At 46.5% G+C, this 111580-nt stretch overlaps 14 non-coding genes across 14 annotated transcripts; all 14 read left to right on the forward strand.

The window, feature by feature from the left end:
- Nucleotides 1-4502: 4502 nt before the first annotated feature.
- On the forward strand, nt 4503-4574 carry TRNAH-GUG (transfer RNA histidin (anticodon GUG)). The gene has a single exon. It is a non-coding gene; the product is annotated as a tRNA-His (tRNA).
- A 7932-nt stretch (nt 4575-12506) lies between these two features.
- TRNAH-GUG (transfer RNA histidin (anticodon GUG)) lies at nt 12507-12578 on the forward strand. The gene has a single exon. It is a non-coding gene; the product is annotated as a tRNA-His (tRNA).
- A 2398-nt stretch (nt 12579-14976) lies between these two features.
- On the forward strand, nt 14977-15048 carry TRNAH-GUG (transfer RNA histidin (anticodon GUG)). Its single transcript has one exon. It is a non-coding gene; the product is annotated as a tRNA-His (tRNA).
- A 2279-nt stretch (nt 15049-17327) lies between these two features.
- On the forward strand, nt 17328-17399 carry TRNAH-GUG (transfer RNA histidin (anticodon GUG)). The gene has a single exon. It is a non-coding gene; the product is annotated as a tRNA-His (tRNA).
- Nucleotides 17400-24380: 6981 nt separating this feature from the next.
- Nucleotides 24381-24452, forward strand: TRNAH-GUG (transfer RNA histidin (anticodon GUG)). The gene has a single exon. It is a non-coding gene; the product is annotated as a tRNA-His (tRNA).
- An 11556-nt stretch (nt 24453-36008) lies between these two features.
- TRNAH-GUG (transfer RNA histidin (anticodon GUG)) lies at nt 36009-36080 on the forward strand. The gene has a single exon. It is a non-coding gene; the product is annotated as a tRNA-His (tRNA).
- Nucleotides 36081-38359: 2279 nt separating this feature from the next.
- On the forward strand, nt 38360-38431 carry TRNAH-GUG (transfer RNA histidin (anticodon GUG)). The gene has a single exon. It is a non-coding gene; the product is annotated as a tRNA-His (tRNA).
- A 2279-nt stretch (nt 38432-40710) lies between these two features.
- Nucleotides 40711-40782, forward strand: TRNAH-GUG (transfer RNA histidin (anticodon GUG)). Its single transcript has one exon. It is a non-coding gene; the product is annotated as a tRNA-His (tRNA).
- A 9166-nt stretch (nt 40783-49948) lies between these two features.
- On the forward strand, nt 49949-50020 carry TRNAH-GUG (transfer RNA histidin (anticodon GUG)). Its single transcript has one exon. It is a non-coding gene; the product is annotated as a tRNA-His (tRNA).
- A 7695-nt stretch (nt 50021-57715) lies between these two features.
- Nucleotides 57716-57787, forward strand: TRNAH-GUG (transfer RNA histidin (anticodon GUG)). Its single transcript has one exon. It is a non-coding gene; the product is annotated as a tRNA-His (tRNA).
- Nucleotides 57788-65132: 7345 nt separating this feature from the next.
- Nucleotides 65133-65204, forward strand: TRNAH-GUG (transfer RNA histidin (anticodon GUG)). The gene has a single exon. It is a non-coding gene; the product is annotated as a tRNA-His (tRNA).
- Nucleotides 65205-77146: 11942 nt separating this feature from the next.
- TRNAH-GUG (transfer RNA histidin (anticodon GUG)) lies at nt 77147-77218 on the forward strand. The gene has a single exon. It is a non-coding gene; the product is annotated as a tRNA-His (tRNA).
- A 4749-nt stretch (nt 77219-81967) lies between these two features.
- On the forward strand, nt 81968-82039 carry TRNAH-GUG (transfer RNA histidin (anticodon GUG)). Its single transcript has one exon. It is a non-coding gene; the product is annotated as a tRNA-His (tRNA).
- A 29292-nt stretch (nt 82040-111331) lies between these two features.
- TRNAH-GUG (transfer RNA histidin (anticodon GUG)) lies at nt 111332-111403 on the forward strand. The gene has a single exon. It is a non-coding gene; the product is annotated as a tRNA-His (tRNA).
- The last annotated feature ends 177 nt before the right edge of the window (nt 111404-111580 follow it).

Below are 111580 nucleotides of genomic sequence, written 5' to 3' on the forward strand. Positions count from 1 at the left end.
AATGGAGCGCGTTACAGAGAGCGCGAGGTCCCGCCTTTACAGTCACACGCTGATGATAATACAGATGTTTAAATAAACAGGCATATCTGTGGACTTGTGGTCTTTCTACATTGGGACTCATAGTCTAGTCCTAGGCTATTGTAGGCACTGGCGTATCTTTTAGTGGAATGAGAGGCATTCTGTAGTCGCGTGAAAGGACCTTTCAAGTCAATCTGATCTGTATTGTCCTGTGAAAAAAAGCGTTCTTAGACACAGTGAGGAGTTTTTGGGGATAATGGGAAAATAATTTCCAACTAAATGACAGGAATTTCTTAGTCCAATCATGAGGTGTGCTAGGCTTTTTTATACTGTGGCGGAAAGAGAGAGAGTATAACAGTCATTATAAATAAAGGGCCAAGGAAGTGACAGTTTATGGAAGGAACAATTTGCACATAGTTTTAGAATGTGGTCAGGAGGAGGGCAATGTGCTTACACATATGAAACATTAGAAGGTAGACATTATGGAAGCACATATATTTCTTTATTTTTATTGTATTTGGGGAGAGGGGGTTAATATAGCACGTCCAATGTGGAAAAGTGCTTTCCATAACACCTTGCAGGTGGGCGACATCTAGAGCTGTGCAGTAGCCACCCATGCCCCAGACGTCAAAGAGAACAAGAAGTTACACATGTTGGAAGTGAGGGTGAGACATTGAGGAGATATGATCCCCGTATGAAGCCGAGAGAAGGAGGAGGCGTGAACGTGCATCCATGTATGCAGGCGAGAAGGGAAGGAGCATTGGTCATGCATCCCTGCATGAGGGTGAGACAGGGAGGAGATATGATCCCCGTATGAAGCCGAGAGAAGGAGGAGGCGTGAACGTGCATCCATGTATGCGGGCGAGACAGGAAGGAGCGTTGGTCATGCATCCCTGCATGAGGGTGAGAAAGGGAGGAGATATGATCCCCGTATGAAGCCGAGAGAAGGAGGAGGCGTGAACGTGCCTCCATGTATGCAGGCGAGAAGGGAAGGAGCATTGGTCATGCATCCCTGCATGAGGGTGAGACAGGGAGGAGATATGATCCCTGTATGAAGCCGAGAGAAGGAGGAGGCATGAACGTGCATCCATGTGTGCGGGCGAGACAGGAAGGAGCATTGGTCATGCATCCCTGCATGAGGGTGAGACAGGGAGGAGATATGATCCCTGTATGAAGCCGAGAGAAGGAGGAGGCATGAACGTGCATCCATGTATGCGGGCGAGACGGGAAGGAGCATTGGTCATGCATCCCTTCCTGAGGGTGAGACAAGGAGGAGATAAAATCCCCATATGAAGCAGAGAGAACGAGGAGACATGAACGTGCATCCATGTATGCGGGCGAGAAGGTAAGGAGCATTGGTCATGCATCCCTGCATGAGGGTGAGACAGGGAGGAGATAAAATCCCTGTATGAAGCCAAGAGAATGAGGCGGCATGAACATGCATCCTTGTATGCAGGTGTGACATGGAGTCATCATGAACATGCATCCCTTTATAAGGACATAACATGGAGGACGCATGAACATGAATGCCTGAATTTTATGGTGGTGGCCTTCGGGTGATTTGGCACGTGCAATTGGTGAAGAGCACTTCTCCTGCGCAAAAAAATAAATTTACTATTAGCACCCCGGAGGGAGCCTCTGCACTTCTTATAGGGAGAAAACTCTGCAATGGAAGGGGACAGGGTCAATAACAGCTGTAAACTCTCATAAGACCATCACTGCTCTCACACTTTCCTGCTCTCAGGCTGGCGGGCCATTATCGGCCCTGGCTGCCGCACCATTGTCAGGTTTGTGTAACTATATTATTTCTAATTGGCTCCACTTTGATGACTTTCATTTGGATTCTGACTTGATTATTGAGATCTTAAATAAGTGACTGGGGATCAGGTGTCCACTTATTCTCATGGATAACATCACAACCAACCTTTAATTCAAACATGAGTCATGACATCACAGATGGAGTACAGCTTATGATAGAGGTGGAACATCACATTGTAGCAGCCCAAGTAGCTCGCTGTGATCGTATAGTGGTTATTACTCTGCATTGTGGCTGCAGCAACCTCAGTTCGAATCCGAGTCACGGCATTGCGGTAAGGCAATGTCACGGCAGTTGGGCAGATATTTTAGAATTTCCATTAATACATTGGCAATCTCTGTGGAGGACTGAAACAATTCGATATGTCCTGTTACTGTTATGAACCTTTTGTTTCTTTAATGCTCTTTGCACACTTTTTCATCGGGTGACTGTAATGTATTTCAACCAAATCTAATTAAGAGCGCATTATGTGGTGACATTTGCAGTACATGAAACATTATAACACTGCCATTTACGTCAATAACCACTAGCTTGATTAAGACATATGTATTGCAGCGACAGTATTTCCCAGTTACAAATGGGAATAAAAACAACATCCGCGAGGGATTGAACCAACGACATTTAACTGATGTTGCCAATGGAGCGCATTACAGAGAACGCGAGGTCCCGCCTTTACAGTCACACGCTGATGATAATACAGATGTTTAAATAAACAGGCATATCTGTGGACTTGTGGTCTTTCTACATTGGGACTCATAGTCTAGTCCTAGGCTATTAGTAGGCACTGGCGTATCTTTTAGTGGAATGAGAGGCATTCTGTAGTCGCGTGAAAGGACCTTTCAAGTCAATCTGATCTGTATTGTCCTGTGAAAAAAAGCGTTCTTAGACACAGTGAGGAGTTTTTGGGGATAATGGGAAAATCATTTCCAACTAAATGACAGGAATTTCTTAGTCCAATCATGAGGTGTGCTAGGCTTTTTTATACTGTGGCGGAAAGAGAGACAGTATAACAGTCATTATAAATAAAGGGCCAAGGAAGTGACAGTTTATGGAAGGAACAATTTGCACATAGTTTTAGAATGTGGTCAGGAGGAGGACAATGTGCTTACACATATGAAACATTAGAAGGTAGACATTATGGAAGCACATATATTTCTTTATTTTTATTGTATTTGGGGAGAGGGGGTTAATATAGCACGTCCAATGTGGAAAAGTGCTTTCCATAGCACCTTGCAGGTGGGCGACATCTAGAGCTGTGCAGTAGCCACCCATACCCCAGACGTGAAAGAGAACAAGAAGTTACACATGTTGGAAGTGAGGGTGAGACATTGAGGAGATATGATCCCCGTATGAAGCCGAGAGAAGGAGGAGGCGTGAACGTGCATCCATGTATGCAGGCGAGAAGGGAAGGAGCATTGGTCATGCATCCCTGCATGAGGGTGAGACAGGGAGGAGATATGATCCCCGTATGAAGCCGAGAGAAGGAGGAGGCGTGAACGTGCATCCATGTATGCGGGCGAGACAGGAAGGAGCATTGGTCATGCATCCCTGCATGAGGGTGAGACAGGGAGGAGATATGATCCCCGTATGAAGCCGAGAGAAGGAGGAGGCGTGAACGTGCATCCATGTATGCAGGCGAGAAGGGAAGGAGCATTGGTCATGCATCCCTGCATGAGGGTGAGACAGGGAGGAGATATGATCCCTGTATGAAGCCGAGAGAAGGAGGAGGCGTGAACATGCATCCATGTATGCGGGCGAGACAGGAAGGAGCATTGGTCATGCATCCCTGCATGAGGGTGAGACAGGGAGGAGATATGATCCCCGTATGAAGCCGAGAGAAGGAGGAGGCGTGAACGTGCATCCATGTATGCAGGCGAGACGGGAAGGAGCATTGGTCATGCATCCCTTCCTGAGGGTGAGACAGGGAGGAGATAAAATCCCCGTATGAAGCCGAGAGAACGAGGAGACATGAACGTGCATCCATGTATGCGGGCGAGAAGGGAAGGAGCATTGGTCATGCATCCCTGCATGAGGGTGAGACAGGGAGGAGATAAAATCCCTGTATGAAGCCAATAGAACGAGGCGGCATGAACATGCATCCATGTATGCAGGTGTGACATGGAGTCATCATGAACATGCATCCCTTTATAAGGACATAACATGGAGGACGCATGAACATGAATGCCTGAATTTTATGGTGGTGGCCTTCGGGTGATTTGGCACGTGCAATTGGTGAAGAGCACTTCTCCTGCACAAAAAAATAAATGTACTATTAGCACCCCGGAGGGAGCCTCTGCACTTCTTATAGGGAGAAAACTCTGCAATGGAAGGGGACAGGGTCAATAACAGCTGTAAACTCTCACAAGACCATCACTGCTCTCACACTTTCCTGCTCTCAGGCTGGCGGGCCATTATCGGCCCTGGCTGCCGCACCATTGCCAGGTTTGTGTAACTATATTATTTCTAATTGGCTCCACTTTGATGACTTTCATTTGGATTCTGACTTGATTATTGAGATCTTAAATAAGTGACTGGGGATCAGGTGTCCACTTATTCTCATGGATAACATCACAACCAACCTTTAATTCAAACATGAGTCATGACATCACAGATGGAGTACAGCTTATGATAGAGGTGGAACGTCACATTGTAGCAGCCCAAGTAGCTCGCCGTGATAGTATAGTGGTTAGTACTCTGCTTTGTGGCCGCAGCAACCTCGGTTCGAATCCGAGTCACGGCATTGCAGTGAGGCAATGTCACGGCAGTTGGGCAGATATTTTAGAATTTCCATTAATACATTGGCAATCTCTGTGGAGGACTGAAACAATTCGATATGTCCTGTTACTGTTATGAACCTTTTGTTTCTTTAATGCTCTTTGCACACTTTTTCATCGGGTGACTGTAATGTATTTCAACCAAATCTAATTAAGAGCGCATTATGTGGTGACATTTGCAGTACATGAAACATTATAACACTGCCATTTACGTCAATAACCACTAGCTTGATTAAGACATATGTATTGCAGCGACAGTATTTCCCAGTTACAAATGGGAATAAAAACAACATCCGCGAGGGATTGAACCAACGACATTTAACTGATGTTGCCAATGGAGCGCGTTACAGAGAGCGCGAGGTCCCGCCTTTACAGTCACACGCTGATGATAATACAGATGTTTAAATAAACAGGCATATCTGTGGACTTGTGGTCTTTCTACATTGGGACTCATAGTCTAGTCCTAGGCTATTGTAGGCACTGGCGTATCTTTTAGTGGAATGAGAGGCATTCTGTAGTCGCGTGAAAGGACCTTTCAAGTCAATCTGATCTGTATTGTCCTGTGAAAAAAAGCGTTCTTAGACACAGTGAGGAGTTTTTGGGGATAATGGGAAAATCATTTCCAACTAAATGACAGGAATTTCTTAGTCCAATCATGAGGTGTGCTAAGCTTTTTTATACTGTGGCGGAAAGAGAGAGAGTATAACAGTCATTATAAATAAAGGGCCAAGGAAGTGACAGTTTATGGAAGGAACAATTTGCACATAGTTTTAGAATGTGGTCAGGAGGAGGACAATGTGCTTACACATATGAAACATTAGAAGGTAGACATTATGGAAGCACATATATTTCTTTATTTTTATTGTATTTGGGGAGAGGGGGTTAATATAGCACGTCCAATGTGGAAAAGTGCTTTCCATAGCACCTTGCAGGTGGGCGACATCTAGAGCTGTGCAGTAGCCACCCATGCCCCAGACGTGAAAGAGAACAAGAAGTTACACATGTTGGAAGTGAGGGTGAGACATTGAGGAGATATGATCCCCGTATGAAGCCGAGAGAAGGAGGAGGCGTGAACGTGCATCCATGTATGTAGGCGAGAAGGGAAGGAGCATTGGTCATGCATCCCTGCATGAGGGTGAGACAGGGAGGAGATATGATCCCCGTATGAAGCCGAGAGAAGGAGGAGGCGTGAACGTGCATCCATGTATGCGGGCGAGACAAGAAGGAGCATTGGTCATGCATCCCTGCATGAGGGTGAGACAGGGAGGAGATATGATCCCCTTATGAAGCCGAGAGAAGGAGGAGGCGTGAACGTGCATCCATGTATGCAGGCGAGAAGGGAAGGAGCATTGGTCATGCATCCCTGCATGAGGGTGAGACAGGGAGGAGATATGATCCCTGTATGAAGCCGAGAGAAGGAGGAGGCGTGAACGTGCATCCATGTATGCGGGCGAGACAGGAAGGAGCATTGGTCATGCATCCCTGCATGAGGGTGAGACAGGGAGGAGATATGATCCCCGTATGAAGCCGAGAGAAGGAGGAGGCGTGAACGTGCATCCATGTATGCAGGCGAGACGGGAAGGAGCATTGGTCATGCATCCCTTCCTGAGGGTGAGACAGGGAGGAGATAAAATCCCCGTATGAAGCCGAGAGAACGAGGAGACATGAACGTGCATCCATGTATGCGGGCGAGAAGGGAAGGAGCATTGGTCATGCATCCCTGCATGAGGGTGAGACAGGGAGGAGATAAAATCCCTGTATGAAGCCAAGAGAACGAGGCGGCATGAACATGCATCCTTGTATGCAGGTGTGACATGGAGTCATCATGAACATGCATCCCTTTATAAGGACATAACATGGAGGACGCATGAACATGAATGCCTGAATTTTATGGTGGTGGCCTTCGGGTGATTTGGCACGTGCAATTGGTGAAGAGCACTTCTCCTGCGCAAAAAAATAAATGTACTATTAGCACCCCGGAGGGAGCCTCTGCACTTCTTATAGGGAGAAAACTCTGCAATGGAAGGGGACAGGGTCAATAACAGCTGTAAACTCTCACAAGACCATCACTGCTCTCACACTTTCCTGCTCTCAGGCTGGCGGGCCATTATCGGCCCTGGCTGCCGCACCATTGCCAGGTTTGTGTAACTGTATTATTTCTAATTGGCTCCACTTTGATGACTTTCATTTGGATTCTGACTTGATTATTGAGATCTTAAATAAGTGACTGGGGATTAGGTGTCCACTTATTCTCATGGATAACATCACAACCAACCTTTAATTCAAACATGAGTCATGACATCACAGATGGAGTACAGCTTATGATAGAGGTGGAACGTCACATTGTAGCAGCCCAAGTAGCTCGCTGTGATCGTATAGTGGTTAGTACTCTGCGTTGTGGCCGCAGCAACCTCGGTTCGAATCCGATTCACGGCATTGCGGTGAGGCAATGTCACGGCAGTTGGGCAGATATTTTAGAATTTCCATTAATACATTGGCAATCTCTGTGGAGGACTGAAACAATTCGATATGTCCTGTTACTGTTATGAACCTTTTGTTTCTTTAATGCTCTTTGCACACTTTTTCATCGGGTGACTGTAATGTATTTCAACCAAATCTAATTAAGAGCGCATTATGTGGTGACATTTGCAGTACATGAAACATTATAACACTGCCATTTACGTCAATAACCACTAGCTTGATTAAGACATATGTATTGCAGCGACAGTATTTCCCAGTTACAAATGGGAATAAAAACAACATCCGCGAGGGATTGAACCAACAACATTTAACTGATGTTGCCAATGGAGCGCGTTACAGAGAGCGCGATGTCCCGCCTTTACAGTCACACGCTGATGATAATACAGATGTTTAAATAAACAGGCATATCTGTGGACTTGTGGTCTTTCTACATTGGGACTCATAGTCTAGTCCTAGGCTAGTGTAGGCACTGGCGTATCTTTTAGTGGAATGAGAGGCATTCTGTAGTCGCGTGAAAGGACCTTTCAAGTCAATCTGATCTGTATTGTCCTGTGAAAAAAAGCGTTCTTAGACACAGTGAGGAGTTTTTGGGGATAATGGGAAAATCATTTCCAACTAAATGACAGGAATTTCTTAGTCCAATCATGAGGTGTGCTAGGCTTTTTTATACTGTGGCGGAAAGAGAGAGAGTATAACAGTCATTATAAATAAAGGGCCAAGGAAGTGACAGTTTATGGAAGGAACAATTTGCACATAGTTTTAGAATGTGGTCAGGAGGAGGACAATTGCTTACACATATGAAACATTAGAAGGTAGACATTATGGAAGCACATATATTTCTTTATTTTTATTGTATTTGGGGAGAGGGGGTTAATATAGCACGTCCAATGTGGAAAAGTGCTTTCCATAGCACCTTGCAGGTGGGCGACATCTAGAGCTGTGCAGTAGCCACCCATGCCCCAGACGTCAAAGAGAACAAGAAGTTACACATGTTGGAAGTGATGGTGAGACATTGAGGAGATATGATCCCCGTATGAAGCCGAGAGAAGGAGGAGGCGTGAACGTGCATCCATGTATGCAGGCGAGAAGGGAAGGAGCATTGGTCATGCATCCCTGCATGAGGGTGAGACAGGGAGGAGATATGATCCCCGTATGAAGCCGAGAGAAGGAGGAGGCGTGAACGTGCATCCATGTATGCGGGCGAGACAGGAAGGAGCGTTGGTCATGCATCCCTGCATGAGGGTGAGACAGGGAGGAGATATGATCCCCTTTTGAAGCCGAGAGAAGGAGGAGGCGTGAACGTGCATCCATGTATGCAGGCGAGAAGGGAAGGAGCATTGGTCATGCATCCCTGCATGAGGGTGAGACAGGGAGGAGATATGATCCCCGTATGAAGCCGAGAGAAGGAGGAGGCGTGAACGTGCATCCATGTATGCGGGCGAGACAGGAAGGACCATTGGTCATGCATCCCTGCATGAGGGTGAGACAGGGAGGAGATATGATCCCCGTATGAAGCCGAGAGAAGGAGGAGGCGTGAACGTGCATCCATGTATGCGGGCGAGACGGGAAGGAGCATTGGTCATGCATCCCTTCCTGAGGGTGAGACAGGGAGGAGATAAAATCCCCGTATGAAGCCGAGAGAACGAGGAGACATGAACGTGCATCCATGTATGCGGGCGAGAAGGGAAGGAGCATTGGTCATGCATCCCTGCATGAGGGTGAGACAGGGAGGAGATATGATCCCCGTATGAAGCCGAGAGAAGGAGGAGGCGTGAACGTGCATCCATGTATGCGGGCGAGACAGGAAGGAGCGTTGGTCATGCATCCCTGCATGAGGGTGAGACAGGGAGGAGATATGATCCCCTTTTGAAGCCGAGAGAAGGAGGAGGCGTGAACGTGCATCCATGTATGCAGGCGAGAAGGGAAGGAGCATTGGTCATGCATCCCTGCATGAGGGTGAGACAGGGAGGAGATATGATCCCCGTATGAAGCCGAGAGAAGGAGGAGGCGTGAACGTGCATCCATGTATGCGGGCGAGACAGGAAGGACCATTGGTCATGCATCCCTGCATGAGGGTGAGACAGGGAGGAGATATGATCCCCGTATGAAGCCGAGAGAAGGAGGAGGCGTGAACGTGCATCCATGTATGCGGGCGAGACGGGAAGGAGCATTGGGCATGCATCCCTTCCTGAGGGTGAGACAGGGAGGAGATAAAATCCCCGTATGAAGCCGAGAGAACGAGAAGACATGAACGTGCATCCATGTATGCGGGCGAGAAGGGAAGGAGCATTGGTCATGCATCCCTGCATGAGGGTGAGACAGGGAGGAGATAAAATCCCTGTATGAAGCCAAGAGAACGAGGCGGCATGAACATGCATCCTTGTATGCAGGTGTGACATGGAGTCATCATGAACATGCATCCCTTTATAAGGACATAACATGGAGGACGCATGAACATGAATGCCTGAATTTTATGGTGGTGGCCTTCGGGTGATTTGGCACGTGCAATTGGCGAAGAGCACTTCTCCTGTGCAAAAAAATAAATGTACTATTAGCACCCCGGAGGGAGCCTCTGCACTTCTTATAGGGAGAAAACTCTGCAATGGAAGGGGACAGGGTCAATAACAGCTGTAAACTCTCACAAGACCATCACTGCTCTCACACTTTCCTGCTCTCAGGCTGGCGGGCCATTATCGGCCCTTGCTGCCGCACCATTGCCAGGTTTGTGTAACTATATTATTTGTAATTGGCTCCACTTTGATGACTTGCATTTGGATTCTGACTTGATTATTGAGATCTTAAATAAGTGACTGGGGATCAGGTGTCCACTTATTCTCATGGATAACATCACAACCAACCTTTAATTCAAACATGAGTCATGACATCACAGATGGAGTACAGCTTATGATAGAGGTGGAACGTCACATTGTAGCAGCCCAAGTAGCTCGCTGTGATCGTATAGTGGTTAGTACTCTGCATTGTGGCTGCAGCAACCTCGGTTGGAATCCGAGTCACGGCATTGCGGTGAGGCAATGTCACGGCAGTTGGGCAGATATTTTAGAATTTCCATTAATACATTGGCAATCTCTGTGGAGGACTGAAACAATTCGATATGTCCTGTTACTGTGATGAACCTTTTGTTTCTTTAATGCTCTTTGCACACTTTTTCATCGGGTGACTGAAATGTATTTCAACCAAATCTAATTAAGAGCGCATTATGTGGTGACATTTACAGTACATGAAATATTATAACACTGCCATTTTTGTCAATAACCACTAGCTTGATTAAGACATATGTATTGCAGCGACAGTATTTCCCAGTTACAAATGGGAATAAAAACAACATCCACGAGGGATTGAACCAACGACATTTAACTGATGTTGCCAATGGAGCGCGTTACAGAGAGCGCGAGGTCCCGCCTTTACAGTCACACGCTGATGATAATACAGATGTTTAAATAAACAGGCATATCTGTGGACTTGTGGTCTTTCTACATTGGGACTCATAGTCTAGTCCTAGGCTATTGTAGGCATTGGCGTATCTTTTAGTGGAATGAGAGGCATTCTGTAGTCGCGTGAAAGGACCTTTCAAGTCAATCTGATCTGTATTGTCCTGTGAAAAAAAGCGTTCTTAGACACAGTGAGGAGTTTTTGGGGATAATGGGAAAATCATTCCCAACTAAATGACAGGAATTTCTTAGTCCAATCATGAGGTGTGCTAAGCTTTTTTATACTGTGGCGGAAAGAGAGAGAGTATAACAGTCATTATAAATAAAGGGCCAAGGAAGTGACAGTTTATGGAAGGAACAATTTGCACATAGTTTTAGAATGTGGTCAGGAGGAGGACAATGTGCTTACACATATGAAACATTAGAAGGTAGACATTATGGAAGCACATATATTTCTTTATTTTTATTGTATTTGGGGAGAGGGGGTTAATATAGCACGTCCAATGTGGAAAAGTGCTTTCCATAGCACCTTGCAGGTGGGCGACATCTAGAGCTGTGCAGTAGCCACCCATGCCCCAGACGTCAAAGAGAACAAGAAGTTACACATGTTGGAAGTGAGGGTGAGACATTGAGGAGATATGATCCCCGTATGAAGCCGAGAGAAGGAGGAGGCGTGAACGTGCATCCATGTATGCAGGCGAGAAGGGAAGGAGCATTGGTCATGCATCCCTGCATGAGGGTGAGACAGGGAGGAGATATGATCCCCGTATGAAGCCGAGAGAAGGAGGAGGCGTGAACGTGCATCCATGTATGCGGGCGAGACAGGAAGGAGCATTGGTCATGCATCCCTGCATGAGGGTGAGACAGGGAGGAGATATGATCCCCGTATGAAGCCGAGAGAAGGAGGAGGCGTGAACGTGCATCCATGTATGCAGGCGAGAAGGGAAGGAGCATTGGTCATGCATCCCTGCATGAGGGTGAGACAGGGAGGAGATATGATCCCTGTATGAAGCCGAGAGAAGGAGGAGGCGTGAACGTGCATCCATGTATGCGGGCGAGACAGGAAGGAGCATTGGTCATGCATCCCTGCATGAGGGTGAGACAGGGAGGAGATATGATCCCCGTATGAAGCCGAGAGAAGGAGGAGGCGTGAACGTGCATCCATGTATGCAGGCGAGACGGGAAGGAGCATTGGTCATGCATCCCTTCCTGAGGGTGAGACAGGGAGGAGATAAAATCCCCGTATGAAGCCGAGAGAACGAGGAGACATGAACGTGCATCCATGTATGCGGGCGAGAAGGGAAGGAGCATTGGTCATGCATCCCTGCATGAGGGTGAGACAGGGAGGAGATAAAATCCCTGTATGAAGCCAAGAGAACGAGGTGGCATGAACATGCATCCTTGTATGCAGGTGTGACATGGAGTCATCATGAACATGCATCCCTTTATAAGGACATAACATGGAGGACGCATGAACATGAATGCCTGAATTTTATGGTGGTGGCCTTCGGGTGATTTGGCACGTGCAATTGGTGAAGAGCACTTCTCCTGCGCAAAAAAATAAATGTACTATTAGCACCCCGGAGGGAGCCTCTGCACTTCCTATAGGGAGAAAACTCTGCAATGGAAGGGGACAGGGTCAATAACAGCTGTAAACTCTCACAAGACCATCACTGCTCTCACACTTTCCTGCTCTCAGGCTGGCGGGCCATTATCGGCCCTGGCTGCCGCACCATTGCCAGGTTTGTGTAACTATATTATTTCTAATTGGCTCCACTTTGATGACTTTCATTTGGATTCTGACTTGATTATTGAGATCTTAAATAAGTGACTGGGGATCAGGTGTCCACTTATTCTCATGGATAACATCACAACCAACCTTTAATTCAAACATGAGTCATGACATCACAGATGGAGTACAGCTTATGATTGAGGTGGAACGTCACATTGTAGCAGCCCAAGTAGCTCGCCGTGATTGTATAGTGGTTAGTACTCTGCGTTGTGGCCGCAGCAACCTCGGTTCGAATCCGAGTCATGGCATTGCGGTGAGGCAATGTCACGGCAGTTGGGCAGATATTTTAGAATTTCCATTAATACATTGGCAATCTCTGTGGAGGACTGAAACAATTCGATATGTCCTGTTACTGTTATGAACCTTTTGTTTCTTTAATGCTCTCTGCACACTTTTTCATCGGGTGACTGTAATGTATTTCAACCAAATCTAATTAAGAGCGCATTATGTGGTGACATTTGCAGTACATGAAACATTATAACACTGCCATTTACGTCAATAACCATTAGCTTGATTAAGACATATGTATTGCAGCGACAGTATTTCCCAGTTACAAATGGGAATAAAAACAACATCCGCGAGGGATTGAACCAACGACATTTAACTGATGTTGCCAATGGAGCGCGTTACAGAGAGCGCGAGGTCCCGCCTTTACAGTAAACACGCTGATGATAATACAGATGTTTAAATAAACAGGCATATCTGTGGACTTGTGGTCTTTCTACATTGGGACTCATAGTCTAGTCCTAGGCTATTGTAGGCACTGGCGAATCTTTTAGTGGAATGAGAGGCATTCTGTAGTCGCGTGAAAGGACCTTTCAAGTCAATCTGATCTGTATTGTCCTGTGAAAAAAAGCGTTCTTAGACACAGTAAGGAGTTTTTGGGGATAATGGGAAAATCATTTCCAACTAAATGACAGGAATTTCTTAGTCCAATCATGAGGTGTGCTAGGCTTTTTTATACTGTGGCGGAAAGAGAGAGAGTATAACAGTCATTATAAATAAAGGGCCAAGGAAGTGACAGTTTATGGAAGGAACAATTTGCACATAGTTTTAGAATGTGGTCAGGAGGAGGACAATGTGCTTACACATATGAAACATTAGAAGGTAGACATTATGGAAGCACATATATTTCTTTATTTTTATTGTATTTGGGGAGAGGGGGTTAATATAGCACGTCCAATGTGGAAAAGTGCTTTCCATAGCACCTTGCAGGTGGGCGACATCTAGAGCTGTGCAGTAGCCACCCATGCCCCAGACGTCAAAGAGAACAAGAAGTTACACTTGTTGGAAGTGAGGGTGAGACATTGAGGAGATATGATCCCCGTATGAAGCCGAGAGAAGGAGGAGGCGTGAACGTGCATCCATGTATGCAGGCGAGAAGGGAAGGAGCATTGGTCATGCATCCCTGCATGAGGGTGAGACAGGGAGGAGATATGATCCCCGTATGAAGCCGAGAGAAGGAGGAGGCGTGAACATGCATCCATGTATGCGGGCGAGACAGGAAGGAGCATTGGTCATGCATCCCTGCATGAGGGTGAGACAGGGAGGAGATATGATCCCCGTATGAAGCCGAGAGAAGGAGGAGGCGTGAACGTGCATCCATGTATGCAGGCGAGAAGGGAAGGAGCATTGGTCATGCATCCCTGCATGAGGGTGAGACAGGGAGGAGATATGATCCCCGTATGAAGCCGAGAGAAGGAGGAGGCGTGAACGTGCATCCATGTATGCGGGCGAGACAGGAAGGGGCATTGGTCATGCATCCCTGCATGAGGGTGAGACAGGGAGGAGATATGATCCCCGTATGAAGCCGAGAGAAGGAGGAGGCATGAACGTGCATCCATGTATGCGGGCGAGACGGGAAGGAGCATTGGTCATGCATCCCTTCCTGAGGGTGAGACAGGGAGGAGATAAAATCCCCGTATGAAGCCGAGAGAACGAGGAGACATGAACGTGCATCCATGTATGCGGGCGAGAAGGGAAGGAGCATTGGTCATGCATCCCTGCATGAGGGTGAGACAGGGAGGAGATAAAATCCCTGTATGAAGCCAAGAGAACGAGGCGGCATGAACATGCATCCTTGTATGCAGGTGTGACATGGAGTCATCATGAACATGCATCCCTTTATAAGGACATAACATGGAGGACGCATGAACATGAATGCCTGAATTTTATGGTGGTGGCCTTCAGGTGATTTGGCACGTGCAATTGGTGAAGAGCACTTCTCCTGCGCAAAAAATAAATGTACTATTAGCACCCCGGAGGGAGCCTCTGCACTTCTTATAGGGAGAAAACTCTGCAATGGAAGGGGACAGGGTCAATAACAGCTGTAAACTCTCACAAGACCATCACTGCTCTCACACTTTCCTGCTCTCAGGCTGGCGGGCCATTAACGGCCCTGGCTGCCGCACCATTGCCAGGTTTGTGTAACTATATTATTTCTAATTGGCTCCACTTTGATGACTTTCATTTGGATTCTGACTTGATTATTGAGATCTTAAATAAGTGACTGGGGATCAGGTGTCCACTTATTCTCATGGATAACATCACAACCAACCTTTAATTCAAACATGAGTCATGACATCACAGATGGAAAACAGCTTATTATAGAGGTGGAACGTCACATTGTAACAGCCCAAGTAGCTCGCCGTGATCGTATAGTGGTTAGTACTCTGCGTTGTGGCCGCAGCAACCTCGGTTCGAATCCGAGTCACGGCATTGCGGTGAGGCAATGTCACGACAGTTGGGCAGATATTTTAGAATTTCCATTAATACATTGGCAATCTCTGTGGAGGACTGAAACAATTCGATATGTCCTGTTACTGTTATGAACCTTTTGTTTCTTTAATGCTCTTTGCACACTTTTTCATCGGGTGACTGTAATGTATTTCAACCAAATCTAATTAAGAGCGCATTATGTGGTGACATTTGCAGTACATGAAACATTATAACACTGCCATTTACGTCAATAACCACTAGCTTGATTAAGACATATGTATTGCAGCGGCAGTATTTCCCAGTTACAAATGGGAATAAAAACAACATCCGCGAGGGATTGAACCAACGACATTTAACTGATGTTGCCAATGGAGCGCGTTACAGAGAGCGCGAGGTCCCGCCTTTACAGTCACACGCTGATGATAATACAGATGTTTAAATAAACAGGCATATCTGTGGACTTGTGGTCTTTCTACATTGGGACTCATAGTCTAGTCCTAGGCTATTGTAGGCACTGGCGTATCTTTTAGTGGAATGAGAGGCATTCTGTAGTCGCGTGAAAGGACCTTTCAAGTCAATCTGATCTGTATTGTCCTGTGAAAAAAGCGTTCTTAGACACAGTGAGGAGTTTTTGGGGATAATGGGAAAATCATTTCCAACTAAATGACAGGAATTTCTTAGTCCAATCATGAGGTGTGCTAGGCTTTTTTATACTGTGGCGGAAAGAGAGAGAGTATAACAGTCATTATAAATAAAGGGCCAAGGAAGTGACAGTTTATGGAAGGAGCAATTTGCACATAGTTTTAGAATGTGGTCAGGAGGAGGACAATGTGCTTACACATATGAAACATTAGAAGGTAGACATTATGGAAGCACATATATTTCTTTATTTTTATTGTATTTGGGGAAAGGGGGTTAATATAGCACGTCCAATGTGGAAAAGTGCTTTCCATAGCACCTTGCAGGTGGGCGACATCTAGAGCTGTGCAGTAGCCACCCATGCCCCAGACGTCAAAGAGAACAAGAAGTTACACATGTTGGAAGTGAGGGTGAGACATTGAGGAGATATGATCCCGGTATGAAGCCGAGAAAAGGAGGAGTCGTGAACGTGCATCCATGTATGCAGGCGAGAAGGGAAGGAGCATTGGTCATGCATCCCTGCATGAGGGTGAGACAGGGAGGAGATATGATCCCCGTATGAAGCCGAGAGAAGGAGGAGGCGTGAACGTGCATCCATGTATGCGGGCGAGACAGGAAGGAGCATTGGTCATGCATCCCTGCATGAGGGTGAGACAGGGAGGAGATATGATCCCCGTATGAAGCAGAGAGAAGGAGGAGGCGTGAACTTGCATCCATGTATGCAGGCGAGAAGGGAAGGAGCATTGGTCATGCATCCCCTCATGAGGGTGAGACAGGGATGAGATATGATCCCCGTATGAAGCCGAGAGAAGGAGGAGGCGTGAACGTGCATCCATGTATGCGGGCGAGACGGGAAGGAGCATTGGTCATGCATCCCTTCCCGAGGGTGAGACAGGGAGGAGATAAAATCCCCGTATGAAGCCGAGAGAACGAGGAGACATGAACGTGCATCCATGTATGCGGGCGAGAAGGGAAGGAGCATTGGTCATGCATCCCTGCATGAGGGTGAGACAGGGAGGAGATAAAATCCCTGTATGAAGCCAAGAGAACGAGGCGGCATGAACATGCATCCTTGTATGCAGGTGTGACATGGAGTCATCATGAACATGCATCCCTTTATAAGGACATAACATGGAGGACGCATGAACATGAATGCCTGAATTTTATGGTGGTGGCCTTCGGGTGATTTGGCACGTGCAATTGGTGAAGAGCACTTCTCCTGCGCAAAAAAATAAATTTACTATTAGCACCCGTGGAGGGAGCCTCTGCACTTCTTATAGGGAGAAAACTCTGCAATGGAAGGGGACAGGTTCAATAACAGCTGTAAACTCTCACAAGACCATCACTGCTCTCACACTTTCCTGCTCTCAGGCTGGCGGGCCATTATCAGCCCTGGCTGCCGCACCATTGCCAGGTTTGTGTAACTATATTATTTCTAATTGGCTCCACTTTGATGACTTTCATTTGGATTCTGACTTGATTATTGAGATCTTAAATAAGTGACTGGGGATCAGGTGTCCACTTATTCTCATGGATAACATCACAACCAACCTTTAATTCAAACATGAGTCATGACATCACAGATGGAGTACAGCTTATGATAGAGGTGGAACGTCACATTGTAGCAGCCCAAGTAGCTCGCCGTGATCGTATAGTGGTTAGTACTCTGCGTTGTGGCCGCAGCAACCTCGGTTCGAATCCGAGTCACGGCATTGCGGTGAGGCAATGTCACGGCAGTTGGGCAGATATTTTAGAATTTCCATTAATACATTGGCAATCTCTGTGGAGGACTGAAACAATTCGATATGTCCTGTTACTGTTATGAACCTTTTGTTTCTTTAATGCTCTTTGCACACTTTTTCATCGGGTGACTGTAATGTATTTCAACCAAATCTAATTAAGAGCGCATTATGTGGTGACATTTGCAGTACATGAAACATTATAACACTGCCATTTACGTCAATAACCACTAGCTTGATTAAGACATATGTATTGCAGCGACAGTATTTCCCAGTTACAAATGGGAATAAAAACAACATCCGCGAGGGATTGAACCAACGACATTTAACTGATGTTGCCAATGGAGCGCGTTACAGAGAGCGCAAAGTCCCGCCTTTACAGTCACACGCTGATGATAATACAGATGTTTAAATAAACAGGCATATCTGTGGACTTGTGGTCTTTCTACATTGGGACTCATAGTCTAGTCCTAGGCTATTGTAGGCACTGGCGTATCTTTTAGTGGAATGAGAGGCATTCTGTAGTCGCGTGAAAGGACCTTTCAAGTCAATCTGATCTGTATTGTCCTGTGAAAAAAAGCGTTCTTAGACACAGTGAGGAGTTTTTGGGGATAATGGGAAAATCATTTCCAACTAAATGACAGGAATTTCTTAGTCCAATCATGAGGTGTGCTAGGCTTTTTTATACTGTGGCGGAAAGAGAGAGAGTATAACAGTCATTATAAATAAAGGGCCAAGGAAGTGACAGTTTATGGAAGGAACAATTTGCACATAGTTTTAGAATGTGGTCAGGAGGAGGACAATGTGCTTACACATATGAAACATTAGAAGGTAGACATTATGGAAGCACATATATTTCTTTATTTTTATTGTATTTGGGGAGAGGGGGTTAATATAGCACGTCCAATGTGGAAAAGTGCTTTCCATAGCACCTTGCAGGTGGGCGACATCTAGAGCTGTGCAGTAGCCACCCATGCCCCAGACGTCAAAGAGAACAAGAAGTTACACATGTTGGAAGTGAGGGTGAGACATTGAGGAGATATGATCCCCGTATGAAGCCGAGAAAAGGAGGAGGCGTGAACGTGCATCCATGTATGCAGGCGAGAAGGGAAGGAGCATTGGTCATGCATCCCTGCATGAGGGTGAGACAGGGAGGAGATATGATCCCCGTATGAAGCCGAGAGAAGGAGGAGGTGTGAACGTGCATCCATGTATGCGGGCGAGACAGGAAGGAGCATTGGTCATGCATCCCTGCATGAGGGTGAGACAGGGAGGAGATATGATCCCCGTATGAAGCCGAGAGAAGGAGGAGGCGTGAACGTGCATCCATGTATGCAGGCGAGAAGGGAAGGAGCATTGGTCATGCATCCCCTCATGAGGGTGAGACAGGGAGGAGATATGATCCCCGTATGAAGCCGAGAGAAGGAGGAGGCGTGAACGTGCATCCATGTATGCGGGCGAGACGGGAAGGAGCATTGGTCATGCATCCCTTCCCGAGGGTGAGACAGGGAGGAGATAAAATCCCCGTATGAAGCCGAGAGAACGAGGAGACATGAACGTGCATCCATGTATGCGGAGGAGAAGGGAAGGAGCATTGGTCATGCATCCCTGCATGAGGGTGAGACAGGGAGAAGATAAAATCCCTGTATGAAGCCAAGAGAACGAGGCGGCATGAACATGCATCCTTGTATGCAGGTGTGACATGGAGTCATCATGAACATGCATCCCTTTATAAGGACATAACATGGAGGACGCATGAACATGAATGCCTGAATTTTATGGTGGTGGCCTTCGGGTGATTTGGCACGTGCAATTGGTGAAGAGCACTTCTCCTGCGCAAAAAAATAAATTTACTATTAGCACCCCGGAGGGAGCCTCTGCACTTCTTATAGGGAGAAAACTCTGCAATGGAAGGGGACAGGGTCAATAACAGCTGTAAACTCTCACAAGACCATCACTGCTCTCACACTTTCCTGCTCTCAGGCTGGCGGGCCATTATCGGCCCTGGCTGCCGCACCATAGCCAGGTTTGTGTAACTATATTATTTCTAATTGGCTCCACTTTGATGACTTTCATTTGGATTCTGACTTGATTATTGAGATCTTAAATAAGTGACTGGGGATCAGGTGTCCACTTATTCTCATGGATAACATCACAACCAACCTTTAATTCAAACATGAGTCATGACATCACAGATGGAGTACAGCTTATGATAGAGGTGGAACGTCACATTGTAGCAGCCCAAGTAGCTCTCCGTGATAGTATAGTGGTTAGTACTCTGCGTTGTGGCCTCAGCAAACTCGGTTCGAATCCGAGTCACGGCATTGCGGTGAGGCAATGTCACGGCAGTTGGGCAGATATTTTAGAATTTCCATTAATACATTGGCAATCTCTGTGGAGGACTGAAACAATTCGATATGTCCTGTTACTGTTATGAACCTTTTGTTTCTTTAATGCTCTTTGCACACTTTTTCATCGGGTGACTGTAATGTATTTCAACCAAATCTAATTAAGAGCGCATTATGTGGTGACATTTGCAGTACATGAAACATTATTACACTGCCATTTACGTCAATAACCACTAGCTTGATTAAGACATATGTATTGCAGCGACAGTATTTCCCAGTTACAAATGGGAATAAAAACAACATCCGCGAGGGATTGAACCAACGACATTTAACTGATGTTGCCAATGGAGCGCGTTACAGAGAGCGCGAGGTCCCGCCTTTACAGTCACACGCTGATGATAATACAGATGTTTAAATAAACAGGCATATCTGTGGACTTGTGGTCTTTCTACATTGGGACTCATAGTCTAGTCCTAGGCTATTGTAGGCACTGGCGTATCTTTTAGTGGAATGAGAGGCATTCTGTAGTCGCGTGAAAGGACCTTTCAAGTCAATCTGATCTGTATTGTCCTGTGAAAAAAAGCGTTCTTAGACACAGTGAGGAGTTTTTGGGGATAATGGGAAAATCATTTCCAACTAAATGACAGGAATTTCTTAGTCCAATCATGAGGTGTGCTAGGCTTTTTTATACTGTGGCGGAAAGAGAGAGAGTATAACAGTCATTATAAATAAAGGGCCAAGGAAGTGACAGTTTATGGAAGGAACAATTTGCACATAGTTTTAGAATGTGGTCAGGAGGAGGACAATGTGCTTACACATATGAAACATTAGAAGGTAGACATTATGGAAGCACATATATTTCTTTATTTTTATTGTATTTGGGGAGAGGGGGTTAATATAGCACGTCCAATGTGGAAAAGTGCTTTCCATAGCACCTTGCAGGTGGGCGACATCTAGAGCTGTGCAGTAGCCACCCATGCCCCAGACGTCAAAGAGAACAAGAAGTTACACATGTTGGAAGTGAGGGTGAGACATTGAGGAGATATGATCCCCCTATGAAGCCGAGAAAAGGAGGAGGCGTGAACGTGCATCCATGTATGCAGGTGAGAAGGGAAGGAACATTGGTCATGCATCCCTGCATGAGGGTGAGACAGGGAGGAGATATGATCCCCGTATGAAGCCGAGAGAAGGAGGAGGCGTGAACGTGCATCCATGTATGCGGGCGAGACAGGAAGGAGCATTGGTCATGCATCCCTGCATGAGGGTGAGACAGGGAGGAGATATGATCCCCGTATGAAGCCGAGAGAAGGAGGAGGCGTGAACGTGCATCCATGTATGCGGGCGAGACAGGAAGGAGCATTGGTCATGCATCCCTGCATGAGGGTGAGACAGGGAGGAGATATGATCCCCGTATGAAGCCGAGAGAAGGAGGAGGGGTGAACGTGCATCCATGTATGCGGGCGAGACGGGAAGGAGCATTGGTCATGCATCCCTTCCCGAGGGTGAGACAGGGAGGAGATAAAATCCCCGTATGAAGCCGAGAGAACGAGGAGACATGAACGTGCATCCATGTATGCGGGCGAGAAGGGAAGGAGCATTGGTCATGCATCCCTGCATGAGGGTGAGACAGGGAGGAGATAAAATCCCTGTATGAAGCCAAGAGAACGAGGCGGCATGAACATGCATCCTTGTATGCAGGTGTGACATGTAGTCATCATGAACATGCATCCCTTTATAAGGACATAACATGGAGGACGCATGAACATGAATGCCTGAATTTTATGGTGGTGGCCTTCGGGTGATTTGGCGCGTGCAATTGGTGAAGAGCACTTCTCCTGCGCAAAAAAATAAATTTACTATTAGCACCCCGGAGGGAGCCTCTGCACTTCTTATAGGGAGAAAACTCTGCAATGGAAGGGGACAGGGTCAATAACAGCTGTAAACTCTCACAAGACCATCACTGCTCTCACACTTTCCTGCTCTCAGGCTGGCGGGCCATTTTCGGCCCTGGCTGCCGCACCATTGCCAGGTTTGTGTAACTATATTATTTCTAATTGGCTCCACTTTGATGACTTTCATTTGGATTCTGACTTGATTATTGAGATCTTAAATAAGTGACTGGGGATCAGGTGTCCACTTATTCTCATGGATAACATCACAACCAACCTTTAATTCAAACATGAGTCATGACATCACAGATGGAGTACAGCTTATGATAGAGGTGGAACGTCACATTGTAGCAGCCCAAGTAGCTCGCTGTGATCGTATAGTGGTTAGTACTCTGCATTGTGGCCGCAGCAACCTCGGTTCGAATCCGAGTCACGGCATTGCGGTGAGGCAATGTCACGGCAGTTGGGCAGATATTTTAGAATTTCCATTAATACATTGGCAATCTCTGTGGAGGACTGAAACAATTCGATATGTCCTGTTACTGTTATGAACCTTTTGTTTCTTTAATGCTCTTTGCACACTTTTTCATCGGGTGACTGTAATGTATTTCAACCAAATCTAATTAAGAGCGCATTATGTGGTGACATTTGCAGTACATGAAACATTATAACACTGCCATTTACGTCAATAACCACTAGCTTGATTAAGACATATGTATTGCAGCGACAGTATTTCCCAGTTACAAATGGGAATAAAAACAACATCCGCGAGGGATTGAACCAACGACATTTAACTGATGTTGCCAATGGAGCGCGTTACAGAGAGCGCAAAGTCCCGCCTTTACAGTCACACGCTGATGATAATACAGATGTTTAAATAAACAGGCATATCTGTGGACTTGTGGTCTTTCTACATTGGGACTCATAGTCTAGTCCTAGGCTATTGTAGGCACTGGCGTATCTTTTAGTGGAATGAGAGGCATTCTGTAGTCGCGTGAAAGGACCTTTCAAGTCAATCTGATCTGTATTGTCCTGTGAAAAAAAGCGTTCTTAGACACAGTGAGGAGTTTTTGGGGATAATGGGAAAATCATTTCCAACTAAATGACAGGAATTTCTTAGTCCAATCATGAGGTGTGCTAGGCTTTTTTATACTGTGGCGGAAAGAGAGAGAGTATAACAGTCATTATAAATAAAGGGCCAAGGAAGTGACAGTTTATGGAAGGAACAATTTGCACATAGTTTTAGAATGTGGTCAGGAGGAGGACAATGTGCTTACACATATGAAACATTAGAAGGTAGACATTATGGAAGCACATATATTTCTTTATTTTTATTGTATTTGGGGAGAGGGGGTTAATATAGCACGTCCAATGTGGAAAAGTGCTTTCCATAGCACCTTGCAGGTGGGCGACATCTAGAGCTGTGCAGTAGCCACCCATGCCCCAGACGTCAAAGAGAACAAGAAGTTACACATGTTGGAAGTGAGGGTGAGACATTGAGGAGATATGATCCCCCTATGAAGCCGAGAAAAGGAGGAGGCGTGAACGTGCATCCATGTATGCAGGTGAGAAGGGAAGGAACATTGGTCATGCATCCCTGCATGAGGGTGAGACAGGGAGGAGATATGATCCCCGTATGAAGCCGAGAGAAGGAGGAGGCGTGAACGTGCATCCATGTATGCGGGCGAGACAGGAAGGAGCATTGGTCATGCATCCCTGCATGAGGGTGAGACAGGGAGGAGATATGATCCCCGTATGAAGCCGAGAGAAGGAGGAGGCGTGAACGTGCATCCATGTATGCGGGCGAGACAGGAAGGAGCATTGGTCATGCATCCCTGCATGAGGGTGAGACAGGGAGGAGATATGATCCCCGTATGAAGCCGAGAGAAGGAGGAGGCGTGAACGTGCATCCATGTATGCGGGCGAGACGGGAAGGAGCATTGGTCATGCATCCCTTCCCGAGGGTGAGACAGGGAGGAGATAAAATCCCCGTATGAAGCCGAGAGAACGAGGAGACATGAACGTGCATCCATGTATGCGGGCGAGAAGGGAAGGAGCATTGGTCATGCATCCCTGCATGAGGGTGAGACAGGGAGGAGATAAAATCCCTGTATGAAGCCAAGAGAACGAGGCAGCATGAACATGCATCCTTGTATGCAGGTGTGACATGTAGTCATCATGAACATGCATCCCTTTATAAGGACATAACATGGAGGACGCATGAACATGAATGCCTGAATTTTATGGTGGTGGCCTTCGGGTGATTTGGCGCGTGCAATTGGTGAAGAGCACTTCTCCTGCGCAAAAAAATAAATTTACTATTAGCACCCCGGAGGGAGCCTCTGCACTTCTTATAGGGAGAAAACTCTGCAATGGAAGGGGACAGGGTCAATAACAGCTGTAAACTCTCACAAGACCATCACTGCTCTCACACTTTCCTGCTCTCAGGCTGGCGGGCCATTTTCGGCCCTGGCTGCCGCACCATTGCCAGGTTTGTGTAACTATATTATTTCTAATTGGCTCCACTTTGATGACTTTCATTTGGATTCTGACTTGATTATTGAGATCTTAAATAAGTGACTGGGGATCAGGTGTCCACTTATTCTCATGGATAACATCACAACCAAGCTTTAATTCAAACATGAGTCATGACATCACAGATGGAGTAGAGGTTATGATAGAGGTGGAACGTCACATTGTAGCAGCCCAAGTAGCTCGCTGTGATCGTATAGTGGTTAGTACTCTGCGTTGTGGCCGCAGCAACCTCGGTTCGAATCCGAGTCACGGCATTGCGGTGAGGCAATGTCACGGCAGTTGGGCAGATATTTTAGAATTTCCATTAATACATTGGCAATCTCTGTGGAGGACTGAAACAATTCGATATGTCCTGTTACTGTTATGAACCTTTTGTTTCTTTAATGCTCTTTGCACACTTTTTCATCGGGTGACTGTAATGTATTTCAACCAAATCTAATTAAGAGCGCATTATGTGGTGACATTTGCAGTACATGAAACATTATAACACTGCCATTTACGTCAATAACCACTAGCTTGATTAAGACATATGTATTGCAGCGACAGTATTTCCCAGTTACAAATGGGAATAAAAACAACATCCGCGAGGGATTGAACCAACGACATTTAACTGATGTTGCCAATGGAGCGCGTTACAGAGAGCGCAAAGTCCCGCCTTTACAGTCACACGCTGATGATAATACAGATGTTTAAATAAACAGGCATATCTGTGGACTTGTGGTCTTTCTACATTGGGACTCATAGTCTAGTCCTAGGCTATTGTAGGCATTGGCGTATCTTCTAGTGGAATGAGAGGCATTCTGTAGTCGCGTGAAAGGACCTTTCAAGTCAATCTGATCTGTATTGTCCTGTGAAAAAAAATGTTCTTAGACACAGTGAGGAGTTTTTGGGGATAATGGGAAAATCATTTCCAACTAAATGACAGGAATTTCTTAGTCCAATCATGAGGTGTGCTAGGCATTTTTATACTGTGGCGGAAAGAGAGAGAGTATAACAGTCATTATAAATAAAGGGCCAAGGAAGTGACAGTTTATGGAAGGAACAATTTGCACATAGTTTTAGAATTTGGTCAGGAGGAGGACAATGTGCTTACACATATGAAACATTAGAAGGTAGACATTATGGAAGCACATATATTTCTTTATTTTTATTGTATTTGGGGAGAGGGGGTTAATATAGCACGTCCAATGTGGAAAAGTGCTTTCCATAGCACCTTGCAGGTGGGCGACATCTAGAGCTGTGCAGTAGCCACCCATGCCCCAGACGTCAAAGAGAACAAGAAGTTACACATGTTGGAAGTGAGGGTGAGACATTGAGGAGATATGATCCCCGTATGAAGCCGAGAAAAGGAGGAGGCGTGAACGTGCATCCATGTATGCAGGCGAGAAGGGAAGGAGCATTGGTCATGCATCCCTGCATGAGGGTGAGACAGGGAGGAGATATGATCCCCGTATGAAGCCGAGAGAAGGAGGAGGTGTGAACGTGCATCCATGTATGCGGGCGAGACAGGAAGGAGCATTGGTCATGCATCCCTGCATGAGGGTGAGACAGGGAGGAGATATGATCCCCGTATGAAGCCGAGAGAAGGAGGAGGCGTGAACGTGCATCCATGTATGCAGGCGAGAAGGGAAGGAGCATTGGTCATGCATCCCCTCATGAGGGTGAGACAGGGAGGAGATATGATCCCCGTATGAAGCCGAGAGAAGGAGGAGGCGTGAACGTGCATCCATGTATGCAGGCGAGACGGGAAGGAGCATTGGTCATGCATCCCTTCCTGAGGGTGAGACAGGGAGGAGATAAAATCCCCGTATGAAGCCGAGAGAACGAGGAGACATGAACGTGCATCCATGTATGCGGGCGAGAAGGGAAGGAGCATTGGTCATGCATCCCTGCATGAGGGTGAGACAGGGAGAAGATAAAATCCCTGTATGAAGCCAAGAGAACGAGGCGGCATGAACATGCATCCTTGTATGCAGGTGTGACATGGAGTCATCATGAACATGCATCCCTTTATAAGGACATAACATGGAGGACGCATGAACATGAATGCCTGAATTTTATGGTGGTGGCCTTCGGGTGATTTGGCACGTGCAATTGGTGAAGAGCACTTCTCCTGCGCAAAAAAATAAATTTACTATTAGCACCCCGGAGGGAGCCTCTGCACTTCTTATAGGGAGAAAACTCTGCAATGGAAGGGGACAGGGTCAATAACAGCTGTAAACTCTCACAAGACCATCACTGCTCTCACACTTTCCTGCTCTCAGGCTGGCGGGCCATTATCGGCCCTGGCTGCCGCACCATTGCCAGGTTTGTGTAACTATATTATTTCTAATTGGCTCCACTTTGATGACTTTCATTTGGATTCTGACTTGATTATTGAGATCTTAAATAAGTGACTGGGGATCAGGTGTCCACTTATTCTCATGGATAACATCACAACCAACCTTTAATTCAAACATGAGTCATGACATCACAGATGGAGTACAGCTTATGATAGAGGTGGAACGTCACATTGTAGCAGCCCAAGTAGCTCGCCGTGATCGTATAGTGGTTAGTACTCTGCGTTGTGGCCGCAGCAAACTCGGTTCGAATCCGAGTCACGGCATTGCGGTGAGGCAATGTCACGGCAGATATTTTAGAATTTCCATTAATACATTGGCAATCTCTGTGGAGGACTGAAACAATTCGATATGTCCTGTTACTGTTATGAACCTTTTGTTTCTTTAATGCTCTTTGCACACTTTTTCATCGGGTGACTGTAATGTATTTCAACCAAATCTAATTAAGAGCGCATTATGTGGTGACATTTGCAGTACATGAAACATTATAACACTGCCATTTACGTCAATAACCACTAGCTTGATTAAGACATATGTATTGCAGCGACAGTATTTCCCAGTTACAAATGGGAATAAAAACAACATCCGCGAGGGATTGAACCAACGACATTTAACTGATGTTGCCAATGGAGCGCGTTACAGAGAGCGCAAGGTCCCGCCTTTACAGTCACATGCTGATGATAATACAGATGTTTAAATAAACAGGCATATCTGTGGACTTGTGGTCTTTCTACATTGGGACTCATAGTCTAGTCCTAGGCTATTGTAGGCACTGGCGTATCTTTTAGTGGAATGAGAGGCATTCTGTAGTCGCGTGAAAGGACCTTTCAAGTCAATCTGATCTGTATTGTCCTGTGAAAAAAAGCGTTCTTAGACACAGTGAGGAGTTTTTGGGGATAATGGGAAAATCATTTCCAACTAAATGACAGGAATTTCTTAGTCCAATCATGAGGTGTGCTAGGCTTTTTTATACTGTGGCGGAAAGAGAGAGAGTATAATAGTCATTATAAATAAAGGGCGAAGGAAGTGACAGTTTATGGAAGGAACAATTTGCACATAGTTTTAGAATGTGGTCAGGAGGAGGACAATGTGCTTACACATATGAAACATTAGAAGGTAGACATTATGGAAGCACATATATTTCTTTATTTTTATTGTATTTGGGGAGAGGGGGTTAATATAGCACGTCCAATGTGGAAAAGTGCTTTCCATAGCACCTTGCAGGTGGGCGACATCTAGATCTGTGCAGTAGCCACCCATGACCCAGACGTCAAAGAGAACAAGAAGTTACACATGTTGGAAGTGAGGGTGAGACATTGAGGAGATATGATCCCCGTATGAAGCCGAGAGAAGGAGGAGGCGTGAACGTGCATCCATGTATGCAGGCGAGAAGGGAAGGAGCATTGGTCATGCATCCCTGCATGAGGGTGAGACAGGGAGGAGATATGATCCCCGTATGAAGCCGAGAGAAGGAGGAGGCGTGAACGTGCATCCATGTATGCGGGCGAGACAGGAAGGAGCGTTGGTCATGCATCCCTGCATGAGGGTGAGACAGGGAGGAGATATGATCCCCGTATGAAGCCGAGAGAAGGAGGAGGCGTGAACGTTGCTCCATGTATGCAGGCGAGAAGGGAAGGAGCATTGGTCATGCATCCCTGCATGAGGGTGAGACAGGGAGGAGATATGATCCCCGTATGAAGCCGAGAGAAGGAGGAGGCGTGAACGTGCATCCATGTATGCGGGCGAGACAGGAAGGAGCATTGGTCATGCATCCCTGCATGAGGGTGAGACAGGGAGGAGATATGATCCCCGTATGAAGCCGAGAGAAGGAGGAGGCGTGAACGTGCATCCATGTATGCGGGCGAGACGGGAAGGAGCATTGGTCATGCATCCCTTCCTGAGGGTGAGACAGGGAGGAGATAAAATCCCCGTATGAAGCCGAGAGAACGACAAGACATGAACGTGCATCCATGTATGCGGGCGAGAAGGGAAGGAGCATTGGTCATGCATCCCTGCATGAGGGTGAGACAGGGAGGAGATAAAATCCCTTTATGAAGCCAAGAGAACGAGGCGGCATGAACATGCATCCTTGTATGCAGGTGTGACATGGAGTCATCATGAACATGCATCCCTTTATAAGGACATAACATGGAGGACGCATGAACATGAATGCCTGAATTTTATGGTGGTGGCCTTCGGGTGATTTGGCACGTGCAATTGGTCAAGAGCACTTCTCCTGCGCAAAAAAATAAATGTACTATTAGCACCCCGGAGGGAGCCTCTGCACTTCTTATAGGGAGAAAACTCTGCAATGGAAGGGGACAGGTTCAATAACAGCTGTAAACTCTCACAAGACCATCACTGCTCTCACACTTTCCTGCTCTCAGGCTGGCGGGCCATTATCAGCCCTGGCTGCCGCACCATTGCCAGGTTTGTGTAACTATATTATTTCTAATTGGCTCCACTTTGATGACTTTCATTTGGATTCTGACTTGATTATTGAGATCTTAAATAAGTGACTGGGGATCAGTTGTCCACTTATTCTCATGGATAACATCACAACCAACCTTTAATTCAAACATGAGTCATGACATCACAGATGGAGTACAGCTTATGATAGAGGTGGAAGGTCGCATTGTAGCTGCCCAAGTAGCTCGCCGTGATCGTATAGTGGTTAGTACTCTGCGTTGTGGCCACAGCAACCTCGGTTCAAATCCGAGTCACAGCACTGCGGTGAGGCAATGTCACGGCAGTTGGGCAGATATTTTAGAATTTCCATTAATACATTGGCAATCTCTGTGGAGGACTGAAACAATTCGATATGTCCTGTTACTGTTATGAACCTTTTGTTTCTTTAATGCTCTTTGCACACTTTTTCATCGGGTGACTGTAATGTATTTCAACCAAATCTAATTAAGAGCGCATTATGTGGTGACATTTGCAGTACATGAAACATTATAACACTGCCATTTACGTCAATAACCACTAGCTTGATTAAGACATATGTATTGCAGCGACAGTATTTCCCAGTTACAAATGGGAATAAAAACAACATCCGCGAGGGATTGAACCAACGACATTTAACTGATGTTGCCAATGGAGCGCGTTACAGAGAGCGCGAGGTCCCGCCTTTACAGTCACACGCTGATGATAATACAGATGTTTAAATAAACAGGCATATCTGTGGACTTGTGGTCTTTCTACATTGGGACTCATAGTCTAGTCCTAGGCTATTGTAGGCACTGGCGTATCTTTTAGTGGAATGAGAGGCATTCTGTAGTCGCGTGAAAGGACCTTTCAAGTCAATCTGATCTGTATTGTCCTGTGAAAAAAAGCGTTCTTAGACACAGTGAGGAGTTTTTGGGGATAATGGGAAAATCATTTCCAACTAAATGACAGGAATTTCTTAGTCCAATCATGAGGTGTGCTAGGCTTTTTTATACTGTGGCGGAAAGAGAGAGAGTATAACAGTCATTATAAATAAAGGGCCAAGGAAGTGACAGTTTATGGAAGGAACAATTTGCACATAGTTTTAGAATGTGGTCAGGAGGAGGACAATGTGCTTACACATATGAAACATTAGAAGGTAGACATTATGGAAGCACATATATTTCTTTATTTTTATTGTATTTGGGGAGAGGGGGTTAATATAGCACGTCCAATGTGGAAAAGTGCTTTCCATAGCACCTTGCAGGTGGGCGACATCTAGAGCTGTGCAGTAGCCACCCATGCCCCAGACGTCAAAGAGAACAAGAAGTTACACATGTTGGAAGTGAGGGTGAGACATTGAGGAGATATGATCCCCCTATGAAGCCGAGAAAAGGAGGAGGCGTGAACGTGCATCCATGTATGCGGGCGAGACAGGAAGGAGCATTGGTTATGCATCCCTGCATGAGGGTGAGACAGGGAGGAGATATGATCCCCGTATGAAGCCGAGAGAAGGAGGAGGCGTGAACGTGCATCCATGTATGCGGGCGAGACAGGAAGGAGCATTGGTCATGCATCCCTGCATGAGGGTGAGACAGGGAGGAGATATGATCCCCGTATGAAGCCGAGAGAAGGAGGAGGCGTGAACGTGCATCCATGTATGCGGGCGAGACGGGAAGGAGCATTGGTCATGCATCCCTTCCCGAGGGTGAGACAGGGAGGAGATAAAATCCCCGTATGAAGCCGAGAGAACGAGGAGACATGAACGTGCATCCATGTATGCGGGCGAGAAGGGAAGGAGCATTGGTCATGCATCCCTGCATGAGGGTGAGACAGGGAGGAGATAAAATCCCTGTATGAAGCCAAGAGAACGAGGCGGCATGAACATGCATCCTTGTATGCAGGTGTGACATGTAGTCATCATGAACATGCATCCCTTTATAAGGACATAACATGGAGGACGCATGAACATGAATGCCTGAATTTTATGGTGGTGGCCTTCGGGTGATTTGGCACGTGCAATTGGTGAAGAGCACTTCTCCTGCGCAAAAAAATAAATTTACTATTAGCACCCCGGAGGGAGCCTCTGCACTTCTTAAAGGGAGAAACCTCTGCAATGGAAGGGGACAGGGTCAATAACAGCTGTAAACTCTCACAAGACCATCACTGCTCTCACACTTTCCTGCTCTCAGGCTGGCGGGCCATTATCGGCCCTGGCTGCCGCACCATTGCCAGGTTTGTGTAACTATATTATTTCTAATTGGCTCCACTTTGATGACTTTCATTTGGATTCTGACTTGATTATTGAGATCTTAAATAAGTGACTGGGGATCAGGTGTCCACTTATTCTCATGGATAACATCACAACCAAGCTTTAATTCAAACATGAGTCATGACATCACAGATGGAGTACAGCTTATGATAGAGGTGGAACGTCACATTGTAGCAGCCCAAGTAGCTCGCTATGATCGTATAGTGGTTAGTACTCTGCGTTGTGGCCGCAGCAACCTCGGTTCGAATCCGAGTCACGGCATTGCGGTGAGGCAATGTCACGGCAGTTGGGCAGATATTTTAGAATTTCCATTAATACATTGGCAATCTCTGTGGAGGACTGAAACAATTCGATATGTCCTGTTACTGTTATGAACCTTTTGTTTCTTTAATGCTCTTTGCACACTTTTTCATCGGGTGACTGTAATGTATTTCAACCAAATCTAATTAAGAGCGCATTATGTGGTGACATTTGCAGTACATGAAACATTATAACACTGCCATTTACGTCAATAACCACTAGCTTGATTAAGACATATGTATTGCAGCGACAGTATTTCCCAGTTACAAATGGGAATAAAAACAACATCCGCGAGGGATTGAACCAACGACATTTAACTGATGTTGCCAATGGAGCGCGTTACAGAGAGCGCAAAGTCCCGCCTTTACAGTCACACGCTGATGATAATACAGATGTTTAAATAAACAGGCATATCTGTGGACTTGTGGTCTTTCTACATTGGGACTCATAGTCTAGTCCTAGGCTATTGTAGGCACTGGCGTATCTTCTAGTGGAATGAGAGGCATTCTGTAGTCGCGTGAAAGGACCTTTCAAGTCAATCTGATCTGTATTGTCCTGTGAAAAAAAATGTTCTTAGACACAGTGAGGAGTTTTTGGGGATAATGGGAAAATCATTTCCAACTAAATGACAGGAATTTCTTAGTCCAATCATGAGGTGTGCTAGGCATTTTTATACTGTGGCGGAAAGAGAGAGAGTATAACAGTAATTATAAATAAAGGGCCAAGGAAGTGACAGTTTATGGAAGGAACAATTTGCACATAGTTTTAGAATTTGGTCAGGAGGAGGACAATGTGCTTACACATATGAAACATTAGAAGGTAGACATTATGGAAGCACATATATTTCTTTATTTTTATTGTATTTGGGGAGAGGGGGTTAATATAGCACGTCCAATGTGGAAAAGTGCTTTCCATAGCACCTTGCAGGTGGGCGACATCTAGAGCTGTGCAGTAGCCACCCATGCCCCAGACGTCAAAGAGAACAAGAAGTTACACATGTTGGAAGTGAGGGTGAGACATTGAGGAGATATGATCCCCGTATGAAGCCGAGAAAAGGAGGAGGCGTGAACGTGCATCCATGTATGCAGGCGAGAAGGGAAGGAGCATTGGTCATGCATCCCTGCATGAGGGTGAGACAGGGAGGAGATATGATCCCCGTATGAAGCCGAGAGAAGGAGGAGGTGTGAACGTGCATCCATGTATGCGGGCGAGACAGGAAGGAGCATTGGTCATGCATCCCTGCATGAGGGTGAGACAGGGAGGAGATATGATCCCCGTATGAAGCCGAGAGAAGGAGGAGGCGTGAACGTGCATCCATGTATGCGGGCGAGACGGGAAGGAGCATTGGTCATGCATCCCCTCATGAGGGTGAGACAGGGAGGAGATAAAATCCCTGTATGAAGCCGAGAGAACGAGGAGACATGAACGTGCATCCATGTATGCGGGCGAGAAGGGAAGGAGCATTGGTCATGCATCCCTGCATGAGGGTGAGACAGGGAGAAGATAAAATCCCTGTATGAAGCCAAGAGAACGAGGCGGCATGAACATGCATCCTTGTATGCAGGTGTGACATGGAGTCATCATGAACATGCATCCCTTTATAAGGACATAACATGGAGGACGCATGAACATGAATGCCTGAATTTTATGGTGGTGGCCTTCGGGTGATTTGGCACGTGCAATTGGTGAAGAGCACTTCTCCTGCGCAAAAAAATAAATTTACTATTAGCACCCCGGAGGGAGCCTCTGCACTTCTTATAGGGAGAAAACTCTGCAATGGAAGGGGACAGGGTCAATAACAGCTGTAAACTCTCACAAGACCATCACTGCTCTCACACTTTCCTGCTCTCAGGCTTTCGGGCCATTATCGGCCCTGGCTGCCGCACCATTGCCAGGTTTGTGTAACTATATTATTTCTAATTGGCTCCACTTTGATGACTTTCATTTGGATTCTGACTTGATTATTGAGATCTTAAATAAGTGACTGGGGATCAGGTGTCCACTTATTCTCATGGATAACATCACAACCAACCTTTAATTCAAACATGAGTCATGACATCACAGATGGAGTACAGCTTATGATAGAGGTGGAACGTCACATTGTAGCAGCCCAAGTAGCTCGCCGTGATCGTATAGTGGTTAGTACTCTGCGTTGTGGCCGCAGCAAACTCGGTTCGAATCCGAGTCACGGCATTGCAGTAAGGCAATGTCACGGCAGTTGGGCAGATATTTTAGAATTTCCATTAATACATTGGCAATCTCTGTGGAGGACTGAAACAATTCGATATGTCCTGTTACTGTTATGAACCTTTTGTTTCTTTAATGCTCTTTGCACACTTTTTCATCGGGTGACTGTAATGTATTTCAACCAAATCTAATTAAGAGCGCATTATGTGGTGACATTTGCAGTACATGAAACATTATAACACTGCCATTTACGTCAATAACCACTAGCTTGATTAAGACATATGTATTGCAGCGACAGTATTTCCCAGTTACAAATGGGAATAAAAACAACATCCGCGAGGGATTGAACCAACGACATTTAACTGATGTTGCCAATGGAGCGCGTTACAGAGAGCGCGAGGTCCCGCCTTTACAGTCACACGCTGATGATAATACAGATGTTTAAATAAACAGGCATATCTGTGGACTTGTGGTCTTTCTACATTGGGACTCATAGTCTAGTCCTAGGCTATTGTAGGCACTGGCGTATCTTTTAGTGGAATGAGAGGCATTCTGTAGTCGCGTGAAAGGACCTTTCAAGTCAATCTGATCTGTATTGTCCTGTGAAAAAAAGCGTTCTTAGACACAGTGAGGAGTTTTTGGGGATAATGGGAAAATCATTTCCAACTAAATGACAGGAATTTCTTAGTCCAATCATGAGGTGTGCTAGGCTTTTTTATACTGTGGCGGAAAGAGAGAGAGTATAACAGTCATTATAAATAAAGGGCCAAGGAAGTGACAGTTTATGGAAGGAACAATTTGCACATAGTTTTAGAATGTGGTCAGGAGGAGGACAATGTGCTTACACATATGAAACATTAGAAGGTAGACATTATGGAAGCACATATATTTCTTTATTTTTATTGTATTTGGGGAGAGGGGGTTAATATAGCACGTCCAATGTGGAAAAGTGCTTTCCATAGCACCTTGCAGGTGGGCGACATCTAGAGCTGTGCAGTAGCCACCCATGCCCCAGACGTCAAAGAGAACAAGAAGTTACACATGTTGGAAGTGAGGGTGAGACATTGAAGAGATATGATCCCCCTATGAAGCAGAGAAAAGGAGGAGGCGTGAACGTGCATCCATGTATGCAGGTGAGAAGGGAAGGAACATTGGTCATGCATCCCTGCATGAGGGTGAGACAGGGAGGAGATATGATCCCCGTATGAAGCCGAGAGAAGGAGGAGGCGTGAACGTGCATCCATGTATGCGGGCGAGACAGGAAGGAGCATTGGTCATGCATCCCTGCATGAGGGTGAGACAGGGAGGAGATATGATCCCCGTATGAAGCCGAGAGAAGGAGGAGGCGTGAACGTGCATCCATGTATGCGGGCGAGACAGGAAGGAGCATTGGTCATGCATCCCTGCATGAGGGTGAGACAGGGAGGAGATATGATCCCCGTATGAAGCCGAGAGAAGGAGGAGGCGTGAACGTGCATCCATGTATGCGGGCGAGACGGGAAGGAGCATTGGTCATGCATCCCTTCCCGAGGGTGAGACAGGGAGGAGATAAAATCCCCGTATGAAGCCGAGAGAACGAGGAGACATGAACGTGCATCCATGTATGCGGGCGAGAAGGGAAGGAGCATTGGTCATGCATCCCTGCATGAGGGTGAGACAGGGAGGAGTTAAAATCCCTGTATGAAGCCAAGAGAACGAGGCGGCATGAACATGCATCCTTGTATGCAGGTGTGACATGTAGTCATCATGAACATGCATCCCTTTATAAGGACATAACATGGAGGACGCATGAACATGAATGCCTGAATTTTATGGTGGTGGCCTTCGGGTGATTTGGCGCGTGCAATTGGTGAAGAGCACTTCTCCTGCGCAAAAAAATAAATTTACTATTAGCACCCCGGAGGGAGCCTCTGCACTTCTTATAGGGAGAAAACTCTGCAATGGAAGGGGACAGGGTCAATAACAGCTGTAAACTCTCACAAGACCATCACTGCTCTCACACTTTCCTGCTCTCAGGCTGGCGGGCCATTTTCGGCCCTGGCTGCCGCACCATTGCCAGGTTTGTGTAACTATATTATTTCTAATTGGCTCCACTTTGATGACTTTCATTTGGATTCTGACTTGATTATTGAGATCTTAAATAAGTGACTGGGGATCAGGTGTCCACTTATTCTCATGGATAACATCACAACCAAGCTTTAATTCAAACATGAGTCATGACATCACAGATGGAGTACAGCTTATGATAGAGGTGGAACGTCACATTGTAGCAGCCCAAGTAGCTCGCTGTGATCGTATAGTGGTTAGTACTCTGCGTTGTGGCCGCAGCAACCTCGGTTCGAATCCGAGTCACGGCATTGCGGTGAGGCAATGTCACGGCAGTTGGGCAGATATTTTAGAATTTCCATTAATACATTGGCAATCTCTGTGGAGGACTGAAACAATTCGATATGTCCTGTTACTGTTATGAACCTTTTGTTTCTTTAATGCTCTTTGCACACTTTTTCATCGGGTGACTGTAATGTATTTCAACCAAATCTAATTAAGAGCGCATTATGTGGTGACATTTGCAGTACATGAAACATTATAACACTGCCATTTACGTCAATAACCACTAGCTTGATTAAGACATATGTATTGCAGCGACAGTATTTCCCAGTTACAAATGGGAATAAAAACAACATCCGCGAGGGATTGAACCAACGACATTTAACTGATGTTGCCAATGGAGCACGTTACAGAGAGCGCAAAGTCCCGCCTTTACAGTCACACGCTGATGATAATACAGATGTTTAAATAAACAGGCATATCTGTGGACTTGTGGTCTTTCTACATTGGGACTCATAGTCTAGTCCTAGGCTATTGTAGGCACTGGCGTATCTTCTAGTGGAATGAGAGGCATTCTGTAGTCGCGTGAAAGGACCTTTCAAGTCAATCTGATCTGTATTGTCCTGTGAAAAAAAATGTTCTTAGACACAGTGAGGAGTTTTTGGGGATAATGGGAAAATCATTTCCAACTAAATGACAGGAATTTCTTAGTCCAATCATGAGGTGTGCTAGGCATTTTTATACTGTGGCGGAAAGAGAGAGAGTATAACAGTCATTATAAATAAAGGGCCAAGGAAGTGACAGTTTATGGAAGGAACAATTTGCACATAGTTTTAAAATTTGGTCAGGAGGAGGACAATGTGCTTACACATATGAAACATTAGAAGGTAGACATTATGGAAGCACATATATTTCTTTATTTTTATTGTATTTGGGGAGAGGGGGTTAATATAGCACGTCCAATGTGGAAAAGTGCTTTCCATAGCACCTTGCAGGTGGGCGACATCTAGAGCTGTGCAGTAGCCACCCATGCCCCAGACGTCAAAGAGAACAAGAAGTTACACATGTTGGAAGTGAGGGTGAGACATTGAGGAGATATGATCCCGGTATGAAGCCGAGAAAAGGAGGAGGCGTGAACGTGCATCCATGTATGCAGGCGAGAAGGGAAGGAGCATTGGTCATGCATCCCTGCATGAGGGTGAGACAGGGAGGAGATATGATCCCCGTATGAAGCCGAGAGAAGGAGGAGGCGTGAACGTGCATCCATGTATGCGGGCGAGACAGGAAGGAGCATTGGTCATGCATCCCTGCATGAGGGTGAGACAGGGAGGAGATATGATCCCCGTATGAAGCCGAGAGAAGGAGGAGGCGTGAACGTGCATCCATGTATGCGGGCGAGACAGGAAGGAGCATTGGTCATGCATCCCTGCATGAGGGTGAGACAGGGAGGAGATATGATCCCCGTATGAAGCCGAGAGAAGGAGGAGGCGTGAACGTGCATCCATGTATGCGGGCGAGACGGGAAGGAGCATTGGTCATGCATCCCTTCCCGAGGGTGAGACAGGGAGGAGATAAAATCCCCGTATGAAGCCGAGAGAACGAGGAGACATGAACGTGCATCCATGTATGCGGGCGAGAAGGGAAGGAGCATTGGTCATGCATCCCTGCATGAGGGTGAGACAGGGAGGAGATAAAATCCCTGTATGAAGCCAAGAGAACGAGGCGGCATGAACATGCATCCTTGTATGCAGGTGTGACATGTAGTCATCATGAACATGCATCCCTTTATAAGGACATAACATGGAGGACGCATGAACATGAATGCCTGAATTTTATGGTGGTGGCCTTCGGGTGATTTGGCGCGTGCAATTGGTGAAGAGCACTTCTCCTGCGCAAAAAAATAAATTTACTATTAGCACCCCGGAGGGAGCCTCTGCACTTCTTATAGGGAGAAAACTCTGCAATGGAAGGGGACAGGGTCAATAACAGCTGTAAACTCTCACAAGACCATCACTGCTCTCACACTTTCCTGCTCTCAGGCTGGCGGGCCATTTTCGGCCCTGGCTGCCGCACCATTGCCAGGTTTGTGTAACTATATTATTTCTAATTGGCTCCACTTTGATGACTTTCATTTGGATTCTGACTTGATTATTGAGATCTTAAATAAGTGACTGGGGATCAGGTGTCCACTTATTCTCATGGATAACATCACAACCAAGCTTTAATTCAAACATGAGTCATGACATCACAGATGGAGTACAGCTTATGATAGAGGTGGAACGTCACATTGTAGCAGCCCAAGTAGCTCGCTGTGATCGTATAGTGGTTAGTACTCTGCGTTGTGGCCGCAGCAACCTCGGTTCGAATCCGAGTCACGGCATTGCGGTGAGGCAATGTCACGGCAGTTGGGCAGATATTTTAGAATTTCCATTAATACATTGGCAATCTCTGTGGAGGACTGAAACAATTCGATATGTCCTGTTACTGTTATGAACCTTTTGTTTCTTTAATGCTCTTTGCACACTTTTTCATCGGGTGACTGTAATGTATTTCAACCAAATCTAATTAAGAGCGCATTATGTGGTGACATTTGCAGTACATGAAACATTATAACACTGCCATTTACGTCAATAACCACTAGCTTGATTAAGACATATGTATTGCAGCGACAGTATTTCCCAGTTACAAATGGGAATAAAAACAACATCCGCGAGGGATTGAACCAACGACATTTAACTGATGTTGCCAATGGAGCGCGTTACAGAGAGCGCAAAGTCCCGCCTTTACAGTCACACGCTGATGATAATACAGATGTTTAAATAAACAGGCATATCTGTGGACTTGTGGTCTTTCTACATTGGGACTCATAGTCTAGTCCTAGGCTATTGTAGGCACTGGCGTATCTTCTAGTGGAATGAGAGGCATTCTGTAGTCGCGTGAAAGGACCTTTCAAGTCAATCTGATCTGTATTGTCCTGTGAAAAAAAATGTTCTTAGACACAGTGAGGAGTTTTTGGGGATAATGGGAAAATCATTTCCAACTAAATGACAGGAATTTCTTAGTCCAATCATGAGGTGTGCTAGGCATTTTTATACTGTGGCGGAAAGAGAGAGAGTATAACAGTCATTATAAATAAAGGGCCAAGGAAGTGACAGTTTATGGAAGGAACAATTTGCACATAGTTTTAGAATTTGGTCAGGAGGAGGACAATGTGCTTACACATATGAAACATTAGAAGGTAGACATTATGGAAGCACATATATTTCTTTATTTTTATTGTATTTGGGGAGAGGGGGTTAATATAGCACGTCCAATGTGGAAAAGTGCTTTCCATAGCACCTTGCAGGTGGGCGACATCTAGAGCTGTGCAGTAGCCACCCATGCCCCAGACGTCAAAGAGAACAAGAAGTTACACATGTTGGAAGTGAGGGTGAGACATTGAGGAGATATGATCCCGGTATGAAGCCGAGAAAAGGAGGAGGCGTGAACGTGCATCCATGTATGCAGGCGAGAAGGGAAGGAGCATTGGTCATGCATCCCTGCATGAGGGTGAGACAGGGAGGAGATATGATCCCCGTATGAAGCCGAGAGAAGGAGGAGGCGTGAACGTGCATCCATGTATGCGGGCGAGACAGGAAGGAGCATTGGTCATGCATCCCTGCATGAGGGTGAGACAGGGAGGAGATATGATCCCCGTATGAAGCCGAGAGAAGGAGGAGGCGTGAACTTGCATCCATGTATGCAGGCGAGAAGGGAAGGAGCATTGGTCATGCATCCCCTCATGAGGGTGAGACAGGGAGGAGATATGATCCCCGTATGAAGCCGAGAGAAGGAGGAGGCGTGAACGTGCATCCATGTATGCGGGCGAGACGGGAAGGAGCATTGGTCATGCATCCCTTCCCGAGGGTGAGACAGGGAGGAGATAAAATCCCCGTATGAAGCCGAGAGAACGAGGAGACATGAACGTGCATCCATGTATGCGGGCGAGAAGGGAAGGAGCATTGGTCATGCATCCCTGCATGAGGGTGAGACAGGGACGAGATAAAATCCCTGTATGAAGCCAAGAGAACGAGGCGGCATGAACATGCATCCTTGTATGCAGGTGTGACATGGAGTCATCATGAACATGCATCCCTTTATAAGGACATAACATGGAGGACGCATGAACATGAATGCCTGAATTTTATGGTGGTGGCCTTCGGGTGATTTGGCACGTGCAATTGGTCAAGAGCACTTCTCCTGCGCAAAAAAATAAATTTACTATTAGCACCCCGGAGGGAGCCTCTGCACTTCTTATAGGGAGAAAACTCTGCAATGGAAGGGGACAGGTTCAATAACAGCTGTAAACTCTCACAAGACCATCACTGCTCTCACACTTTCCTGCTCTCAGGCTGGCGGGCCATTATCAGCCCTGGCTGCCGCACCATTGCCAGGTTTGTGTAACTATATTATTTCTAATTGGCTCCACTTTGATGACTTTCATTTGGATTCTGACTTGATTATTGAGATCTTAAATAAGTGACTGGGGATCAGGTGTCCACTTATTCTCATGGATAACATCACAACCAACCTTTAATTCAAACATGAGTCATGACATCACAGATGGAGTACAGCTTATGATAGAGGTGGAACGTCACATTGTAGCAGCCCAAGTAGCTCGCCGTGATCGTATAGTGGTTAGTACTCTGCGTTGTGGCCGCAGCAACCTCGGTTCGAATCCGAGTCACGGCATTGCGGTGAGGCAATGTCGCGGCAGTTGGGCAGATATTTTAGAATTTCCATTAATACATTGGCAATCTCTGTGGAGGACTGAAACAATTCGATATGTCCTGTTACTGTTATGAACCTTTTGTTTCTTTAATGCTCTTTGCACACTTTTTCATCGATTGACTGTAATGTATTTCAACCAAATCTAATTAAGAGCGCATTATGTGGTGACATTTGCAGTACATGAAACATTATAACACTGCCATTTACGTCAATAACCACTAGCTTGATTAAGACATATGTATTGCAGCGACAGTATTTCCCAGTTACAAATGGGAATAAAAACAACATCCGCGAGGGATTGAACCAACGACATTTAACTGATGTTGCCAATGGAGCGCGTTACAGAGAGCGCAAAGTCCCGCCTTTACAGTCACACGCTGATGATAATACAGATGTTTAAATAAACAGGCATATCTGTGGACTTGTGGTCTTTCTACATTGGGACTCATAGTCTAGTCCTAGGCTATTGTAGGCACTGGCGTATCTTTTAGTGGAATGAGAGGCATTCTGTAGTCGCGTGAAAGGACCTTTCAAGTCAATCTGATCTGTATTGTCCTGTGAAAAAAAGCGTTCTTAGACACAGTGAGGAGTTTTTGGGGATAATGGGAAAATCATTTCCAACTAAATGACAGGAATTTCTTAGTCCAATCATGAGGTGTGCTAGGCTTTTTTATACTGTGGCGGAAAGAGAGAGAGTATAATAGTCATTATAAATAAAGGGCGAAGGAAGTGACAGTTTATGGAAGGAACAATTTGCACATAGTTTTAGAATGTGGTCAGGAGGAGGACAATGTGCTTACACATATGAAACATTAGAAGGTAGACATTATGGAAGCACATATATTTCTTTATTTTTATTGTATTTGGGGAGAGGGGGTTAATATAGCACGTCCAATGTGGAAAAGTGCTTTCCATAGCACCTTGCAGGTGGGCGACATCTAGATCTGTGCAGTAGCCACCCATGCCCCAGACGTCAAAGAGAACAAGAAGTTACACATGTTGGAAGTGAGGGTGAGACATTGAGGAGATATGATCCCCGTATGAAGCCGAGAGAAGGAGGAGGCGTGAACGTACATCCATGTATGCAGGCGAGAAGGGAAGGAGCATTGGTCATGCATCCCTGCATGAGGGTGAGACAGGGAGGAGATATGATCCCCGTATGAAGCCGAGAGAAGGAGGAGGTGTGAACGTGCATCCATGTATGCGGGCGAGACAGGAAGGAGCGTTGGTCATGCATCCCTGCATGAGGGTGAGACAGGGAGGAGATATGATCCCCGTATGAAGCCGAGAGAAGGAGGAGGCGTGAACGTTGCTCCATGTATGCAGGCGAGAAGGGAAGGAGCATTGGTCATGCATCCCTGCATGAGGGTGAGACAGGGAGGAGATATGATCCCCGTATGAAGCCGAGAGAAGGAGGAGGCGTGAACGTGCATCCATGTATGCGGGCGAGACAGGAAGGAGCATTGGTCATGCATCCCTGCATGAGGGTGAGACAGGGAGGAGATATGATCCCCGTATGAAGCCGAGAGAAGGAGGAGGCGTGAACGTGCATCCATGTATGCGGGCGAGACGGGAAGGAGCATTGGTCATGCATCCCTTCCTGAGGGTGAGACAGGGAGGAGATAAAATCCCCGTATGAAGCCGAGAGAACGACAAGACATGAACGTGCATCCATGTATGCGGGCGAGAAGGGAAGGAGCATTGGTCATGCATCCCTGCATGAGGGTGAGACAGGGAGGAGATAAAATCCCTTTATGAAGCCAAGAGAACGAGGGGGCATGAACATGCATCCTTGTATGCAGGTGTGACATGGAGTCATCATGAACATGCATCCCTTTATAAGGACATAACATGGAGGACGCATGAACATGAATGCCTGAATTTTATGGTGGTGGCCTTCGGGTGATTTGGCACGTGCAATTGGTGAAGAGCACTTCTCCTGCGCAAAAAAAATAAATTTACTATTAGCACCCCGGAGGGAGCCTCTGCACTTCTTATAGGGAGAAAACTCTGCAATGGAAGGGGACAGGGTCAATAACAGCTGTAAACTCTCACAAGACCATCACTGCTCTCACACTTTCCTGCTCTCAGGCTGGCGGGCCATTATCGGCCCTGGCTGCCGCACCACTGCCAGGTTTGTGTAACTATATTATTTCTAATTGGCTCCACTTTGATGACTTTCATTTGGATTCTGACTTGATTATTGAGATCTTAAATAAGTGACTGGGGATCAGGTGTCCACTTATTCTCATGGATAACATCACAACCACCTTTAATTCAAACATGAGTCATGACATCACAGATGGAGTACAGCTTATGATAGAGGTGGAACGTCGCATTGTAGCAGCCCAAGTAGCTCGCCCTGATCGTATAGTGGTTAGTACTCTGCGTTGTGGCCACAGCAACCTCGGTTCAAATCCGAGTCACGGCATTGCGGTCAGGCAATGTCACGGCAGTTGGGCAGATATTTTAGAATTTCCATTAATACATTGGCAATCTCTGTGGAGGACTGAAACAATTCGATATGTCCTGTTACTGTTATGAACCTTTTGTTTCTTTAATGCTCTTTGCACACTTTTTCATCGGATGACTGTAATGTATTTCAACCAAATCTAATTAAGAGCGCATTATGTGGTGACATTTGCAGTACATGAAACATTATAACACTGCCATTTACGTCAATAACCACTAGCTTGATTAAGACATATGTATTGCAGCGACAGTATTTCCCAGTTACAAATGGGAATAAAAACAACATCCGCGAGGGATTGAACCAACGACATTTAACTGATGTTGCCAATGGAGCGCGTTACAGAGAGTGCGAGGTCCCGCCTTTACAGTCACACGCTGATGATAATACAGATGTTTAAATAAACAGGCATATCTGTGGACTTGTGGTCTTTCTACATTGGGACTCATAGTCTAGTCCTAGGCTATTGTAGGCACTAGCGTATCTTTTAGTGGAATGAGAGGCATTCTGTAGTCGCATGAAAGGACCTTTCAAGTCAATCTGATCTGTATTGTCCTGTGAAAAAAAGCGTTCTTAGACACAGTGAGGAGTTTTTGGGGATAATGGGAAAATCATTTCCAACTAAATGACAGGAATTTCTTAGTCCAATCATGAGGTGTGCTAGGCTTTTTTATACTGTGGCGGAAATAGAGAGAGTATAACAGTCATTATAAATAAAGGGCCAAGGAAGTGACAGTTTATGGAAGGAACAATTTGCACATAGTTTTAGAATGTGGTCAGGAGGAGGACAAAGTGCTTACACATATGAAACATTAGAAGGTAGACATTATGGAAGCACATATATTTCTTTATTTTTATTGTATTTGGGGAGAGGGGGTTAATATAGCACGTCCAATGTGGAAAAGTGCTTTCCATAGCACCTTGCAGGTGGGCGACATCTAGAGCTGTGCAGTAGCCACCCATGCCCCAGACGTCAAAGAGAACAAGAAGTTACACATGTTGGAAGTGAGGGTGAGACATTGAGGAGATATGATCCCCGTATGAAGCCGAGAAAAGGAGGAGGCGTGAACGTGCATCCATGTATGCAGGCGAGAAGGGAAGGAGCATTGGTCATGCATCCCTGCATGAGGGTGAGACAGGGAGGAGATAAAATCCCTGTATGAAGCCAAGAGAACGAGGCGGCATGAACGTGCATCCATGTATGCGGGCGAGAAGGGAAGGAGCATTGGTCATGCATCCCTGCATGAGGGTGAGACAGGGAGGAGATAAAATCCCTGTATGAAGCCAAGAAAACGAGGCGGCATGAACATGCATCCTTGTATGCAGGTGTGACATGGAGTCATCATGAACATGCATCCCTTTATAAGGTCATAACATGGAGGACGCATGAACATGAATGCCTGAATTTTATGGTGGTGGCCTTCGGGTGATTTGGCACGTGCAATTGGTGAAGAGCACTTCTCCTGCGCAAAAAAATAAATTTACTATTAGCACCCCGGAGGGAGCCTCTGCACTTCTTATAGGGAGAAAACTCTGCAATGGAAGGGGACAGGGTCAATAACAGCTGTAAACTCTCACAAGACCATCACTGCTCTCACACTTTCCTGCTCTCAGGCTGGCGGGCCATTATCGGCCCTGGCTGCCGCACCATTGCCAGGTTTGTGTAACTATATTATTTCTAATTGGCTCCACTTTGATGACTTTCATTTGGATTCTGACTTGATTATTGAGATCTTAAATAAGTGACTGGGGATCAGGTGTCCACTTATTCTCATGGATAACATCACAACCAACCTTTAATTCAAACAAGAGCCATGACATCACAGATGGAGTACAGCTTATGATAGAGGTGGAACGTCACATTGTAGCAGCCCAAGTAGCTCGCCGTGATCGTATAGTGGTTAGTTCTCGGTTCGAATCCGAGTCACGGCAGTTGGGCAGATATTTTACAATTTCCATTAATACATTGGCAATCTCTGTGGAGGACTGACACAATTCGATATGTCCTGTTACTGTTATGAACCTTTTGTTTCTTTAATGCTCTTTGCACACTTTTTCATCGGGTGACTGTAATGTATTTCAACCAAATCTAATTAAGTGCGCATTATGTGCTGACATTTGCAGTACATGAAACATTCTAACACTGCCATTTACGTCAATAACCACTAGCTTGATTAAGACATATGTATTGCAGCGACAGTATTTCCCAGTTACAAATGGGAATAAAAACAACATCCGCGAGGGATTGAACCAACAACATTTAACTGATGTTGCCAATGGAGCGCGTTACAGAGAGCGCGAGGTCCCGCCTTTACAGTCAGACGCTGATGATAATACAGATGTTTGAATAAACAGGCATATCTGTGGACTTGTGGTCTTTCTACATTGGGACTCATAGTCTAGTCCTAGGCTATTGTAGGCACTGGCGTATCTTTTAGTGGAATGAGAGGCATTCTGTAGTCGCGTGAAAGGACCTTTCAAGTCAATCTGATCTGTATTGTCCTGTGAAAAAAAGCGTTCTTAGACACAGTGAGGAGTTTTTGGGGATAATGGGAAAATCATTTCCAACTAAATGACAGGAATTTCTTAGTCCAATCATGAGGTGTCCTAGGCTTTTTTATACTGTGGCGGAATGAGAGAGAGTATAACAGTCATTATAAATAAAGGGCCAAGGAAGTGACAGTTTATGGAAGGAAACATTTGCACATAGTTTTAGAATGTGGTCAGGAGGAGGACAATGTGCTTACACATATGAAACATTAGAAGGTAGACATTATGGAAGCACATATATTTCTTTATTTTTATTGTATTTGGGGAGAGGGGGTTAATATAGCACGTCCAATGTGGAAAAGTGCTTTCCATAGCACCTTGCAGGTGGGCGACATCTAGATCTGTGCAGTAGCCACCCATGCCCCAGACGTCAAAGAGAACAAGAAGTTACACATGTTGGAAGTGAGGGTGAGACATTGAGGAGATATGATCCCCGTATGAAGCCGAGAGAAGGAGGAGGCGTGAACGTGCATCCATGTATGCAGGCGAGAAGGGAAGGAGCATTGGTCATGCATCCCTGCATGAGGGTGAGACAGGGAGGAGATATGATCCCCGTATGAAGCCGAGAGAAGGAGGAGGCGTGAACGTGCATCCATGTATGCGGGCGAGACAGGAAGGAGCGTTGGTCATGCTTCCCTGCATGAGGGTGAGACAGGGAGGAGATATGATCCCCGTATGAAGCCGAGAGAAGGAGGAGGCGTGAACGTGCATCCATGTATGCAGGTGAGAAGGGAAGGAGCATTGGTCATGCATCCCTGCATGAGGGTGAGACAGGGAGGAGATATGATCCCCGTATGAAGCCGAGAGAAGGAGGAGGCGTGAACGTGCATCCATGTATGCGGGCGAGACAGGAAGGAGCATTGGTCATGCATCTCTGCATGAGGGTGAGACAGGGAGGAGATATGATCCCCGTATGAAGCCGAGAGAAGGAGGAGGCGTGAACGTGCATCCATGTATGCGGGCGAGACGGGAAGGAGCATTGGTCATGCATCCCTTCCTGAGGGTGAGACAGGGAGGAGATAAAATCCCCGTATGAAGCCGAGAGAACGACAAGACATGAACGTGCATCCATGTATGCGGGCGAGAAGGGAACGAGCATTGGTCATGCATCCCTGCATGAGGGTGAGACAGGGAGGAGATAAAATCCCTTTATGAAGCCAAGAGAACGAGGCGGCATGAACATGCATCCTTGTATGCAGGTGTGACATGGAGTCATCATGAACATGCATCCCTTTATAAGGACATAACATGGAGGACGCATGAACATGAATGCCTGAATTTTATGGTGGTGGCCTTCGGGTGATTTGGCACGTGCAATTGGTGAAGAGCACTTCTCCTGCGCAAAAAAATAAATGTACTATTAGCACCCCGGAGGGAGCCTCTGCACTTCTTATAGGGAGAAAACTCTGCAATGGAAGGGGACAGGTTCAATAACAGCTGTAAACTCTCACAAGACCATCACTGCTCTCACACTTTCCTGCTCTCAGGCTGGCGGGCCATTATCAGCCCTGGCTGCCGCACCATTGCCAGGTTTGTGTAGCTATATTATTTCTAACTGGCTCCACTTTGATGACTTTCATTTGGATTCTGACTTGATTATTGAGATCTTAAATAAGTGACTGGGGATCAGGTGTCCACTTATTCTCATGGATAACATCACAACCAACCTTTAATTCAAACATGAGTCATGACATCACAGATGGAGTTCAGCTTATGATAGAGGTGGAACGTCACATTGTTGCAGCCCAAGTAGCTCGCCGTGATCGTATAGTGGTTAGTACTCTGCGTTGTGGCCGCAGCAACCTCGGTTCGAATCCGAGTCACGCATTGCGGTGAGGCAATGTCACGGCAGTTGGGCAGATATTTTAGAATTTCCATTAATACATTGGCAATCTCTGTGGAGGACTGAAACAATTCGATATGTCCTGTTACTGTTATGAACCTTTTGTTTCTTTAATGCTCTTTGCACACTTTTTCATCGGGTGACTGTAATGTATTTCAACCAAATCTAATTAAGAGCGTATTATGTGGTGACATTTGCAGTACATGAAACATTATAACACTGCCATTTACGTCAATAACCACTAGCTTGATTAAGACATATGTATTGCAGCGACAGTATTTCCCAGTTACAAATGGGAATAAAAACAACATCCGCGAGGGATTGAACCAACGACATTTAACTGATGTTGCCAATGGAGCGCGTTACAGAGAGCGCGAGGTCCCGCCTTTACAGTCACACGCTGATGATAATACAGATGTTTAAATAAACAGGCATATCTGTGGACTTGTCGTCTTTCTACATTGGGACTCATAGTCTAGTCCTAGGCTATTGTAGGCACTGGCGTATCTTTTAGTGGAATGAGAGGCATTCTGTAGTCGCGTGAAAGGACCTTTCAAGTCAATCTGATCTGTATTGTCCTGTGAAAAAAAGCGTTCTTAGACACAGTGAGGAGTTTTTGGGGATAATGGGAAAATCATTTCCAACTAAATGACAGGAATTTCTTAGTCCAATCATGAGGTGTGCTAGGCTTTTTTATACTGTGGCGGAAAGAGAGAGAGTATAACAGTCATTATAAATAAAGGGCCAAGGAAGTGACAGTTTATGGAAGGAACAATTTGCACATAGTTTTAGAATGTGGTCAGGAGGAGGACAATGTGCTTACACATATGAAACATTAGAAGGTAGACATTATGGAAGTACATATATTTCTTTATTTTTATTGTATTTGGGGAGAGGGGGTTAATATAGCACGTCCAATGTGGAAAAGTGCTTTCCATAGCACCTTGCAGGTGGGCGACATCTAGAGCTGTGCAGTAGCCACCCATGCCCCAAACGTCAAAGAGAACAAGAAGTTACACATGTTGGAAGTGAGGGTGAGACATTGAGGAGATATGATCCCCGTATGAAGCCGAGAAAAGGAGGAGGCGTGAACGTGCATCCATGTATGCAGGTGAGAAGGGAAGGAGCATTGGTCATGCATCCCTGCATGAGGGTGAGACAGGGAGGAGATATGATCCCCGTATGAAGCCGAGAGAAGGAGGAGGCGTGAACGTGCATCCATGTATGCGGGCGAGACAGGAAGGAGCATTGGTCATGCATCCCTGCATGAGGGTGAGACAGGGAGGAGATATGATCCCCGTATGAAGCCGAGAGAAGGAGGAGGCGTGAACGTGCATCCATGTATGCAGGCGAGAAGGGAAGGAGCATTGGTCATGCATCCCTGCATGAGGGTGAGACAGGGAGGAGATATGATCCCCGTATGAAGCCGAGAGAAGGTGGAGGCGTGAACGTGCATCCATGTATGCGGGCGAGACGGGAAGGAGCATTGGTCATGCATCCCTTCCCGAGGGTGAGACAGGGAGGAGATAAATTCCCCGTATGAAGCCGAGAGAACGAGGAGACATGAACGTGCATCCATGTATGCGGGCGAGAAGGGAAGGAGCATTGGTCATGCATCCCTGCATGAGGGTGAGACAGGGAGGAGATAAAATCCCTGTATGAAGCCAAGAGAACGAGGCGGCATGAACATGCATCCTTGTATGCAGGTGTGACATGTAGTCATCATGAACATGCATCCCTTTATAAGGACATAACATGGAGGACGCATGAACATGAATGCCTGAATTTTATGGTGGTGGCCTTCGGGTGATTTGGCACGTGCAATTGGTGAAGAGCACTTCTCCTGCGCAACAAAAATAAATTTACTATTAGCACCCCGGAGGCAGCCTCTGCACTTCTTATAGGGAGAAAACTCTGCAATGGAAGGGGACAGGGTCAATAACAGCTGTAAACTCTCACAAGACCATCACTGCTCTCACACTTTCCTGCTCTCAGGCTGGCGGGCCATTATCGGCCCTGGCTGCCGCACCATTGCCAGGTTTGTGTAACTATATTATTTCTTATTGGCTCCACTTTGATGACTTTCATTTGGATTCTGACTTGATTATTGAGATCTTAAATAAGTGACTGGGGATCAGGTGTCCACTTATTCTCATGGATAACATCACAACCAACCTTTAATTCAAACATGAGTCATGACATCACAGATGGAGTACAGCTTATGATAGAGGTGGAACGTCACATTGTAGCAGCCCAAGTAGCTCGCTGTGATCGTATAGTGGTTAGTACTCTGCGTTGTGGCCGCAGCAACCTCGGTTCGAATCCGAGTCACGGCATTGCGGTGAGGCAATGTCACGGCAGTTGGGCAGATATTTTAGAATTTCCATTAATACATTGGCAATCTCTGTGGAGGACTGAAACAATTCGATATGTCCTGTTACTGTTATGAACCTTTTGTTTCTTTAATGCTCTTTGCACACTTTTTCATCGGGTGACTGTAATGTATTTCAACCAAATCTAATTAAGAGCGCATTATGTGGTGACATTTGCAGTACATGAAACATTATAACACTGCCATTTACGTCAATAACCACTAGCTTGATTAAGACATATGTATTGCAGCAACAGTATTTCCCAGTTACAAATGGGAATGAAAACAACATCCGCGAGGGATTGAACCAACGACATTTAACTGATGTTGCCAATGGAGCGCGTTACAGAGAGCGCAAAGTCCCGCCTTTACAGTCACACGCTGATGATAATACAGATGTTTAAATAAACAGGCATATCTCTGGACTTGTGGTCTTTCTACATTGGGACTCATAGTCTAGTCCTAGGCTATTGTAGGCACTGGCGTATCTTCTAGTGGAATGAGAGGCATTCTGTAGTCGCGTGAAAGGACCTTTCAAGTCAATCTGATCTGTATTGTCCTGTGAAAAAAAATGTTCTTAGACACAGTGAGGAGTTTTTGGGGATAATGGGAAAATCATTTCCAACTAAATGACAGGTATTTCTTAGTCCAATCATGAGGTGTGCTAGGCATTTTTATACTGTGGCGGAAAGAGAGAGAGTATAACAGTCATTATAAATAAAGGGCCAAGGAAGTGACAGTTTATGGAAGGAACAATTTGCACATAGTTTTAGAATTTGGTCAGGAGGAGGACAATGTGCTTACACATATGAAACATTAGAAGGTAGACATTATGGAAGCACATATATTTCTTTATTTTTATTGTATTTGGGGAGAGGGGGTTAATATAGCACGTCCAATGTGGAAAAGTGCTTTCCATAGCACCTTGCAGGTGGGCGACATCTAGAGCTGTGCAGTAGCCACCCATGCCCCAGACGTCAAAGAGAACAAGAAGTTACACATGTTGGAAGTGAGGGTGAGACATTGAGGAGATATGATCCCCGTATGAAGCCGAGAAAAGGAGGAGGCGTGAACGTGCATCCATGTATGCAGGCGAGAAGGGAAGGAGCATTGGTCATGCATCCCTGCATGAGGGTGAGACAGGGAGGAGATATGATCCCCGTATGAAGCCGAGAGAAGGAGGAGGCGTGAACGTGCATCCATGTATGCGGGCGAGACAGGAAGGAGCATTGGTCATGCATCCCTGCATGAGGGTGAGACAGGGAGGAGATATGATCCCCGTATGAAGCCGAGAGAAGGAGGAGGCGTGAACGTGCATCCATGTATGCAGGCGAGAAATGAAGGAGCATTGGTCATGCATCCCCTCATGAGGGTGAGACAGGGAGGAGATATGATCCCCGTATGAAGCCGAGAGAAGGAGGAGGCGTGAACGTGCATCCATGTATGCGGGCGAGACGGGAAGGAGCATTGGTCATGCATCCCTTCCCGAGGGTGAGACAGGGAGGAGATAAAATCCCCGTATGAAGCCGAGAGAACGAGGAGACATGAACGTGCATCCATGTATGCGGGCGAGACAGGAAGGAGCATTGGTCATGCATCCCTGCATGAGGGTGAGACAGGGAGGAGATATGATCCCCGTATGAAGCCGAGAGAAGGAGGAGGCGTGAACGTGCATCCATGTATGCAGGCGAGAAGGGAAGGAGCATTGGTCATGCATCCCCTCATGAGGGTGAGACAGGGAGGAGATATGATCCCCGTATGAAGCCGAGAGAAGGAGGAGGCGTGAACGTGCATCCATGTATGCGGGCGAGACAGGAAGGAGCATTGGTCATGCATCCCTGCATGAGGGTGAGACAGGGAGGAGATATGATCCCCGTATGAAGCCGAGAGAAGGAGGAGGCGTGAACGTGCATCCATGTATGCGGGCGAGACAGGAAGGAGCATTGGTCATGCATCCCTGCATGAGGGTGAGACAGGGAGGAGATATGATCCCCGTATGAAGCCGAGAGGAGGAGGAGGCGTGAACGTGCATCCATGTATGCGGGCGAGACGGGAAGGAGCATTGGTCATGCATCCCTTCCCGAGGGTGAGACAGGGAGGATATAAAATCCCCGTATGAAGCCGAGAGAACGAGGAGACATGAACGTGCATCCATGTATGCGGGCGAGAAGGGAAGGAGCATTGGTCATGCATCCCTGCATGAGGGTGAGACAGGGAGGAGATAAAATCCCTGTATGAAGCCAAGAGAACGAGGCGGCATGAACATGCATCCTTGTATGCAGGTGTGACATGGAGTCATCATGAACATGCATCCCTTTATAAGGACATAACATGGAGGACGCATGAACATGAATGCCTGAATTTTATGGTGGTGGCCTTCGGGTGATTTGGCACATGCAATTGGTGAAGAGCACTTCTCCTGCGCAAAAAAATAAATGTACTATTAGCACCCCGGAGGGAGCCTCTGCACTTCTTATAGGGAGAAAACTCTGCAATGGAAGGGGACAGGGTCAATAACAGCTGTAAACTCTCACAAGACCATCACTGCTCTCACACTTTCCTGCTCTCAGGCTGGCGGGCCATTATCGGCCCTGGCTGCCGCACCATTGCCAGGTTTGTGTAACTATATTATTTCTAATTGGCTCCACTTTGATGACTTTCATTTGGATTCTGACTTGATTATTGAGATCTTAAATAAGTGACTGGGGATCAGGTGTCCACTTATTCTCATGGATAACATCACAACCAACCTTTAATTCAAACATGAGTCATGACATCACAGATGGAGTACAGCTTATGATAGAGGTGGAACGTCACATTGTAGCAGCCCAAGTAGCTCGCCGTGATCGTATAGTGGTTAGTACTCTGCGTTGTGGCCGCAGCAAACTCGGTTCGAATCCGAGTCACGGCATTGCGGTGAGGCAATGTCACGCCAGTTGGGCAGATATTTTAGAATTTCCATTAATACATTGGCAATCTCTGTGGAGGACTGAAACAATTCGATATGTCCTGTTACTGTTATGAACCTTTTGTTTCTTTAATGCTCTTTGCACACTTTTTCATCGGGTGACTGTAATGTATTTCAACCAAATCTAATTAAGAGCGCATTATGTGGTGACATTTGCAGTACATGAAACATTATAACACTGCTATTTACGTCAATAACCACTAGCTTGATTAAGACATATGTATTGCAGCGACAGTATTTCCCAGTTACAAATGGGAATAAAAACAACATCCGCGAGGGATTGAACCATCGACATTTAACTGATGTTGCCAATGGAGCGCGTTACAGAGAGCGCAAAGTCCCGCCTTTACAGTCACACGCTGATGATAATACAGATGTTTAAATAAACAGGCATATCTGTGGACTTGTGGTCTTTCTACATTGGGACTCATAGTCTAGTCCTAGGCTATTGTAGGCACTGGCGTATCCTTTAGTGGAATGAGAGGCATTCTGTAGTCGCGTGAAAGGACCTTTCAAGTCAATCTGATCTGTATCGTCCTGTGAAAAAAAGCGTTCTTAGACACAGTGAGGAGTTTTTGGGGATAATGGGAAAATCATTTCCAACTAAATGACAGGAATTTCTTAGTCCAATCATGAGGTGTGCTAGGCATTTTTATACTGTGGCGGAAAGAGAGAGAGTATAACAGTCATTATAAATAAAGGGCCAAGGAAGTGACAGTTTATGGAAGGAACAATTTGCACATAGTTTTAGAATGTGGTCAGGAGGAGGACAATGTGCTTACACATATGAAACATTAGAAGGTAGACATTATGGAAGCACATATATTTCTTTATTTTTATTGTATTTGGGGAGAGGGGGTTAATATAGCACGTCCAATGTGGAAAAGTGCTTTCCATAGCACCTTGCAGGTGGGCGACATCTAGAGCTGTGCAGTAGCCACCCATGCCCCAGACGTCAAAGAGAACAAGAAGTTACACATGTTGGAAGTGAGGGTGAGACATTGAGGAGATATGATCCCAGTATGAAGCCGAGAAAAGGAGGAGGCGTGAACGTGCATCCATGTATGCAGGCGAGAAGGGAAGGAGCGTTGGTCATGCATCCCTGCATGAGGGTGAGACAGGGAGGAGATATGATCCCCGTATGAAGCCGAGAGAAGGAGGAGGCGTGAACGTGCATCCATGTATGCGGGCGAGACAGGAAGGAGCATTGGTCATGCATCCCTGCATGAGGGTGAGACAGGGAGGAGATATGATCCCCGTATGAAGCCGAGAGAAGGAGGAGGCGTGAACGTGCATCCATGTATGCGGGCGAGACAGGAAGGAGCATTGGTCATGCATCCCTGCATGAGGGTGAGACAGGGAGGAGATATGATCCCCGTATGAAGCCGAGAGGAGGAGGAGGCGTGAACGTGCATCCATGTATGCGGGCGAGACGGGAAGGAGCATTGGTCATGCATCCCTTCCCGAGGGTGAGACAGGGAGGATATAAAATCCCCGTATGAAGCCGAGAGAACGAGGAGACATGAACGTGCATCCATGTATGCGGGCGAGAAGGGAAGGAGCATTGGTCATGCATCCCTGCATGAGGGTGAGACAGGGAGGAGATAAAATCCCTGTATGAAGCCAAGAGAACGAGGCGGCATGAACATGCATCCTTGTATGCAGGTGTGACATGTAGTCATCATGAACATGCATCCCTTTATAAGGACATAACATGGAGGACGCATGAACATGAATGCCTGAAATTTATGGTGGTGGCCTTCGGGTGATTTGGCACGTGCAATTGGTGAAGAGCACTTCTCCTGCGCAAAAAAATAAATTTACTATTAGCACCCCGGAGGGAGCCTCTGCACTTCTTATAGGGAGAAAACTCTGCAATGGAAGGGGACAGGGTCAATAACAGCTGTAAACTCTCACAAGACCATCACTGCTCTCACACTTTCCTGCTCTCAGGCTGGCGGGCCATTATCGGCCCTGGCTGCCGCACCATTGCCAGGTTTGTGTAACTATATTATTTCTAATTGGCTCCACTTTGATGACTTTCATTTGGATTCTGACTTGATTATTGAGATCTTAAATAAGTGACTGGGGATCAGGTGTCCACTTATTCTCATGGATAACATCACAACCAACCTTTAATTCAAACATGAGTCATGACATCACAGATGGAGTACAGCTTATGATAGAGGTGGAACGTCACATTGTAGCAGCCCAAGTAGCTCGCCGTGATCGTATAGTGGTTAGTACTCTGCGTTGTGGCCGCAGCAAACTCGGTTCGAATCCGAGTCACGGCATTGCGGTGAGGCAATGTCACGGCAGTTGGGCAGATATTTTAGAATTTCCATTAATACATTGGCAATCTCTGTGGAGGACTGAAACAATTCGATATGTCCTGCTACTGTTATGAACCTTTTGTTTCTTTAATGCTCTTTGCACACTTTTTCATCGGGTGACTGTAATGTATTTCAACCAAATCTAATTAAGAGCGCATTATGTGGTGACATTTGCAGTACATGAAACATTATAACACTGCCATTTACGTCAATAACCACTAGCTTGATTAAGACATATGTAATGCAGCGACAGTATTTCCCAGTTACAAATGGGAATAAAAACAACATCCGCGAGGGATTGAACCAACGACATTTAACTGATGTTGCCAATGGAGCGCGTTACAGAGAGCGCAAAGTCCCGCCTTTACAGTCACACGCTGATGATAATACAGATGTTTAAATAAACAGGCATATCTGTGGACTTGTGGTCTTTCTACATTGGGACTCATAGTCTAGTCCTAGGCTATTGTAGGCACTGGCGTATCTTTTAGTGGAATGAGAGGCATTCTGTAGTCGCGTGAAAGGACCTTTCAAGTCAATCTGATCTGTATTGTCCTGTGAAAAAAAGCGTTCTTAGACACAGTGAGGAGTTTTTGGGGATAATGGGAAAATCATTTCCAACTAAATGACAGGAATTTCTTAGTCCAATCACGAGGTGTGCCAGGTTTTTTTATACTGTGGCGGAAAGAGAGAGAGTATAACAGTCATTATAAATAAAGGGCCAAGGAAGTGACAGTTTATGGAAGGAACAATTTGCACATAGTTTTAGAATGTGGTCAGGAGGAGGACAATGTGCTTACACATATGAAACATTAGAAGGTAGACATTATGGAAGCACATATATTTCTTTATTTTTATTGTATTTGGGGAGAGGGGGTTAATATAGCACGTCCAATGTGGAAAAGTGCTTTCCATAGCACCTTGCAGGTGGGCGACATCTAGATCTGTGCAGTAGCCACCCATGCCCCAGACGTCAAAGAGAACAAGAAGTTCCACATGTTGGAAGTGAGGGTGAGACATTGAGGAGATATGATCCCCGTATGAAGCCGAGAGAAGGAGGAGGCGTGAACGTGCATCCATGTATGCAGGCGAGAAGGGAAGGAGCATTGGTCATGCATCCCTGCATGAGGGTGAGACAGGGAGGAGATATGATCCCCGTATGAAGCCGAGAGAAGGAGGAGGCGTGAAATTGCATCCATGTATGCGGGCGAGACAGGAAGGAGCATTGGTCATGCATCCCTGCATGAGGGTGAGACAGGGAGGAGATATGATCCCCGTATGAAGCCGAGAGAAGGAGGAGGCGTGAACGTGCATCCATGTATGCAGGCGAGAAGGGAAGGAGCATTGGTCATGCATCCCTGCATGAGGGTGAGACAGGGAGGAGATATGATCCCCGTATGAAGCCGAGAGAAGGAGGAGGCGTGAACGTGCATCCATGTATGCGGGCGAGACAGGAAGGAGCATTGGTCATGCATCCCTGCATGAGGGTGAGACAGGGAGGAGATATGATCCCCGTATGAAGCCGAGAGAAGGAGGAGGCGTGAACGTGCATCCATGTATGCGGGCGAGACGGGAAGGAGCATTGGTCATGCATCCCTTCCCGAGGGTGAGACAGGGAGGAGATAAAATCCCCGTATGAAGCCGAGAGAACGAGAAGACATGAACGTGCATCCATGTATGCGGGCGAGAAGGGAAGGAGCATTGGTCATGCATCCCTGCATGAGGGTGAGACAGGGAGGAGATAAAATCCCTGTATGAAGCCAAGAGAACGAGGCGGCATGAACATGCATCCTTGTATGCAGGTGTGACATGGAGTCATCATGAACATGCATCCCTTTATAAGGACATAACATGGAGGACGCATGAACATGAATGCCTGAATTTTATGGTGGTGGCCTTCGGGTGATTTGGCACGTGCAATTGGTGAAGAGCACTTCTCCTGCGCAAAAAAATAAATTTACTATTAGCACCCCGGAGGGAGCCTCTGCACTTCTTATAGGGAGAAAACTCTGCAATGGAAGGGGACAGGGTCAATAACAGCTGTAAACTCTCACAAGACCATCACTGCTCTCACACTTTCCTGCTCTCAGGCTGGCGGGCCATTATCGGCCCTGGCTGCCGCACCATTGCCAGGTTTGTGTAACTATATTATTTCTAATTGGCTCCACTTTGATGACTTTCATTTGGATTCTGACTTGATTATTGAGATCTTAAATAAGTGACTGGGGATCAGGTGTCCACTTATTCTCATGGATAACATCACAACCAACCTTTAATTCAAACATGAGTCATGACATCACAGATGGAGAACAGCTTATGATAGAGGTGGAACGTCACATTGTAGCAGCCCAAGTAGCTCGCCGTGATCGTATAGTGGTTAGTACTCTGCGTTGTGGCCGCAGCAACCTCGGTTCGAATCCGAGTCACGGCATTGCGGTGAGGCAATGTCACGTCACGGCAGTTGGGCAGATATTTTAGAATTTCCATTAATACATTGGCAATCTCTGTGGAGGACTGAAACAATTCGATATGTCCTGTTACTGTTATGAACCTTTTGTTTCTTTAATGCTCTTTGCACACTTTTTCATCGGGTGACTGTAATGTATTTCAACCAAATCTAATTAAGAGCGCATTATGTGGTGACATTTGCAGTACATGAAACATTATAACACTGCCATTTACGTCAATAACCACTAGCTTGATTAAGACATATGTATTGCAGCGACAGTATTTCCCAGTTACAAATGGGAATAAAAACAACATCTGCGAGGGATTGAACCAACGACATTTAACTGATGTTGCCAATGGAGCGCGTTACAGAGAGCGCGAGGTCCCGCCTTTACAGTCACACGCTGATGATAATACAGATGTTTAAATAAACAGGCATATCTGTGGACTTGTGGTCTTTCTACATTGGGACTCATAGTCTAGTCCTAGTCTATTGTAGGCACTGGCGTATCTTTTAGTGGAATGAGAGGCATTCTGTAGTCGCGTGAAAGGACCTTTCAAGTCAATCTGATCTGTATTGTCCTGTGAAAAAAAGCGTTCTTAGACACAGTGAGGAGTTTTTGGGGATAATGGGAAAATCATTTCCAACTAAATGACAGGAATTTCTTAGTCCAATCACGAGGTGTGCCAGGTTTTTTTATACTGTGGCGGAAAGAGAGAGAGTATAACAGTCATTATAAATAAAGGGCCAAGGAAGTGACAGTTTATGGAAGGAACAATTTGCACATAGTTTTAGAATGTGGTCAGGAGGAGGACAATGTGCTTACACATATGAAACATTAGAAGGTAGACATTATGGAAGCACATATATTTCTTTATTTTTATTGTATTTGGGGAGAGGGGGTTAATATAGCACGTCCAATGTGGAAAAGTGCTTTCCATAGCACCTTGCAGGTGGGCGACATCTAGAGCTGTGCAGTAGCCACCCATGCCCCAGACGTCAAAGAGAACAAGAAGTTACACATGTTGGAAGTGAGGGTGAGACATTGAGGAGATATGATCCCCGTATGAAGCCGAGAGAAGGAGGAGGCGTGAACGTGCATCCATGTATGCAGGCGAGAAGGGAAGGAGCATTGGTCATGCATCCCTGCATGAGGGTGAGACAGGGAGGAGATATGATCCCCGTATGAAGCCGAGAGAAGGAGGAGGCGTGAAATTGCATCCATGTATGCGGGCGAGACAGGAAGGAGCATTGGTCATGCATCCCTGCATGAGGGTGAGACAGGGAGGAGATATGATCCCCGTATGAAGCCGAGAGAAGGAGGAGGCGTGAACGTGCATCCATGTATGCAGGCGAGAAGGGAAGGAGCATTGGTCATGCATCCCTGCATGAGGGTGAGACAGGGAGGAGATATGATCCCCGTATGAAGCCGAGAGAAGGAGGAGGCGTGAACGTGCATCCATGTATGCGGGCGAGACAGGAAGGAGCATTGGTCATGCATCCCTGCATGAGGGTGAGACAGGGAGGAGACATGATCCCCGTATGAAGCCGAGAGAAGGAGGAGGCGTGAACGTGCATCCATGTATGCGGGCGAGACGGGAAGGAGCATTGGTCATGCATCCCTTCCCGAGGGTGAGACAGGGAGGAGATAAAATCCCCGTATGAAGCCGAGAGAACGAGAAGACATGAACGTGCATCCATGTATGCAGGCGAGAAGGGAAGGAGCATTGGTCATGCATCCCTGCATGAGGGTGAGACAGGGAGGAGATAAAATCCCTGTATGAAGCCAAGAGAACGAGGCGGCATGAACATGCATCCTTGTATGCAGGTGTGACATGGAGTCATCATGAACATGCATCCCTTTATAAGGACATAACATGGAGGACGCATGAACATGAATGCCTGAATTTTATGGTGGTGGCCTTCGGGTGATTTGGCACGTGCAATTGGTGAAGAGCACTTCTCCTGCGCAAAAAAATAAATTTACTATTAGCACCCCGGAGGGAGCCTCTGCACTTCTTATAGGGAGAAAACTCTGCAATGGAAGGGGACAGGGTCAATAACAGCTGTAAACTGTCACAAGACCATCACTTCTCTCACACTTTCCTGCTCTCAGGCTGGCGGGCCATTATCGGCCCTGGCTGCCGCACCATTGCCAGGTTTGTGTAACTATATTATTTCTAATTGGCTCCACTTTGATGACTTTCATTTGGATTCTGACTTGATTATTGAGATCTTAAATAAGTGACTGGGGATCAGGTGTCCACTTATTCTCATGGATAACATCACAACCAACCTTTAATTCAAACATGAGTCATGACATCACAGATGGAGTACAGCTTATGATAGAGGTGGAACGTAACATTGTAGCAGCCCAAGTAGCTCGCCGTGATCGTATAGTGATTAGTACTCTGCTTGTGGCCGCAGCAAACTCGGTTCGAATCCGAGTCACGGCATTGCGGTGAGGCAATGTCACGTCACGGCAGTTGGTCAGATATTTTAGAATTTCCATTAATACATTGGCAATCTCTGTGGAGGACTGAAACAATTCGATATGTCCTTACTGTTATGAACCTTTTGTTTCTTTAATGCTCTTTGCACACTTTTTCATCGGGTGACTGTAATGTATTTCAACCAAATCTAATTAAGAGCGCATTATGTGGTGACATTTGCAGTACATGAAACATTATAACACTGCCATTTACGTCAATAACCACTAGCTTGATTAAGACATATGTATTGCAGCGACAGTATTTCCCAGTTACAAATGGGAATAAAAACAACATCCGCGAGGGATTGAACCAACGACATTTAACTGATATTGCCAATGGAGCGCGTTACAGAGAGCGCGAGGTCCCCCCTTTACAGTCACACGCTGATGATAATACAGATGTTTAAATAAACAGGCATATCTGTGGACTTGTGGTCTTTCTACATTGGGACTCATAGTCTAGTCCTAGGCTATTGTAGGCACTGGCGTATCTTTTAGTGGAATGAGAGGCATTCTGTAGTCGCGTGAAAGGACCTTTCAAGTCAATCTGATCTGTATTGTCCTGTGAAAAAAAGCGTTCTTAGACACAGTGAGGAGTTTTTGGGGATAATGGGAAAATCATTTCCAACTAAATGACAGGAATTTCTTAGTCCAATCATGAGGTGTGCTAGGCTTTTTTATACTGTGGCGGAAAGAGAGAGAGTATAACAGTCATTATAAATAAAGGGCCAAGGAAGTGACAGTTTATGGAAGGAACAATTTGCACATAGTTTTAGAATGTGGTCAGGAGGAGGACAATGTGCTTACACATATGAAACATTAGAAGGTAGACATTATGGAAGCACATATATTTCTTTATTTTTATTGTATTTGGGGAGAGGGGGTTAATATAGCACGTCCAATGTGGAAAAGTGCTTTCCATAGCACCTTGCAGGTGGGCGACATCTAGAACTGTGCAGTAGCCACCCATGCCCCAGACGTCAAAGAGAACAAGAAGTTACACATGTTGGAAGTGAGGGTGAGACATTGAGGAGATATGATCCCCGTATGAAGCCGAGAGAAGGAGGAGGCGTGAACGTGCATCCATGTATGCAGGCGAGAAGGGAAGGAGTATTGGTCATGCATCCCTGCATGAGGGTGAGACAGGGAGGAGATATGATCCCCGTATGAAGCCGAGAGAAGGAGGAGGCGTGAACGTGCATCCATGTATGCGGGCGAGACAGGAAGGAGCATTGGTCATGCATCCCTGCATGAGGGTGAGACAGGGAGGAGATATGATCCCCGTATGAAGCCGAGAAAAGGAGGAGGCGTGAACGTGCCTCCATGTATGCAGGCGAGAAGGGAAGGAGCATTGGTCATGCATCCCTGCATGAGGGTGAGACAGGGAGGAGATATGATCCCCGTATGAAGCCGAGAGAAGGAGGAGGCGTGAACGTGCATCCATGTATGCGGGCGAGACAGGAAGGAGCATTGGTCATGCATCCCTGCATGAGGGTGAGACAGGGAGGAGATATGATCCCCGTATGAAGCCGAGAGAAGGAGGAGGCGTGAACGTGCATCCATGTATGCGGGCGAGACAGGAAGGAGCATTGGTCATGCATCCCTGCATGAGGGTGAGACAGGGAGGAGATATGATCCCCGTATGAAGCCGAGAGGAGGAGGAGGCGTGAACGTGCATCCATGTATGCGGGCGAGACGGGAAGGAGCATTGGTCATGCATCCCTTCCCGAGGGTGAGACAGGGAGGATATAAAATCCCCGTATGAAGCCGAGAGAACGAGGAGACATGAACGTGCATCCATGTATGCGGGCGAGAAGGGAAGGAGCATTGGTCATGCATCCCTGCATGAGGGTGAGACAGGGAGGAGATAAAATCCCTGTATGAAGCCAAGAGAACGAGGCGGCATGAACATGCATCCTTGTATGCAGGTGTGACATGTAGTCATCATGAACATGCATCCCTTTATAAGGACATAACATGGAGGACGCATGAACATGAATGCCTGAAATTTATGGTGGTGGCCTTCGGGTGATTTGGCACGTGCAATTGGTGAAGAGCACTTCTCCTGCGCAAAAAAATAAATTTACTATTAGCACCCCGGAGGGAGCCTCTGCACTTCTTATAGGGAGAAAACTCTGCAATGGAAGGGGACAGGGTCAATAACAGCTGTAAACTCTCACAAGACCATCACTGCTCTCACACTTTCCTGCTCTCAGGCTGGCGGGCCATTATCGGCCCTGGCTGCCGCACCATTGCCAGGTTTGTGTAACTATATTATTTCTAATTGGCTCCACTTTGATGACTTTCATTTGGATTCTGACTTGATTATTGAGATCTTAAATAAGTGACTGGGGATCAGGTGTCCACTTATTCTCATGGATAACATCACAACCAACCTTTAATTCAAACATGAGTCATGACAACACAGATGGAGTAATGCTTATGATAGAGGTGGAACGTCACATTGTAGCAGCCCAAGTAGCTCGCCGTGATCGTATAGTGGTTAGTACTCTGCGTTGTGGCCGCAGCAAACTCGGTTCGAATCCGAGTCATGGCATTGCGGTGAGGCAATGTCACGGCAGTTGGGCAGATATTTTAGAATTTCCATTAATACATTGGCAATCTCTGTGGAGGACTGAAACAATTCGATATGTCCTGCTACTGTTATGAACCTTTTGTTTCTTTAATGCTCTTTGCACACTTTTTCATCGGGTGACTGTAATGTATTTCAACCAAATCTAATTAAGAGCGCATTATGTGGTGACATTTGCAGTACATGAAACATTATAACACTGCCATTTACGTCAATAACCACTAGCTTGATTAAGACATATGTAATGCAGCGACAGTATTTCCCAGTTACAAATGGGAATAAAAACAACATCCGCGAGGGATTGAACCAACGACATTTAACTGATGTTGCCAATGGAGCGCGTTACAGAGAGCGCAAAGTCCCGCCTTTACAGTCACACGCTGATGATAATACAGATGTTTAAATAAACAGGCATATCTGTGGACTTGTGGTCTTTCTACATTGGGACTCATAGTCTAGTCCTAGGCTATTGTAGGCACTGGCGTATCTTTTAGTGGAATGAGAGGCATTCTGTAGTCGTGTGAAAGGACCTTTCAAGTCAATCTGATCTGTATTGTCCTGTGAAAAAAAGCGTTCTTAGACACAGTGAGGAGTTTTTGGGGATAATGGGAAAATCATTTCCAACTAAATGACAGGAATTTCTTAGTCCAATCATGAGGTGTGCTAGGCATTTTTATACTGTGGCGGAAAGAGAGAGAGTATAACAGTCATTATAAATAAAGGGCCAAGGAAGTGACAGTTTATGGAAGGAACAATTTGCACATAGTTTTAGAATGTGGTCAGGAGGAGGACAATGTGCTTACACATATGAAACATTAGAAGGTAGACATTATGGAAGCACATATATTTCTTTATTTTTATTGTATTTGGGGAGAGGGGGTTAATATAGCACGTCCAATGTGGAAAAGTGCTTTCCATAGCACCTTGCAGGTGGGCGACATCTAGAGCTGTGCAGTAGCCACCCATGCCCCAGACGTCAAAGAGAACAAGAAGTTACACATGTTGGAAGTGAGGGTGAGACATTGAGGAGATATGATCCCAGTATGAAGCCGAGAAAAGGAGGAGGCGTGAACGTGCATCCATGTATGCAGGCGAGAAGGGAAGGAGCATTGGTCATGCATCCCTGCATGAGGGTGAGACAGGGAGGAGATATGATCCCCGTATGAAGCCAAGAGAAGGAGGAGGCGTGAACGTGCATCCATGTATGCGGGCGAGACAGGAAGGAGCATTGGTCATGCATCCCTGCATGAGGGTGAGACAGGGAGGAGATATGATCCCCCTATGAAGCCGAGAGAAGGAGGAGGCGTGAATGTGCATCCATGTATGCAGGCGAGAAGGGAAGGAGCATTGGTCATGCATCCCCTCATGAGGGTGAGACAGGGAGGAGATATGATCCCCGTATGAAGCCGAGAGAAGGAGGAGGCGTGAACGTGCATCCATGTATGCGGGCGAGACGGGAAGGAGCATTGGTCATGCATCCCTTCCCGAGGGTGAGACAGGGAGGAGATAAAATCCCCGTATGAAGCCGAGAGAACGAGGAGACATGAACGTGCATCCATGTATGCGGGTGAGAAGGGAAGGAGCATTGGTCATGCATCCCTGCATGAGGGTGAGACAGGGAGAAGATAAAATCCCTGTATGAAGCCAAGAGAACGAGGCGGCATGAACATGCATCCTTGTATGCAGGTGTGACATGGAGTCATCATGAACATGCATCCCTTTATAAGGACATAACATGGAGGACGCATGAACATGAATGCCTGAATTTTATGGTGGTGGCCTTCGGGTGATTTGGCACGTGCAATTGGTGAAGAGCACTTCTCCTGCGCAAAAAAATAAATTTACTATTAGCACCCCGGAGGGAGCCTCTGCACTTCTTATAGGGAGAAAACTCTGCAATGGAAGGGGACAGGGTCAATAACAGCTGTAAACTCTCACAAGACCATCACTGCTCTCACACTTTCCTGCTCTCAGGCTGGCGGGCCATTATCGGCCCTGGCTGCCGCACCATTGCCAGGTTTGTGTAACTATATTATTTCTAATTGGCTCCACTTTGATGACTTTCATTTGGATTCTGACTTGATTATTGAGATCTTAAATAAGTGACTGGGGATCAGGTGTCCACTTATTCTCATGGATAACATCACAACCAACCTTTAATTCAAACATGAGTCATGACATCACAGATGGAGTACAGCTTATGATAGAGGTGGAACGTCACATTATAGCAGCCCAAGTAGCTCGCCGTGATCGTATAGTGGTTAGTACTCTGCGTTGTGGCTGCAGCAACCTCGGTTCGAATCCGAGTCACGGCATTGCGGTGAGGCAATGTCACGTCACGGCAGTTGGGCAGATATTTTAGAATTTCCATTAATACATTGGCAATCCCTGTGGAGGACTGAAACAATTCGATATGTCCTGTTACTGTTATGAACCTTTTGTTTCTTTAATGCTCTTTGCACACTTTTTCATCGGGTGACTGTAATGTATTTCAACCAAATCTAATTAAGAGCGCATTATGTGGTGACATTTGCAGTACATGAAACATTATAACACTGCCATTTACGTCAATAACCACTAGCTTGATTAAGACATATGTATTGCAGCGACAGTATTTCCCAGTTACAAATGGGAATAAAAACAACATCTGCGAGGGATTGAACCAACGACATTTAACTGATGTTGCCAATGGAGCGCGTTACAGAGAGCGCGAGGTCCCGCCTTTACAGTCACACGCTGATGATAATACAGATGTTTAAATAAACAGGCATATCTGTGGACTTGTGGTCTTTCTACATTGGGACTCATAGTCTAGTCCTAGTCTATTGTAGGCACTGGCGTATCTTTTAGTGGAATGAGAGGCATTCTGTAGTCGCGTGAAAGGACCTTTCAAGTCAATCTGATCTGTATTGTCCTGTGAAAAAAAGCGTTCTTAGACACAGTGAGGAGTTTTTGGGGATAATGGGAAAATCATTTCCAACTAAATGACAGGAATTTCTTAGTCCAATCACGAGGTGTGCCAGGTTTTTTTATACTGTGGCGGAAAGAGAGAGAGTATAACAGTCATTATAAATAAAGGGCCAAGGAAGTGACAGTTAATGGAAGGAACAATTTGCACATAGTTTTAGAATGTGGTCAGGAGGAGGACAATGTGCTTACACATATGAAACATTAGAAGGTAGACATTATGGAAGCACATATATTTCTTTATTTTTATTGTATTTGGGGAGAGGGGGTTAATATAGCACGTCCAATGTGGAAAAGTGCTTTCCATAGCACCTTGCAGGTGGGCGACATCTAGATCTGTGCAGTAGCCACCCATGCCCCAGACGTCAAAGAGAACAAGAAGTTACACATGTTGGAAGTGAGGGTGAGACATTGAGGAGATATGATCCCCGTATGAAGCCGAGAGAAGGAGGAGGCGTGAACGTGCATCCATGTATGCAGGCGAGAAGGGAAGGAGCATTGGTCATGCATCCCTGCATGAGGGTGAGACAGGGAGGAGATATGATCCCCGTATGAAGTCGAGAGAAGGAGGAGGCGTGAAATTGCATCCATGTATGCGGGCGAGACAGGAAGGAGCATTGGTCATGCATCCCTGCATGAGGGTGAGACAGGGAGGAGATATGATCCCCGTATGAAGCCGAGAGAAGGAGGAGGCGTGAACGTGCATCCATGTATGCAGGCGAGAAGGGAAGGAGCATTGGTCATGCATCCCTGCATGAGGGTGAGACAGGGAGGAGATATGATCCCCGTATGAAGCCGAGAGAAGGAGGAGGCGTGAACGTGCATCCATGTATGCGGGCGAGACAGGAAGGAGCATTGGTCATGCATCCCTGCATGAGGGTGAGACAGGGAGGAGATATGATCCCCGTATGAAGCCGAGAGAAGGAGGAGGCGTGAACGTGCATCCATGTATGCGGGCGAGACGGGAAGGAGCATTGGTCATGCATCCCTTCCCGAGGGTGAGACAGGGAGGAGATAAAATCCCCGTATGAAGCCGAGAGAACGAGAAGACATGAACGTGCATCCATGTATGCGCGCGAGAAGGGAAGGAGCATTGGTCATGCATCCCTGCATGAGGGTGAGACAGGGAGGAGATAAAATCCCTGTATGAAGCCAAGAGAACGAGGCGGCATGAACATGCATCCTTGTATGCAGGTGTGACATGGAGTCATCATGAACATGCATCCCTTTATAAGGACATAACATGGAGGACGCATGAACATGAAGACCTGAATTTTATGGTGGTGGCCTTCGGGTGATTTGGCACGTGCAATTGGTGAAGAGCACTTCTCCTGCGCAAAAAAAAAGAATTTACTATTAGCACCCCGGAGGGAGCCTCTGCACTTCTTATAGGGAGAAAACTCTGCAATGGAAGGGGACAGGGTCAATAACAGCTGTAAACTCTCACAAGACCATCACTTCTCTCACACTTTCCTGCTCTCAGGCTGGCGGGCCATTATCGGCCCTGGCTGCCGCACCATTGCCAGGTTTGTGTAACTATATTATTTCTAATTGGCTCCACTTTGATGACTTTCATTTGGATTCTGACTTGATTATTGAGATCTTAAATAAGTGACTGGGGATCAGGTGTCCACTTATTCTCATGGATAACATCACAACCAACCTTTAATTCAAACATGAGTCATGACATCACAGATGGAGTACAGCTTATGATAGAGGTGGAACGTAACATTGTAGCAGCCCAAGTAGCTCGCCGTGATCGTATAGTGATTAGTACTCTGTGTTGTGGCCGCAGCAAACTCGGTTCGAATCCGAGTCACGGCATTGCGGTGAGGCAATGTCACGTCACAGCAGTTGGTCAGATATTTTAGAATTTCCATTAATACATTGGCAATCTCTGTGGAGGACTGAAACAATTCGATATGTCCTTACTGTTATGAACCTTTTGTTTCTTTAATGCTCTTTGCACACTTTTTCATCGGGTGACTGTAATGTATTTCAACCAAATCTAATTAAGAGCGCATTATGTGGTGACATTTTCAGTACATGAAACATTATAACACTGCCATTTACGTCAATAACCACTAGCTTGATTAAGACATATGTATTGCAGCGACAGTATTTCCCAGTTACAAATGGGAATAAAAACAACATCCGCGAGGGATTGAACCAACGACATTTAACTGATATTGCCAATGGAGCGCGTTACAGAGAGCGCGAGGTCCCCCCTTTACAGTCACACGCTGATGATAATACAGATGTTTAAATAAACAGGCACATCTGTGGACTTGTGGTCTTTCTACATTGGGACTCATAGTCTAGTCCTAGGCTATTGTAGGCACTGGCGTATCTTTTAGTGGAATGAGAGGCATTCTGTAGTCGCGTGAAAGGACCTTTCAAGTCAATCTGATCTGTATTGTCCTGTGAAAAAAAGCGTTCTTAGACACAGTGAGGAGTTTTTGGGGATAATGGGAAAATCATTTCCAACTAAATGACAGGAATTTCTTAGTCCAATCATGAGGTGTGCTAGGCTTTTTTATACTGTGGCGGAAAGAGAGAGAGTATAACAGTCATTATAAATAAAGGGCCAAGGAAGTGACAGTTTATGGAAGGAACAATTTTCACATAGTTTTAGAATGTGGTCAGGAGGAGGACAATGTGCTTACACATATGAAACATTAGAAGGTAGACATTATGGAAGCACATATATTTCTTTATTTTTATTGTATTTGGGGAGAGGGGGTTAATATAGCACGTCCAATGTGGAAAAGTGCTTTCCATAGCACCTTGCAGGTGGGCGACATCTAGAACTGTGCAGTAGCCACCCATGCCCCAGACGTCAAAGAGAACAAGAAGTTACACATGTTGGAAGTGAGGGTGAGACATTGAGGAGATATGATCCCCGTATGAAGCCGAGAGAAGGAGGAGGCGTGAACGTGCATCCATGTATGCAGGCGAGAAGGGAAGGAGCATTGGTCATGCATCCCTGCATGAGGGTGAGACAGGGAGGAGATATGATCCCCGTTTGTATGCGGGCGAGACAGGAAGGAGCGTTGGTCATGCATCCCTGCATGAGGGTGAGACAGGGAGGAGATATGATCCCCGTATGAAGCCGAGAGAAGGAGGAGGCGTGAACGTGCATCCATGTATGCAGGCGAGAAGGGAAGAAGCATTGGTCATGCATCCCTGCATGAGGGTGAGACAGGGAGGAGATATGATCCCCGTATGAAGCCGAGAGAAGGAGGAGGCGTGAACGTGCATCCATGTATGCGGGCAAGACAGGAAGGAGCATTGGTCATGCATCCCTGCATGACGGTGAGACAGGGAGGAGATATGATCCCTGTATGAAGCGGAGAGAAGGAGGAGGCGTGAACGTGCATCCATGTATGCGGGCGAGACGGGAAGGAGCATTGGTCATGCATCCCTTCCTGAGGGTGAGACAGGGAGGAGATAAAATCCCTGTATGAAGCCGAGAGAACGAGAAGACATGAACGTGCATCCATGTATGCGGGCGAGAAGGGAAGGAGCATTGGTCATGCATCCCTGCATGAGGGTGAGACAGGGAGGAGATAAAATCCATTTATGAAGCCAAGAGAACGAGGCGGCATGAACATGCATCCTTGTATGCAGGTGTGACATGGAGTCATCATGAACATGCATCCCTTTATAAGGACATAACATGGAGGACGCATGAACATGAATGCCTGAATTTTATGGTGGCGGCCTTCGGGTGATTTGGCACGTGCAATTGGCAAAGAGCACTTCTCCTGTGCAAAAAAATAAATTTACTATTAGCACCCCGGAGGGAGCCTCTGCACTTCTTATAGGGAGAAAACTCTGCAATGGAAGGGGACAGGGTCAATAACAGCTGTAAACTCTCACAAGACCATCACTGCTCTCACACTTTCCTGCTCTCAGGCTGGCGGGCCATTATCGGCCCTGGCTGCCGCACCATTGCCAGGTTTGTGTAACTATATTATTTCTAATTGGCTCCACTTTGATGACTTTCATTTGGATTCTGACTTGATTATTGAGATCTTAAATAAGTGACTGGGGATCAGGTGTCCACTTATTCTCATGGATAACATCACAACCAACCTTTAATCCAAACATGAGTCATGACATCACAGATGGAGTACAGCTTATGATAGAGGTGGAACGTCACATTGTAGCAGCCCAAGTAGCTCGCTGTGATCGTATAGTGGTTAATAGCAACCTCGTTTCGAATCCGAGTCACGGCAGTTGGGCAGATATTTTACAATTTCCATTAATACATTGGCAATCTCTGTGGAGGACTGAAACAATTCGATATGTCCTGTTACTGTTATGAACCTTTTGTTTCTTTAATGCTCTTTGCACACTTTTTCATCGGGTGACTGTAATGTATTTCAACCAAATCTAATTAAGAGCGCATTATGTGGTGACATTTGCAGTACATGAAACATTATAACACTGCCATTTACGTCAATAACTACTAGCATGATTAAGACATATGTATTGCAGCGACAGTATTTCCCAGTTACAAATGGGAATAAAAACAACATCTGCGAGGGATTGAACCAACGACATTTAACTGATGTTGCCAATGGAGCGCGTTACAGAGAGCGCGAGGTCCCGCCTTTACAGTCACACGCTGATGATAATACAGATGTTTAAATAAACAGGCATATCTGTGGACTTGTGGTCTTTCTACATTGGGACTCATAGTCTAGTCCTAGGCTATTGTAGGCACTAGCGTATCTTTTAGTGGAATGAGAGGCATTCTGTAGTCACGTGAAAGGACCTTTCAAGTCAATCTGATCTGTATTGTCCTGTGAAAAAAAGCGTTCTTAGACACAGTGAGGAGTTTTTGGGGATAATGGGAAAATCATTTCCAACTAAATGACAGGAATTTCTTAGTCCAATCATGAGGTGTGCTAGGCTTTTTTATACTGTGGCGGAAAGAGAGTGAGTATAACAGTCATTATAAATAAAGGGCCAAGGAAGTGACAGTTTATGGAAGGAACAATTTGCACATAGTTTTAGAATGTGGTCAGGAGGAGGACAATGTGCTTACACATATGAAACATTAGAAGGTAGACATTATGGAAGCACATATATTTCTTTATTTTTATTGTATTTGGGGAGAGGGGGTTAATATAGCACGTCCAATGTGGAAAAGTGCTTTCCATAGCACCTTGCAGGTGGGCGACATCTAGATCTGTGCAGTAGCCACCCATGCCCCAGACGTCAAAGAGAACAAGAAGTTACACATGTTGGAAGTGAGGGTGAGACATTGAGGGGATATGATCCCCGTATGAAGCCGAGAGAAGGAGGAGGCGTGAACGTGCATCCATGTATGCAGGCGAGAAGGGAAGGAGCATTGGTCATGCATCCCTGCATGAGGGTGAGACAGGGAGGAGATATGATCCCCGTATGAAGCCAAGAGAAGGAGGAGGCGTGAACGTGCATCCATGTATGCGGGCGAGACAGGAAGGAGCGTTGGTCATGCATCCCTGCATGAGGGTGAGACAGGGAGGAGATATGATCCCTGTATGAAGCCGAGAGAAGGAGGAGGCGTGAACGTGCATCCATGTATGCAGGCGAGAAGGGAAGGAGCATTGGTCATGCATCCCTGCATGAGGGTGAGACAGGGAGGAGATATGATCCCCGTATGAAGCCGAGAGAAGGAGGAGGCGTGAACGTGCATCCATGTATGCGGGCGAGACAGGAAGGAGCATTGGTCATGCATCCCTGCATGAGGGTGAGACAGGGAGGAGATATGATCCCCGTATGAAGCCGAGAGAAGGAGGAGGCGTGAACGTGCATCCATGTATGCGGGCGAGACGGGAAGGAGCATTGGTCATGCATCCCTTCCTGAGGGTGAGACAGGGAGGAGATAAAATCCCCGTATGAAGCCGAGAGAACGAGAAGACATGAACGTGGATACATGTATGCGGGCGAGAAGGGAAGGAGCATTGGTCATGCATCCCTGCATGAGGGTGAGACAGGGAGGAGATAAAATCCCTTTATGAAGCCAAGAGAACGAGGCGGCATGAACATGCATCCTTGTATGCAGGTGTGACATGGAGTCATCATGAACATGCATCCCTTTATAAGGACATAACATGGAGGACGCATGAACATGAATGCCTGAATTTTATGGTGGTGGCCTTCGGGTGATTTGGCACGTGCAATTGGCAAAGAGCACTTCTCCTGTGCAAAAAAATAAATTTACTATTAGCACCCCGGAGGGAGCCTCTGCACTTCTTATAGGGAGAAAACTCTGCAATGGAAGGGGACAGGGTCAATAACAGCTGTAAACTCTCACAAGACCATCACTGCTCTCACACTTTCCTGCTCTCAGGCTGGCGGGCCATTATCGGCCCTGGCTGCCGCACCATTGCCAGGTTTGTGTAACTATATTATTTCTAATTGGCTCCACTTTGATGACTTTCATTTGGATTCTGACTTGATTATTGAGATCTTAAATAAGTGACTGGGGATCAGGTGTCCACTTATTCTCATGTATAACATCACAACCAACCTTTAATTCAAACATGAGTCATGACATCACAGATGGAGTACAGCTTATGATAGAGGTGGAACGTCACATTGTAGCAGCCCAAGTAGCTCGCCGTGATCGTATAGTGGTTAGTACTCTGCGTTGTGGCCGCAGCAGAGGCAATGTCACGGCAGTTGGGCAGATATTTTAGAATTTCCATTAACACATTGGCAATCTCTGTGGAGGACTGAAACAATTCGATATGTCCTGTTACTGTTATGAACCTTTTGTTTCTTTAATGCTCTTTGCACACTTTTTCATCGGGTGACTGTAATGTATTTCAACCAAATCTAATTAAGAGCGCATTATATGGTGACATTTGCAGTACATGAAACATTATAACACTGCCATTTACGTCAATAACCACTAGCTTGATTAAGACATATGTATTGCAGCGACAGTATTTCCCAGTTACAAATGGGAATAAAAACAACATCCGCGAGGGATTGAACCAACGACATTTAACTGATGTTGCCAATGGAGCGCGTTACAGAGAGCGCAAAGTCCCGCCTTTACAGTCACACGCTGATGATAATACAGATGTTTAAATAAACAGGCATATCTGTGGACTTGTGGTCTTTCTACATTGGGACTCATAGTCTAGTCCTAGGCTATTGTAGGCACTGGCGTATCTTTTAGTGGAATGAGAGGCATTCTGTAGTCGCGTGAAAGGACCTTTCAAGTCAATCTGATCTGTATTGTCCTGTGAAAAAAAGCGTTCTTAGACACAGTGAGGAGTTTTTGGGGATAATGGGAAAATCATTTCCAACTAAATGACAGGAATTTCTTAGTCCAATCATGAGGTGTGCTAGGCATTTTTATACTGTGGCGGAAAGAGAGAGAGTATAACAGTCATTATAAATAAAGGGCCAAGGAAGTGACAGTTTATGGAAGGAACAATTTGCACATAGTTTTAGAATGTGGTCAGGAGGAGGACAATGTGCTTACACATATGAAACATTAGAAGGTAGACATTATGGAAGCACATATATTTCTTTATTTTTATTGTATTTGGGGATGTATTTGGGTAGAGGGTGTTAATATAGCACGTCCAATGTGGAAAAGTGCTTTCCATAGCACCTTGCAGGTGGGCGACATCTAGAGCTGTGCAGTAGCCACCCATGCCCCAGACGTCAAAGAGAACAAGAAGTTACACATGTTGGAAGTGAGGGTGAGACATTGAGGAGATATGATCCCTGTATGAAGCCGAGAAAAGGAGGAGGCGTGAACGTGCATCCATGTATGCAGGCGAGAAGGGAAGGAGCATTGGTCATGCATCCCTGCATGAGGGTGAGACAGGGAGGAGATATGATCCCCGTATGAAGCCGAGAGAAGGAGGAGGCGTGAACGTGCATCCATGTATGCGGGCGAGACAGGAAGGAGCATTGGTCATGCATCCCTGCATGAGGGTGAGACAGGGAGGAGATATGATCCCCGTATGAAGCCGAGAGAAGGAGGAGGCGTGAACGTGCATCCATGTATGCAGGCGAGAAGGGAAGGAGCATTGGTCATGCATCCCCTCATGAGGGTGAGACAGGGAGGAGATATGATCCCCGTATGAAGCCGAGAGAAGGAGGAGGCGTGAACGTGCATCCATGTATGCGGGCGAGACGGGAAGGAGCATTGGTCATGCATCCCTTCCCGAGGGTGAGACAGGGAGGAGATAAAATCCCCGTATGAAGCCGAGAGAACGAGGAGACATGAACGTGCATCCATGTATGCGGGCGAGAAGGGAAGGAGCATTGGTCATGCATCCCTGCATGAGGGTGAGACAGGGAGAAGATAAAATCCCTGTATGAAGCCAAGAGAACGAGGCGGCATGAACATGCATCCTTGTATGCAGGTGTGACATGGAGTCATCATGAACATGCATCCCTTTATAAGGACATAACATGGAGGACGCATGAACATGAATGCCTGAATTTTATGGTGGTGGCCTTCGGGTGATTTGGCACGTGCAATTGGCGAAGAGCACTTCTCCTGCGCAAAAAAATAAATTTACTATTAGCACCCCGGAGGGAGCCTATGCACTTCTTATAGGGAGAAAACTCTGCAATGGAAGGGGAGAGGGTCAATAACAGCTGTAAACTCTCACAAGACCATCACTGCTCTCACACTTTCCTGCTCTCAGGCTGGCGGGCCATTATCGGCCCTGGCTGCCGCACCATTGCCAGGTTTGTGTAACTATATTATTTCTAATTGGCTCCACTTTGATGACTTTCATTTGGATTCTGACTTGATTATTGAGATCTTAAATAAGTGACTGGGGATCAGGTGTCCACTTATTCTCATGGATAACATCACAACCAACCTTTAATTCAAACATGAGTCATGACATCACAGATGGAGTACAGCTTATGATAGAGGTGGAACGTCACATTGTAGCAGCCCAAGTAGCTCGCCGTGATCGTATAGTGGTTAGTACTCTGGTGGCCGCAGCAAACTCGGTTCGAATCAGAGTCACGGCGTTGCGGTGAGGCAATGTCACGGCAGTTGGGCAGATATTTTAGAATTTCCATTAATACATTGGCAATCTCTGTGGAGGACTGAAACAATTCGATATGTCCTGTTACTGTTATGAACCTTTTGTTTCTTTAATGCTCTTTGCACACTTTTTCATCGGGTGACTGTAATGTATTTCAACCAAATCTAATTAAGAGCGCATTATGTGGTGACATTTGCAGTACATGAAACATTATAACACTGCCATTTACGTCAATAACCACTAGTTTGATTAAGACATATGTATTGCAGCGACAGTATTTCCCAGTTACAAATGGGAATAAAAACAACATCCGCGAGGGATTGAACCAACGACATTTAAATGATGTTGCCAATGGAGCGCGTTACAGAGAGCGCAAAGTCCCGCCTTTACAGTCACACGCTGATGATAATACAGATGTTTAAATAAACAGGCAAATCTGTGGACTTGTGGTCTTTCTACATTGGGACTCATAGTCTAGTCCTAGGCTATTGTAGGCACTGGCGTATCTTTTAGTGGAATGAGAGGCATTCTGTAGTCGCGTGAAAGGACCTTTCAAGTCAATCTGATCTGTATTGTCCTGTGAAAAAAAGCGTTCTTAGACACAGTGAGGAGTTTTTGGGGATAATGGGAAAATCATTTCCAACTAAATGACAGGAATTTCTTATTCCAATCATGAGGTGTGCTAGGCATTTTAATACTGTGGCGGAAAGAGAGAGAGTATAACAGTCATTATAAATAAAGGGCCAAGGAAGTGACAGTTTATAGAAGGAACAATTTGCACATAGTTTTAGAATGTGGTCAGGAGGAGGACAATGTGCTTACACATATGAAACATTAGAAGGTAGACATTATGGAAGCACATATATTTCTTTATTTTTATTGTATTTGGGGAGAGGGGGTTAATATAGCACGTCCAATGTGGAAAAGTGCTTTCCATAGCACCTTGCAGGTGGGCGACATCTAGAGCTGTGCAGTAGCCACCCATGCCCCAGACGTCAAAGAGAACAAGAAGTTACATATGTTGGAAGTGAGGGTGAGACATTGAGGAGATATGATCCCCGTATGAAGCCGAGAAAAGGAGGAGGCGTGAACGTGCATCCATGTATGCAGGCGAGAAGGGAAGGAGCATTGGTCATGCATCCCTGCATGAGGGTGAGACAGGGAGGAGATATGATCCCCGTATGAAGCCGAGAGAAGGAGGAGGCGTGAACGTGCATCCATGTATGCGGGCGAGACAGGAAGGAGCATTGGTCATGCATCCCTGCATGAGGGTGAGACAGGGAGGAGATATGATCCCCGTATGAAGCCGAGAGAAGGAGGAGGCGTGAACGTGCATCCATGTATGCAGGCGAGAAGGGAAGGAGCATTGGTCATGCATCCCTGCATGAGGGTGAGACAGGGAGGAGATATGATCCCTGTATGAAGCCGAGAGAAGGAGGAGGCGTGAACGTGCATCCATGTATGCGGGCGAGACGGGAAGGAGCATTGGTCATGCATCCCTTCCCGAGGGTGAGACAGGGAGGAGATAAAATCCCCGTATGAAGCCGAGAGAACGAGGAGACATGAACGTGCATCCATGTATGCGGGCGAGAAGGGAAGGAGCATTGGTCATGCATCCCTGCATGAGGGTGAGACAGGGAGAAGATAAAATCCCTGTATGAAGCCAAGAGAACGAGGCGGCATGAACATGCATCCTTGTATGCAGGTGTGACATGGAGTCATCATGAACATGCATCCCTTTATAAGGACATAACATGGAGGACGCATGAACATGAATGCCTGAATTTTATGGTGGTGGCATTCGGGTGATTTGGCACGTGCAATTGGCAAAGAGCACTTCTCCTGTGCAAAAAAATAAATTTACTATTAGCACCCCGGAGGGAGCCTCTGCACTTCTTATAGGGAGAAAACTCTGCAATGGAAGGGGACAGGGTCAATAACAGCTGTAAACTCTCACAAGACCATCACTGCTCTCACACTTTCCTGCTCTCAGGCTGCGGGCCATTATCGGCCCTGGCTGCCGCACCATTGCCAGGTTTGTGTAACTATATTATTTCTAATTGGTTCCACTTTGATGACTTTCATTTGGATTCTGACTTGATTATTGAGATCTTAAATAAGTGACTGGGGATCAGGTGTCCACTTATTCTCATGGATAACATCACAACCAACCTTTAATTCAAACATGAGTCATGAAATCACAGATGGAGTACAGCTTATGATAGAGGTGGAACGTCACATTGTAGCAGCCCAAGTAGCTCGCTGTGATCGTATAGTGGTTAGTACTCTGCGTTGTGGCCGCAGCAACCTCGGTTCGATTCCGAGTCACGGCATTGCGGTGAGGCAATGTCATGGCAGTTGGGCAGATATTTTAGAATTTCCATTAATACATTGGCAATCTCTGTGGAGGACTGAAACAATTCGATATGTCCTGTTACTGTTATGAACCTTTTGTTTCTTTAATGCTCTTTGCACACTTTTTCATCGGGTGACTGTAATGTATTTCAACCAAATCTAATTAAGAGCGCATTATGTGGTGACATTTGCAGTACATGAAACATTATAACACTGCCATTTACGTCAATAACCACTAGCTTGATTAAGACATATGTATTGCAGCGACAGTATTTCCCAGTTACAAATGGGAATAAAAACAACATCCGCGAGGGATTGAACCAACGACATTTAACTGATGTTGCCAATTGAGCGCGTTACAGAGAGCGCGAGGTCCCGCCTTTACAGTCACACGCTGATGATAATACAGATGTTTAAATAAACAGGCATATCTGTGGACTTGTGGTCTTTCTACATTGGGACTCATAGTCTAGTCCTAGGATATTGTAGGCACTGGCGTATCTTTTAGTGGAATGAGAGGCATTCTGTAGTCGCGTGAAAGGACCTTTCAAGTCAATCTGATCTGTATTGTCCTGTGAAAAAAAGCGTTCTTAGACACAGTGAGGAGTTTTTGGGGATAATGGGAAAATCATTTCCAACTAAATGACAGGAATTTCTTAGTCCAATCATGAGGTGTGCTAGGCTTTTTTATACTGTGGCGGAAAGAGAGAGAGTATAACAGTCATTATAAATAAAGGGCCAAGGAAGTGACAGTTTATGGAAGGAACAATTTGCACATAGTTTTAGAATGTGGTCAGGAGGAGGACAATGTGCTTACACATATGAAACATTAGAAGGTAGACATTATGGAAGCACATATATTTCTTTATTTTTATTGTATTTGGGGAGAGGGGGTTAATATAGCACGTCCAATGTGGAAAAGTGCTTTCCATAGCAACTTGCAGGTGGGCGACATCTAGATCTGTGCAGTAGCCACCCATGCCCCAGACGTCAAAGAGAACAAGAAGTTACACATGTTGGAAGTGAGGGTGAGACATTGAGGAGATATGATCCCCGTATGAAGCCGAGAGAAGGAGGAGGCGTGAACGTGCATCCATGTATGCAGGCGAGAAGGGAAGGAGCATTGGTCATGCATCCCTGCATGAGGGTGAGACAGGGAGGAGATATGATCCCCGTATGAAGCCGAGAGAAGGAGGAGGCTTGAACGTGCATCCATGTATGCGGGCGAGACAGGAAGGAGCGTTGGTCATGCATCCCTGCATAAGGGTGAGACAGGGAGGAGATATGATCCCCGTATAAAGCCGAGAGAAGGAGGAGGCGTGAACGTGCATCCATGTATGCAGGCGAGAAGGGAAGGAGCATTGGTCATGCATCCCTGCATGAGGGTGAGACAGGGAGGAGATATGATCCCCGTATGAAGCCGAGAGAAGGAGGAGGCGTGAACGTGCATCCATGTATGCGGGCGAGACAGGAAGGAGCATTGGTCATGCATCCCTGCATGTGGGTGAGACAGGGAGGAGATATGATCCCCGTATGAAGCCGAGAGAAGGAGGAGGCGTGAACATGCATCCATGTATGCGGGCGAGACGGGAAGGAGCATTGGTCATGCATCCCTTCCTGAGGGTGAGACAGGGAGGAGATAAAATCCCCGTATGAAGCCGAGAGAACGAGAAGACATGAACGTGCATCCATGTATGCGGGCGAGAAGGGAAGGAGCATTGGTCATGCATCCCTGCATGAGGGTGAGACAGGGAGGAGATAAAATCCCTTTATGAAGCCAAGAGAACGAGGCGGCATGAACATGCATCCTTGTATGCAGGTGTGACATGGAGTCATCATGAACATGCATCCCTTTATAAGGACATAACATGGAGGACGCATGAACATGAATGCCTGAATTTTATGGTGGTGGCCTTCGGGTGATTTGGCACGTGCAATTGGTGAAGAGCACTTCTCCTGCGCAAAAAAATAAATGTACTATTAGCACCCCGGAGGGAGCCTCTGCACTTCTTATAGGGAGAAAACTCTGCAATGGAAGGGGAAAGGTTCAATAACAGCTGTAAACTCTCACAAGACCATCACTGCTCTCACACTTTCCTGCTCTCAGGCTGGCGGGCCATTATCGGCCCTGGCTGCCGCACCATTGCCAGGTTTGTGTAACTATATTATTTCTAATTGGCTCCACTTTGATGACTTTCATTTGGATTCTGACTTGATTATTGAGATCTTAAATAAGTGACTGGGGATCAGGTGTCCACTTATTCTCATGGATAACATCACAACCAACCTTTAATTCAAACATGAGTCATGACATCACAGATGGAGTACAGCTTATGATAGAGGTGGAACATCACATTGTAGCTGCCCAAGTAGCTCGCCGTGATCGTATAGTGGTTAGTACTCTGTGTTGTGGCCGCAGCAACCTCGGTTCGGATCCGAGTCACGGCATTGCGGTGAGGCAATGTCACGGCAGTTGGGCAGATATTTTAGAATTTCCATTAATACATTGGCAATCTCTGTGGAGGACTGAAACAATTCGATATGTCCTGTTACTGTTATGAACCTTTTGTTTCTTTAATGCTCTTTGCACACTTTTTCATCGGGTGACTGTAATGTATTTCAACCAAATCTAATTAAGAGCGCATTATGTGGTGACATTTGCAGTACATGAAACATTATAACACTGCCATTTACGTCAATAACCACTAGCTTGATTAAGACATATGTATTTCAGCGACAGTATTTCCCAGTTACAAATGGGAATAAAAACAACATCCGCGAGGGATTGAACCAACGACATTTAACTGATGTTGCCAATGGAGCGCGTTGCAGAGAGCGCGAGGTCCCGCCTTTACAGTCACACGCTGATGATAATACAGATGTTTAAATAAACAGGCATATCTGTGGACTTGTCGTCTTTCTACATTGGGACTCATAGTCTAGTCCTAGGCTATTGTAGGCACTGGCGTATCTTTTAGTGGAATGAGAGGCATTCTGTAGTCGCGTGAAAGGACCTTTCAAGTCAATCTGATCTGTATTGTCCTGTGAAAAAAAGCGTTCTTAGACACAGTGAGGAGTTTTTGGGGATAATGGGAAAATCATTTCCAACTAAATGACAGGAATTTCTTAGTCCAATCATGAGGTGTGCTAGGCTTTTTTATACTGTGGCGGAAAGAGAGAGAGTATAACAGTCATTATAAATAAAGGGCCAAGGAAGTGACAGTTTATGGAAGGAACAATTTGCACATAGTTTTAGAATGTGGTCAGGAGGAGGACAATGTGCTTACACATATGAAACATTAGAAGGTAGACATTATGGAAGCACATATATTTCTTTATTTTTATTGTATTTGGGGAGAGGGGGTTAATATAGCACGTCCAATGTGGAAAAGTGCTTTCCATAGCACCTTGCAGGTGGGCGACATCTAGAGCTGTGCAGTAGCCACCCATGCCCCAGACGTCAAAGAGAACAAGAAATTACACATGTTGGAAGTGAGGGTGAGACATTGAGGAGATATGATCCCCGTATGAAGCCGAGAAAAGGAGGAGGCGTGAACGTGCATCCATGTATGCAGGCGAGAAGGGAAGGAGCATTGGTCATGCATCCCTGCATGAGGGTGAGACAGGGAGGAGATATGATCCCCGTATGAAGCCCAGAGAAGGAGGAGGCTTGAACGTGCATTCATGTATGCGGGCGAGACAGGAAGGAGCATTGGTCATGCATCCCTGCATGAGGGTGAGACAGGGAGGAGATATGATCCCCGTATGAAGCCGAGAGAAGGAGGAGGCGTGAACGTGCATCCATGTATGCGGGCGAGACAGGAAGGAGCATTGGTCATGCATCCCTGCATGAGGGTGAGACAGGGAGGAGATATGATCCCCGTATGAAGCCGAGAGAAGGAGGAGGCGTGAACGTGCATCCATGTATGCGGGCGAGACGGGAAGGAGCATTGGTCATGCATCCCTTCCCGAGGGTGAGACAGGGAGGAGATAAAATCCCTGTATGAAGCCGAGAGAACGAGGAGACATGAACGTGCATCCATGTATGCGGGCGAGAAGGGAAGGAGCATTGGTCATGCATCCCTGCATGAGGGTGAGACAGGGAGGAGATAAAATCCCTGTATGAAGCCAAGAGAACGAGGCGGCATGAACATGCATCCTTGTATGCAGGTGTGACATGGAGTCATCATGAACATGCATCCCTTTATAAGGACATAACATGGAGGACGCATGAACATGAATGCCTGAATTTTATGGTGGTGGCCTTCGGGTGATTTGGCACGTGCAATTGGTGAAGAGCACTTCTCCTGCGCAAAAAAATAAATTTACTATTAGCACCCCGGAGGGAGCCTCTGCACTTCTTATAGGGAGAAAACTCTGCAATGGAAGGGGACAGGGTCAATAACAGCTGTAAACTCTCACAAGACCATCACTGCTCTCACACTTTCCTGCTCTCAGGCTGGCGGGCCATTATCGGCCCTGGCTGCCGCACCATTGCCAGGTTTGTGTAACTATATTATTTCTAATTGGCTCCACTTTGATGACTTTCCTTTGGATTCTGACTTGATTATTGAGATCTTAAATAAGTGACTGGGGATCAGGTGTCCACTTATTCTCATGGATAACATCACAACCAACCTTTAATTCAAACATGAGTCATGACATCACAGATGGAGTACAGCTTATGATAGAGGTGGAACGTCACATTGTAGCAGCCCAAGTAGCTCGCCGTGATCGTATAGTGGTTAGTGCTCTGTGTTGTGGCCGCAGCAACCTCGGTTCGAATCCGAGTCACGGCATTGTGGTGAGGCAATGTCACGTCACGGCAGTTGGGCAGATATTTTAGAATTTCCATTAATACATTGGCAATCTCTGTGGAGGACTGAAACAATTCGATGTCCTGTTACTGTTATGAACCTTTTGTTTCTTTAATGCTCTTTGCACACTTTTTCATCGGGTGACTGTAATGTATTTCAACCAAATCTAATCAAGAGCGCATTATGTGGTGACATTTGCAGTACATGAAACATTATAACACTGCCATTTACGTCAATAACCACTAGCTTGATTAAGACATATGTATTGCAGCGACAGTATTTCCCAGTTACAAATGGGAATAAAAACAACATCCGCGAGGGATTGAACCAACGACATTTAACTGATGTTGCCAATGGAGCGCGTTGCAGAGAGCGCGAGGTCCCGCCTTTAGAGTCACACGCTGATGATAATACAGATGTTTAAATAAACAGGCATATCTGTGGACTTGTGGTCTTTCTACATTGGGACTCATAGTCTAGTCCTAGGCTATTGTAGGCACTGGCGTATCTTTTAGTGGAATGAGAGGCATTCTGTAGTCGCGTGAAAGGACCTTTCAAGTCAATCTGATCTGTATTGTCCTGTGAAAAAAAGCGTTCTTAGACACAGTGAGGAGTTTTTGGGGATAATGGGAAAATCATTTCCAACTAAATGACAGGAATTTCTTAGTCCAATCATGAGGTGTGCTAGGCATTTTTATACTGTGGCGGAAAGAGAGAGAGTATAACAGTCATTATAAATAAAGGGCCAAGGAAGTGACAGTTTATGGAAGGAACAATTTGCACATAGTTTTAGAATGTGGTCAGGAGGAGGACAATGTGCTGACACATATGAAACATTAGAAGGTAGACATTATGGAAGCACATATATTTCTTTATTTTTATTGTATTTGGGGAGAGGGGGTTAATATAGCACGTCCAATGTGGAAAAGTGCTTTCCATAGCACCTTGCAGGTGGGCGACATCTAGAGCTGTGCAGTAGCCACCCATGCCCCAGACGTCAAAGAGAACAAGAAGTTACACATGTTGGAAGTGAGGGTGAGACATTGAGGAGATATGATCCCCGTATGAAGCCGAGAAAAGGAGGAGGCGTGAACGTGCATCCATGTATGCAGGCGAGAAGGGAAGGAGCATTGGTCATGCATCCCTGCATGAGGGTGAGACAGGGAGGAGATATGATCCCCGTATGAAGCCGAGAGAATGAGGAGGCGTGAACGTGCATCCATGTATGCGGGCGAGACAGGAAGGAGCATTGGTCATGCATCCCTGCATGAGGGTGAGACAGGGAGGAGATATGATCCCCGTATGAAGCCGAGAGAAGGAGGAGGCGTGAACGTGCATCCATGTATGCAGGCGAGAAGGGAAGGAGCATTGGTCATGCATCCCTGCATGAGGGTGAGACAGGGAGGAGATATGATCCCCGTATGAAGCCGAGAGAAGGAGGAGGCGTGAACGTGCATCCATGTATGCGGGCGAGACGGGAAGGAGCATTGGTCATGCATCCCTTCCCGAGGGTGAGACAGGGAGGAGATAAAATCCCCGTATGAAGCCAAGAGAAGGAGGAGGCGTGAACGTGCATCCATGTATGCAGGCGAGAAGGGAAGGAGCATTGGTCATGCATCCCTGCATGAGGGTGAGACAGGGAGGAGATATGATCCCCGTATGAAGCCGAGAGAAGGAGGAGGCGTGAACGTGCATCCATTTATGCGGGTAAGACAGGAAGGAGCATTGGTCATGCATCCCTGCATGAGGGTGAGACAGGGAGGAGATATGATCCCCGTATGAAGCCGAGAGAAGGAGGAGGCGTGAACGTGCATCCATGTATGCGGGCGAGACGGGAAGGAGCATTGGTCATGCATCCCTTCCTGAGGGTGAGACAGGGAGGAGATAAAATCCCTGTATGAAGCCGAGAGAACGAGAAGACATTAACGTGCATCCATGTATGCGGGCGAGAAGGGAAGGAGCATTGGTCATGCATCCCTGCATGAGGGTGAGACAGGGAGGAGATAAAATCCCTTTATGAAGCCAAGAGAACGAGGAGGCATGAACATGCATCCTTGTATGCAGGTGTGACATGGAGTCATCATGAACATGCATCCCTTTATAAGGACATAACATGGAGGACGCATGAACATGAATGCCTGAATTTTATGGTGGTGGCCTTCGGGTGATTTGGCACGTGCAATTGGCAAAGAGCACTTCTCCTGTGCAAAAAAATAAATTTACTATTAGCACCCCGGAGGGAGCCTCTGCACTTCTTATAGGGAGAAAACTCTGCAATGGAAGGGGACAGGGTCAATAACAGCTGTAAACTCTCACAAGACCATCACTGCTCTCACACTTTCCTGCTCTCAGGCTGGCGGGCCATTATCGGCCCTGGCTGCCGCACCATTGCCAGGTTTGTGTAACTATATTATTTCTAATTGGCTCCACTTTGATGACTTTCATTTGGATTCTGACTTGATTATTGAGATCTTAAATAAGTGACTGGGGATCAGGTGTCCACTTATTCTCATGGATAACATCACAACCAACCTTTAATTCAAACATGAGTCATGACATCACAGATGGAGTACAGCTTATGATAGACGTGGAACGTCACATTGTAGCAGCCCAAGTAGCTCGCCGTGATTGTATAGTGGTTAGTACTCTGCATTGTGGCCGCAGCAACCTCGTTTCGAATCGGAGTCACGGCAGTTGGGCAGATATTTTACAATTTCCATTCATACATTGGCAATCTCTGTGGAGGACTGAAACAATTCGATATGTCCTGTTACTGTTATGAACCTTTTGTTTCTTTAATGCTCTTTGCACACTTTTTCATCGGGTGACTGTAATGTATTTCAACCAAATCTAATTAAGAGCGCATTATGTGGTGACATTTGCAGTACATGAAACATTATAACACTGCCATTTACGTCAATAACCACTAGCTTGATTAAGACATATGTATTGCAGCGACAGTATTTCCCAGTTACAAATGGGAATAAAAACAACATCCGCGAGGGATTGAACCAACGACATTTAACTGATGTTGCCAATGGAGCGCGTTACAGAGAGCGCGAGGTCCCGCCTTTACAGTCACACGCTGATGATAATACAGATGTTTAAATAAACAGGCATATCTGTGGACTTGTGGTCTTTCTACATTGGGACTCATAGTCTAGTCCTAGGCTATTGTAGGCACTGGCGTATCTTTTAGTGGAATGAGAGGCATTCTGTAGTCGCGTGAAAGGACCTTTCAAGTCAATCTGATCTGTATTGTCCTGTGAAAAAAAGCGTTCTTAGACACAGTGAGGAGTTTTTGGGGATAATGGGAAAATCATTTCCAACTAAATGACAGGAATTTCTTAGTCCAATCATGAGGTGTGCTAGGCTTTTTTATACTGTGGCGGAAAGAGAGAGAGTATAACAGTCATTATAAATAAAGGGCCAAGGAAGTGACAGTTTATGGAAGGAACAATTTGCACATAGTTTTAGAATGTGGTCAGGAGGAGGACAATGTGCTTACACATATGAAACATTAGAAGGTAGACATTATGGAAGCACATATATTTCTTTATTTTTATTGTATTTGGGGAGAGGGGGTTAATATAGCACGTCCAATGTGGAAAAGTGCTTTCCATAGCACCTTGCAGGTGGGCGACATCTAGATCTGTGCAGTAGCCACCCATGCCCCAGACGTCAAAGAGAACAAGAAGTTACACATGTTGGAAGTGAGGGTGAGACATTGAGGAGATATGATCCCCGTATGAAGCCGAGAGAAGGAGGAGGCGTGAACGTGCATCCATGTATGCAGGCGAGAAGGGAAGGAGCATTGGTCATGCATCCCTGCATGAGGGTGAGACAGGGAGGAGATATGATCCCCGTATGAAGCCGAGAGAAGGAGGAGGCGTGAACGTGCATCCATGTATGCGGGCGAGACAGGAAGGAGCGTTGGTCATGCATCCCTGCATGAGGGTGAGACAGGGAGGAGATATGATCCCCGTATGAAGCCGAGAGACGGAGGAGGCGTGAACGTGCATCCATGTATGCAGGCGAGAAGGGAAGGAGCATTGGTCATGCATCCCTGCATGAGGGTGAGACAGGGAGGAGATATGATCCCCGTATGAAGCCGAGAGAAGGAGGAGGCGTGAACGTGCATCCATGTATGCGGGCGAGACAGGAAGGAGCATTGGTCATGCATCCCTGCATGAGGGTGAGACAGGGAGGAGATATGATCCCCGTATGAAGCCGAGAGAAGGAGGAGGCGTGAACGTGCATCCATGTATGCGGGCGAGACGGGAAGGAGCATAGGTCATGCATCCCTTCCTGAGGGTGAGACAGGGAGGAGATAAAATCCCTGTATGAAGCCGAGAGAAAGAGAAGACATGAACGTGCATCCATGTATGCGGGTGAGAAGGGAAGGAGCATTGGTCATGCATCCCTGCATGAGGGTGAGACAGGGAGGAGATAAAATCCCTTTATGAAGCCAAGAGAACGAGGCGGCATGAACATGCATCCTTGTATGCAGGTGTGACATGGAGTCATCATGAACATGCATCCCTTTATAAGGACATAACATGAAGGACGCATGAACATGAATGCCTGAATTTTATGGTGGTGGCCTTCGGGTGATTTGGCACGTGCAATTGGCAAAGAGCACTTCTCCTGTGCAAAAAAATAAATTTACTATTAGCACCCCGGAGGGAGCCTCTGCACTTCTTATAGGGAGAAAACTCTGCAATGGAAGGGGACAGGGTCAATAACAGCTGTAAACTCTCACAAGACCATCACTGCTCTCACACTTTCCTGCTCTCAGGCTGGCGGGCCATTATCGGCCCTGGCTGCCGCACCATTGCCAGGTTTGTGTAACTATATTATTTCTCATTGGCTCCACTTTGATGACTTTCATTTGGATTCTGACTTGATTATTGAGATCTTAAATAAGTGACTGGGGATCAGGTGTCCACTTATTCTCATGGATAACATCACAACCAACCTTTAATTCAAACATGAGTCATGACATCACAGATGGAGTACAGCTTATGATAGAGGTGGAACGTCACATTGTAGCAGCCCAAGTAGCTTGCCGTGATCGTATAGTGGTTAGTAGCAACCTCGTTTCGAATCCGAGTCACGGCAGTTGGGTAGATATTTTACAATTTCCATTAATACATTGGCAATCTCTGTGGAGGACTGAAACAATTCGATATGTCCTGTTACTGTTATGAACCTTTTGTTTCTTTAATGCTCTTTGCACACTTTTTCATCGGGTGACTGTAATGTATTTCAACCAAATCTAATTAAGAGCGCATTATGTGGTGACATTTGCAGTACATGAAACATTATAACACTGCCATTTACGTCAATAACCACTAGCTTGATTAAGACATATGTATTGCAGCGACAGTATTTCCCAGTTACAAATGGGAATAAAAACAACATCCGCGAGGGATTGAACCAACGACATTTAACTGATGTTGCCAATGGAGCGCGTTACAGAGAGCGCGAGGTCCCGCCTTTACAGTCACACGCTGATGATAATACAGATGTTTAAATAAACAGGCATATCTGTGGACTTGTGGTCTTTCTACATTGGGACTCATAGTCTAGTCCTAGTCTATTGTAGGCACTGGCGTATCTTTTAGTGGAATGAGAGGCATTCTGTAATCGCGTGAAAGGACCTTTCAAGTCAATCTGATCTGTATTGTCCTGTGAAAAAAAGCGTTCTTAGACACAGTGAGGAGTTTTTGGGGATAATGGGAAAATCATTTCCAACTAAATGACAGGAATTTCTTAGTCCAATCATGAGGTGTGCTAGGCTTTTTTATACTGTGGCGGAAAGAGAGAGAGTATAACAGTCATTATAAATAAAGGGCCAAGGAAGTGACAGTTTATGGAAGGAACAATTTGCACATAGTTTTAGAATGTGGTCAGGAGGAGGACAATGTGCTTACACATATGAAACATTAGAAGGTAGACATTATGGAAGCACATATATTTCTTTATTTTTATTGTATTTGGGGTGAGGGGGTTAATATAGCACGTCCAATGTGGAAAAGTGCTTTCCATAGCAACTTGCAGGTGGGCGACATCTAGATCTGTGCAGTAGCCACCCATGCCCCAGATGTCAAAGAGAACAAGAAGTTACACATGTTGGAAGTGAGGGTGAGACATTGAGGAGATATGATCCCCGTATGAAGCCGAGAGAAGGAGGAGGCGTGAACGTGCATCCATGTATGCAGGCGAGAAGGGAAGGAGCATTGGTCATGCATCAATGCATGAGGATGAGACAGGGAGGAGATATGATCCCCGTATGAAGCCGAGAGAAGGAGGAGGCTTGAACGTGCATCCATGTATGCGGGCGAGACAGGAAGGAGCGTTAGTCATGCATCCCTGCATGAGGGTGAGACAGGGAGGAGATATGATCCCCGTATAAAGCCGAGAGAAGGAGGAGGCGTGAACGTGCATCCATGTATGCAGGCGAGAAGGGAAGGAGCATTGGTCATGCATCCCTGCATGAGGGTGAGACAGGGAGGAGATATGATCCCCGTATGAAGCCGAGAGAAGGAGGAGGCGTGAACGTGCATCCATGTATGCGGGCGAGACAGGAAGGAGCATTGGTCATGCATCCCTGCATGAGGGTGAGACAGGGAGGAGATATGATCCCCGTATGAAGCCGAGAGAAGGAGGATGCGTGAACGTGCATCCATGTATGCGGGCGAGACGGGAAGGAGCATTGGTCATGCATCCCTTCCTGAGGGTGAGAAAGGGAGGAGATAAAATCCCCGTATGAAGCCGAGAGAACGAGAAGACATGAACGTGCATCCATGTATGCGGGCGAGAAGGGAAGGAGTATGGGGTTGCTGGTGGTACTCTTGTTCAGTTTGGAATTGCCATTGCATTTCGGTGCTGGACTGCCCCTGGGCAGGACAAAGACTGATATGCAAATGGATATTTCCCATCTGTGAAAGGCACAGTGAGTAAAAGCAGTGGCTGCGAACTCTCAAGTGGTTAATAACCACTGAACAGGTTATCAGGCCTTGTTCTGTCGAGAGAGGGGCGCCCGCTACCTTTGCAAACTAGATTTCAAGGAACCTGGGATTGGTAACCCTAGGTCTCCTGGGGGCAACCAGACGTGGTCTCCCTCTCACTGTGCTTAGAGAGGCATCAGCTTCACCTCACTGATGATCCCCAACAAGGGTGAAACACGTGTATGGGGTTGCTGGTGGTACTCTTGTTCAGTTTGGAATTGCCATTGCATTTCGGTGCTGGACTGCCCCTGGGCAGGACAAAGACTGATATGCAAATGGATATTTCCCATCTGTGAAAGGCACAGTGAGTAAAAGCAGTGGCTGCGAACTCTCAAGTGGTTAATAACCACTGAACAGGTTATCAGGCCTTGTTCTGTCGAGAGAGGGGCGCCCGCTACCTTTGCAAACTAGATTTCAAGGAACCTGGGATTGGTAACCCTAGGTCTCCTGGGGGCAACCAGACGTGGTCTCCCTCTCACTGTGCTTAGAGAGGCATCAGCTTCACCTCACTGATGATCCCCAACAAGGGTGAAACACGTGTATGGGGTTGCTGGTGGTACTCTTGTTCAGTTTGGAATTGCCATTGCATTTCGGTGCTGGACTGCCCCTGGGCAGGACAAAGACTGATATGCAAATGGATATTTCCCATCTGTGAAAGGCACAGTGAGTAAAAGCAGTGGCTGCGAACTCTCAAGTGGTTAATAACCACTGAACAGGTTATCAGGCCTTGTTCTGTCGAGAGAGGGGCGCCCGCTACCTTTGCAAACTAGATTTCAAGGAACCTGGGATTGGTAACCCTAGGTCTCCTGGGGGCAACCAGACGTGGTCTCCCTCTCACTGTGCTTAGAGAGGCATCAGCTTCACCTCACTGATGATCCCCAACAAGGGTGAAACACGTGTATGGGGTTGCTGGTGGTACTCTTGTTCAGTTTGGAATTGCCATTGCATTTCGGTGCTGGACTGCCCCTGGGCAGGACAAAGACTGATATGCAAATGGATATTTCCCATCTGTGAAAGGCACAGTGAGTAAAAGCAGTGGCTGCGAACTCTCAAGTGGTTAATAACCACTGAACAGGTTATCAGGCCTTGTTCTGTCGAGAGAGGGGCGCCCGCTACCTTTGCAAACTAGATTTCAAGGAACCTGGGATTGGTAACCCTAGGTCTCCTGGGGGCAACCAGACGTGGTCTCCCTCTCACTGTGCTTAGAGAGGCATCAGCTTCACCTCACTGATGATCCCCAACAAGGGTGAAACACGTGTATGGGGTTGCTGGTGGTACTCTTGTTCAGTTTGGAATTGCCATTGCATTTCGGTGCTGGACTGCCCCTGGGCAGGACAAAGACTGATATGCAAATGGATATTTCCCATCTGTGAAAGGCACAGTGAGTAAAAGCAGTGGCTGCGAACTCTCAAGTGGTTAATAACCACTGAACAGGTTATCAGGCCTTGTTCTGTCGAGAGAGGGGCGCCCGCTACCTTTGCAAACTAGATTTCAAGGAACCTGGGATTGGTAACCCTAGGTCTCCTGGGGGCAACCAGACGTGGTCTCCCTCTCACTGTGCTTAGAGAGGCATCAGCTTCACCTCACTGATGATCCCCAACAAGGGTGAAACACGTGTATGGGGTTGCTGGTGGTACTCTTGTTCAGTTTGGAATTGCCATTGCATTTCGGTGCTGGACTGCCCCTGGGCAGGACAAAGACTGATATGCAAATGGATATTTCCCATCTGTGAAAGGCACAGTGAGTAAAAGCAGTGGCTGCGAACTCTCAAGTGGTTAATAACCACTGAACAGGTTATCAGGCCTTGTTCTGTCGAGAGAGGGGCGCCCGCTACCTTTGCAAACTAGATTTCAAGGAACCTGGGATTGGTAACCCTAGGTCTCCTGGGGGCAACCAGACGTGGTCTCCCTCTCACTGTGCTTAGAGAGGCATCAGCTTCACCTCACTGATGATCCCCAACAAGGGTGAAACACGTGTATGGGGTTGCTGGTGGTACTCTTGTTCAGTTTGGAATTGCCATTGCATTTCGGTGCTGGACTGCCCCTGGGCAGGACAAAGACTGATATGCAAATGGATATTTCCCATCTGTGAAAGGCACAGTGAGTAAAAGCAGTGGCTGCGAACTCTCAAGTGGTTAATAACCACTGAACAGGTTATCAGGCCTTGTTCTGTCGAGAGAGGGGCGCCCGCTACCTTTGCAAACTAGATTTCAAGGAACCTGGGATTGGTAACCCTAGGTCTCCTGGGGGCAACCAGACGTGGTCTCCCTCTCACTGTGCTTAGAGAGGCATCAGCTTCACCTCACTGATGATCCCCAACAAGGGTGAAACACGTGTATGGGGTTGCTGGTGGTACTCTTGTTCAGTTTGGAATTGCCATTGCATTTCGGTGCTGGACTGCCCCTGGGCAGGACAAAGACTGATATGCAAATGGATATTTCCCATCTGTGAAAGGCACAGTGAGTAAAAGCAGTGGCTGCGAACTCTCAAGTGGTTAATAACCACTGAACAGGTTATCAGGCCTTGTTCTGTCGAGAGAGGGGCGCCCGCTACCTTTGCAAACTAGATTTCAAGGAACCTGGGATTGGTAACCCTAGGTCTCCTGGGGGCAACCAGACGTGGTCTCCCTCTCACTGTGCTTAGAGAGGCATCAGCTTCACCTCACTGATGATCCCCAACAAGGGTGAAACACGTGTATGGGGTTGCTGGTGGTACTCTTGTTCAGTTTGGAATTGCCATTGCATTTCGGTGCTGGACTGCCCCTGGGCAGGACAAAGACTGATATGCAAATGGATATTTCCCATCTGTGAAAGGCACAGTGAGTAAAAGCAGTGGCTGCGAACTCTCAAGTGGTTAATAACCACTGAACAGGTTATCAGGCCTTGTTCTGTCGAGAGAGGGGCGCCCGCTACCTTTGCAAACTAGATTTCAAGGAACCTGGGATTGGTAACCCTAGGTCTCCTGGGGGCAACCAGACGTGGTCTCCCTCTCACTGTGCTTAGAGAGGCATCAGCTTCACCTCACTGATGATCCCCAACAAGGGTGAAACACGTGTATGGGGTTGCTGGTGGTACTCTTGTTCAGTTTGGAATTGCCATTGCATTTCGGTGCTGGACTGCCCCTGGGCAGGACAAAGACTGATATGCAAATGGATATTTCCCATCTGTGAAAGGCACAGTGAGTAAAAGCAGTGGCTGCGAACTCTCAAGTGGTTAATAACCACTGAACAGGTTATCAGGCCTTGTTCTGTCGAGAGAGGGGCGCCCGCTACCTTTGCAAACTAGATTTCAAGGAACCTGGGATTGGTAACCCTAGGTCTCCTGGGGGCAACCAGACGTGGTCTCCCTCTCACTGTGCTTAGAGAGGCATCAGCTTCACCTCACTGATGATCCCCAACAAGGGTGAAACACGTGTATGGGGTTGCTGGTGGTACTCTTGTTCAGTTTGGAATTGCCATTGCATTTCGGTGCTGGACTGCCCCTGGGCAGGACAAAGACTGATATGCAAATGGATATTTCCCATCTGTGAAAGGCACAGTGAGTAAAAGCAGTGGCTGCGAACTCTCAAGTGGTTAATAACCACTGAACAGGTTATCAGGCCTTGTTCTGTCGAGAGAGGGGCGCCCGCTACCTTTGCAAACTAGATTTCAAGGAACCTGGGATTGGTAACCCTAGGTCTCCTGGGGGCAACCAGACGTGGTCTCCCTCTCACTGTGCTTAGAGAGGCATCAGCTTCACCTCACTGATGATCCCCAACAAGGGTGAAACACGTGTATGGGGTTGCTGGTGGTACTCTTGTTCAGTTTGGAATTGCCATTGCATTTCGGTGCTGGACTGCCCCTGGGCAGGACAAAGACTGATATGCAAATGGATATTTCCCATCTGTGAAAGGCACAGTGAGTAAAAGCAGTGGCTGCGAACTCTCAAGTGGTTAATAACCACTGAACAGGTTATCAGGCCTTGTTCTGTCGAGAGAGGGGCGCCCGCTACCTTTGCAAACTAGATTTCAAGGAACCTGGGATTGGTAACCCTAGGTCTCCTGGGGGCAACCAGACGTGGTCTCCCTCTCACTGTGCTTAGAGAGGCATCAGCTTCACCTCACTGATGATCCCCAACAAGGGTGAAACACGTGTATGGGGTTGCTGGTGGTACTCTTGTTCAGTTTGGAATTGCCATTGCATTTCGGTGCTGGACTGCCCCTGGGCAGGACAAAGACTGATATGCAAATGGATATTTCCCATCTGTGAAAGGCACAGTGAGTAAAAGCAGTGGCTGCGAACTCTCAAGTGGTTAATAACCACTGAACAGGTTATCAGGCCTTGTTCTGTCGAGAGAGGGGCGCCCGCTACCTTTGCAAACTAGATTTCAAGGAACCTGGGATTGGTAACCCTAGGTCTCCTGGGGGCAACCAGACGTGGTCTCCCTCTCACTGTGCTTAGAGAGGCATCAGCTTCACCTCACTGATGATCCCCAACAAGGGTGAAACACGTGTATGGGGTTGCTGGTGGTACTCTTGTTCAGTTTGGAATTGCCATTGCATTTCGGTGCTGGACTGCCCCTGGGCAGGACAAAGACTGATATGCAAATGGATATTTCCCATCTGTGAAAGGCACAGTGAGTAAAAGCAGTGGCTGCGAACTCTCAAGTGGTTAATAACCACTGAACAGGTTATCAGGCCTTGTTCTGTCGAGAGAGGGGCGCCCGCTACCTTTGCAAACTAGATTTCAAGGAACCTGGGATTGGTAACCCTAGGTCTCCTGGGGGCAACCAGACGTGGTCTCCCTCTCACTGTGCTTAGAGAGGCATCAGCTTCACCTCACTGATGATCCCCAACAAGGGTGAAACACGTGTATGGGGTTGCTGGTGGTACTCTTGTTCAGTTTGGAATTGCCATTGCATTTCGGTGCTGGACTGCCCCTGGGCAGGACAAAGACTGATATGCAAATGGATATTTCCCATCTGTGAAAGGCACAGTGAGTAAAAGCAGTGGCTGCGAACTCTCAAGTGGTTAATAACCACTGAACAGGTTATCAGGCCTTGTTCTGTCGAGAGAGGGGCGCCCGCTACCTTTGCAAACTAGATTTCAAGGAACCTGGGATTGGTAACCCTAGGTCTCCTGGGGGCAACCAGACGTGGTCTCCCTCTCACTGTGCTTAGAGAGGCATCAGCTTCACCTCACTGATGATCCCCAACAAGGGTGAAACACGTGTATGGGGTTGCTGGTGGTACTCTTGTTCAGTTTGGAATTGCCATTGCATTTCGGTGCTGGACTGCCCCTGGGCAGGACAAAGACTGATATGCAAATGGATATTTCCCATCTGTGAAAGGCACAGTGAGTAAAAGCAGTGGCTGCGAACTCTCAAGTGGTTAATAACCACTGAACAGGTTATCAGGCCTTGTTCTGTCGAGAGAGGGGCGCCCGCTACCTTTGCAAACTAGATTTCAAGGAACCTGGGATTGGTAACCCTAGGTCTCCTGGGGGCAACCAGACGTGGTCTCCCTCTCACTGTGCTTAGAGAGGCATCAGCTTCACCTCACTGATGATCCCCAACAAGGGTGAAACACGTGTATGGGGTTGCTGGTGGTACTCTTGTTCAGTTTGGAATTGCCATTGCATTTCGGTGCTGGACTGCCCCTGGGCAGGACAAAGACTGATATGCAAATGGATATTTCCCATCTGTGAAAGGCACAGTGAGTAAAAGCAGTGGCTGCGAACTCTCAAGTGGTTAATAACCACTGAACAGGTTATCAGGCCTTGTTCTGTCGAGAGAGGGGCGCCCGCTACCTTTGCAAACTAGATTTCAAGGAACCTGGGATTGGTAACCCTAGGTCTCCTGGGGGCAACCAGACGTGGTCTCCCTCTCACTGTGCTTAGAGAGGCATCAGCTTCACCTCACTGATGATCCCCAACAAGGGTGAAACACGTGTATGGGGTTGCTGGTGGTACTCTTGTTCAGTTTGGAATTGCCATTGCATTTCGGTGCTGGACTGCCCCTGGGCAGGACAAAGACTGATATGCAAATGGATATTTCCCATCTGTGAAAGGCACAGTGAGTAAAAGCAGTGGCTGCGAACTCTCAAGTGGTTAATAACCACTGAACAGGTTATCAGGCCTTGTTCTGTCGAGAGAGGGGCGCCCGCTACCTTTGCAAACTAGATTTCAAGGAACCTGGGATTGGTAACCCTAGGTCTCCTGGGGGCAACCAGACGTGGTCTCCCTCTCACTGTGCTTAGAGAGGCATCAGCTTCACCTCACTGATGATCCCCAACAAGGGTGAAACACGTGTATGGGGTTGCTGGTGGTACTCTTGTTCAGTTTGGAATTGCCATTGCATTTCGGTGCTGGACTGCCCCTGGGCAGGACAAAGACTGATATGCAAATGGATATTTCCCATCTGTGAAAGGCACAGTGAGTAAAAGCAGTGGCTGCGAACTCTCAAGTGGTTAATAACCACTGAACAGGTTATCAGGCCTTGTTCTGTCGAGAGAGGGGCGCCCGCTACCTTTGCAAACTAGATTTCAAGGAACCTGGGATTGGTAACCCTAGGTCTCCTGGGGGCAACCAGACGTGGTCTCCCTCTCACTGTGCTTAGAGAGGCATCAGCTTCACCTCACTGATGATCCCCAACAAGGGTGAAACACGTGTATGGGGTTGCTGGTGGTACTCTTGTTCAGTTTGGAATTGCCATTGCATTTCGGTGCTGGACTGCCCCTGGGCAGGACAAAGACTGATATGCAAATGGATATTTCCCATCTGTGAAAGGCACAGTGAGTAAAAGCAGTGGCTGCGAACTCTCAAGTGGTTAATAACCACTGAACAGGTTATCAGGCCTTGTTCTGTCGAGAGAGGGGCGCCCGCTACCTTTGCAAACTAGATTTCAAGGAACCTGGGATTGGTAACCCTAGGTCTCCTGGGGGCAACCAGACGTGGTCTCCCTCTCACTGTGCTTAGAGAGGCATCAGCTTCACCTCACTGATGATCCCCAACAAGGGTGAAACACGTGTATGGGGTTGCTGGTGGTACTCTTGTTCAGTTTGGAATTGCCATTGCATTTCGGTGCTGGACTGCCCCTGGGCAGGACAAAGACTGATATGCAAATGGATATTTCCCATCTGTGAAAGGCACAGTGAGTAAAAGCAGTGGCTGCGAACTCTCAAGTGGTTAATAACCACTGAACAGGTTATCAGGCCTTGTTCTGTCGAGAGAGGGGCGCCCGCTACCTTTGCAAACTAGATTTCAAGGAACCTGGGATTGGTAACCCTAGGTCTCCTGGGGGCAACCAGACGTGGTCTCCCTCTCACTGTGCTTAGAGAGGCATCAGCTTCACCTCACTGATGATCCCCAACAAGGGTGAAACACGTGTATGGGGTTGCTGGTGGTACTCTTGTTCAGTTTGGAATTGCCATTGCATTTCGGTGCTGGACTGCCCCTGGGCAGGACAAAGACTGATATGCAAATGGATATTTCCCATCTGTGAAAGGCACAGTGAGTAAAAGCAGTGGCTGCGAACTCTCAAGTGGTTAATAACCACTGAACAGGTTATCAGGCCTTGTTCTGTCGAGAGAGGGGCGCCCGCTACCTTTGCAAACTAGATTTCAAGGAACCTGGGATTGGTAACCCTAGGTCTCCTGGGGGCAACCAGACGTGGTCTCCCTCTCACTGTGCTTAGAGAGGCATCAGCTTCACCTCACTGATGATCCCCAACAAGGGTGAAACACGTGTATGGGGTTGCTGGTGGTACTCTTGTTCAGTTTGGAATTGCCATTGCATTTCGGTGCTGGACTGCCCCTGGGCAGGACAAAGACTGATATGCAAATGGATATTTCCCATCTGTGAAAGGCACAGTGAGTAAAAGCAGTGGCTGCGAACTCTCAAGTGGTTAATAACCACTGAACAGGTTATCAAGCCTTGTTCTGTCGAGAGAGGGGCGCCCGCTACCTTTGCAAACTAGATTTCAAGGAACCTGGGATTGGTAACCCTAGGTCTCCTGGGGGCAACCAGACGTGGTCTCCCTCTCACTGTGCTTAGAGAGGCATCAGCTTCACCTCACTGATGATCCCCAACAAGGGTGAAACACGTGTATGGGGTTGCTGGTGGTACTCTTGTTCAGTTTGGAATTGCCATTGCATTTCGGTGCTGGACTGCCCCTGGGCAGGACAAAGACTGATATGCAAATGGATATTTCCCATCTGTGAAAGGCACAGTGAGTAAAAGCAGTGGCTGCGAACTCTCAAGTGGTTAATAACCACTGAACAGGTTATCAGGCCTTGTTCTGTCGAGAGAGGGGCGCCCGCTACCTTTGCAAACTAGATTTCAAGGAACCTGGGATTGGTAACCCTAGGTCTCCTGGGGGCAACCAGACGTGGTCTCCCTCTCACTGTGCTTAGAGAGGCATCAGCTTCACCTCACTGATGATCCCCAACAAGGGTGAAACACGTGTATGGGGTTGCTGGTGGTACTCTTGTTCAGTTTGGAATTGCCATTGCATTTCGGTGCTGGACTGCCCCTGGGCAGGACAAAGACTGATATGCAAATGGATATTTCCCATCTGTGAAAGGCACAGTGAGTAAAAGCAGTGGCTGCGAACTCTCAAGTGGTTAATAACCACTGAACAGGTTATCAGGCCTTGTTCTGTCGAGAGAGGGGCGCCCGCTACCTTTGCAAACTAGATTTCAAGGAACCTGGGATTGGTAACCCTAGGTCTCCTGGGGGCAACCAGACGTGGTCTCCCTCTCACTGTGCTTAGAGAGGCATCAGCTTCACCTCACTGATGATCCCCAACAAGGGTGAAACACGTGTATGGGGTTGCTGGTGGTACTCTTGTTCAGTTTGGAATTGCCATTGCATTTCGGTGCTGGACTGCCCCTGGGCAGGACAAAGACTGATATGCAAATGGATATTTCCCATCTGTGAAAGGCACAGTGAGTAAAAGCAGTGGCTGCGAACTCTCAAGTGGTTAATAACCACTGAACAGGTTATCAGGCCTTGTTCTGTCGAGAGAGGGGCGCCCGCTACCTTTGCAAACGAGAAGGGAAGGAGCATTGGTCATGCATCCCTGCATGAGGGTGAGACAGGGAGGAGATAAAATCCCTTTATGAAGCCAAGAGAACGAGGCGGCATGAACATGCATCCTTGTATGCAGGTGTGACATGGAGTCATCATGAACATGCATCCCTTTATAAGGACATAACATGGAGGACGCATGACCATGAATGCCTGAATTTTATGGTGGTGGCCTTCGGGTGATTTGGCACGTGCAATTGGTGACGAGCACTTCTCCTGCGCAAAAAAATAAATGTACTATTAGCACCCCGGAGGGAGCCTCTGCACTTCTTATAGGGAGAAAACTCTGCAATGGAAGGGGACAGGTTCAATAACAGCTGTAAACTCTCACAAGACCATCACTGCTCTCACACTTTCCTGCTCTCAGGCTGGCGGGCCATTATCAGCCCTGGCTGCCGCACCATTGCCAGTTTTGTGTAACTATATTATTTCTAATTGGCTCCACTTTGATGACTTTCATTTGGATTCTGACTTGATTATTGAGATCTTAAATAAGTGACTGGGGATCAGGTGTCCACTTATTCTCATGGATAACATCACAACCAACCTTTAATTCAAACATGAGTCATGACATCACAGATGGAGTACAGCTTATGATAGAGGTGGAACATCACATTGTAGCAGCCCAAGTAGCTCGCCATGATCTTATAGTGGTTAGTACTTTGCATTGTGGCCGCAGCAACCTCGGTTCGAATCCGGCAGTTGGGCAGATATTTTAGAATTTCCATTAATACATTGGCAATCTCTGTGGAGGACTGAAACAATTCGATATGTCCTGTTACTGTTATGAACCTTTTGTTTCTTTAATGCTCTTTGCACACTTTTTCATCGGGTGACTGTAATGTATTTCAACCAAATGTAATTAAGAGCACATTATGTGGTGACATTTGCAGTACATGAAACATTATAACACTGCCATTTACGTCAATAACCACTAGCTTGATTAAGATATATGTATTGCAGCGACAGTATTTCCCAGTTACAAATGGGAATAAAAACAACATCCGCGAGGGATTGAACCAACGACATTTAACTGATGTTGCCAATGGAGCGCGTTACAGAGAGCGCGAGGTCCCGCCTTTACAGTCACACGCTGATGATAATACAGATGTTTAAATAAACAGGCATATCTGTGGACTTGTGGTCTTTCTACATTGGGACTCATAGTCTAGTCCTAGGCTATTGTAGGCACTGGCGTATCTTTTAGTGGAATGAGAGGCATTCTGTAGTCGCGTGAAAGGACCTTTCAAGTCAATCTGATCTGTATTGTCCTGTGAAAAAAAGCGTTCTTAGACACAGTGAGGAGTTTTTGGGGATAATGGGAAAATCATTTCCAACTAAATGACAGGAATTTCTTAGTCCAATCATGAGGTGTGCTAGGCTTTTTTATACTGTGGCGGAAAGAGAGAGAGTATAACAGTCATTATAAATAAAAGGCCAAGGAAGTGACAGTTTATGGAAGGAACAATTTGCACATAGTTTTAGAATGTGGTCAGGAGGAGGACAATGTGCTTACACATATGAAACATTAGAAGGTAGAAATTATGGAAGCACATATATTTCTTTATTTTTATTGTATTTGGGGAGAGGGGGTTAATATAGCACGTCCAATGTGGAAAAGTGCTTTCCATAGCACCTTGCAGGTGGGCGACATCTAGAGCTGTGCAGTAGCCACCCATGCCCCAGACGTCAAAGAGAACAAGAAGTTACACATGTTGGAAGTGAGGGTGAGACATTGAGGAGATATGATCCCCGTATGAAGCCGAGAAAAGGAGGAGGCGTGAACGTGCATCCATGTATGCAGGCGAGAAGGGAAGGAGCATTGGTCATGCATCCCTGCATGAGGGTGAGACAGGGAGGAGATATGATCCCCGTATGAAGCCGAGAGAAGGAGGAGGCGTGAACGTGCATCCATGTATGCAGGCGAGAAGGGAAGGAGCATTGGTCATGCATCCCTGCATGAGGGTGAGACAGGGAGGAGATATGATCCCCGTATGAAGCCGAGAGAAGGAGGAGGCGTGAACGTGCATCCATGTATGCGGGCGAGACAGGAAGGAGCATTGGTCATTCATCCCTGCATGAGGGTGAGACAGGGAGGAGATATGATCCCCGTATGAAGCCGAGAGAAGGAGGAGGCGTGAACGTGCATCCATGTATGCGGGAGTGACAGGAAGGAGCATTGGTCATTCATCCATGCATGAGGGTGAGACAGGGAGGAGATATGATCCCCGTATGAAGCCGAGAGAAGGAGGAGGCGTGAACGTGCATCCATGTATGCGGGCGAGACAGGAAGGAGCATTGGTCATGCATCCCTGCATGAGGGTGAGACAGGGAGGAGATATGATCCCCGTATGAAGCCGAGAGAAGGAGGAGGCGTGAACGTGCATCCATGTATGCGGGCGAGACGGGAAGGAGCATTGGTCATGCATCCCTTCCCGAGGGAGAGACAGGGAGGAGATAAAATCCCCATATGAAGCCGAGAGATCGAGGAGACATGAACGTGCATCCATGTATGCGGGCGAGAAGGGAAGGAGCATTGGTCATGCATCCCTGCATGAGGGTGAGACAGGGAGGAGATAAAATCCCTGTATGAAGCCAAGAGAACGAGGCGGCATGAACATGCATCCCTTTATAAGGACATAACATTGAGGACGCATGAACATGAATGCCTGAATTTTATGGTGGTGGCCTTCGGGTGATTTGGCACGTGCAATTGGTGAAGAGCACTTCTCCTGCGCAAAAAAATAAATTTACTATTAGCACCCCGGAGGGAGCCTCTGCACTTCTTATAGGGAGAAAACTCTGCAATGGAAGGGGACAGGGTCAATAACAGCTGTAAACTCTCACAGGACCATCACTGCTCTCACACTTTCCTGCTCTCAGGCTGGCGGGCCATTATCGGCCCTGGCTGCCGCACCATTGCCAGGTTTGTGTAACTATATTATTTCTAATTGGCTCCACTTTGATGACTTTCATTTGGATTCTGACTTGATTATTGAGATCTTAAATAAGTGACTGGGGATCAGGTGTCCACTTATTCTCATGGATAACATCACAACCAACCTTTAATTCAAACATGAGTCATGACATCACAGATGGAGTACAGCTTATGATAGAGGTGGAACATCACATTGTAGCAGCCCAAGTAGCTCGCCATGATCTTATAGTGGTTAGTACTTTGCATTGTGGCCGCAGCAACCTCGGTTCGAATCTGAGTCACGGCATTGCGGTGAGGCAATGTCACGGCAGTTGGGCAGATATTTTAGAATTTCCATTAATACATTGGCAATCTCTGTGGAGGACTGAAACAATTCGATGTCCTGTTACTGTTATGAACCTTTTGTTTCTTTAATGCTCTTTGCACACTTTTTCATCGGGTGACTGTAATGTATTTCAACCAAATCTAATTAAGAGCGCATTATGTGGTGACATTTGCAGTACATGAAACATTATAACACTGCCATTTACGTCAATAACCACTAGCTTGATTAAGACATATGTATTGCAGCGACAGTATTCCCAGTTACAAATGGGAATAAAAACAACACCCGCGAGGGATTGAACCAACGACATTTAACTGATGTTGCCAATGGAGCGCGTTACAGAGAGAGCGAGGTCCCGCCTTTGCAGTCACACGCTGATGATAATACAGATGTTTAAATAAACAGGCATATCTGTGGACTTGTGGTCTTTCTACATTGGGACTCATAGTCTAGTCCTAGGCTATTGTAGGCACTGGCGTATCTTTTAGTGGAATGAGAGGCATTCTGTAGTCGCGTGAAAGGACCTTTCAAGTCAATCTGATCTGTATTGTCCTGTGAAAAAAAGCGTTCTTAGACACAGTGAGGAGTTTTTGGGGATAATGGGAAAATCATTTCCAACTAAATGACAGGAATTTCTTAGTCCAATCATGAGGTGTGCTAGGCTTTTTTATACTGTGGCGGAAAGAGAGAGAGTATAACAGTCATTATAAATAAAGGGCCAAGGAAGTGACAGTTTATGGAAGGAACAATTTGCACATAGTTTTAGAATGTGGTCAGAAGAAGGACAATGTGCTTACACATATGAAACATTAGAAGGTAGACATTATGGAAGCACATATATTTCTTTATTTTTATTGTATTTGGGGAGAGGGGGTTAATATAGCACGTACAATGTGGAAAAGTGCTTTCCATAGCACCTTGCAGGTGGGCGACATCTAGAGCTGTGCAGTAGCCACCCATGCCCCAGACGTCAAAGAGAACAAAAAGTTACACATGTTGGAAGTGAGGGTGAGACATTGAGGAGATATGATCCCCGTATGAAGCCGAGAAAAGGAGGAGGCGTGAACGTGCATCCATGTATGCAGGCGAGAAGGGAAGGAGCATTGGTCATGCATCCCTGCATGAGGGTGAGACAGGGAGGAGATATGCTCCCCGTATGAAGCCGAGAGAAGGAGGAGGCGTGAACGTGCATCCATGTATGCAGGCGAGAAGGGAAGGAGCATTGGTCATGCATCCCTGCATGAGGGTGAGACAGGGAGGAGATATGATCCGCGTATGAAGCCGAGAGAAGGAGGAGGCGTGAACGTGCATCCATGTATGCGGGCGAGACAGGAAGGAGCATTGGTCATTCATCCCTGCATGAGGGTGAGACAGGGAGGAGATATGATCCCCGTATGAAGCCGAGAGAAGGAGGAGGCGTAAACGTGCATCCATGTATGCGGGCGAGACAGGAAGGAGCATTGGTCATTCATCCCTGCATGAGGGTGAGACAGGGAGGAGATATGATCCCCGTATGAAGCCGAGAGAAGGAGGAGGCGTGAACGTGCATCCATGTATGCGGGCGAGACAGGAAGGAGCATTGGTCATGCATCCCTGCATGAGGGTGAGACAGGGAGGAGATATGATCCCCGTATGAAGCCGAGAGAAGGAGGAGGCGTGAACTTGCATCCATGTATGCGGGCGAGACAGGAAGGATTATTGGTCATGCATCCCTGCATGAGGGTGAGACAGGGAGGAGATATGATCCCCGTATGAAGCCGAGAGAAGGAGGAGGCGTGAACGTGCATCCATGTATGCGGGCGAGACGGGAAGGAGCATTGGTCATGCATCCCTTCCTGAGGGTGAGACAGGGAGGAGATAAAATCCCTGTATGAAGCCGAGAGAACGAGAGGACATGAACGTGCATCATTGTATGCGGGCGAGAAGGGAAGGAGCATTGGTCTTGCATCCCTGCATGAGGGTGAGACAGGGAGGAGATAAAATCCCTGTATGAAGCCAAGAGAACGAGGCGGCATGAACATGCATCCTTGTATGCAGGTGTGACATGGAGTCATCATGAACATGCATCCCTTTATAAGGACATAACATGGAGGACGCATGAACATGATTGCCTGAATTTTATGGTGGTGGCCTTCGGGTGATTTGGCACGTGCAATTGGCGAAGAGCACTTCTCCTGTGCAAAAAAATAAATTTACTATTAGCACCCCGGAGGGAGCCTCTGCGCTTCTTATAGGGAGAAAACTCTGCAATGGAAGGGGACAGGGTCAATAACAGCTGTAAACTCTCACAAGACCATCACTGCTTTCACACTTTCCTGCTCTCAGGCTGGCGGGCCATTATCGGCCCTGGCTGCCGCACCATTGTCAGGTTTGTGTAACTATATTATTTCTAATTGGCTCCACTTTGATGACTTTCATTTGGATTCTGACTTGATTATTGAGATCTTAAATAAGTGACTGGGGATCAGGTGTCCACTTATTCTCATGGATAACATCACAACCAACCTTTAATTCAAACATGAGTCATGACATCACAGATGGAGTACAGCTTATGATAGAGGTGGAACGTCACATTGTAGCAGCCCAAGTAGCTCGCCGTGATCGTATAGTGGTTAGTACTCTGCGTTGTGGCCACAGCAACCTCGGTTCGAATCCGAGTCACAGGATTGCGGTGAGGCAATGTCACGGCAGTTGGGCAGATATTTTAGAATTTCCATTAATACATAGGCAATCTCTGTGGAGGACTGAAACAATTCGATATGTCCTGTTACAGTTATGAACCTTTTGTTTCTTTAATGCTCTCTGCACACTTTTTCATGGGTGACTGTAATGTATTTCAACCAAATCTAATTAAGAGTGCATTATGTGGTGACATTTGCAGTACATGAAACATTATAACACTGCCATTTACGTCAATAACCACTAGCTTGATTAAGACATATGTATTGCAGCGACAGTATTTCCCAGTTACAAATGGGAATAAAAACAACATCCGCGAGGGATTGAACCAACGACATTTAACTGATGTTGCCAATGGAGCGCGTTACAGAGAGCGCAAGGTCCCGCCTTTACAGTCACACGCTGATGATAATACAGATGTTTAAATAAACAGGCATATCTGTGGACTTGTGGTCTTTCTACATTGGGACTCATAGTCTAGTCCTAGGCTATTGTAGGCACTGGCGTATCTTTGAGTGGAATGAGAGGCGTTCTGTAGTCGCGTGAAAGGACCTTTCAAGTCAATCTGATCTGTATTGTCCTGTGAAAAAAAGCGTTCTTAGACACAGTGAGGAGTTTTTGGGGATAATGGGAAAATCATTTCCAACTAAATGACAGGAATTTCTTAGTCCAATCATGAGGTGTGCTAGGCTTTTTTATACTGTGGCGGAAAGAGAGAGAGTATAACAGTCATTATAAATAAAGGGCCAAGGAAGTGACAGTTTATGGAAGGAACAATTTGCACATAGTTTTAGAATGTGGTCAGAAGAAGGACAATGTGCTTACACATATGAAACATTAGAAGGTAGACATTATGGAAGCACATATATTTCTTTATTTTTATTGTATTTGGGGAGAGGGGGTTAATATAGCACGTACAATGTGGAAAAGTGCTTTCCATAGCACCTTGCAGGTGGGCGACATCTAGAGCTGTGCAGTAGCCACCCATGCCCCAGACGTCAAAGAGAACAAAAAGTTACACATGTTGGAAGTGAGGGTGAGACATTGAGGAGATATGATCCCCGTATGAAGCCGAGAAAAGGAGGAGGCGTGAACGTGCATCCATGTATGCAGGCGAGAAGGGAAGGAGCATTGGTCATGCATCCCTGCATGAGGGTGAGACAGGGAGGAGATATGATCCCCGTATGAAGCTGAGAGAAGGAGGAGGCGTGAACGTGCATCCATGTATGCAGGCGAGAAGGGAAGGAGCATTGGTCATGCATCCCTGCATGAGGGTGAGACAGGGAGGAGATATGATCCCCGTATGAAGCCGAGAGAAGGAGGAGGCGTGAACGTGCATCCATGTATGCGGGCGAGACAGGAAGGAGCATTGGTCATTCATCCCTGCATGAGGGTGAGACAGGGAGGAGATATGATCCCCGTATGAAGCCGAGAGAAGGAGGAGGCGTGAACGTGCATCCATGTATGCGGGCGAGACAGGAAGGAGCATTGGTCATTCATCCCTGCATGAGGGTGAGACAGGGAGGAGATATGATCCCCGTATGAAGCCGAGAGAAGGAGGAGGCGTGAACGTGCATCCATGTATGCGGGCGAGACAGGAAGGAGCATTGGTCATGCATCCCTGCATGAGGGTGAGACAGGGAGGAGATATGATCCCCGTATGAAGCCGAGAGAAGGAGGAGGCGTGAACGTGCATCCATGTATGCGGGCGAGACGGGAAGGAGCATTGGTCATGCATCCCTTCCCGAGGGAGAGACAGGGAGGAGATAAAATCCCCATATGAAGCCGAGAGATCGAGGAGACATGAACGTGCATCCATGTATGCGGGCGAGAAGGGAAGGAGCATTGGTCATGCATCCCTGCATGAGGGTGAGACAGGGAGGAGATAAAATCCCTGTATGAAGCCAAGAGAACGAGGCGGCATGAACATGCATCCCTTTATAAGGACATAACATTGAGGACGCATGAACATGAATGCCTGAATTTTATGGTGGTGGCCTTCGGGTGATTTGGCACGTGCAATTGGTGAAGAGCACTTCTCCTGCGCAAAAAAATAAATTTACTATTAGCACCCCGGAGGGAGCCTCTGCACTTCTTATAGGGAGAAAACTCTGCAATGGAAGGGGACAGGGTCAATAACAGCTGTAAACTCTCACAAGACCATCACTGCTCTCACACTTTCCTGCTCTCAGGCTGGCGGGCCATTATCGGCCCTGGCTGCCGCACCATTGCCAGGTTTGTGTAACTATATTATTTCTAATTGGCTCCACTTTGATGACTTTCATTTGGATTCTGACTTGATTATTGAGATCTTAAATAAGTGACTGGGGATCAGGTGTCCACTTATTCTCATGGATAACATCACAACCAACCTTTAATTCAAACATGAGTCATGACATCACAGATGGAGTACAGCTTATGATAGAGGTGGAACATCACATTGTAGCAGCCCAAGTAGCTCGCCGTGATCATATAGTGGTTAGTACTTTGCATTGTGGCCGCAGCAACCTCGGTTCGAATCTGAGTCACGGCATTGCGGTGAGGCAATGTCACGGCAGTTGGGCAGATATTTTAGAATTTCCATTAATACATTGGCAATCTCTGTGGAGGACTGAAACAATTCGATATGTCCTGTTACTGTTATGAACCTTTTGTCTCTTTAATGCTCTTTGCACACTTTTTCATCGGGTGACTGTAATGTATTTCAACCAAATCTAATTAAGAGCGCATTATGTGGTGACATTTGCAGTACATGAAACATTATAACACTGCCATTTACGTCAATAACCACTAGCTTGATTAAGACATATGTATTGCAGCGACAGTATTTCCCAGTTACAAATGGGAATAAAAACAACATCCGCGAGGGATTGAGCCAACAACATTTAACTGATGTTGCCAATGGAGCGCGTTACAGAGAGCGCGAAGTCCCGCCTTTACAGTCACACGCTGATGATAATACAGATGTTTAAATAAACAGGCATATCTGTGGACTTGTGGTCTTTCTACATTGGGACTCATAGTCTAGTCCTAGGCTATTGTAGGCACTGGCGTATCTTTTAGTGGAATGAGAGGCATTCTGTAGTCGCGTGAAAGGACCTTTCAAGTCAATCTGATCTGTATTGTCCTGTGAAAAAAAGCGTTCTTAGACACAGTGAGGAGTTTTTGGGGATAATGGGAAAATCATTTCCAACTAAATGACAGGAATTTCTTAGTCCAATCATGAGGTGTGCTAGGCTTTTTTATACTGTGGCGGAAAGAGAGAGAGTATAACAGTCATTATAAATAAAGGGCCAAGGAAGTGACAGTTAATGGAAGGAACAATTTGCACATAGTTTTAGAATGTGGTCAGGAGGAGGACAATGTGCTTACACATATGAAACATTAGAAGGTAGACATTATGGAAGCACATATATTTCTTTATTTTTATTGTATTTGGGGAGAGGGGGTTAATATAGCACGTACAATGTGGAAAAGTGCTTTCCATAGCACCTTGCAGGTGGGCGACATCTAGAGCTGTGCAGTAGCCACCCATGCCCCAGACGTCAAAGAGAACAAGAAGTTACACATGTTGGAAGTGAGGGTGAGACATTGAGGAGATATGATCCCCGTATGAAGCCGAGAGAAGGAGGAGGCGTGAACGTGCATCCATGTATGCGGGCGAGACAGGAAGGAGCGTTGGTCATGCATCCCTGCATGAGGGTGAGACAGGGAGGAGATATGATCCCCGTATGAAGCCGAGAGAAGGAGGAGGCGTGAACGTGCATCCATGTATGCGGGCGAGACAGGAAGGAGCACTGGTCATTCATTCCTGCACGAGGGTGAGACAGGGAGGAGATATGATCCCCGTATGAAGCCGAGAGAAGGAGGAGGCGTGAACGTGCATCCATGTATGCGGGCGAGACAGGAAGGAGCATTGGTCATGCATCCCTGCATGAGGGTGAGACAGGGAGGAGATATGATCCCCGTATGAAGCCGAGAGAAGGAGGAGGCGTGAACGTGCATCCATGTATGCGGGCGAGACGGGAAGGAGCATTGGTCATGCATCCCTTCCCGAGGGAGAGACAGGGAGGAGATAAAATCCCCGTATGAAGCCGAGAGATCGAGGAGACATGAACGTGCATCCATGTATGCGGGCGAGAAGGGAAGGAGCATTGGTCATGCATCCCTGCATGAGGGTGAGACAGGGAGGAGATAAAATCCCTGTATGAAGCCAAGAGAACGAGGCGGCATGAACATGCATCCTTGTATGCAGGTGTGACATGGAGTCATCATGAACATGCATCCCTTTATAAGGACATAACATGGAGGACGCATGAACATGAATGCCTGAATTTTATGGTGGTGGCCTTCGGGTGATTTGGCACGTGCAATTGGTGAAGAGCACTTCTCCTGCGCAAAAAAATAAATGTACTATTATCACCCCGGAGGGAGCCTCTGCACTTCTTATAGGGAGAAAACTCTGCAATGGAAGGGGACAGGGTCAATAACAGCTGTAAACTCTCACAAGACCATCACTGCTCTCACACTTTCCTGCTCTCAGGCTGGCGGGCCATTATCGGCCCTGGCTGCCGCACCATTGCCAGGTTTGTGTAACTATATTATTTCTAATTGGCTCCACTTTGATGACTTTCATTTGGATTCTGACTTGATTATTGAGATCTTAAATAAGTGACTGGGGATCAGGTGTCCACTTATTCTCATGGATAACATCACAGCCAACCTCTAATTCAAACATGAGTCATGACATCACAGATGGAGTACAGCTTATGATAGAGGTGGAACGTCACATTGTAGCAGCCCAAGTAGCTCGCCGTGATCGCATAGTGGTTAGTACTCTGCGTTGTGGCCGCAGCAACCTCGGTTCGAATCTGAGTCACGGCATTGCGTTGAGGCAATGTCACGGCAGTTGGGCAGATATTTTAGAATTTCCATTAATACATTGGCAATCTCTGTGGAGGACTGAAACAATTCGATATGTCCTGTTACTGTTATGAACCTTTTGTTTCTTTAATGCTCTTTGCACACTTTTTCATCGGGTGACTGTAATGTATTTCAACCAAATCTAATTAAGAGCACATTATGTGGTGACATTTGCAGTACATGAAACATTATAACACTGCCATTTACGTCAATAACCACTAGCTTGATTAAGACATATGTATTGCAGCGACAGTATTTCCCAGTTACAAATGGGAATAAAAACAACATCCGCGAGGGATTGAACCAACGACATTTAACTGATGTTGCCAATGGAGCGCGTTACAGTCACACGCTGATGATAATACAGATGTTTAAATAAACAGGCATATCTGTGGACTTGTGGTCTTTCTACATTGGGACTCATAGTCTAGTCCTAGGCTATTGTAGGCACTGGCGTATCTTTTAGTGGAATGAGAGGCATTCTGTAGTCGCATGAAAGGACCTTTCAAGTCAATCTGATCTGTATTGTCCTGTGAAAAAAAGCGTTCTTAGACACAGTGAGGAGTTTTTGGGGATAATGGGAAAATCATTTCCAACTAAATGACAGGAATTTCTTAGTCCAATCATGAGGTGTGCTAGGCTTTTTTATACTGTGGCGGAAAGAGAGAGAGTATAACAGTCATTATAAATAAAGGGCCAAGGAAGTGACAGTTTATGGAAGGAACAATTTGCACATAGTTTTAGAATGTGGTCAGGAGGAGGACAATGTGCTTACACATATGAAACATTAGAAGGTAGACATTATGGAAGCACATATATTTCTTTATTTTTATTGTATTTGGGGAGAGGGGGTTAATATAGCACGTCCAATGTGGAAAAGTGCTTTCCATAGCACCTTGCAGGTGGGCGACATCTAGAGCTGTGCAGTAGCCACCCATGCCCCAGACGTCAAAGAGAACAAGAAGTTACACATGTTGGAAGTGAGGGTGAGACATTGAGGAGATATGATCCCCGTATGAAGCCGAGAGAAGGAGGAGGCGTGAACGTGCATCCATGTATGCAGGCGAGAAGGGAAGGAGCATTGGTCATGCATCCCTGCATGAGGGTGAGACAGGGAGGAGATATGATCCCCGTATGAAGCCGAGAGAAGGAGGAGGCGTGAACGTGCATCCATGTATGCGGGCGAGACAGGAAGGAGCGTTGTTCATGCATCCCTGCATGAGGGTGAGACAGGGAGGAGATATGATCCCCGTATGGAGCCGAGAGAAGGAGGAGGCGTGAACGTGCATCCATGTATTTAGGCGAGAAGGGAAGGAGCATTGGTCATGCATCCCTGCATGAGGGTGAGACAGCGAGGAGATATGATCCCCGTATGAAGCCGAGAGAAGGAGGAGGCGTGAACGTGCATCCATGTATGCGGGCGAGACAGGAAGGAGCATTGGTCATGCATCCCTGCATGAGGGTGAGACAGGGAGGAGATATGATCCCCGTATGAAGCCGAGAGAAGGAGGAGGCGTGAACGTGCATCCATGTATGCGGGCGAGACGGGAAGGAGCATTGGTCATGCATCCCTTCCTGAGGGTGAGACAGGGAGGAGATAAAATCCCCGTATGAAGCCGAGAGAACGAGGAGACATGAACGTGCATCCATGTATGCGGGCGAGAAGGGAAGGAGCATTGGTCATGCATACCTGCATGAGGGTGAGACAGGGAGGAGATAAAATCCCTGTATGAAGCCAAGAGAACGAGGCGGCATGAACATGCATCCTTGTATGCAGGTGTGACATGGAGTCATCATGAACATGCATCCCTTTATAAGGACATAACATGGAGGACGCATGAACATGAATGCCTGAATTTTATGGTGGTGGCCTTCGGGTGATTTGGCACGTGCAATTGGTGAAGAGCACTTCTCCTGCGCAAAAAAATAAATTTACTATTAGCACCCCGGAGGGAGCCTCTGCACTTCTTATAGGGAGAAAACTCTGCAATGGAAGGGGACAGGGTCAATAACAGCTGTAAACTCTCACAAGACCATCACTGCTCTCACACTTTCCTGCTCTCAGGCTGGCGGGCCATTATCGGCCCTGGCTGCCGCACCATTGCCAGGTTTGTGTAACTATATTATTTCTAATTGGCTCCACTTTGATGACTTTCATTTGGATTCTGACTTGATTATTGAGATCTTAAATAAGTGACTGGGGATCAGGTGTCCTCTTATTCTCATGGATAACATCACAACCAACCTTTAATTCAAACATGAGTCATGACATCACAGATGGAGTACAGCTTATGATAGAGGTGGAACGTCACATCGTAGTAGCCCAAGTAGCTCGCCGTGATAGTATAGTGGTTAGTACTCTGCGTTGTGGCCGCAGCAACCTCGGTTCGAATCCGAGTCACGGCATTGCGGTGAGGCAATGTCACGGCAGTTGGGCAGATATTTTAGAATTTCCATTAATACATTGGCAATCTCTGTGGAGGACTGAAACAATTCGATATGTCCTGTTACTGTTATGAACCTTTTGTTTCTTTAATGCTCTTTGCACACTTTTTCATCGGGTGACTGTAATGTATTTCAACC

This window comes from Ambystoma mexicanum (genome assembly GCF_040938575.1).
Source record: "Ambystoma mexicanum isolate Mex_15411 chromosome 12 unlocalized genomic scaffold, UKY_AmexF1_1 Mex_chr12_unloc.1, whole genome shotgun sequence".
In the NCBI taxonomy this organism is placed as follows: domain Eukaryota; kingdom Metazoa; phylum Chordata; class Amphibia; order Caudata; family Ambystomatidae; genus Ambystoma; species Ambystoma mexicanum.